Genomic DNA, 144,179 nt, shown 5'->3' with positions numbered 1-144,179 from the left:
TGAATGGGAGACAATGCACTTCAGAGCATTGTCCCTAAGCCAAGGGTGCTCTGCAACACACTGTGTCCCTCACAAGCCTACACTGCTGACAGTGAGCCATTTCAAAAGGAAATTTGACATAGTTTTGACCAAATTTTCAATGCACAAGAGCTGAAATAGAATCAATGAACACAAGTAGAGTCTGCAAGGATGTCCTAGGAGGTGGATAAGCTATTAGGAAAGGTGATCTTTCCCCTTTGGAGTCTCCAATTTGTTTTGGAGAATTTGGTATCTACGGATAAATACTAATTCCCTAGATAAGTAGCCATATCTAGAACAACAGTTTAAAGTATTTTAGTCTTTCCCTATAAGCAATAGATAAGATGAGAAGATGAGAAGACCTACTTGTAGTTCTTCTTTCCTCTCATCTCCTTTGTATCGATCCTGTCGCTCCTTCCCGTACTTAATACGCTTGAGGAGTACCTGTAAATATAACAGAAAACAAATAATCGATCAAAGAAAAAGATCTATTGGATATAAGTGAATGGAACCAGATACATTTCACACATATAGGCATTATAAGACAATAAAAACATATGGGAGAAAGGTTCAAATAATTTATTGAACAGAAGAAGGAATTACAACCATTGTGTCTAATTCAAAGTCATTCCTCCAACTTGGATCCCATCCACATCACATCAAAAGCATGACAAACTTGTAGCATTACAATACTTGCTTCAAAGTGAATTCTCATAGCAACATTATCTCCTTACAATTCAACATAATCTAGCCCTTGATCACTTAGATGAGTGGTCAATTTATAGGTAAATGAAGGAGGTTTTGTCATAAATGGTGGCATTGAATGGCCTTCCATACTTAGGATTAGTTCCATGGAGGAAGGGATGAGAGGATAGGATGCATCTTAAATCATTCCTCATCCATTTTCGAGCTCATAGGAGTTGATAAGTGAGGGAGCCTTCTAGATGACTCCAAAAGATAAGAATATTCATCAAACCCTATGTGAATTTCACTCAAACTTGCCCAATGTAGGTGAAAGGAAGCCTAAGTGCTTTGCAGAGCACCCTGGCATGGACTTAACTACTCTACAGTTCACCCTTACATGGGCCTACCTGCGTTGGTCCCTCTAGAGGAAATTTCTGGATGTCTTCAAGTGATGAAACTATCAAGGAAGGAGGCATTCAAAGGGGTGACTTGTTTAGGGCATGTAGCAACTGAAATTAGGGTTTCATGAGCCCTAAAACACTGATCTGGATGATGGGATTGATGTGCTGAAATGGATCTGTAACAATGTGACCCAAGTTCAATATCTGGGGTACGTCATTGATGAGCAAGGTGTGCATGTGGACCCAACCAAGATACAATTCATTCAGGATTGGCCAGCCCCAACCAATCTAACAGAGCTTCATAGCTTTCTGGGACTTACCAATTTCTACCGCAAGTTTGTGTTGGGGTTCTCTCATATCACTTGGCCTTTAAGTAAAGTCACCAAGGGCAGAGAGAAAGTGAATTTATTTGGTCTAAAACCTAACAGAAGGAATTTTTTGAGTTGAAGTAGCGCCTCTGCTCTGCACCAATGCTCAGATTACTAGACCTGTAAGAACCATTTGAGATTGAGACAGATGCCTCCGACTTTGCCATTGGTGCAATTCTTACTCAGCAAGGGCATCCTGTGGCTTACCATAGTGAGACACTTTCAGAAATAGTGCAAAGGTATCCTACCTATGACAAGGAAATGTATTCCATTGTGCAGGCCTTTCGTCAATGGAGGCATTACATTATGGGGAAGGAAATGGTCATCCTATGGGAGCCTGATTGTATTGGTACAAAAGAATGATGGGACCTGTTAGCACTCTAGGAAACTCTCCTAGGTTGCAGCTCAGAGATGCCTGGTAACATATAATCTTCAATATTGTTCTCAGAACTATTGGAATGGATGATGGTTTAAATGAAGTTAGATTACCATTTCACCTCTATTCCTACTTAAGGCATGCATGAACACTCTCAAAAACACAAGGCTTTAAACCACTAATGCTCAATAGTTTATAGATTTAATGGATAGATGGAGAATACTAACTGTATCAGTAGATTGCACATATAAACATAAATGAATGACCAGCTACATACAACAAAAGAGAATATTGACTGTACTGGCAGATGCATATATGACCACATATGAATGGTTAGCTATAGGCAGCAAAGAAGCTTGCAAATCTAAGTTATCAAATAAGAGATAAGATGACAGTTATCTGGCCTTAGACACCAAGGAAACATGAACAAACTGTTCAAGTGCAAGCATAGAATAGCAAAGAGTATGGATTTTGAACATATAATGGAAAAAGAGGCTTGTATTTCTAGAATGAAAATGAGAAGCTTGAAGGAACAGAGGAGGAATAATCTCCAAAAGTTGAACCCATATTACACCTTATTTCAGCTATTTATAGCTTGTTTACAATGCTCCTGAGCTCTAAGAGGCTCAGAGTCTTAGTCTGCTTGATATCCATCGTTAACTGATTTGATGCCCTCTAAGCAAGCATGGGATCAGAGTTTTTTGCTTATGACAGCAGAGTAACTGCTTTCAGATATTTTGGTAGCTTGTTACGCTATTTGGGAGTTCTCTTGAGCCAAAGATGCTCCATGATGTTTGTTTGATTTGGCTATGTCGCACTGTCTATGCCACCTGATCGATTCCATTTAGGGCTAGCTGCGCATGCTCCATGATTGTTTCTGTTAGGGTGAGCTATGCTGCGAAGGGAGAGCTACTGGGCCTCTATTCTACCTTTAGATATTTAGAATGACTATTCTTTCTATTAAACAGAGAGAAACATAAAAACCTTGTGAAAATCCCGCCCATTGCTATCCTTTTCAGACTTAGAAAATGATTAGATACAACTTATCAAACTCTCGGGTCAGCCCTTGTCGCCATCGCAAGTCATGTTCGGCCCTATTCCTATGTATTTTGTTTATACAACAAAAACACTAAAAAATCCATGAAAAATGCTTTGGACAGACTTCAAATTTCATATATTCCACTTCCAGGATCCTCTCGGGTCCGGGCTTCATCGCTATCGGCGTTGGCAGGATTCCTTTGTATTTTCGTTATACAAAGAAAATATATCAAATACATTAAAAATCGCTTGGGCACAGACTTGAAATCTTATAGAATATCACTAATAATTCCATCAGGTCCGGTGTTATCACATTGCCCTTATATATATGCAAAGGCCTTGCCCCATGGTTTCTGCGGATAGTGATCCAGTGATATAACGTGGGCCATCAATACGCGTGCGCAATCGATGGTCCACGTTTAATCACTGATTGTAGTTGCACCCTCCATATAACATGTGCCAATACTCCACCGATAGTTCTGCTGATGTGACTTGCCGATAGTGATCATTGGCGATCACTGATCGGCGGTGTCCAACTCCGATTACCACTGCTTGGGACCATCGATTTTCGATTTTCCCCTTAGGTCTTGGTCGTTGATCGGCCAGATGTAACAACAGCTGCGCATTCTCGGGTTTTAAGCATGTGGTAAGGGTTTTTCACTGATTTTGAAGTGTTTTAGCCTCCTGATAGTGCATTTTTTCCGTTCCAAGGGCTTTCCTCCCTCGCAAGTTTCAATCGATGTATGATCTTTGAGCACTTTTGAAGACTTAGGGAGTGATTTGGAGCATATTTGGATCCAATTTTGGGCCTTTTGTTAGCGAAGCTAACATTGGCTCCTTCAGGGGATGAAACCCTCCCTGTGAGGTTTCAAGAACTACAGATCAATGCCTTTCCTGTATACAACAATGTCAAATCTTCCTCCTAATGTTGCATTGGGCATGTGTTATAGGACAAATTGACCTCCTAATCAACTCGGAGGAGAAATACAAGCTGACTGAAAGAATGACCACAGTTACAGGCCCAGAATCCACACTAATGCTCTCTGTACACAGACAACCTGCTTTATAAAGCTTGTTTACAAGCATAAAGGAGCATTAGTCAACCTGCTAACTCTTGTTGTTAGACTAGGGGGAGCATTAGTGAACTTTAGTGATGCTCAAGTGGTTATGCCAATGAATTTTCCATAAAATATATAGATATTATTTCCCTAAATTTGTGCAAGAAAAGTAGGAAATCTCCAAAAATCAAGATATTTGGAGAAATTCTATTCCGAAAACAGAGGCAAATGGGAAAAAGCTGGTAAACGAGGTAGGTTCATGGTTTTTACCCAAATTAACTACAGGTGGAGTTGGGAAGCCCTAAATCGATTGCTATATAAGCAACGAGAGGGCCATTGCACAATGGTCAGAGCATTTAGAAGGATAGTACATGGTGCTGTTGTGATATTGTCATATTCTTGAAAGAGCTAGCTGAAAGAAGGAGAGAGAGAGAGGAAGAAGGGATAAGGAAGGCTGATGCAACAAGGTTTTTATAATCACTCTTCTGAATATAGGACTGCGGTTGTGTTCCACTACTCGAAGTGTCAGTGATATTGTGCATTCATTTGTTCATTTTGATGCTTGTTATGTTGAGTAGATAAGTTACACATTTATACATGTTTGTTACAGATTCTTTCATTAATCATTAGAAGTATATGCTGTGATTGGTTTGCTTCGTTCTTTTGTGTAGGAATAGTCTTGGATTCAGTTAGGAGGAGTTCTTCTTACTGCACGGAGATCCCCAAGCGAATATAGAAAGAACCAGAGGTGATCCTTTCTCCATATCCTGTCAATATATGTTAGATAGATGAACATGTGTGTAATAGGTACCTTTTGCAGATAACCTTACGGTCTATCGGAAGTCCTCGGAAGACTTTCGAGGGTAGTTTTCATCTCGTACATTTTACCCCATAGTAGAACTGGCGACTCCGCTGGGGACTATACTTTAGTTCCCAATTATCCGGACTCCTCTAAGATCTCTTCTCTCTTCTATGAGCTTCCCGCTTCTTCATATCCTTCTCTGATCCACCATCTAATTTGTTACATCCTACAGAGTTGCTTTCTCTTCATAAACTGATCCCAAAAGTCCACTTTTTGAGCTCTTTCCCTCACTAATGCAGGTTGCTGGTCTACACAGAGCTTTATAAAGCTCTTTGGCTGTGCATAGGGTGCATTAGTGGCCACACTAAAGCTCTATTTACACACAGAAAGAGTGTTAGTCTCCCATTTCCTGGTTTTTCAAGAGATTTTGTGGACCAAAAGGGGGGCAAATTTTTCCCAAGGGTTGAATCAAGATCTGCAACAATATCATGCTAACAAATTTGGTGTCTTAAAATTTATTTTTTAAGAAAATGCTTTAGTTTTTCTCTCATAAAAGAAATTTTTATTGAAAGAATCGCTAATAAACTGTACATCTCCTTTTGTCAAATTAGTTGTAGGTTGCTTTGTTTTGGTTCAATAGTTGTTAGGGAATATTGAGAAAAGGAACTTTCGGTTATGCAAAGTGTTGAATTATTTTTATATGCACTGATGAATACATGAATATGTGAAATAATACATGTGTAGAATAAGACTTGTTTGCATAAGAAATTGAATTTTTTTTTAAAGCATTGTTCTGCATGGTTTATCAAGTCGAGAGTCTCATAATATTCATACGTCAACACCCCCTTCAAAGACAAATAAAACAGGTACACTAAAATTTACACTAAAATCAATCAGATACTCTTTTTTTAGAGCAAACCAACATTAGATAGATTAGAACCTTGGGATAAGAGAGTGATTCAACTACCCAAGGTTGAAAATCAAACTAGTGTCGTTAAAGAGTGAAAAATCCTTCTGCACTCATATTACCGGGACCCCTCCACTCACAACGGAGCTAAATACGAGACAACATCAGATTGTAATCGAAGGTAGCCTGCCTTCTTTTACAACTCCTTTGGGAATTTTGTGTATCGGGGGTCTCTTCGGGGATTTCAGAACTGAGTCGGGGACTCAGGTATCCTGTCCACACAGCGTGATGTCTGCGACTATGTCCCCCGAGTAATGTCTGTGATTTGAGGTATCTCTAGCGGCCAATACTTTTAGGTACTTACCTAAGGTGACTGGGACAGGCTGTCCTAGTACCTCAAAAGGATGGACCTACTTTGTCTTCATTTTTTGGGAGGGTGCTTGTCCTCATGAGAGTACTTGGCCCCTTAATCTGAGGTTCGGGTGAAGCTCAAAAGTAACTGTAACCATACATTTGGCCATCCTTCTCTGTTACTCATTGAGAGACTGGGTTTCATCTCCAGTAATCAGTGTTTATCAGACAAGGTAATTTCACTTTGTTTGCTGATTGTCATTTTTAGTGTATTTTTTCTTTTTAGGTACCTAAGTGCTATCGTTTTTGAGGCTTAAAGAATATCATCTTAAAATTTATCTGATAAAATTTACAAATAATTGTGGCTACATCCGGCCCTCATCATCAATCCAAATGGTTGTTAGGACTTCCTCCACTCACTGTGGAGGATCTGTCGAGATCCACTGAATCGGGTTCCTCATCTTCGAGGAATTAGTCTTCTAAATCACACATGGGATTGTTCTGGACAGCCGACGATTCTAATTTGCTGAAGGATTTCTTCACGGAAGGATTTTTTCCTCATTTTAACACTTCACTTACAAATCTGTCAGATCCTGTTATTGATCCCATCGTACCAGTACTTCAGTCTTCACTGGGAGGAACTCTCCCATCTATTCAGTCGGCACCTCAAAGGTTGTGGAATTATAGAGACACTGTGAGTCCTCTACCACTTCCCCAGTCGACAGTCATCACAACACCAGCAATGTGGAACCTTGCAATCTCGTTTTTCCTAGGTACTGCAACTCACACAACACCCTCTATCAGCGGAACCCAGCAGATGCTAGGTTCCACTCCTATGGTGCGCCAAAGCATACCTTCAACTAGTGGCACATATAGTGCTCCATATAACACTCAATGTGGCAGTATGAGTGCGGTTCTAGTTTACCAAAACCAAGGTCAGCCACTAATGTATGTTTCTAACCCCCAGATTCAGATATCTAGGGTGGTTCCCAATATGCACATGCCGGTGGGGAATCTCACAGTCCCCCCACTATTCTCAGGCATGCATGGATAGTAGCTGATTGACATGAGTTTTCCCTCTATTAATGAAAGCCATATGGTTAGTTCAGTGTCGGTTGGGAATCCACAAGGGATCCCCACCCAATCCATGGGGGCACCCTACTCACAAACTCATATGAGTCAAAGGGGCACCACTTATACTGGGGGCAACATCATACCCTAATATCAAAATCCTCATGGTAATTCACTTTACAACACCGTACCACAAAGTAACTGCTACACCACATAGCCCATGTACACCATGGGGAACCAAATGATGGGAGGAGCGCAAAGCTCCTCAGGTCATCCATCTTCACAATGTTCCGAGTTGGGGGCACCCAACAATTTGCCTTTTTTGGCAACATTGGATATCCCCAACTTATACAAGTTGACTAATGACCCCATCTACCATAACCTACAATGGCCGTTGATCTCGCATAAAATACCGGCGGATATTCCTAAGTTCGACAGAAAGCAAGGGGACGATCCGGGCACTCACGTCACCACCTACCATCTATGGTGTGTTTCTAACTCCATGGTGGATGACAATGTTTGGTTGTGTCTATTTCCCCGCACCCTCACTTGTAATGCTGCAAAGTGGTATATTGAGTTACCATGTGCATCAGTGAATACCTTTAACGCTTTAGCGATGGAGTTCCTAAAGCACTTGCAGTTACCTATCCGTTATGAGATAGGGACAAAGCTCCTTACTTTGTTTCGTCAGGATACCACCAACCACATCTCCGATCATATCCATGAATGGAGATGTAGGCGGAGGTTAGTCAAAACTCCCATCCCTGACTTTCTCTTAACAGACTGGTTCTGTAAGTCGTTGCTCCCGCAAATCGCTAGAGATGTCGCTCTAGGTGGTACGGTCACGGAGGACCAATCGATATGTGGTGACCAGCACTTGGATTTAATTTATTCACAGTCTAGCACTCTCTACGACATTATCCCCCATGCTCCCAATAACCCCAATCCCCCCACCACTCAGTGCCCTGGAGTGAATGTTGACGGGACCGTCAGCGCAACCTCCATGGGCGCTGTAAAATAACTCAGTGGGTCCACTGCCATGTTGGTAGTAGACCCCTCTACCAAAATGACTGCTCTTCTTGTCACTGCGATTAACTCTGTGCAGTCTACACAGAAATCTAGTAGCAAGAACAAGAAGAAACAGAACAAGACCACTCCTTCTGAGGAGCAGTCATCTAAGCAGCCCAACCTGAAATAGAAGGCCACTGTGCCTACTAATACGGAAAAGGATAAAGGCACCAACTATTTGTGCAAACTCTATCTTGAAGATCACGTAACCTGGCGTTGTGCACGTCTTCAAGAATGCATGGATTACGTTACGAAGAAAAATTTTGGTAAGACACCTGTGGCCCTTAAAAATCCTTTTCCTATTCAACAGTAGCAACATCTCGTTTCCAACCAACCACTGCCCACGTTAGGGGGCAGCAATGGTTCACAACAACCTTCAGCTGGTGAAGGAAGTTCTACCATTTACATGTTTGAAATGGTAGAACTAACCATAAGAGCCAAATCATATGAAGCGCCTATTGCTCCGGCAGCAGAATCATCCACAGGTCAAAACCCATCACCACCCAACGATTTGTGAATTGAAAGGCCGGTTGAGGACTTTGTAATTCGACGCCCCAAGGGGGCACTTTGACGCACAATGCACAACACATCTGCACATGCCACCCAACACTACAACATCATAGAGGATTTGGCACAAGCGCCATCGGAAATGTCCATGCTCGAAGTATTTCAAACTTGTCCCAGCCAAAGGAAAGCTTCGTTTTCGGCTATCGGGGGTATTGACCCTACATATTCCATGCTTGCCATTTTCGACATGGACAAGTGTAAATCTCCCCTTTCCCACTAGCTTGCATTTCAGGTGCATATCACTTCGAAAGGTAAAGGTATACACCGAACTGTCATCGACGAAGGTGCTTCAACGTGCATCATGTTGGCTTCATGTTGGCTCACCTTGGGTTCTCCAATGCTCTCCCCGCCGTCGCACTCCCTTAAAGCTTTCAATGGCCACACCTTTGTCCTAAAAGGATACTTAGCTATTTTTCCCATCACTTTGGCTCGGAAAACAATGACGGTGGATGTAGAAGTCGTAGACCGAAAACTAGACTATAATCTATTGTTAGGTCGCAATTGGACATATGCCATGATGACCGTCGTATCCACTGTCTTTCGTATCATCCTATTTACATTGGATGGAAAGGTCATAACAATGGATCAATTGTCTTTCTGCACCTCTAATTATTCACCATTACCAAATGGCTTCGTACCCCTAGTAGGAGGTGTAACTGACAGTTTTGTCAGTATCGGTACTGGTCTCTTGAAGGCTTCCTCCCTGATGGGTTGTTTTCCTCTACAACTGCCACAGGTTCCACAATCAGTCAACATGATTTCATCAATTCCTCATGAACTGACCGATCCCTGGATCCCAACGGCACCTTCAGACCTTGACACATTCGGAGACCACATGCCGTTGTCATAAGTTGAATCAACCTACCAAGGCATTCAATCAACATCCACATCTCCGGTCAAGTTGGCTATTGCTGACGGTATCACCCCCCTTCCCATAACCGTTCTTCCTTCAGATCCATGTGATCAACTCCCCTCAATGGACGAAGCCGTTAGAGAAATCATGAGTTTTGGAGAGCAACACTGGGAGGATTAGCATATTTGGGGTCCGACATCTGATTCGGACATGATGCCTCTTCAAGTCTTGTCCTCTGACACAAACGAAATCATTTCCCCACCCTATACAAGCATCCAAACTTATGGGTTGGAAGAAAATATGGACGACACTTCTAGGTCAATGCCCATAGATATTTCAGTCATGACAGGAACCATGGAAGATACCCAAATGAGCACAGATTGTAGTCCTCAGGAAACTGTAAACTCCACCTACCTACATGAGGAATTCCATGAAGAATTTGTTTGGTCTCAGGGGAAATGCCTGACTATAACCTGTTGTTTGTCACGAATGAGATCTAACTTTACGACGAGGAAAAACGGAATGGGTGGCCACTTCCTTCCCTCGATATAGCCATTGAAGCCATGTCTGGCCCTACGGTCGAAGAAGAACTCCTGCTATACCTCAAACAACTAGATAAAACCCATAGAGCTGCCGATTTAGCACTCGCAGCTCACAAGGAGTGGTTACAAGCTAGATTTGCATAAGCGATTAGGTTTTCTTCTTTCCAAGAGGGTGACTTCATATCACTATATCATCCAAAAGATAATCTCTTGGAGGCATGTACGCTTCGACCCATTTTGCTAGGTCCCTATGTCATAACTAAAGTCCTCCCCTCAGGGGCATATGAACTACAGGACTGGGACAGAAACCCACTCAAGGAGCCCACATATGGGCTCTATCTAAAAAAGTATACTACCTAGTGTCATGCTAGGTAGGTGCTTTGTAATTTTATGTATTCATAAGTTTTGCATCCCTTTTTTGATGTGATTGGATTGTTTTGTTATTTAGTGGACTACTTGTCTCATGCATTCTGTTCACAATGCAGATGTTGTCATTGCCCCTAGCATATGTAGGATACGCGGATGGTGCCAATCGTCACACACAGCACATTGCATCGGCTGCTTGGGTCATCTATACACCCGAGTCGGAACTATTTTGCTCCAGGGGGGGTCTTTCTTGGTACTGCCACCAACAATAATGTTGAGTACATGTCTGTCGTTTCGCTTCTCACGGAAGCGTCATCAAGGGGCATCTCCAATCTAGTGGTTAGGTTAGACTCCCAGCTAGTCATTATGCAATTGACCAATCATTATCACGTTTGTGATCCAACCTTGTTACGTAACTATCTAAGGGTATGCCTCTTGGAATGCCGATTTGACACAAATGAGCATGTTCCTTGAGAATTAAATACTGTCGCTGATTCATTAGCTAACTATGTATTAGATTGGAATTTTCCACATTTGTTCTAATAGCATGCATGAGAAGTAAAAACATTTACTAAAGTTAAAAATTTGTCACAAAAAACATTTTTTTAAACACATTTACACCACCAAAAATACCAAAAAATATCTGTATATATATATCGATGGAGATGCTGTTTTTTACATCAAAAATATTCCAAAACTTGGATGATTTAAGTACAAAATGGCTCAAAGCCCAGCTATAAATGCTCATATGGCTACACCAGAACACCTGCTAACATGAGCCTATTGCTCCAGAAAAGCTAAAACAGCTCTTGCTACCCTCCGAAGAGGAACTAGAAACCGCTCAGGTACACCAACGATGTATCGCTGCATATGAGCAGGAATCTCCCTCATAGGAAGGGAAGGGACACCCATAGTCAAACCCTCTAGGTTCCTTAGAACCTCGCGGAGACTGTCGGCATCGCCCCCTCCAGCAGGTAGTTGGCTGCCTCGTCGCACATAGCGAGGTTCGCCTGCAAGTCGTACTGGCACCACATCTGTGTTAAAGCATAAAAGTTTCATGTCAGTCCTTATCTCATCGTTAAAAAACACTACATATACTGATCCAAATTTAAATAGGAATGCAAAAAATTACAGAGATAACCATAAACACAGATATGCAGCGGAAATAATACTTCATTTCATTAATGTAAAACACTGAAATATGCTTACAAACAGTAATGAAAATAAACTAGCTAGGGCAATGGTAGCTTATCTCTAAGAAGAGATGTGGCGGCTACATGCCTATGAACTATGTTACAATGAGGCTCGAATGCCTATTTATTGTTGAGAAATAATGTAAAACCATTCACATCCCAAAACCTAACCCTAGAAGATGAAACTCCAAATTGTGGGCCCTGTTTGGGTAAATTGGTATATCAATTTCCCAGGGTCATAATTTTGGCATACAATCTCCGTTTGACGCGTACATTAGCTCGTCAGAAAGATCTATCCAAGCACTACAACTTTGGGAAGGGAAACATGATCCATGGACCGATGTTGCCCTGAGAGTTTCCAAAAAACGTCGTTTAGGGCCTTAAAACGGCTCTTGAAGTTTAGCACCCGAAAAACTGCTAAAAATAGTAAGTTGTGCTACAATTAACGAAATTGAAAATGATGAGAGAAAAAATGGTGGGGGTCTAAGTGGACTTGGTAGTGGCCACCAATATCCACTTGGATCATATACATTCAAAAGTATAAAAATACTTAAGTACTATCAAACTTATTCTCACCTTGAGGACCCCAGTTGGTCCCGGGCGATAGCATCAAGTCTGGTTCACCGGTAAAGTCCATGCCTTCATAGGCATAGTCGTCAACAATCACAATCTGGCTGTGAAGCCACTAGAAGAAGTGTTCGTCGAAGAAGTGTCGGAGTGGTCCTCCTCCTGTGCAAGGATCAAGTGATGACCAGCGACCCTGCCTCGGCTCCCTCGGATCAGAGGGACCTAAGCTCACCCATGGGCGCATGACAGGTAACCTCTCAAGGATAAATGAGACTATGATAGTACCATACCCAAAACTCTGTTGGGTACAAGTCTTGCATGTTGTCAATTGTGCCTTCAACTGGCGAAGCACTGCTTCACACCAGATGAACATCTGGGGCTATACACAGTCAATGGCAAGCAACACTTGGGCCTTTGTTGCTACATGGGGACTTTTCGACCCCACCAAACACACAATCAATCATAAAACTACCCTCATAGACCGAGATCGGATCCTCTCTATCGATACTCTATTGCTGACTAGTCCACTCCCAGGGATGCAGTAGATATCTACCAACTCTGAAGTTGATCGCGGATCTGACCTACCACCGGTAAGGTTTGCATGTGCCCCACATCATGACAAACTAGTCAAAAAGTAAATGTCATATCGGTCAATGGCTAGCTCTTGGTCTCCAATCCTGAACACTTGCTCGTGTTCATCCCAGCACTGTATGATCCATCTCAGTAGCTCCTCCTGTCCTTTCGTCAGCTCTAGTCTTGCATATTTCAACAAACCATAGCAGCACAATGCAAGTATGCAAGCTGGATCATTTTGTATCAGCAATTCGTCATTGTCATGGGCCTGTTCTCTCCATAGGTGAGTCATTTCAGCTCAAAACCTGCACAAAGTAACCCTAAAATCAGTTAAAATGGGGCAAAATCTCTTAAGAAATCAATGCATGAGGGTTTCAAATGTTCCCTACTACCTTAATGCCCCTCCCAGTGATGCACAGGGAGGATTAAAACCCTCCCATCGCTCGTACAGAGCTTTTAATGCTCCATACTAGCCTATTGAAGGGCGTTAGTGTGCAAAAAAGGCCCTAGGGCATCTCAAATCTGCAAATTTCTACCCACAAAACTGATAAAAAAGGTTTAATAAAGCATAGAGCAAGGTTTTAGCTCTCACCTGGGACTGACGGCACATCGAATAGTTTCCCGGATCTCCTATAATGGTCTGCGGAAAATCTACTCTTCTTTAGCTCCAACTAGCTCTCACAAACTTCAAAATAGTGAAAATGATGCATGTGAAAGCTCCAAGCATTTCTTTATATAACTTTGAGAGACATGATTTTTTAAATCATTAAAGAGGAAATAGTCCATTCTACATGATTTTTTATCATGCATGAACCCAAACAATAAGAATTGCTGCCTTTTTTTTTACTGCTTTTGATGAAACTACTTCAGGAATGAAAAGTAGTAAAAACTGCATGCAAGACTTTATAGAGCATTGTTAAGGATATTTTATTGCTCTTTAAAAAATACAACATCCCCGAGTTTTCATCATTAAGCTCGTTAAACACTTTCTAACCATGGTAGAGCACTATTAGGGATATTTTATTGCTCTTTAAAAAATACAAACATCCCCAAGCTTTTGTCCTTGCGCTCATTAAATCTATGCAATGATAAATATAGCACTTTTGGAGACATTTTATCGCTCTTTAAAAAATATAAACAACTCCAAGATTTTGTAGTAGAGCTCATTAAACATATATACCACAACCCGTAAAGCACTTTTAGGGATATTTTATCGCTTTTTAAACAATATAAAATTCCCCGAGTTTTTCATCATTTGCACTCGTTAAAAATATGAAAATAATGCTTTGAGCACCTCTTTTTTGATCTAGTTCCAGCTCATAAACTGAAAAAGACCAATAGAGCATCCTTTTTAGGCACTTTTTTTCTCACTCTTTAAACTGAAAAAATCCCGAGCTGTGTCTTGTTGCTCATTAAACATGCTAAAGATGACCCGAGCATTCTTTCAAGTACTTTTCTCAAGTTCGTTAAAAAATGAAAAAACCCGAGTTTTTGTTACGGAGCTCATTAAAGTGTCACGATAAAACATGAGTTTAGTCCGCCACCTTGTACTCGTAACAAAATGAGGTCGACATCTATTGGAAGAAGGTTTCTCTTTATCCAGGTCCAGTAGATTAAATACGGAAAAGTAACCGATACGGGTATACTATTAACCTTTTGTCACACCCATTTAACAACTATGACAAAAGGACCACTATGGAGTCTCTCTCTACGATCTTTTCAGACTCTCTAAATATGAAAATATCACCGAGTTGTCTAGTCTGGACTCTTTAAATACACAGATAAGATATAGAGTTGTTCTTTTTACGATATTTTTCAGACTCTTAAAAGATGAAAAAATCGACGAGTTTGCCCGTCTGGACTCATTAAACTAATCAAATAGGGCAAAGAGTTTTTCTTTTTGTGATCCTTTTCAGACTCTCTAAACATGAAAAGATTGGTGAGTTTACCCGTCTGGACTCATTAAAAATCAGCCGGGGAAAAGTGGAAATACAACTGTATCTTGAAGCGTGGTTTGGCAGCAAAAGTTACCTTGAACATGGAACTCCCTCAGATAAACCGTCATTTTGATAGCCTCTCAATATGAACCCTACCAACCTATGAGTTTTTAGCCTGTATACCTTGATGCCATTGCATCTCCATATCTTAAACACTCTGTAGTGTTCACGAGTCTCGTTCTGTCTGGTTAAAACCATTGTTGTGCCTTCTATTGTTCAAGGGTCCCTACTTGTTTCCTCGATCAACTAACCCTACATATCCTTTCATCATGCCCTCCATCATTTAGACCCAAAATCTCAAAAGATTCTTCAGAAAACAAAGTCATCCTTGTCTGGTTTCATGTCAACTGATGTAGGACACATCATTGCCTACCTTTCGACAGGTTCCTTCCTATCGACTTCAACACTCTATCTAGGAGGATAACCCAGAAACACATTCAGTTCCTTGGTGCTTGTAGACATTAGTGGCAAGTTACCTTGTGCTTGATCACAGGTTTTCATTATTGGCTCACGGTTAAGCGATTCTACGAGTGTTCAACGACAAAAAATCTTTCACACTCGCTAGTTTTCACTATGCATCTTGGAGACCATCACCATTATCGGTGGCCTTCCTCGCATCTATTAACAGTCTCCATCATTGGCTGGTAATCAGATGATTTCGTGCATATTAGACGTCAACTCATTTTATCACATGTACCGATCTATGCTGTTCAGTGAAGCAGGAATCAAGACCTTGGGTAGAGGCTTACATCATTCAGCCTTGTTTCCTCTCCCAAGCAGCGATATTGTTCTTTGAAGACAACCATTTTAGGTTAATCTATTATGACACTGGATCTGCCCTGTGCCATACTGGTGGCCAGCGTTGTTATATCTCTAAGGAGAAAGTTACTCTGACATAGCTACTGAGCATGAGAATGCCTGACTTAGGACATGATTTTAGCAGTTCATATATATGTACTTTTGTTGTATCAGGTTTTCCTTATCACCCATGTTATCATCCCAAGAAACTCTCCTAGGTTGTATCTCAGAGATGCTCGAGAATATTACAAACTCAACAAAAATGTTGGTAAATGGTGGATGAATGAAAGAAATGCTGCATATTCAAGCCAGATAACCACTTCTACTATGCTTAACCCCAAACATAGGTGAACACCCCCAAACTACAAGGCTTTAGATCACCAATTAGTCATAGTTTAAGGAAAATGTGATGATGGAGAATACTGATCACACCAACAGATGCATAGGACCCTGTGATGGCCAGCTGCAACTAGTTAAAAGGTCTATAAATCTGTTTCGTAATACACAGATAGGATGATAGCTCTCTGGCATTAAAATAATATAAACCTACATACAAATTCAATGATACATGCTAGATTCAAACACAGAGGTGGGATGACAGCCCCTCTAATGCTAAACATCTACAACACATGAATAAATGCATAACAAGCACAACCTAGAGCAAAGAAGAAGAAGTGCAAAGTGAACAATCAACAGCAAAAGAAGCTTGCATTAGCTGAAAATGAAGACCAGACGCTGCAGGTATCACAGTAGTTATAGTCTCCAGAAGTTGAACCTTACAACAAAATAACATTCATCAACCCTATTACATTCTATCTTCTAGATATATATAGAGGTTGATTACAAAAAATCTCTTCTAACCTATGCGTGGAGGGGTCATAACTAACCACCAACCACATTTACAATTGGATATGGTCTCTGTTGCACACTATGTGTTTTAATGAATGAATTTAACATTTATTGGTACTTTGTTGTCCTTCCTGAACAGGTGGCGTATAAAAGCTCCATCACTGATAAATGGTTGAGCTGCTCTATGATGTCCTTCTTGTCCTTCAGCCACTCTGTGTTTTAAATATGGTTTCTGAGGATTTATTATGTTGGGAGCTAAAACACTAGCCGCCTTCTTCCTTCAGGAGTTTGGAAAGACTGTGGGAAAAAACAGGCCATAGGATCATGCAGATCAAAGGTGGAAAACACTCGGCGAAGAGTACCGGGAGGCGAGGTGGAAGAAAACTGTGAGCCGTCGGATCAGCTAAATGAACGGAGAAGATCATTTGATAGAGGATATTAGAATATGGGGAGCAGGGAGATCGACGATCGTTCGATCTCATGGATCAATGGTGGGAATCTATTGGAGGGAAAAATCGGGCGGCGGCAGGTCAAACAGGTGTGGACCGTCGGATCACGATCTGCGTAGATCCGACGATGATCGGCAGATGAAAGAGTGCGGAAGTTAATGGTCGAGGGATAGGCGGTTTCGTGGGCGGGTCGTATTCCTCGCACCGCTTTTGGACCCTCGGAGATTTCCGTATAACCCTGTGCAATCCAATACAAATACGCCACGTGGCAGACGAAACCGCTGGCCCCACAGGTTATCACATGCACAAGTCATGCGATCGGGGCTTGCGACTGCTGTCCGATCGTGTGACGGACGGTCAGATGATGATGAAAGAGCGCAGAGCTTAATGTGCGGGAAAAAGAAAATTGACCGTTGGATCAGGACAATCAACGACTACGGTTAAACGATGAGGAATAAATGGATAAGGCGCGCGGTTATGCGATTTAAACTTTGCGTCTGAGAGTTAAACAACATGGGTTTACACTGAAATTTGAAGGAAACAAGGCTAGCGGGAGGTTATATGGGTGCGGGTGCATAGGTTAAATGCCCGGGAACTAAAGAAAAAGGTTATGCAGAGTTTATCAAGATAAAACAGAGGCAATGGGGTAAAAAGGAGTTAAGCAGGGGAATATGGATAAGGGGAGGAATGAAGAAGTTTTAGGAGGAAAACAGAGAAACAGAGGGCTAAGAGTTTATGAGAAAATTTAAGGAAGAGAAGGTGAAAAGACTGTTGGGCACTCCTTTTAGGCATAAACCCATCACCAGACCCAAATTTGACCTTTAAGCACTGAAGATTGTAGCAGAGCTAACACTGGCTCCTTCTGGGGATGAGATCCTCCCTGTGAGGTCTCAAAGACTGCAGACCAATGCCTTCATACAAAATTAGCTTAAAAACAGTATCTAGTATCCATTAGGGATGGAGTCAAATTAAGCCTACTCCTAAAACTGAAAAATAAATTGCTTACAATTATTAAGGCCTGAAAACTTTAAACTTCAAAAATAGCCCATTTGCTGGGCCATCAAAATTGTTTCTCCTACTCTTAGGCCCTTCATCATAGAGCTACAAAACATGATTTATTTGATCATCCACCTCAAATAGTTTAGGACATTTGAGCTTAATAGGAAGATATGGATCAAATTTCATTTCCCTTCTATGTGCTCTCCTCCTTGGATGTTCTTCATGGGAACCTTTGTACACTTGCTGAATAACCATGTTTGTTGTGTACTTCTCTATGTCTTCTATGACCTGCACAATAAATATGAAGGATGCACCAATATGTTCATGTGTAGGGGACACAGAAACATTATCTGCTCCTGAATCTTTCTTTGAACAATCCTCATCCAAGGAGGAGTCCCACAACTGTACATCCTCTTCCTCTGTCATTTGATAGGCTGCCTTTTCAATCAGTGTGGGGGTCATCTGAGCAGACATCAAAATATCAAGACTGAGATGATCAGTTTCAGCCTTGTGCATTGAATTTTGTTCTGCCTTAGTGTTCCAGGGGCAACCTTGAGGGATTGTCTTTTGAGCAGGCAGAGGGGAAAAAGATGATGGGGAGCTTTCTTCTCCCTTCTTGATCACTAGGCAGGGAATGATAGCAGGCTGGCTAATTTGCAGATCTACATAGTCACTGGAAGGTGGGCTGGCTTCGGGTTTAGACTCCTTGAGGATGGTGGGACCTGCTACTGACTGCTTCTGCTGATCATCTTGTTGTTTTGCAGCTACAACAAACTGGTAAACAGTGCCTCTGGATAATGCTTTCTCATAAGCAGCCCTGGTCAGGAAAGGAGCACCTTCCAAACCATGGACCTCCTCCTCATGCTGCACTTCTTCCATGACTATATTCTTTAAAAGGGGCCTCAACCCTTTGTCTTCATTTGTAATCTTATTTCTTTACAGAATCCGCAAATGCTCATGTGTCCCTCTACATGGATTTAGAGTTGGAAAAGAAATGGAATAATGTGCTCCTGTCTCCTTAGAATTCTACTCAGCTTTTAGTTTTGAAACTTCAAAGGCCAAGAACTCAATCATCCTAGCTAATTTATCAATCTCAGGCTCTGAGGATGATGAGGACTCTCCTCCTTGTCTTCTCCCTTTAGCATCACCTTCAAGTCTGTCTGCAACAATGATGTTTGCTTCTATTTCAAAGGCTGCATCTTGCATATCAGCCAAAGAAGCACATCTTCTTTCTCTTAACAGTAGGTAGAACTGAGAATCGAAGGCATTGGCATAAATAAGCATAGCAGAAGCAGGGGTAGGTCTTACTTCGGCTGGTATTCTACTGTACATATGATTGAATATGATGTTAAATTCAGACAACAGTGTTAGAGTCGGTCTGGTCAGTCCTCAATCAGAGATCAAAACTCTTTGTGCATTTCATTTTTAGGTGTCTCACTCCATTCACTCAGCTACATTCCACTAGGGGCATGCCATAATCTGACAGAGAAAGGTCATGCTAGTCATTTCCCCTCATGTCTGGCTCCTGTTGGCTTCGTTCTTTTGTCAATGATCACCAAAGTCCATGACAGTCAAGGTCTGGTCCTTTAAAGGACAAAAGTAATTTTTGATCATTAGGTCTAGGGATTTATCAGTTTGGTATTTAAATATGTCCAGTAAACCCATGCAAGCCACAGAAAGGCCCTTACGAAATAATGATTCACAGAGTTTCATCGTCATATTGATAAACTTCGACTGTTCTTCAAAACTCTGTTTTGAAGAAAAGTCAAACAGTGTCATTGGTGATAAATTTTTCAAAGAGATCGACAGTTGATTTCTCCTGGCGCAGTCATGGTTTCCGTGGCCAAATGCCCTATCATGCAATCCCCATAAAGAGTGTCGAAAATTTCATCATTTGAGCCAAAATTTCAAAGGAAAGGTGAAAATCAGTGTTGATTTAAGTCAGTGAAAAAGTGGCAAAACATGACATTAGAAAAATGGGTTTTTGAAAAAGCAAAATTTAAATCATGACCTCCAAGTCTTTATACACAAGTTTACATCAAAAATCAAAGTCATTGTGCAATCAAAGGAATAGGGAAAACATTGCAAAGTCGTGGAGTGTGCATCATGCATTTTGGAGCAAAGTTGGAGGTGGTTTCAGTGCGCGGCGTATATAGATTGGGGCGTGGCGCACACACAGGGCGTGGTGCACACAGAGCCCGCCCGCAGTGCAATTTTCTAACTGGCGCGGCACACATAGACAAAGGGCCAGAAACTTGCCAAAAATCCCTCAAATCTTTTGTGGATGCCCATCAGCTTGAGAGGTAGGCTCTATAACATCAATGGTTCCTCAAATTATGTAAATCATATAGTGATGTATGCCTATGATTGAAATGCAACAAAACTCATAAAGCATCCACAAGAAAACACAAAGGGCCATTTTTGCTAGGGTTGTGTAATTGTGTTGTTGATGCCAAGGTCCCATTTTCCCTTCCTTACAATTTTTCCTTATTCCCCCATGCCATTTTTCCTATTATCACTACCCTAAAACACTACCAAACCCTATTCCCTTACCCCTCCTCCTATTGGTCAATACAAACCCCAAACCCTACCTTATAAAAAACCCCAAACCCTACCTTGCCAAACCCCCTACATATCCCTAAACAAACTTCCCCCCATAACCCCTATTCCCATCACTTTACTCCCTTCTTAAATACTCCCTTTGTTTCATTGTTCCCCTTGGTGGCAGATATCACAAACAACACCCAGCTTCACCATCATCAAAGGGCAGCCTAAGTACAGTATATAAACAATAGTCATGGCATCTGAGGGTTCATCAGAGTATGTGGTGGAAAATCACAGCGATACAGCTTCAGGAGAACAGGCTCCCAAGAGACATCACAGGAGTGGCAAACATGTTATGGATGAGCCAAACACCCTCACTGAATTGCAGGCATGCCCTCTTGCTATGTCATGTTTCCAGCACCTAGCATGTTTTGAATTTTGTCAAAGGGTGGCTAATGTTAGAGTTCATCATGAGTTGGCCCGTATTTTTGTGCTTCATCTACATGGAGGTCAGTCTATCTTGGCCGGGGTCACCTTCACATTGACACTCAAAACTATCTCAGTGGCAACAAGCATACCAAATGTTGGAGAACAGTGGCATAAGAAGAAGAAGGTGGATAGGCAATATTATGAGCCTTACATTAAGGCTAGTTGTTTGATGCATCTCACAAGAGTCTTCCCATTCAGATATTTGAAAGATGAGTATGCTCCGCTCATGAAATTGATCATGAAGTACTTCAGTTGTGAGGGGAGATTCTCTCGCCTATATGCCTATCACATCAAGTTGTTCATGCACTTTACCAGGGTGCGGATGATGAACCTCCCATTTTTCATTTGCAGGAACATAGAGAGGATGAACAATTTCATGCAGCATAAGACCCCTCAGCAGCAGCTTAACAGTGTTTATCACTTTGCTCTTATCCGGATTTTGGTGGATCATCAGTTGGGATTGCAGGGCATTGCTTGGGAGGACTTCATCTCACATGACTTTTTCAGCACTCCACAGGTAGTATCAGAGGCAAAGCATGAGATAGGTGGTGCTTCTCATCAGTATGAGTGCCATGAGGCTGCTACTATGCCAGTATTCATGACCTATCAGAGAGGCAGTAGAAATTTGTTTGCAGCGGCAAAGCGAGTGTTATCTCCACCCGGGGTGGAAGCGACCTCGCTTCCAGCATCGACGACACAGGAACAAGACAGAGGTAAGGAGCCAATGCATGATGAGGGACCTTCAGGTGAACGAGAGACAGAATTTGTTCTCCTTCATGATGATGAGAAAGATACAGAACCTACAAATGTAGAGCTTAGAGAGATCATCTAGGAGCAGAAATCAGTGATTGAGGCCTTATCCCTTGACTTGGAGAGGTCTAAGTGGAACTTGAAATACCTGGAGTAGAGGAACAAACAGCTGGAGGATCAGTGGGCAATCATGGAGCTACAAAACATTCGTGAGCATCGCCAAGCTTGACAAAGAAGAAGACTTGAGCTCACGTCATTGGAGCAAGAGATCAATGAGGATAGGGAGGCCAATCTAGAGAGAGTTAACATGCACCTGGAGAGGCTACTAGACAAGGCCAACAAGGACCATGCCTTACTGAGACACATGGCTTTCCATTACAGGCACGAAACATGAGCGCAAGGGCTCGGATAAAGAGCTTGAAGGCAAAATTGAGCAAAGCAACAAAAGAGGCAAAAGAGGAAAAAGAGAAAGATCAGCTTCGAATCTTGGCTGAAGATTCCTTGGCATAGCATAGCACTTCATAGAGGACCTCCAGCCCAAATTTCAAGAAATTTGGGGAAATTTTGGTCACATGACAAATTTTTAGGCAAAACACAGGTTTTTTCTCCCAGTGGCGCGGCGCTAAATGTTGGGAGCTCCAAATGAAGAATGGTTTGAATTTTTGGATTTAGCATGAAAAATCACGACTACTGGTGCTTGGACAAGAAATTTGGTCAACATCTGAGTCTCCAGGAGGTCGAAAACACCCAAAAAATGACCTCTCTGCCCCTATTTTGACACACAGGAAGCAGTCTTGGGAGGATGAAGATTTGGAGGGGCAAATGAGCACAAAATTCAGAAATTCCACTTGGGTTAGAAAGTAGATAGGACAAGCTTTCAAACAAGCACACTTGGGTACATTTTGAACTCCTACAAGTGCCTTAAAACAGGCTCCAAAGTGGCACGGCGCATACAGGAAAAAAGCCCAATTTTACCTCCGTTTCTCGAAATTTTGATTCGCGACTTCTCCAAGTGGGCCCGCTCATTTACATTTCAGTTTTTTGGCACCTAAGGTGACATTTAAAGTATTTTCTCTCCAGATTTACTTCTATCCAAGTGGCGAAGGAAGGCAAACGGTCACCCAAGCCATTTTTCATGTTTGTAATGCTGCACCTGTAGCTGATGGTTGGCTCTTCACCTCCATTTTGTAATGATTCGAGTAACTCCCCAACCCTTGGGCGTTCTATCTCTTCATAGCACATTCTATATATTGTATGCAAGCTATTTGCAAAGGGTTGGTTGGCTTGTAACTTCTACGAGACTGTGGGAAAGAAAATCTGTTTCTTCACTGTATATTTTTTACAGAGAATTAATGAAAGGCAGTGGCTCTATTTCATGAGATTCATGTGGTTGTGAGTGTAGTAAATGTGTCTCTTATGTTTCATATGTATTTTGTAATGTTCATAGTTCAATTCATATTCATTTCCAGTGAAAGTTTCTGAGTTTAGATAAGGTAGAATTCAATTTTATTGCTCTGCCTGTGGGAAAATTTCATGTTCAGTGTCCTTCTTCTGTTGAAAAGGATTCATTTACTTATGCCCTTTTCACTCTCCTAAGCAATCTCTCCATTCCGCGTTATTTTGAACTAAATTGCTACACTTTCTACCTGTCTTGCCTCATGGAGTAATCTGTGCCTTTGTGTTAAATTCTCTGTTCATCACTGTCCGTTGGTCCCATAACATCCCAGAAGCTCAGTCATTCATAAAAATTGTTTCTTATATCCATTTCACTTACTAGCCTAAGATAAATATTTCACTGTAAGTCATCTCAGACCAGTTTGTTTATCCATTCACTGAGCGTGACTCAGAGAGAGCCCTCTCCTATTCTGGTAGGGCTAGCTACCAGACTGAGCGTGGTTTGTGGTTACCCTGAATTTTGCCTTCCTTCAGCCTAGGGCAGATTTAGGTGCTAACATAGTGGCGACAATACTGGGGAACTAAAATCAAATCCCCTTACTTCTTAATAATTCTAAGCTTCCGGATGATAAGTTTAGGATTGGATAGGCTGAGTAAGTTGGTTGTGCCCTATGATTTTTCTCAATAGCACGCTAGCTTCGAGACGATATACCAGAGACAATCCAGACCCAGATCCTCCTCATATCTACGAAAACCCCAATTTGATTCCAAGACTCCTTCGTCAAGAGAGCACTATAACTCCCGTGTTCAAATCCAATTCATGTCCTGGCATTTTTTAGTATCTTGAAGAGCTTGAGTTTCACGAGCGGTTTGAAATATCATTGTTGGAGTCTAAATCCGAAAGGGCTATTGACTATACTGTCCCCAATCCTCAATTTCTTGTAGACCTAGAAACCGAAAAAGCTAACTGGTTAATTGATAATTATATTGTGATACATTCTCAAACTCCAATTGCTAGCCCCTTACAAACTGTGCAAACTCCTCCAACACCTCTAAGGCCAAATCCACCGAGAGTGATGGCTGCCCATTTTGCACCCCTTGTTTTGCCCCAAGTTCTAGATGATATGCCCGCAGATTATCAAAGCAAAATCCCACTTTTTGATGGCACTCCTAACAGCATTACTGCTCAGCAACATGTGGACAAAATGGCTGACTTTTATGAACTTCATGAGATCGATGCAAAGAATGTGGCAATGAGACTCTTTGTATAGACATTTGCAGGTGAAGTGAGGAAATGGTTCAGAGGTTTGTTGGCGGCACGTATCGCTACCTTGGCCAAACTACAAAGACAATTTTTTAACCGATGGGAAGTGAAAAAGAATCCTCTTCAAATTCTAGCTGAATATGAGCAAATCAAATGAAATGCTGGTGAGTCGGTCCAAGACTATTGTGTTAGATTCAGTTCAGTTTATAACGAATTTCTAGATCATCCAAAGCCACCCTTGGGACTAGCTATGATGAAATTTCTGGATGGTTTTGATGCTGAAATGGCCTACCAACTAAGAGAGAGAGAACCGGCCACAATGGAAGACATGCAGAAAATCGCGGTCAGCGTTGAAGCAAATCTGCTATCCAAGAGAGCTAGAGCGAAAGCAGAAAAGAAAGTCACAGTTAAGGAAGAGCCTTCTTCGATGGATCAATTACTCAAGAAGGTAGAGCAGATGCTTGAAATGGTGAAACTTGACAAACTGGAGCCACAAGTTAGAAATCCTAACTTTCGTGGTTAGCAACAACCACAATATAGAATAAGACAGAGAGATCAGCGAGCCCAAGAGTAGAGAACACAACAGCCAGTACGAACACCTTTGCAGAAAAATTTTGTGCATGGACCAGAGTCAGATGAGGACGGGAATATAATAGGTGAAGAAAACCACCTCTTTACTCTAGATGATCTGCCTACTTACATTACTGAAGAGGAGGAGTGTGTGGTGAGTTCAGCTGCACACAAAGACACAGATTTCATTCTAGCAAGTGACACTGTTTTACAAGAAGAATCAGAGGAGTATCAAAGGGGATATATGAATGCTCTGTCCGCACAGCAGCGACGATATTCACTTAGAAACAGAGATGTGCCGGCCAAACCAATTTAGAAAAGGAAGGATGTTGAGGCATCAAAGAATGATTCATCAGCTACACAAAGGAAAGGAAAGGAGGTGGTTGGTCCGGAGAGCAGTAAAACACCATCAGAAGAACAATCACATCAGCAAGTTGCATCGAAAGAAAAGGAAAAGAAGGAAATCCAAGTCAAAGAGGTAGAAAAGATTCCCACTTTTAATTTAGAGAATGAGATTTACAAATTAAAAGTATCCATCCCTTTGACTAAAATAATGAAGAACAGCAGTTATAGAGGACAAATATCTAAGATGTTGAATTTGGACCCAATGTCTAACATGGTGAATGTTGAAGACGATCAGCCTGAAATTATTTTTGGACCAACATCGAATGGTGAGTCTCTTGATAGTGATGTGCCACCCTTTTATATCAGTTTAAGATTGCATGATTTTGTGTTACATGATGCCATGTTCGATTCCAGAGCTTCTCACAATCTCATGCCCAAGGCTATCATGGATAAACTTGGTCTGGACATCACCCGGCAATACCATGATCTCTATTCATTTGATTCCAACAGAGCAAGATGTATAGGACTCATCAAAGACTTGGTTGTGAGTTTGGATCAGCTCCCAATGAAGAATGTTTTGATGGATGTGGTTGTAGCAGATATTCCTCCCAGGTTTGGCATGCTTCTTTCCAGGTCTTGGGTAGCGAAATTGAAAGGGACACTACAGCTAGATTTCTCCTATGCAACGATTCCGGTGTTTGGCAAATGAGGAAATTGTATCGTGAACAAAAAATGAAATACATGATCACAAGCAAGGAGAAACCAATAAATCATCCAACTAACTATGTACGTACATATTTAGAGTCTTTTGTTTTGTATTCAGCTAGTTTTAATGATATAGATAGTCAGTTAGTTGAAGCAGATGATATTCCGGAAATAACAGAAAATTTCAGAGAAATTTTAAAGAAAAAAGGACAAGAACAACAGAACACTGTTGGGAAACCAGTTGAAAGTAATGGACAGCAAGCAGACAAGGCACAACAAATAGATTTCCAGCACTTGCAAGAGGAGGAAGAAGGTTTGTGGACCATGGATTTTGATGGAGCAGTAGGAAATGATGGCGCTGGAATCAGAATTTGGGTACGCAGTCCTTTCTCCACCCCAAACAAAGTGCCTAGTAACATGCGGGTATGCTCTTACAAGTTGGCTTTCGAGTGTTCAAACAATGAATCTGAGTATGAAGCTTTGATTGCTGGCCTAAAGATTCTAAGAAATCTGAATGCTAAGAGGATTTCAGTATATGGCGACTCCGAATTGGTAATTATGCAGGTCAGAGGCGAGTATCAAGCAAAGCATCCTAGGATGCGGGGCTACCGTAATGCAGTTCTAGACATCCTAAAATTATTTTCAGAATACACCTTGACATGTGTGCCTCATATACAAAATAGTATTTCTGACGCTCTTGCCAAGGCAGCAAGTAGTTTGAAGATCCCAATGAACTCTAGCAATAAATTCGAAATCCATGTCAAGCATCGTCCAACCGTTCCAGACAATCAGAGATAATGGCAAGTGTTTCAAGATGATGAGGAGATTAATGATTTTCTGCAAAACAAAGGCAAGTTCAAAGAAACCTCAATAGATGTAGAAAATGACAATGGTAAAGGGAATGGTACAGATGAAGTACAGATCAATGAAATGGACGTGTTGCAGCTGAAGAATAACGTTATTCCTAAAGGCTTGATACCTTTAGAAGAACATTTTGATCAAGATGATGTAGCCTAGAAGCCAACATTGTAGCCAACAGAGAAGGGTGTAGAAGAGGTCAACATCAGAACAGCTGCTAATCCTAACTTGGTAAAATTGTCCATAGCATTGCCACCAAAGATCAAGGACAAATACATCAGTTTGATGGCTTCATTTGCATATGTGTTTGCTTGGGAATATTATGATTTAAAGACATATGATACCAATATAATTCAGCACACTATACCCATCAAGCCCAATCAAAAACCATTCAGATAGAAGTTGAGAAGGATAAATCCAAAGTTGCTGCCATCTATTGAAAAGGAGGTAAACAGGTTGTACGAATTAGGGATCATTGTGCCCACCATATTTTTGGATTGGATCTCCAACTTAGTGCCCATACGAAAGAAGACAGGTGAGATCCACTTATGCATTGATTTCAGAAATCTCAATAAAGTTTCATTGAAGGACAACTATCCACTACCCAAAATGGACCATATACTTCAGCGAGTAGTGGGAGCATCTTGTATGTCACTACTTGATGGTTATTTCGGATATAACCAAATTTCTGTCCATGAAGATGACCGAGACAAGACAGCATTCACCACTCCATGGGGAACATTTCATTATGCCAAAATTCCTTTCGGTTTAAAGAATGCAGGTGCCACATTTCAGCGTGCAATGGACTTGGCTTTTGAAAATGAGAAGGATGTCTTTTTGGTGGTGTACTTGGATGATTTGACGGTGTTTTCCAAATCTGATGAAGAGCACATGCACCATCTAAAAACTATCTTTCAAAAGTGCAGAAAATATGGTTTGTCGTTGAATCCGAAGAAGAGCTTGTTCGCCATTGAGGAAGAAAATTTACGCGGGCATATTATCTCAAGAGATGGAATTCGTATTGACCCAGCACGTGTGCAAGCAATTTAGCAAATCGATCTGCCTCGGAATACAAAAAGAGATACAATCGTTCAATTGTAAGATGAATTTTCTACGTCGCTTTGTGCCTAATCTTGCTGAACACTTAAGAGAAATGACAAACCTGCTTAAGAAGGACAGCCAAGTGAAATGGACGGAGGAGGCTATAAAATCTTTCAATTTGGTCAAATTGGCTCTTTCTTCAGCTCTTGTTCTAGTCAGCCCAGAATACACTCAGGATTTCATATTGTTTTCGTTTGCTTCGGAGCACACTATGGTAGCAGTATTATTGCAGAAAAAAGATGACCATGAAAGACCCATTGCATTCTTCAGCAAAGCTATAAGAGATGGAGCCTTAAAATACAACATCATTGAGAAGCAAGCCCTTGCACTTGTGAAGGCATTGAAAGATTTCCGGGTATATATTCTACATTCTCATATTTTGGCCTATGTTCCTAATGCTGCTATAAAAGATGTTTTAGTGCAGACCGATCCAGAAGGAAGACGAGGCAAATGGATTGCAGCCTTGCTGGAATATGATGTGGAAATAAAGCCTACAAAGCTGGTTAAAGGACAGGGATTGGTGAAGTTAATGGCCGAATCAAACTTGCACGCCTTGGACATAAATTTGGTCGCTGCTATGTCCGATGAGAATGAAGAATCATCTTCACTTCAGGTATCTGAAATGTTTTCTCTCTCTCCATGGTATTCAGATATCATATATGTGCTTAAAAATTTGTCACCACCGCCCGGCATGCCTAAAAACAAAGCGAGAACACTCAAATTGAAAGCTACCAAGTTTTGCATTTTGAATTCTGCACTATATTGGAAAGATCTCGGTGGCGTTCTTTTGAATTGTTTGGTGGAAGAAGAAGCACAGAAAGTTATGGAGGATTGCCACAGAGGAGAATGTGGTGGTCACCTTTTTTGGAAATCAATAGCAAATAAAATTCTGAGAGCAGGGTACTATTGGCCGACATTGTTTGCTGATGTATATAGGATGGTCAAGCACTGTCATAAATGTCAGATTTTCGAAGGGAAGCAGAAGTTACAGCCTTTTCTACTTAAGCCTATCGAGGTGAGCGCTCCTTTCCAGCAATGGGGGTTGGATTTCATTGGTGAAATTCATCCTGCTTCTTCCGGTCAGCACAGATGGATCCTCACAGTGACAGATTATTTCATGAAATGGATTGAGGCAATTCCCACCAGACAAGCTACAGATGCGGTAATAATTTCATTCCTTGAAAATAACATCTTGTCTCGTTTTGGTTGCCCGAATAAGTTAATCACTGATAACGCAACAACTTTCAAATAAAAAAGGATGGTAGAGTTTTGTCATAAATATCACATCATTTTGGGTCACTCAACTGCCTATCATCCGCAAGGCAATGGATTGGCAGAGTCTTCGAACAAATCATTGGTCAACATCATCAAGAAGCTACTAGAAATAAATAAGAAGAGCTGGCATAAGAGGTTGGTCCATGCACTTTGGGCAGATCGGATCAGTTAGAAAAAATCCTTTAGTATGTCACCGTTTGAGCTTGTTTATGGAGTTGATACAATATTTCCTACCTCTCTCGCTACCCTAGTAGTCAGACTTCTTCAAGAGGCTGGCAGTGAAGAAGATCCCATGCAAAGAAGGTTGAATCAATTGGTCCACTTACAATAGAGAAGAGAAGAAGTTTTCAAGAACACATCCAAATTGCAGGAGAAGATCAAGAAAATTTATGACAGAAAAGCAAAGGCAGATAAATTTCAGTTGGATGATGTGGTGCTGAAGTGGGATGCAAGGAATGAGGAGAAAGGTAAGCACGGAAAGTTCGAGAATATTTGGAAAGGTCCTTTCAAGATTGCAGCATATAGGGGTCAGAATGCCTTTCTTCTGAAGGAAATGAACGGGGAAGATTGTCCAGGAGGGCCGATCAATGGTCGGCTGCTCAAGCGATACCATTTCTGAGTTATTAACACTGCTTCCACTGTCATTGTAAATACCATTTTTATTTAAGTTTGGTTTGAGTTTGTCAAGTTTGTATTCAAGTCATTTCAATGTCAAGTTTGAGTTAATTTTTTGGTCATTTTAGTTTCAAAAATGAGTCAGATTCTTGTGTCGTTAGTCAAAAAAATGACTCCATAGCCCAATGGACAAAGGCACTGTCTTGCTCTTCCAGAGATCTGCTGTTCTTAGCACCTCTAAGGAGCTACCATCCCCCATTGGAGCCAATGTTAGAGTCGGTCTGGTCAGTCCTCCGTCAGAGATCAAAACTCTTTGTGCATTTCATTTTTAGGTGTCCCGCTCCATTCACTCAGCTGCATTCCGCTAGGGGCATGCCATAATCTGATGGAGAAAGGTCATGCTAGTCATTTCCCCTCATGTCTAGCTCCTGCTAGCTTCGGTATTTTGTCAATGATCACCAAAGTCCATGACAGTCAAGGTCTAGTCCTTTAATGGACAAAAGTCATTTTTGATCATTAGGTCTAGGGATTTATCGGTTTGGTCTTTAAATATGTCCAGTAAAGCCATGCAGGCCACAGAGAGGCCCTTATGAAATAATGATTCACAGAGTTTCGTCATATTGATAAAATTCGACTGTTCTTCAAAACTCTGTTTTGAAGAAAAGTCAAACAGTGTCATTGGTGATAAAATTTTCAAAGAGATCGACAATTGATTTCTCTAGGTGCAGTCATGGTTTCCATGGCCAAATGCCCTGTCATGCAATCCCTGCAAAGAGTGTCGAAAATTTCATCATTTGAGCCAAATTTTCGAAGGAAAAGTGAAAATCAGTGTTGATTTAAGTCAGTGAAAAAGTGGCAAAACATGACATTAGAAAATGGGTTTTTGAAAAAAGCAAAATTTAAATCATGACCTCCAAGTCTTTATACACAAGTTTACATCAAAAATCAAAGTCATTGCACAATCAAAGGCATAGGGAAAACATTGCAAAGTCGTGGAGTGTGCATCGTGTGTTTTGGAGCAACGTTGGAGGCGGTTTCAGCGCGTGGCGCATATAGACTGGGACGCGGCGCACACAGAGCCCGCCCGCAGTGCAATTTTGTAACTGGCGCGGCACACTGGGTTTTGCGCGCGGCGCACACAGACAAAGGGCTAGAAACTTGCCAAAACTCCCTCAAATCTTTTGTTGATGCCCATCAGCTCGAGAGGTAGGCTCTATAACATTAATGGTTCCTTAAATTATGTAAATGATATAGTGATGTATGCCTACGATTGAAATTCAACAAAACTCATAAAGCATCCACAAGAAAACACAAAGGGCCATTTTTGCTAGGGTTGTGTAATTGTGTTGTTGATGCCAAGGTCCCATTTTCCCTTCCTTACCATTTTTTCTTATTCCCCCATGCCATTTTTCCTATTATCACTACACTAAAACACTAACAAACCCTATTCCCTTCCCCCTCCTCCTATTGGTCAATACAAACCCCAAACCCTACCTTGTCAAACCCCCTACATATCCCTAAACAAACTTCCCCCCATAACCCCTATTCCCATCACATTACTCCCTTCCTAAATACTCCCTTTGTTTCATTGTTCCCCTTGGTGGAAGATATCACAAACAACACCCAGCTTCACCATCATCAAAGGGCAGCCTAAGTACAGTATATAAACGGAAGTCATGGCATCTGAGGGTTCATCAAAGTATGAGGTGGAAACTCACAACGATATAGCTTCAGGAGAACAGGCTCCCAGGAGACATCACAGGAGTGGCAAACATGTTAAGGATGAGCCAAACACCCTCATTGAATTGTAGGCATGCCCTCTTGCTATGTCATGTTTCCAGCACCTAGCATGTTTTGAATTTTGTCAAAGGGTGGCTAATGTTAGAGTTCATCATGAGTTGGCCCGTCTTTTTGTGCTTCATCTACATGGAGGTCAGTCTATCTTGGTTGGGGTCACCTTCACATTGACACCCAAAACTATCTCAGTGGCAACAGGCATACCAAATGTTGGAGAATAGTGGCATTAAAAGAAGAAGGTGGATAGGCAATACTATGAGCCTTACATTAAGGCCAGTTGTTTGAGGCATCTCACAAGAGTCTTCCCATTTAGATATTTGAAAGATGAATATGCTCCACTCATGAAATTGATCATGAAGTACTTCCGTTGTGAGGGGAGATTCTCTCGCCTATATGCCTATCACATCAGGTTGCTCATGCACTTTACCAGGGTGTGGATTATGAACCTCCCATTTTTCATTTGCAGCAACATAGAGAGGATGAACAATTTCATGCAGCATAAGACCCCTCAGCAGTAGCTTAACAGTGTTTATCACTTTGCTCTTCTCCAAATTTTGGTGGATCATCAATTGGGATTGCAGGGCATTGCTTGGGAGGACTTCATCTCCCGTGACTTCTTCAACACTCCACAGGTAGTATCAGAGGTAGAGCATGAGATAGGTGGTCCTTCTCTTCAGTATGAGCGCCATGAGGCTGCTACTATGCCAGTATTCATGACCTATCAGAGAGGCAGTAGACATTTGTTTGCAGCGGCAAAACGAGTGTTATCTCCACCCGGGGTGGAAGGGGCCTCGCTTCCGGCATCGACGACACAGGAACAGGATGGAGGTAAGGAGCCAATGCATGATGAGGGGCCTTCAGGTGAGCCATCAGGTGAATGAGAGACATAATTCATTCTCCTTCATGATGATGAGACAGATATAGAACCTACAAATGCAGAGCTTAGAGAGATCATCCAGGAGCAGCAATCAGTGATTGAGGCCTTATCCCTTGACTTGGAGAGGGCTAAGTGGAACATGAAATACCTGGAGCAGAGGAACAAACAGCTAGAGGATCAGCGGGCAGTCATGGAGCTACAAAACATTCGTGAGCATCGCCAAGATACACAAAGAAGAAGAGTTGAGCTCACGTCATTGGAGCAAGAGATCAATGAGGATCGGGAGGCCAATCTAGAGAGAGTTAACATGCACTTGGAGAGGTTTCTGGACAAGGCCGATAAGGAACATGCCTTACTGAGACACATGGCTTTCCATTACATGGCACGAAACATGAGTGCAAGGGCCCGGATAAAGAGCTTGAAGGCAAAATTGAGCAAAGCAACAAAAGAGGCAAAAGAGCAAGATTGGCTTTGAATCTTGGCGGAAGCTTCCTTGGCACAGCATAGCACTTCATAGAGGACCTCTTGGCCAAATTTCAAGATTTTTGGGGAAATTTTGGTCACATGACAAATTTTTGGGCAAAACACAGGTTTTTTCTCCCAGTGGCGCGGCGCTAAAAATTGGGAGCTCCAAATGAAGAATGGTTTGCATTTTTGGATTCAGCATGAAAAATCACGACTACTGGTGCTTGGACAAGAAATTTGGGCAAGATCTGAGTCTCCAGGAGGTCAAAAACACCCAGAACATGACCTCTCTGCCCCTATTTTGACACACAGGAAGCAGTCTTGGGAGGATGAAGATTTGGAGGGGAAAATGAGCACCAAATTCAGAAATTCCTCTTGGTTTAGAAAGTAGACAGGACAGGATTTCCAACAAGCACACTTGGGAACATTTTGGACTCCTACAAGTGCCTCAAAACAGGCTCCAAAGTGGCACGACGCACACAGAAAATGTCGCAGCGCATACAGGAAAAAAGCCCAATTTTAACTCCGTTTCGCGAAATTTCGATTCGTGACTTCTCCAAGTGGGTCTGCTCATTTACATTTCCGTTTTTTGGCACCTAAGGTGGCATTTAAATTATTTTCTCTCCAAATTGGCTTCTATCCAAGTGGCGAAGGAAGGCAAACGGTCATCGAAGCCATTTGTCATGTTTGTAACGCTGCACCTGTAGCTGATGGTTGGCTCTTCACCTCCATTTTGTAATGATTCGAGTAACTCCCCAACCCTTGGGCGTTCTATCTCTTCATAGCACATTCTATATATTGTATGCAAGCTATTTGCAAAGGGTTGGTTGGCTTGAATCTTCTGGGAGACTGTGGGAAAGAAACTCTGTTTCTTCACTGTATATTTTTGACAGAGAATTAATGAAAGGCAGCGGCTCTGTTTCATGAGATTCATGTGGTTGTGAGTGTAGTAAATGTGTCTCTTATGTTTCATATGTATTTTTTAATGGTCATAGTTCAATTCATATTCATTTCCAGTGAAATTTTCTAAGTTTAGATAAGGTAGAATTCAATTTTATTGCTCTGCCTGTGGGAAAATTTCATGTTCAATGTCCTTCTTCTGTTGAAAAGGATTCATGTACTTATTCCCTTTTCACTCTCCTAAGAAATCTCTCCATTCTGCGTTATTTTGAACTAAATTGTTACACTTTCTTCCTGTCTTGCCTCACGGAGTAATCTGTGCCTTTGTATTAAATTCTCTGTTCATTGTTGTCCATTGGTCCCATAACATCCTAGAAGCTCAGTCATTCATAAAAATTGTTTCTTGTATCCATATTCACTTACTAGCCTAATATAAATATTTCACTGTAAGTCATCTTAGACCGTTTCGTTTATCCATTCACTGAATGTGACTCAGAGAGAGCCCTCTCCTGTTCTGGTAGGGCTAGCTACCAGACTGAGCGTGGTTTGTGGTTACCTTGAATTTTGCTTTCCTTCAGCCTAGGGCAGATTTAGGTGCTAACATAGTGGCAACCATATTGGGGAACTGAAATCAAATCCCCTTACTTCTTAATAATTCTAAGCTTCCAGATGATAAGTTTAGGATTGGATAGGCTGAGTAAGTTGGTTGTGCCTGTTATTTTTCTCAATAGCACGCTAGCTTCGAGACGATATACCATAGCCAATCCAGACCTGGATCCTCATCATATCTACGAAAACCCCAATTTGATTCTAAGACTCCTTCGTCAAGAGAGCACTATAACTCCTGTGTTCAAATCCCATTCATGTCCTGACATTTTTGAGTATCTTGAAGAGCTTGAGTTTGATGAGCGGTTTGAAATATCATTGTTCGAGTCTAAATCCGAAAGGGCTGTTGACTATACTGTCCCCAATCCTCAATTTCTTGTAGACCTAGAAACCGAAAGAGCTAACCGGTTAATTGATAATTATATTGCAACACATCCTCAAACTCCAATTGCTAGCCCCTTACAAACTGTGCAAACTCCTCCAACACCTCCAAGGCCAAATCCACCAAGAGTGATGGCTGCCCGTTTTGCACCCCTTGTTCTGCCCCAAGTTCTAGATGATATGCCCGCAGATTATCAAAGCAAAATCCCATTTTTTGATGGCACTCCTAACAAAATTACTGCTCAGCAACATGTGGACAAAATGGCTGACTTCTATGAACTTCATGAGATTGATGCAGAGAATGTGGCAATAAGACTCTTTGTACAGACATTTGGTGGTGAAGTGAGGAAATGGTTCAGAGGTTTGCTGGCGGCACGTATCGCTACCTTGGCCAAACTACAAAGACAATTTTTAAACCAATGGGAAGTGAAAAAGAATCCTCTTCAAATTCTGGCTGAATATGAGAAAATCAAATGAAACGCTAGTGAGTCGGTCCAAGACTATTGTGTTAGATTCAACTCAGTTTATAACGAAATTCCAGATCATCTAAAGCCACCCGTGGGACTAGCTATGATGAAATTTCTAGATGGTTTTGATGCTGACATGGCCTACCAACTAAGAGAGAGAGAACCGGCCACAATGGAAGACATGCAAAAAATCGCGGTCAGCGTTGAAGCAAATCTGTTGTCCAAGAGAGCTAGAGTGAAAGCAGAAAAGAAAGTCACAGTTAAGGAAGAGTCTTCTTCGATGGATCAATTACTCAAGAAGGTAGAGCAGATGCTTGAAAGGGTGAAACTTGACAAACCGGAGCCACAAGTTAGAAATCCTAACTTTCGTGGTCAGCAACAACCACAATATAGAATAAGACAGAGAGATCAGTGAGCCCAAGAGCAGACAGCACAACAGCCAGTACAAACACCTTTGCGGCAAAATTTTGTGCATGGACCAGAGACAGATGAGGACGGGAATATAATAGGTGAAGAAAACCACCTCTTTACTCCAGATGATCTACCTACTTACATTACTGAAGAGGAGTGTGCGGTGAGTTCAGCTGCACACAAAGACATATATTTCATTCTAGCAAGTGACACTGTTTAACAAGAAGAATCAGAGGAGTATCAAAGGGGATATATGAATGCTCTGTCCGCACAGCAGCAGCGATATTCACTTAGAAACATAGATGTGCTGGCCAAACCAATTCAGAAAAGGAACGATGTTGAGGCATCAAAGAATGATTCATCAGCTACACAAAAGAAAGGAAAGGAGGCGATTGGTCCAGAGAGTAGCAAAACACCATCAGCAGAAAAATCACATCATCAAGTTGCATCGAAAGAAAAGGAAAAGAAAGAAATCCCAGTCAAAGAGGTAGAAAAGATTCCCGCTTTTAATTTAGAGAATGAGATTTCCAAATTAAAAGTATCCATCCCCTTGAGTGAAATAATGAAGAACAGCAGTTATAGAGGACAAATATCTAAGATGTTGAATTTGGACCCAATGCCTGACATGGTGAATGTTGAAGACGATCAACCTAAAATGATTTTTGGACCAGCATCGAATGGTGAGTCTCCTGATAGTGATGTGCAACCCTTTTATATCAGTTTAAGATTGCATGATTTTGTGTTACATAATGCCATGTTCGGTTCCGAAGCTTCTCACAATCTCATGCCCAAGGCTATCGTGGATAAACTTGGTCTGGACATCACTCGGCAATACCATGATATCTATTCATTTGATTCCAGTAGAGTAAGATGTATAGGACTCATCAAGACTTGGTTGTGAGTCTGGATCAACTCCCAATGAAGAATGTTTTGATGGATGTGGTTGTAGTAGATATTCCTCCCAGGTTTGGCATGCTTCTTTCCAGGTCTTGGGTAGCGAAATTGAAAGGGACACTACAACTATATTTCTCCTATGTAACGATTGTGGTGTTTGGACAAACGAGGAAATTGTATCGGGAACAAAAAATGAAATACATGATCACAAGCAAGGAGAAACCAATAAATCATCCAATTAACTATGTACGTATAGTTTTAGAGTCTTTTGTTTTGTATTCAGATAGTTTTAATGATATAGATAGTCAGTTAGTTGAAGCAGATGATATTCCAGAAATAATAGAAAATTTCAGAGAAATTTTAAAGAAAAAAGGACAAGAACAGCAGAACACTGTTGGGAAACCAGCTGAAAGTAATGGACAACAAGCAGACAAGGCACAACAAACAGATTTCCAGCACTTGGAAGAGGAGGAAGAAGGTTTGTGGACCATGGATTTCGATGGAGCAGTAAGAAATGATGGCGCTGGAATCGGAATTTGGGTACACAATCCTTTCTCCGCCCCAAACAAAGTGCCTAGTAACGTGCGGGTATGCTCTTACAAGTTGGCTTTTGAGTGTTCAAACAATGATGCTGAGTATGAAGCTCTGATTGCTGGCCTAAAGATTCTAAGAAAGATGAATGCTAAGAGGATTTCAGTATATGGTGACTTCAAATTGGTAATTAAGCAGGTCAGAGGCGAGTATCAAGCAAAGCATCCTAGGATGAGGGCCTACCGTAATGCAGTTCTAGACATCCTAAAATTATTTTCAGAATACACCTTGACATGCGTGCCTCATATACAAAATAGTATTGTTGACGCTCTTGCCAAGGCAGCAAGTAGTTTGAAGATCCCAATGAACTCTAGCAATAAATTTGAAATCCATGTCAAGCATCGTCCAACCATTCCAGACAATCAGAGATATTGGCAAGTGTTTCAAGATGATGAGGAGATTAATGATTTTCTGCAAAACAAAGGCAAGTTCAAAGAAACCTCAATAGATGTAGAAAATGACGATGGTAAAGGGAATGGTACAGATGAAGTACAGAGCAATGAAATGGACGTGTTGCAGTTGAAGAATAACGTTATTCCTAAAGGCTAGATACCTTTAGAAGAATTTTTTGATCAATATGATGTAGCCTGCATGCCAACATTGCAGCCAACAGAGAAGGGTGTAGAAGAGATCAACATTGGAACAGCTGCTAATCCTAAGTTGGTAAAATTGTCCATAGCATTGCCACCAAAGATCAAGGACAAATACATCAGTTTGTTGGCTTCATTTGAAGATGTGTTTGCTTGGGACTATTCTGATTTAAAGACATATGATACCAATATAATTCAACACACTATACCCATCAAGCCCAATCAAAAACCATTCAGACAGAAGTTGAGAAGGATAAATCCAAAGTTGTTGCCATCTATTGAAAAGGAGGTAAACAGGTGTACAAATCAGGGATCATTGTGCCCATCAGATTTTCGGATTGGATCTCCAACTTGGTGCCTGTACGAAAGAAGACAGGTGAGATCCACTTATGCATTGATTTCAGAAATCTCAATAAAGTTTCATTGAAGGACAGCTATCCACTGCCCAAAATGGACCATATACTTCAGCGAGTAGTGGGAGCATCTCGTATGTCACTACTTGATGGTTATTCCGGATAGAACCAAATTTCTGTCCATGAAGATGACCGAGACAAGACAACATTCACCACTCCATGGGGAACCTTTCATTACACCAAAATGCCTTTCGGTTTAAAGAATGTAGGTGCCACATTTCAGCGTGCAATGGATGTGGCTTTGGCCAATGAGAAGGATGTCTTTTTGGTGGTGTACTTGGATGATTTGACGGTGTTTTCCAAATCTGATGAAGAGCACATGAACCATCTAAAAATTGTCTTTCAAAAGTGCAGAAAATATGGTTTGTCGCTGAATCCGAAGAAGAGCTTGTTCGCCATTGAGGAAGGCAAATTACTCGGGCATATTATCTCAAGAGATGGAATTCGTATTGACCCAGCATGCATGCAAGAAATTCAGCAAATCGATCTGCCTCGGAATAAAAAAGAGATACAATCGTTCATTGGTAAGATGAATTTTCTACGTCGCTTTGTCCCTAATCTTGTTGAACACTTAAGAGAAATGACAAACATGCTTAAGAATGATAGCCAGGTGAAATGGATGGAGGAGGCTGTAAAATCTTTCGATTTGGTCAAATTGGCTCTTTCTTCAGCTCCTGTTCTAGTAAGCTCGAACTACACTCAGGATTTCATATTGTTTTCGTTTGCTTCGAAGCATACTATGGCAGCAGTATTATTGCAGAAAAGATATGACCATGAAAGACCCATTGAATTCTTCAGCAGAGCTATAAGAGATGCAGCCTTAAAATACAACATCATTGAGAAGCAAGCCCTTGCACTTGTGAGGGCATTGAAAGATTTCCGGGTATATATTCAACATTCTCATATTTTGGCCTATGTTCCTAATGCTGCTGTAAAAGATGTTTTAGTGCAGACTGATCTGGAAGGAATACGAGGCAAATGGATTGCAGCCTTGCTGGAATATGATGTGGAAATAAAGCGTACAAAGCTGGTTAAAGGATAGGGATTGGTGAAGTTAATGGCCGAATCAAACTTGCACGCCTTGGACATAAATTTGATCGTTGCTATGTCTGATGAGAATGAAGAATCATCTTCAATTCAGGTATCTGAACTATTTTCTCTCTCTCCACAGTATTCAGATATCATATATGTGCTTGAAAATTTGTCACCACTGCCTGGCATGCCTAAAAACAAAGCAAGAACACTCAAATTGAAAGCTGCCAAGTTTTGCATTCTGAATTCTTCACTATATTGGAAAGATCTCGGTGGTGTTCTTTTGAATTGTTTGGTGGAAGAAGAAGCACAGAAAGTCATGGAGGATTGCCACGGAGTAGAATGTTGTGGTCACCTTTTTTGGAAATCAACAGCAAATAAAATTCTGAGAGCAGGGTACTATTGGCTGACATTGTTTGCTGATGTATATAGGATGGTCAAGCGCTGTCATAAATGTCAGATTTTCGAAGGGAAGCAGAAGTTATAGCCTTTGCCACTTAAGCCTATCGAGGTGAGCGCTCCTTTCCAGCAATGGGGATTGGATTTCATTGGTGAAATTCATCCCGCTTCTTCCGGTCAGCGCAGATGGATCCTCACAGCGACAGATTATTTCACGAAATGGATCGAGGCAATTCCCACCAAACAAGCTACAGATGCGGTAATCATTTCATTCCTTGAAAATAACATCTTGTCTCGTTTTGGTTGCCCGAACAAGTTAATCACCGATAACACAGCAGCTTTCAAATCAAAAAGGATGGTAGAGTTTTGTCATAAATATCACATCATTTTGGGTCACTCAACTACCTATCATCCGCAAGGCAATGGATTGGTAGAGTCTTCAAACAAATCATTGGTCAACATCATTAAGAAGCTGCTGGAAATAAATAAGAAGAGATGGCATAAGAGGTTGGTCCATGCACTTTGGGCAGATTGGATCCCTAGTAGTCAGACTTCTTCAGGAGGCTGGCAGTGAAGAAGATCCCATGCAGAGAAGGTTGAATCAAATGGTCCACTTACAGTAGACAAGAGAAGAAGTTTTCAAGAACACATCCAAATTGCAGGAGAAGATCAAGAAAATTTATGACAAAAAAGCAAAGGAAGATAAATTTCAGTTGGATGATGTGGTGCTGAAGTGGGATGCAAGGAATGAGGAGAAAGGTAAGCATGGAAAGTTTGAGAATCTTTAGAAAGGTCCTTTCAAGATTGCAGCATATAGGGGTCAGAATGCCTTTCTTCTGAAGGAAATGAATGGGGAAGATTGTCCAGGAGGGCCGATCAATGGTCGGTTGCTCAAGCGATACCATTTCTGAGTTATTAATGCTGCTTCCACTGTCATTGTAAGTACCATTTTTATTTAAGTTTGGTTTGAGTTTGTCAAGTTTGTATTCAAGTCATTTCAATGTCAAGTTTGAGATAATTTTTTGGTCATTTTAGTTTCAAAAATGAGTCAGAGTCCTATGTTGTTAGTCGAACAAATGACTCCATAGCCCAATGGACGAAGGCACTATCTAGCTCTTCCAGAGATCTGTTGTTCTTGGCACCTCCAAGGAGCTACCATCCCCCATTGGAGCCAATGTTAGAGTCGGTTTGGTCAGTCCTCCATCAGAGATCAAAACTCTTTGTGCATTTCATTTTTAGGTGTCCCGCTCCATTCACTCAGCTGCATTCCGCTAGGGGCATACCATAATCTAATGGAGAAAGGTCATGCTAGTCATTTCCCCTCATGTCTGGCTCCTGCTGGCTTCGGTCTTTTGTCAATGATCACCAAAGTCCATGACAGTCAAGGTCTGGTCCTTTAATGGACAAAAGTCATTTTTGATCATTAGGTCTAGGGATTTATCAGTTTGGTCTTTAAATATGTCCAGTAAAGCCATGCAGGCTAGAGAGAGGCCCTTACAAAATAATGATTCACAGAGTTTCATCGTCATATTGATAAACTTCGACTGTTCTTCAAAACTCTGTTTTGAAGAAAAGTCAAACAGTGTCATTGGTGATAAAATTTTCAAAGAGATCGGCAGTTGATTTCTCTAGGCGCAGTCATGGTTTCCATGGCCAAATGCACTGTCATGCAATCCCCGCAAAGAGTGTCGAAAATTGCATCATTTGAGCCAAAATTTCAAAGGAAAAGTGAAAATCAGTGTTGATTTAAGTCAATGAAAAAGTGGCAAAACATGACATTAGAAAATGGGTTTTTGAAAAAGAAAAATTAAAATCATGACCTCCAAGTCTTTATACACAAGTTTACATCAAAAATCAAAGTCATTGTGCAATGAAAGGCATAAGGAAAACATTGCAAAGTTGTGGAGTGTGCATTGTGCGTTTTGGAGCAAAGTTGGAGGCGGTTTCAGCGCGTGGTGCATATAGAATGGGGCGCGGCGCACACAAAGCCCGCCCGCAGTGCAATTTTCTAACTGGCACGGTGCACACCCAGGGCACAACGCACACAAACAAAGGGCCAGAAACTTGCCAAAACTCCCTCAAATCTTTTGTGCATACCCATCAGCTCGAGAGGTAGGCTCTATAACATCAATGGTTCCTCAAATTATGTAAATGATATAGTGATGTATGCCTACGATTGAAATGCAACAAAACTCATAAAGCATCCACAAGAAAACACAAAGGGCCATTTTTGCTAGGGTTGTGTAATTGTGTTGTTGATGCCAAGGTCCCGTTTTCCCTTCCTTACCATTTTTCCTTATTCCCCCATGCCATTTTTCCTATTATCACTACCCTAAAACACTACCAAACCCTATTCCTTTCCCCGTCCTCCCATTGGTCAATACAAACCCCAAACCCTACCTTCTCAAACCCCCTACATATCCCTAAACAAACTTCCCCCCATAACCCCTATTCCCATCACATTACTCCCTTCCTAAATATTCCCTTTGTTTCATTGTTCCCCTTGGTTGCAGATATCACAAACAACACCCAGCTTCATCATCATCAAAGGGTAGCGTAAGTACAGTATATAAATGGTAGTCATGGCATCTGAGGGTTCATCAGAGTATGAGGTGGAAACTCACAGCGATACAGGTTCAGGAGAACAGGCTCCCAAGAGACATCACAGGAGTGGCAAACATGTTAGGGATGAGCCAAACACCCTCACTGAATTGCAGGCATGCCCTCTTGCTATGTCATGTTTCCAGCACCTAGCGTGTTTTGAATTTTGTCAAAGGGTGGCTAATGTTAGAGTTCATCATGAGTTGGCCCGTCTTTTTGTGCTTCATCTACATGGAGGTCAGTCTATCTTGGCCGGGGTCACCTTCACATTGACACTCGAAACTATCTTAGTGGCAACAGGCATACCAAATGTTGGAGAATAGTGGCATAAGAAGAAGAAGGTGGATAGGAAATACTATGAGCCTTACATTAAGGCCAGTTGTTTGAGGCATCTCACAAGAGTCTTCCCATTCAGATATTTGAAAGATGAGTATGCTCTGCTCATGAAATTGATCATGAAGTACTTCAGTTGTGAGGGGAGTTTCTCTCGCCTATATGCCTATCACATCAGGTTGCTCATGCACTTTACCAGGGTGCGGATGATGAACCTCCCATTTTTCATTAGCAGGAACATACATAGGATGAACAATTTCATGTAGCATAAGACCCCTTAGTAGCAGCTTAACAGTGTTTATCACTTTGCTCTTATCCAGATTTTGGTGGATCATCAGGTAGGATTGCAGGGCATTGCTTGGGAGGACTTCATCTCTCGTGACTTCTTTAGCACTACACAGGTAGTATCAAAGGCAGAGCATGAGATAGGTGGTCCTTCTCATCAATATGAGTGCCATGAGGCCGCTACTATTCCAATATTCATGACCTATCAGAGAGGTAGTAGACATTTGTTTGCAGCGGAAAAGCAAGTGTTATCTCCACCTGGGGTGGAAGGGGCCTCGCTTTCGGCATCGATGACACAGGAACAGGACAGAGGTAAGGAGCCAATGCATGATGAGGGGCCTTCAGGTGAGCCATCAGGTGAACGAGAGACAGAATTCATTCTCCTTCATGATGATGAGACAGATACAGAACTTACAAATGCAGAGCTTAGAGAGATCATCCAGGAGAAGCAATCAGTGATTGAGGCCTTATCCCTTGACTTGGAGAGGGCTAAGTGGAACATGAAATACCTGGAGCAGAGGAACAAACAGCTGGAGGATCAGCGGGCGATCATGGAGCTACAAAACATTCGTGTGCATCGCCAAGTTGTACAAAGAAGAAGAGTTGAGCTCACATCATTGGAGCAAGAGATTAATGAGGATCGGGAGGCCAATCTGGAGAGAGTTAACATGCACTTGGAGAGGTTGCTGGACAAGGCCGACAAGGACCATGCCTTACTGAGACACATGGCTTTCCATTACAGGGCACGAAACATGAGTGCAAGGGCCCGGATAAAGAGCTTGAAGGCAAAATTGAGCAAAGAAAAAAAAGAGGAAAAAGAGGCAAAAGAGAAAGATCGGATTTGAATCTTGGCTAAAGCTTCCTTGGCACAGCATAGCACTTCATAGAGGACCTGAAATTTTGGTCACATGACAAATTTTTGGGCAAAACACAGGTTTTTTCTCCCTGTGGCACAGCGCTAAAAACTAGGAGCTCCAAATGAAGAATGGTATGCATTTTTGGATTCAGCATGAAAAATCACGACTACTGGTGCTTAGACAAGAAATTTGGGCAAGATCTGAGTCTCCAGGAGGTCAAAAACACCCAAAAGTGACCTCTCTACCCCTATTTTGACACACAGGAAGCAATCTTTGGAGGATGAATATTTTGAGGGGAAAATGAGCACCAAATTCAAAAATTCCACTTGGGTTAGAAAGTAGATAGGAAAGGCTTTCCAACAAGCACACTTGGGCACATTTTGGACTCCTGAAAGTGCCTAAAAACAGGCTCCAAAGTGGCACTGTGCACACAGAAAATGGTGCGGTGTATACAGGAAAAAAGCCGAATTTTACCTCCGTTTCGCGAAATTTCGATTCATGACTTCTCCAAGTGGGCCCGCTCATTTACATTTCATTTTTTTGGCACCTAAGGTGGCATTTAAAGTATTTTATCTCGAGATTGGCTTCTATCCAAGTGGTGAAGGAAGGCAAACAATCACCCAAGCCATTTTTCATGTTTGTAACACTGCACCTGTAGCTGATGGTTGGCTCTTCACCTCCATTTTGTAATGATTCGAGTAACTCCCCAACCCTTGGGTGTTCTATCTCTTCATAGCACATTCTATATATTGTATGCATGCTATTTGCAGAGGGTTGGTTGGCTTGTAACTTTTGGGAGACTGTGGGAAAGAAACTCTGTTTCTTCACTGTATATTTTTGACAGAGAATTAATGAAAGGCAGTGGCTCTGTTTCATGAGATTCATGTGGTTGTGAGCGTAGTAAATGTGTCTCTTATGTTTCATATGTATTTTGTAATGTTCATAGTTCAATTCATATTCATTTCCAGTGAGATTTTCTGAGTTTAGATAAGGTAGAATTCAATTTTATTGCTCTGCCTGTGGGAAAATTTCATGTTCAGTGTCCTTCTTCTATTGAAAAGGATTCATGTACTTATGCCCTTTTCACTCTCCTAAGCAATCTCTCCATTCCGCGTTATTTCGAACTAAATTGCTACACTTTCCGCTTGTCTTGCCTCATGGAGTAATCTGTGCCTTTGTATTAAATTCTCTGTTCATTGCTGTCTGTTGGTCCCATAACATCCTAGAAGATCAGTCATTCATAAAAATTGTTTCTTGTATCCATATTCACTTACTAGCCTAAGATAAATATTTCACTGTAAGTCATCTCAGACCGTTTCATTTATCTATTCACTGAGCGTGACTCGGAGAGAGCCCTCTCCTATTCTGGTAGGGCTAGCTACTAGACTGAGCGTGGTTTGTGGTTACCCTGAATTTTGCCTTCCTTGAGCCTAGGGCAGATTTAGGTGCTAACAAGCAGCTCACCATCTTCTCTCCGCAAGTTCCCAAATTCATCATGATAAAAGAGCAGATCTTTATTATTCCCCCAGTGCTTTAAGAACACATCATCTAAGGCCTCAATGTCTACAATAGACCTAGGGGGTAATTCTCTGAACCATTTTGTAGCTTCCCCATCTAGGCTTTGTTCAAAAACCCTCATCCAGACATCCTCTTCATTGATATCCAGGTTATCAGCATAGCTATAAAAGGACTCTAAGTTCTCTTTAGCTATTACTCCTTCTGCACCAGTAAACTTTGGCATAAATTATTGATAATCACCTACAGGCATGGCATTCAAAGGGGTAGGCAAGACTAAGGGTCCATACCTAGCAACAAATATTTTTTCTATCTTTGTAAGAGCTTGCTGGCTTGCCATGACTGAGGTAGGGTAAAAGGATACTGGTGGACTGAGTGGAATGGATCAATGAAAAGAATGACAAAAATAGAGGAATATGGTGGACACCATGGATGCTTCTTTGAACTGAGGTCCGAAAGGGAAATGAATGACTAAGGAGCTAAATGAATCTTTAAAGGTGACCTTCACTAACAGAGATACATAGAATTTTTAAGGCTTACCTGGTCCTGATGCTCCTTACTATGATATTTTCTACTGTTGAACGATCTTCTCAGGATCAGGCACTAGTTTAGCTAATGGTTTCTAAGTATTTCTCTGAACATGCCTCACCAACTGCACCAGAACTGCAATGTGGAGTCGCCAAAGATTGGTCTTCCTCTAGTGGAGTCGCCAGATAGATGATTACAACCAGAAACTGTGTTCAAACCTTGTCTATCATCAAAGCTTGAAGTTGTGTCATTCTCCCAGAGAAGCTGAGCTTCAATCTCCTCTCCCCGGCAACGGCACCAATTAATGTTATCACCCCAAGAAACTCTCCTAGGTTGTATCTCAGAGATGCTCAGGAACATTACAAACTCAACAAAAATGTTGGTAAATGGTGGATGAATGGAAGAAATTCTGCATATTCAAGCCAGATAACCACTTCTACTATGCTTAACCCTAGACATGGGTGAACACCCCTAGAATACAAGGCTTTAGACCACCAATTACTCACAATTTAAGGAAAATGTGATGATGGAGAATACTGTTCACACCAGCAGATGCACAGGACCCTGTGATGGCTAGCTGAAACCAGTTAAAAGGTCTGTAAATCTGTTTCCTAATACACAGACAGGATGACAACTCTTTGGCATTAAAATAACAAAAACCTGCATATAAATTCAATGATACATCCCAGATTTAAACACAGAGGTAGGATGACTGCCCCTCTAATGCTAAACATCTACAGCACATGAATAAATGCATAACAGGCACAACTTGGAACAAAGAAGAAGAAGCGGAAAGTGAGAAATCAATAGAAAAGGAAGCTTGCATTAGTTGAAAATGAAGACCAGACACTGCAGGTATCACAGTAGTTACAGTCTCCAGAAGTTGAACCTTACAACAAAATAACATTCTTAAACCCTATTACATTCTGTCTTCTAGATATATATAGAGGCTGATTACAAAAAATGTTTCCTAACCTATGCGTGGAGGGGTCATAACTGACCACCAACCGCATTTACAATTAGATATGGCTGGTGAGCTCCAGTATTGCAGCAACGATGCTGCAACTCCTGGGACTCCCTTCTTTACTTTTATCAACCCGGTTGTTTGTAACAAACTTGGAAGTGACGGTGCTATATGCACAAGTACTAGCTCTTGCCGTAGGCTGTCACTTGATCAGCTGGCACAAGTCTGTTAGGAGCTTAGGCCAACTTCTATGAGCTCTTAGAAGAAGCTTTTAACTGTGATGGACGAAAGCTAACTCAAAGGAGGCTAGTCTACTTGCAGAAAGAAGCTGAAAGTGGAAAAGGAATGCAAACCCTAGTTTTACCTACTAACCCTACTGGTACAAGAAAAGAGATGAAAGCAGTGGAAATGGATGCCATTGAATTTTAGAAATGTAAAATGCATGTGAATAAGCTACTCTTACAGTAAAATCTGGAAAAAACATCATTTTGTATTTTTGAGTAAGTTGGCAGAATTATTATGCATGTGCTTTAACTGTTTTTGACTATGTAGAGGTTGATTGGTGAAAGGAAATGGAGTAGGCACTTGCAGGAGGTTGGGAAGGTGAGAAGAGGGCCTAAGGGGTCCCTAGCACCCTTCCAGAGAATTTCACAGTGATTAGGTCTCAAAAAACTGCTCATTTGAACTTCTACAGGAACTTCGCAGGGGTTCTACAGGATGTTCTACAGGAAGACCCGAAAGAGGATTTTGGAGGGTTGATGGTGGAAAAATGGTGGGAAAGTGGAAATGGAGGTTGGATAAGGATGTTAAGGGGTCTAGGACTTGGTGAATGAGGTTAAGGAGTGATTAAGGTGATTGGATTTGTTGAAGGATGGAGGGAGCAATGATGCACAAGAATGTAGAAATTAGGGCAAAGTGGGGAAATGTGAAAATGAAGGGAAGGGATCTTGGATTAGGGTTTGGAGTAGGTTGTATGATGGAGGAAGGGTAGGCATGGAGGTATCATAAGTGTTCTGTACACTATTTTCCAAATTTGATCAAAAAAGACTAGGAAAACCAAAGATCTAGCAATTTTGACCTAAAAACCAGAAGCATGATGAACAAAAGTTTATTAGAAGAAAATAATGCAAGATAACTATGGAAGCTAAGCAAGAATAGATTCTTAACATGCAAGTACAACTATTATCAAGCCCCCTAGCTAAAAATCTAACACTAGCAATTGCATGAAGAGGCAAAAACAATGTTTTTGTGGCAGCAAGTATGCCTTGGTCTCAGCTCATGGTCTCAAGGAGGGAGATATGAGATCAAGGATTGCTTGATGGCCTTTTTGCAGATATTTTCTATTACCAAACTGTCAAATTAACCTGAAGCATGAAAAGCTAATTTAATCGTGAAAAATATCCTAAGTAACAAAGCAAGATTTTAACCTAAATAACAGAAATTATTCTATGAATGTAGAAAAGACACATGAAAGTAAACAAAGGAGGTATTGGCACTTGAGTTGGGCCCAACCCCATGAGCTATAGCCTCTTAAGGAAGATCAGAGCTGGTGCAAATCTGGATTCATCTTTATTGATCAAGAAATAATAGTTACATTCCAAAAACTATCTACAAGAAAAAGCTCGAAAATGTGCTGAAATGCAGAGCTAACCTACTGACTAAAATCTAACTAACATTTGACTAAAATCTACCTAACATCTACCTAAAAACTGACTAACTGAAATGAGGCCCTAAGCCTTCTTATTTATACAAATTGAGGACCCCAATAGCCCTCCTAAACTTTAGGGACTCGGCTGCCAAAACTTGCAGTTAACATCAGTCCTACTTGACTTGCTTGGCTACCCCTTGTGCTCTGAGTTTTTGATGGAGAATTCGAGGTAAGGGTTCATAAATGAAGGGGACACCTTCCTACAAATCCTCTCCCTTGTTCTTCCACAAATTTGGCTGCCAAGTGCTCATTAAACCTTTGATTTTGTCTCAAAATTGACCAAAAAACTACATAAAGCACACATTAGACTTGTTGGCATAATGACTAACCCAATTCACTCTATTAGCATAAATATAATAAAAAAAATGCAATAAACTTATGAGAATGGTGGATTAAGTCGAATTAGGAGGCTGAATGAGCCCATATAATTACCCATTTCTGGGGCTCATCATCACCCCCCTACTGAAAGTGTTGCTCATCCTCTGAGCAACTAATCTATCTCTTCATCTTTGATTGCTTTGACTGCCTCTCTCACATCCCAGGCTTCCGAGGTGATGTCCTCTTCTCGGTCATGAAACCTTGCTTTTCTCTCTACTTCCTCCCTCTGTTATAGACATTTTTGGGCACTACAACCCGAATCAAACATTTCCATAAACCAAGGACTCCTAAGTCCCTAAAAGTGTTGTTCCATCCCCTAAAAGAACAAGGTCAGCTGATTACATCATCTCCCAGAAGTTCTCCATGAAAAACTACTCAGAACTAGTCAAAGCTGGACCATCTCACTTGCTCCATGGTAAAAGTGTGATGCATCCCACCTAAATTCACATGGGAGGTGTGATGCATACTGAAAAGCCCTTCTATGGGGTGTAATGGGCAAGAGTGGACAAATGGCAGAGTCAATTTACGAGGTGGATGATCATGGAATCTTCCATAAACTTCTCCTGCGACACTTGCCTCTTTGAATTCGCCCAGGGATGAGTAAGAGATCATCAATCTCCAAGTGGAATCAAGAACTATCAGAGAGAGGACACTAATCAAATCTCAAAAGCTAACTCACCTCCCTGCAATCATCTATATATGGATCCCTCATGCCAGAGATCCAAAGGCTGGAATTTTGTATCTTGTAAGGAGGTGTTGCTGGTTTCTTGGTGTAACATCATAGTGTTGGGTGATCTAAGCTTTTCATGAGGTGAAGAAGGGCTTTCTTGCTGAGAGGATGATGCTGGGTCAGAACAATTGGTTGTAATCCTCTTTGCTATTCTTGATATTAATAAAGCTATTCAATTTTTCCTCCACATTCTTGTATGATTGATGATATATGCATTTGTATGGTCAATATATATCTGGTCCTATATTGTTTGTGATAGTAGATCTCTGTTCTTGGATAGTGTTATGTTGCTTTGATTCCACAGGTGCTCTTTGAAGCTGCGTAGACGAGGAAGCGAGTGGCAAAGATCTATCAGAAGGGAGAGGAATCAAGCAAGGAACCAAACGAAAGACAGAGGTTGGTCTCCTTTATTCCCCTCTTTTCTACTTCTCATAAAGGAAAACGAAAGTAGTTTTAGTTTGTTTGTTTCTAAGATAGCTACTAGTCGTAGTGGGACTAGCAGCTTTGCATGGACACTAGATTTCCTAATAAAAAAATGGCGACTCCACTGGGGATCAAATAGATTGTTTGTTTGTCTATATTTGTTTGCTTTATAGACTACAGACAGAGCCTGAAGTCAAGCCAGCTAGCCTTCGAACTGCATTTGCTATGCAAGTGAAAAGTAGATCAATGCTGCTTCAGTCTATCTCTGGGTTTTGTTTATGAACTGAACAATCGATTTACAAACTCTCTAATTGCCCTTGTGGTGGCTCTAGTAACCTCCTTAGATCTACCCCTGTGATTTATTTACTGATTATCACTTGCTCGGCCTAAATCACTGAACTGTGCTGCAAACTGTGATCAAGAACTGGATCAAAAGTCTCGCACTGTACCATCATAGCCTCTCTTCAAGGATATCAGTATGCATCGCACTTCCTGAGTGCAATAGGTGGGATACATACTGGAATCCATGTGTAACAGGTGCGATGGTCAGAGAAGGCTAGTTTTGCCTCCAGACTTTGGTTTTTCTTCACTCTTTTCAGCTCTATTCAGGAGTTTTTCTATTTGTAGTCAGTATACCTTTGTGGAAACCCCCTTCCTTGCCATTATTCCGCCTCCATTGGGGAAAGAACTGTAAATTTTTTTATGTATTGTGAGCCATTTTCAGTTCTCTTCCACAAAGAAGTAGTGTAATTGAACTGTCGTTTCTTGATTTGGAAGTGTCGCAAGTGTCGTTTTCAGTCATAGAAGAGAATCCGATTATTATTGATAGTCGATTACACTGTTACTCTTGTATTTGATTTGAATTAGTAGTTTTTCAAGTGTCGAAAGCAAGTTTTCCATTCCAAATCGCAAAGTGTCGTCATTGTCTTCATTTTGTCTTGAAAGGAAGCTTGTTAGTAATGTCGCTTTGAAAAATAATTCAGATTTGCGCTTAGCTTTCTTTTTATCATTCACACATTAAGAAGGCTGAAAAACAAATACATGCATGTGCATTTGCATTTAGACTGTTTGTTGGTTTGATTTAGGACAGTGCATATAGTGTGTTCTCTCTGCTCTATGTTTAAAGAATATCATCTCTCTTTCTTTAGTAGCTAGGATTTTCATTGCAAAAAGAAGATTAAATGATTGTTTATCATCTTAGATTGCATTTTAGGAATTGTATATCTACATCACGTGGTGAACCTGAAAGGAAAATTTCTTAAACAAGATCAACTGTAAAATAAATTCAATGAATCTAAAAATGCTTTGGAACCTACCGCACAACATTTAGAAGTCTAGGTTAGAGACGTATTCTGGCATCGTAAAGCTTGGTAACTGTTGTTTTCATTACTGGTTGGGTGATTCCTCCACTTTGAGATGACAAGTGCCAGTACGGACTTGTGCCCCCATGTACCGTCGAGTATATATTGGGAGACCATAATAGGCTATATCCTTTATCCATAGGAAGCCATGTCTGCTGCCCTATCGATCGCAATGCACTGAACACAGCATTTAGGAAGATTGACTGCCGTACGGTAAAAAGTATTCTGCAGTTTTGCGATTGGTTTGGTAATCCCTCTATCTAGATTTCCAGAGTAGTCTCTTTTGTTCCTTTTCAGACTCCTTAAAGGAAAAGGTCCATGTTATGAAAAAAATAGTTAATTTTAGATTTATTATTTAAATTAGGTTTAGTTAGGCGAAAGGGCACGATCATAAGATCATGCCCTTTCCGAAAGGGTGTCCATGGCGATATATAAGCCAGGCATCCCCACTGTAAACACCATCATCTGTAATTCATCATATTTAATAAAGTATTTTTTTATTTATATTCTGGGTATCCCAACGTTTGTTGTTTCATCTGGTATCAGAGCATCGAATCCTCCCGCCTGTGCTGGTTTCACCCCTCCATCCCACACTTCCCTCATAGTCCGAGTCTTACCACCGTGTCCCTCTCGACCCCTGTCCACCACCGTTGTGTTTTCCTTCGCTGCTCCTTGTACACTCTTCCTACTTGTCGACACCCTACCCGTGTAGTCCTTCTCATCATAATCGAGCCACTGTGCATCCGCATTCTAGCCTCACGACAAACAAGAGGCTTGTGTCAGTCGTGCAGCAGTTAGGTATCACTGTTGCATCGGTTGACTTGTCCGGTTACAATCTTTCCCTTGTTGTGCGTGTTCACCACCTCGACACGGCTTGTCCTCTACTGCCGTCCGTCGTGCCACATCCCTACTCGCTGTCCCTAGTCCACCAACACCGCCCATTGTTGCCACCCGTCGTACTGACCATCCCTACGAAATTTTCCCTTCTACCGTCCACTGTCCGGCGTGTATGCGATCCACCTTATTGCTGTAGATGTCCAGACGTTTACGATAGTGTTTCAGAACTGTATTACACACGCCATTCCCTGCACACCGTCCGCATCAATCATTAAACCCTCGGTCCATTCCATTGTGCCGGTAATTCCGCTTACAGGTTTTGAACAAATCCGCAGGAAGTGGTCCCACCAAAGAAATTCGTGACGGTTCTAGTTGGACGTGACTGTCCATAATCAACGTGACGGTTCAAGAAGTTTAGGATATATAAAAACTATAATTATAAATTATAACGTGATATAGTTATATATATATACGTTATATTTTAATTATATATATAATTTAATTAAAAAGTTATATAATTTATAACTTTAAATTATATATATATATATTTATAATAATTAATAATTATAAATTAATTATTATAATTTATAATTAAATAAATATATATTTATATTAATTAAATTAAATTATTAAATTAATTTAATTTAAAATATATATTTATTAATTAATTAAATTAAATTATTAAATTAATTTAATTTAATTATTTAAAAAAAAAAAAAGGGGAAAGGAAATTTTTTTAGCTGGCAAATAAATACACGCCTCCGCAGACCCGCTCAATGTCGACAATGACAATGGCGGATTTCCAGAAAAGGTTGTTGGATGCAGAGCAAAGGATAAATAACAACCACGACGAAGTCAGTAAGAGATTAAATGACGTCGAGAGCAAGCTTGGGGAGCAAGCAGACAAAATAAAAAATCTTGAAAATACGACAAATCGAATAGAGATAAAAATGGAAAGTCAACATGTCCAAACAGGAGTAAGCTTGAGAGAAGTTTTAACAATGCTGAAAAGTCTGTGTAAAAAGTCGAATTGTACACCCGAAGAGCTATTGAAAGAAGGTGAAGAGAATCAAGAACACATCTCGCCAGAGTCAACTAAGTCCACAGATTCTCATGACAAGGATGAATCCCCAAAAAAATCAATGACACACCACCAAGAAGCAAGTAACACTGCCTTCACAAACAAGCAACTTTGGGATACCCTTACTAGTCAACACCCTCTTTTTGCTCAACCATTAACCACATACCAGAAGAGGGTAAAGGTTGAGATGCCTAAATTCGATGGGAACGAAAAAAACAATGTGGCATGGATAAATAAAGCAGAAGAATACTTTGAAATATATGACATCACTGACGATGACGAAAAGCTCAGACATGCATCCATGAAAATGGAGGGAGAAGCATATAACTGGTACATGTGGTGGAAAAAGACAACACACGTCATTAGCTGGAGGAGATTTAAAGATGCATTCTTCAAAAGATTCCAAGGTGTGAGGGAAGAAGAGTTCTTTTCAAAACTCATTAAATTACGACAAAAAGGGAGTGTGGATGAATACACTCAAGAATGGGAGACTTTAGTAACACGAGTACCAGGGTTATCAGAATCTCGTCTAATTCAGTCATACATCTCGGGACTCAAAACCCATTTACAAGCAGAACTTGAGATGCATGATATTACATCTATAGAAGAAGCAAGACGAAAAGCAAAAACAGCTGAAAAGAAATCCGAACCAATATTTTGGTCAACAACGGAAAAAGCTTATGCAAGACGAAGGATACCCCAGTATATGGACTCAAATAAGACAAGATATGTTCCCCCACATCGTCGTGAAGATGAAAAATCTAATGTGGAAAAGCAAAGGATAAAAGAGGGTAAATGTAAACGCTGTGGTGAGAAGTGGGACCCCAAACATAGGTGTGTTAAAGGAAAGGAACCAAAGAACCTATATAATTGTGAAGCAACCAATGATTCAAACAGTGAAGAGTCTGATATTGAAGAAACAGAAGATGCCCCAGAATTCTCACCAGAAATAGATGACGAAAGTATTCCACAAGTATCATTATCAGCTATGACAGGTATATCACAACCTCAGACCTTAAAATTAAAAGGACACATAAAGAAGAACAACGTAGTGGTTCTCGTCGACTCTGGAAGCACACACAATTTTCTAGATGCAACCGTGGCAAAGAGACTCAATATATTTTCATTTCCCTTACCAAACATGAAGGTGATGATAGCTAACGGTAAAAAGATTGAAAAGGTGGGAAAATGCCATAAGGTTAAATTACAAATTCAAGACTTCAGTTTAGAATCGTCATTTTTCACAGTACCATTAGGAGGAGTAGATGTAGTTTTAGGTGTCCAATGGTTGCGAACCTTAGGTACTTATGCCGCTAACCACCAAATACAATTTATAAAATTCAAATGGGGAGGTCAAAAGTACAAATTACATGGGTTCCAAGCACCGGAAAATCAAATTGTATCATCATCTCAGATGATGAAGATGATTCGAAAAGGAGCACCTGCTTATGTAGTACAATGTCATCAATTAGAAATGTTATCCGCAAATATGACGAGTGAAGAGTCACCAGAGATACAAGATTTAATTAAGAAACATGAAGAAGTATTTCAAGATCTACCTCTAAAGATGCCGCCTAATAGGGAAATTGAGTATACAATAGAAGTCAAGGCAGGATCAGACCCGGTTAACATCAAGCCATACCGATATCCACATCACCAAAAAACAGAAATCGAGAGATTAATCCAAGACCTCTTAAGGTGTGGAATCATCTCGAAAAGTAAAAGTCCTTACGCTGCTCCAGTGGTGTTGGTAAGGAAGAAAGATGGGTCATTCAGGCTATGTATTGACTATAGGGGATTAAACAAAATAACAATTAAAAATAAGTTTCCCATTCCCTTTATCGACGAAATGTTGGATGAGTTACATGGCGCAAGGTATTTCTCAAAATTGGATCTAAGATCAGGTTACTACCAAATTAGAATAAGAGTAGAAGACATACCAAAAACCGCATTCCGAACACATGAAGGTCATTATGAATTTAAAGTAATGCCATTTGGATTAACCAATGCACCAGCAACGTTTCAAGCAACTATGAATGAATTATTTCGCCCACACCTCAGAAAGTTTGTATTAGTATTCTTTGATGATATTCTAATTTACAGTAAAACTTGGAAGGAGCACTTGCAACATTTGGATAAGGTTCTTACACTACTTAAAGAACACCAATTTTACGCAAAAAAGTCCAAATGTACCTTTGGAAAGGAAGAAGTAGAATACCTTGGACACATTATATCCCATGAAGGTGTAAAGGTGGACCCTAATAAAATCAAAGCCATAAAAGAATGGACCAAACCCGTTAATATATCCAAGCTAAGAGGGTTCTTAGGTTTGACAGGATATTACCGAAGGTTTATTAAAAACTATGCACATATAACTGCACCTCTAACAAATCTTTTAAAGAAGAACTCGTTTCTATGGGATGAGGAAGCAGGAAGGTGTTTTGAAAAATTAAAAGAAATTATGTCTAATGCTCCCGTATTAGCAACACCAGATTTTTCTAAACCATTTATCATTGAGTGTGATGCTTCTGGATTCGGTATAGGTGCAGTATTAATGCAACAAGGACATCCCATAGCTTTTGAAAGTAGGAAGCTCAATAAAAGAGAGCGCCTCAAATCCACATACAACAAAGAAATGCTAGCTATCATGCACGCACTAGCTAAGTGGAGGCAATATCTTTTGGGAAGTAAGTTTTCTATTCGAACAGACCATAACAGTCTCCAACATCTCCTTCAACAAAAAACGCTTTCCGAAGAACAACAAAAATGGATTGAAAAAATTGCCGCTTTTGACTTGGAAATACTACATAAAAGAGGTAAAGACAATGTAGTAGCCGATGCCTTATCCAGGAAAGATAAAGAACCAACATTACTTGCAATGTCGGTTGTTGTTCCTGAGTGGCTTAATGAAATTCGAAGTGAGTATGCCAAGGATCCAGAAGTAACAGCAATAATCAATAACCTTCCCAATAACTCAAAATTTGAGTGGAAGAATGATATCCTATGGTATAAAGGAAGAATATATCTAAGTACAAATTCCAAGTTTAAGTTTAAGATACTCAAAGAATTACATGACTCACCGTCAGCTGGACACGTAGGATTCTTTAAGACTTACTACAATGCACGTCAATCCTTCTTTTGGAAGGGAATGAATCGTGATATTCAGAAGTATGTAGCAGAATGTGACACATGTCAAAGGAATAAAAGTGAAAATATTACGACACCAGGATTACTTCACCCCTTAAAAATTCCAAATCAGAAGTGGGAGGAGATCTCGATGGACTTTATTGAAGGATTACCAGTATCTGAAGGCAAGGACAAGATTTTCATAGTAGTCGACAGACTCACCAAATATGCTCACTTTATGGCAATAAAGAAGTCATACTCAGCAAAAGAAATCGCTGAAATATTTTGCAAAAATATATATAAGTTGCACGGTTTTCCAAAAGTCATTGTAAGTGATAGAGATGCCAAGTTCAAAGGTAATTTTTGGAAGGAATTGTTCAACCATGTAGGAACTTACTTAAATATGAGTTCCGCTTATCACCCGCAAACAGATGGCCAAACAGAAGTTGTCAATAAATGTTTGGAGGCCTACCTACGTTGCTACGCTACAGAAAAACAAAATAAATGGGCTCAATGTTTACACCTTGCTGAATGGTGGTATAACTCCACCTATCATACGTCAGCAAAAATGACGCCATTCCAAGCCCTATATGGATATGAACCCCCGAAATGGAAAGATCTAGCTATGGTCCAAACAAATCTACCTGCTGTTAAAGATCAACTAGAAGAAACCCAGAAAATCGTCCAAATATTAAAAGAAAATCTAAATAATGCAAGGAATCGTATGAAGCAACAAGCAGATCGTAACAGAACCGAAAGAGAGTTTGAAGTTGGAGAATGGGTATTTGTTAAGCTCCAACCATACAAACAATTATCCTTAAAACAGAAAGGAAAAAACAAATTGGCACCAAAGTTTTATGGACCTTATCAGATCAACAAAAAGATTAGCCAAGTTGCATATGGTTTAAGCCTTCCAGAGACAAGTCGTGTTCACAACGTTTTCCACGTATCTTGCCTTAAAAGGGCCCTAGGTAACAATCAAACAGCGCAAACAACACTTCCATCCCTAGATGATGAGGGAAGAGTTATTTTGGAACCAGAAGGTATTTTGTCTACTAGAGAAAGGAAGCTTCGTTATCGTACTATCAAGGAATATCTGATCAAGTGGAAGGACTTGCCCGAAGAAGAAGCTTCTTGGGAGAATGAAGCATTTTGTCAACAACATCCGTCGTTACGTATGCTTTGAGGACAAAGCATTCTTTCGAGAGGAAGGCAATGTTATGAAAAAAATAGTTAATTTTAGATTTATTATTTAAATTAGGTTTAGTTAGGCGAAAGGGCACGATCATAAGATCATGCCCTTTCCGAAAGGGTGTCCATGGCGATATATAAGCCAGGCATCCCCACTGTAAACACCATCATCTGTAATTCATCATATTTAATAAAGTATTTTTTTATTTATATTCTGGGTATCCCAACGTTTGTTGTTTCAGTCCATCTAAGCACTTGTCACTTCAAGCTCATTAAAAATCGAAGGCGACTAGAGTCATCTTTTGTTTTTTCTCGACTCTTAAAAATTGAAAAAACAAGTTCTGTCAAAGCGTCTAAAATTCATTTAATTCGGAAACATATTTCACCTTGATTTTTAGTTGATCGAGTAATCCGCAATCGTGGAAGAAAGTCAATTGAAACCTCGTCATTCATGGGGGCTTACGAGTCAACCGTCTTTGTCTCCAGAATTAAAACTGTTACGGACGAAGTGAACTCGTTTAACCGGTTCAAAATCCCCTGTTAAAGTTGGAACAAGTGTTTTGACACCATCGTAGACTCCGGTTACTCCAAACATTTCTGGTATCCCTACCTTTATAGAAGAAGTTCCGCAGCCACCAAAAGATAGTAGAGCTAATCCTAGTGTGAAGGTAAACACTTGTATTACTGAACCAGCTCCATCTACAGCTGATTCGGAAGGTGTTATTCCCCAAACATCTGTCGCCGCAGAATCTATACCTTCTTCGACACCGGAAATATTTTACAGACTTGACGGTCTACCTCTTCCACCTGGTCTGATTGCTATAGAAGAGATTGTGGAGGATCCTCCATCTAGTACTCCATCGCAATTTGGAGTCGGGATCACCCTATATCCTTCTTCATCATAAATTAGTCTACCATTATCGAAAGCTCCTGTAGAATCGCTAGGAAATCTTTTGGATAGACTAGAAATGTCTGAACAACCGTCGACATCTAAGACTGTGTCATCTGACACAGTGACGGCAGAACTTCCTGCTGTCACTCCAACAATGTTCACCGGCATACCATCTGTCCCAAATAGCTCTCAATCGCCAGATGGGGCCAACTCAGGGGCTATTTCGACAGTATGGTCCATTATTGTTTGTTCATTCGGAGTAATATCTGGGAGCTCTTATGTTGAGTCTCGGCAAATTGATCCTTCATGGTGTCAATTTGGGTAGTCCGGCCCTCAAGGGAAAATCATTCCTTTGAGTACTGGATTACCACCGTATGGGGGGAAATATATCCTTTCATTGTCTCCTCTGGGAGAACAACCATACGAGAGTTCACAACAAAATTCAGGCTATGCTGGAATTACATCTAGCAGTTGGGTGCCAATACTGCCTCAACAACCAAGAGTTGTATACTCGATGCAACAATGTTTACCTATGTCAAATATACCAACTACGCCGGCTATTGTGACGGTGTCGCAAGTACAAGCGTTGCCTATTGTATGCCAACCTCAGGTTTCTCAGGTTGTAATGCAATAGCCTCTTATCCCTGTGACTCAACCACAATCGCCAACTAGTGGAATGACACAGGCCCAAACGGGTACAATTACCCCTCATCTTGGTCAAGCAGCCAGTATTGGACAACAACACATGGCTTCACAACCATGGCTGGTGAAATATCAACAACCACAATTCCAACAAGTTTACCAAGGATCTGAGCAATAAATATTTGCAAATAATGGGCAGCCATATATTCAAAACGGTCAAAATCAACCATTCTATAATGGTTATGCCCATCAACCTTACCAAAGTTACTAGCATCAAATGCATTATGCTGGTATGTAAAGACCAACTGCGTAGGAAATCCCATCTTATCCTGGGTATGCTTTGCCAAACCTGAATCAACAGTTGCCCTTCGTGGCGACTTTAGAGTTACCAGATCTAAATTAGCTAATGAACGATCCAATTGCTTACGCCCCTTGGTGGCCAACGATTCCGCATAAAATTCCGTCAGATATTCCTAAATTTAATGGAAATCCGGGTGAAGACCCATCGAATCATGTGATGACCTTTCATCTGTGGTGTTCATCAAACACCTTAAACGATGATTCGATTAGGCTTCGCCTTTTTTAGAGAACGTTAACTGGTCCGGCAGCAAAATGGTATATCGAATTACCTAGAGCTTCGTTCGATAACTTCAGTACCCTAGCCACAACCTTTTTAACCCATTTTCAGTTACCCATAAGGTACGAAACGGGAACAGAACTTCTTACCAATTTCAATCAAACGATGGCCACTCACATATCCGATCATATTCATGAGTGGCGACGTCGTTGTAGAATGGTAAAAACGTACATTCCTGATCAACTTTTAGCTGAATGGTTTATTAAGTCATTATTACCTTCCATTATAGAAGATGTGGCAAAGGGAGGAGTCGTCACTGAAGAGCAAGTTATTGCTCGTGCGCAATATTTGGATTTGATTTATACTAAGTCTGGCATGCTCTACGATAAAATCCCTGACGCTCCCAGACCGGAATTTTCTGTTCCTCCTCCTCCTAAATCGAACAATGACTCTCATGTCGGCGATGGCGTGATTGGTACGACAGACACGAAATCAACAAAGGCTACATCTAAAAAGGCCCGTAAGATTTCTAGTCAAAATGCAAAAGAAGAACTTCTCGCCTTGGAAGTAAATGTCGTCTCAACAGACAAAGGCAAAGAAACCAAGCAACCAGGAGGCAAGAAGAAAAACAAAGGGAAGAAGAAGAAACAGGAGGAATCATCACCTGAAAAATCTTCTGCAAACCCTTCTGGAGATAAGAAACCAAATCGTCCATGTCTTATATGTGATGAGGATCATTGGGTAAGAGATTGTCCATATAAAGCTGAGCTTAAAAAATTCTTCAAGAATTCAAAAACCTCGGTAGTATTAATTGATCCCTTTCCAAATCCAGGAACAAATCTGGTTGCGAGTGACAATGCTTCCCCGTCCCAAGTGCTGATGTTGTCAGTTTCGAAGCAGCAAAATGATGCTTTGATAACGACAAGAAATAAAGATTACAGGAATCCACAGCTATCGAATAACAAGGATAAAGATCAACCTAGTAGTTCGACAACAACTTCGACAGAAGTTGTGCCGCCCATCTAACAATAAAACCGCCAAAGGGAGTAGTACACAAGTCGAAATTTAATCCTCGTGCCAGAGCAGCACAACATTATAATATAGTGGAAGATCTAGCCCAATAGCCATCCGCTATGTCGACACTTGAGGTACTTCAAAATTGCCGCTCCCAAAAGCAGGCTTTATTATCAGCAATAGGTGGGATTGACCCAAATGATTCTAATCTTGTGTCCTTTAATCACAAAGAATATGATCCTCAGTTACCAGCTCACCTAGCTTTCCTCATTCAAGTGAAAGCCCTCAAAAAAACTATTCATCGAACAATTATTGATGAGGGGGCATCTACATGTATTATGTCGATGAGTTATTGGAAAAATTTAAGATCTCCAACCTTGTCGCGATCTTCAACGACATTAAAAGCATTTGATGGACGAATATATACCCCATATGGGATTTTAAGTATCTTGCAAGTTGAACTAGGGGGGAAAATAGTAGAAATAGATGTTGAAGTAATCGACGGAAACCTCGATTACAACATCCTACTAGGAAGGCCCTGGATATATGCTATGGTTGCGGTTGTGTCAACCTACTTCAGGAAGATTGCATTTCCCTTTCAAGGGGGAATTACAATCGTCGACCAACAAACATTTCTCCCCAATAGTTCCCAAGTTACGGGAAGCATTCCGATGATCCATGGAAGCCCCCATTCACTTCAAAATATCGGAGTAGGCCTACTAAAAGACCCTATATTAATGGGGAACTTTGCCCTCCCACCTCCAATCAATTTGGCGGAAGTGGCGATGGTAGGAACCTGCAATATGATATCTTCTATTCAAAAGATCTCAGAAAACGATATTAGCATGGATCATCTGCAGGTATTGCCTCCAAGCCCAATAGAAATATTGTAGCAATCAATGTTTTTGGCATGGGAGGCAAACCCAAATCAACACTCATCAAGCATTTGGATAGATAGGTCTAAGGAATATGGCACCCCTTCAGATCCTCGGTCGCAAGTACATTACAAAGAAGAAGGAATTGTTCAGTCAATGATAATTGACGGGGTGCCATGGGAAGATTACCACCATCATTCCCATCTTCCGGATTGTCAAGAAGATACTCCTGATGACCTTCATCATCTTTCAGTTTTTTATTTCCTATCAAATACTGTAAACATGGTGGATTCCAAGCAAAACTTGTCCAATATCGATGAGACTATCAACATAAATATCTTGACCAAAACAGATGTTGTAGAGAATATTTATGTTGGCAAATGTTGTTCTCCTTCAGAATTGGAAATATATAAAGTTCTTTTTCGCTAATTCAGAGATGTCTTTGCTTGGTCATATGATGAAATTCCAGGCATTGACTCGAGTATAGTTGAACATGAAATAAAGATGTATCCAAATGTCAAACCAGTACGACAAAGGCTACAGTAGGTGCACCCCAATAAAACCGCTGCCATCAAGGCAGAAGTTGAAAAGCTTCTCCATGCTGGTTTTATTTACCCGGTTCCTCTAACCGATTGGGTATCTAACATTGTTCCTGTAATGAAAAAACAAGGAACGATTAGAGTGTGCGTCGATTATAGGGATGTAAATCAAGCTTGTCCAAAAGACAACTACCCTACACCCTTTATTGACCAGATAATTGATGAATACGCTGGATGTGAAATATTTTCATTTATGGATGGATTCTCCAGGTATAATCAAATAAATATCTGCCCACAGGACCAGTCAAAGACTGCATTTATTTGTCTGTGGGGCACATTTGCATATCGCAAGCTACCCTTTGGTTTAGAGAACGCAGGGGAAACATTTCAGAGGGAAATGAATTATGCCTTCCATGACATCAAAAACATTGTTCAACCATATCTCAACGATCTTCCGGCTCATTCGTGAAAGCGGAGCGATGATCCGCAGCATTTGAGAGCGATATTTCTACGTTGCCAATACTACAAGATACGACTCAATCCACACAAATGTGTATTCTATGTCAGTTCTGGTCATTTGCTTGGCTTTGTAGTCTCAAAGGACGGGATTCGTCTTGACCCATGTAAGGTTCAGGAAATCATAAATTCTCCTCCACCATCAAATTTTCTTCAGATTCAGAAACTCCAAGGGAAAGCAAACTTTCTGAGGAGGTTCATTCCAAATTACGTCGAACTTGCTAAAGGTTATACACGTCCATTGAAAAAAGAAGTACCCTTCATCTGGGATCAGGTTGCGCAAGCTTACTTTGATGCCTTAAAGGAATCCCTAATAAAAGCATCATTAATGTACGCTCCTGATTATCAAAAAGACTTTAACCTGTATTTGGCTGCAGCGGATACAACCATCACAATGGTTTTAGTTCAAGAAGACAATGGAATTGAACATCCTATATATTATTTGAGTAGAAACTTAAATGATACAGAAAGCAAGTATTCCTACGTTGAAAAGCTGGCTCTCGCAACTGTTCAAGTGATACAGAGATTTCGACACTATGTCCTCTTTCGAAAAACTACCATTTTGTCAGATTGCAACCCCATGACTTATATATTGTCGCGACAGTTGCTGGGGGGAAAATATTCAAAATGGATAGCAATTCTTCAAGAGTTTGATCTGGAATTTGTAAAATCCAAATCAAAGAAATCCCTGGTTTTCGCGGAATTACTATGCGATCTCCCATCGTCGTCCAACGATGAAACATCTGAAGAAACCATCGTGGATGAATCTTTGTTTCTGATATCTTCAAGCAATCTGTGGTATGGAGATATAATCATCTATCTCCAAACCCAAAAATATAGGTCTAATACCTCTCACTCGGAACAAAAATGTATTCGATACCAATCAAAAGACTACATGATCGTCGGTGATACGCTTTACCATCGTGGTGTCGATACAGTTCTGAGGAGGTGCCTCACCCATGAGGAGGCCGAAAAAGTCATGAATGATTGCCATTTAGGCGCGTGTGGGGGGCATCAATCTGGTTATCCTATGGTGCAAAATTTTTTACAAGCAGGATACTTTTGGCCAAAAATGTTCAAAGATTGCATAACCGCAGTCAGAAGTTGCCATGCGTGTCAAATTTTCAATAGCAAAACCAGAAGACCACCCACACCCCTGCAACTAGTAGTTGTTGTTGGGCCATTTGCCAAATGGGGCATAGATTTCATGACATATAACCCCACCTCGACCAGGGGGCATGGGTATATCGTAGTCACGGTAGACTATTTTACCAAATGGGCCAAGGCGATGCCTACATTAAACAACACCGGAAAAATGGCTGACCTTTTCTTTTTCAATCATGTAGTCACCAGATTCGGCGTTCCACAGGACATAGTCATAGATCATGGATCGCATTTTTGCAATCACATGATGGCTGAATTGGCTGCCAAATTGGGGTTGTCCCACGACAACTCTACTCCATATTACCCGTAGGCCAATGGACAAGTTGAAGCAATCAACAAGGTCCTGAAACGGATGCTGCAAAGGATGATTGGAGTCCACAAAAGGAGTTGGCACCTGATCCTGTACTCAGCCTTGTGGGCATACCGAACATCGGTAAGGAATGCAACCGGGTTTACACCCTTTCAACTGGTGTATTTTTATAGACATTTTTGGGCCCTACAACCCCAAGCATGAAATGTCCATAAACCAAGGGCTCCTAAGTCCCTAAAAGTGTTGTTCTACCCCTAAAGGAACAAGGTCAATAGATTACAGCTTCTCCCAGAAGTTCTTCATGAGAAACTGCTCAGAATTGGTCAAAACAGGATCATTGCAGTTGCTCCACTGGCTAAGTGTGTTGCATCTCAACTAAATACACTGTGAGGGTGCGTTTCATTTCAAAAGTCCCTTATGTGGGGTGCGATGGGTGAGAAATGAAAAATGGCAGTGTCATTCCGCGAGGTGGAGAGGCAATGGAAGCTTCCAGAATCTTCTCCTGTGACACTTGCCTCACTGAATTCGACCAAGGATGAGTAAGAGGCCCTCAGTCTCCAAGTGGAAGCAAGAACTATCAGAGAGAAGACACTAATCAAATCACAAGCTGACTCATCCCCCTTACAGATATCTATATATGGATCCCTCATCCCAGAGATCCAGGGGCTGGAATTTTGCATATTGTAAGGAATTGCTGTTGGTTTCTAGAGACAAACATCAGATTGTTGGGTGATCTAAGCTTTGTTTGAGGTGAAGAGGGGCTTCTTTGCTGGGAGGTTGATGCTGGGTTGGAACAACTGGTTGTAACTCCTCCTGTCTCTTTTCTTGTTTATCAATAAAAGTTATTTGAGTTTTCCTCCATGCTTTTGTATCATTGATGCTTGTTACATTTGTATGGTCAATTTACATCTGATCCTCGATTGTTTATGATTATAGATCCATGTCTTTGTATAGTGCTATGCTTCTGTGATCTTACAGGTACTTTGTGAAGCTGGGCGTGTAAGGGAGCAGGTAGCTGAGGACTATCAAAGAAGAGAGGGATCGAATCAAGGGATTAGCGCAAGACAAAAGTTGGTCTTTCTATTCCTCTCTATCTATAATTCATAAAGGAAAAACATAAGTAGCTTTTCTCTGTTTGTTTCTAAGGCAGCTGTCACACCTTAATGGGATAGAGCAGTTCTGTATAGACACTTTTCCCTGTTGTAGAAATTTTGAATAATTTAACACATATTCAATGGAGATTATCCTGATCATGTACTATTGCGGAAAACATACACAATACATAAGCTCCTCTACGTTGATCATCAATATAGCAGCATCAATAACAATAAAACATCAAGAGCATTCACACATTAACACAGTATGTATCCCGGGGAAAGCATCTCGCTAAAAACCCCAACTATCTGTATATTAATGATTGAGTCATGTAACATTACACATCATAATACTTCTCACAAGTATCTCCACCTTTGTTACACACAATACAGCTCAGATCTGATCTCCAAATCTCTTCCACTGCTTGCCTGCCTCCACTGCTCAATACCTGCTCAAGAACTGATGAGAATGGCTCACCAAACTCGTTTTTCACCTGCAAAATAGTCACTCACGCTTTGTTGGACGTGAGCACAAGCTATAATGTGGGAAAATACGTGGGAAAACTCATTGGCATACTCAATCCCTTGATTGTGCAAGATCTGGTGCACAACTATAGTCACAACTGATAGCAATCTGATTCTCTACCACCTATCCCTGTTGAACTGAACATGCACTGACATGCAACTGAGTTAACTGATGTATTCATTAGTTGTATTATGAGTTAATAACTTGTGAATTAATTAATAACTAATTCACCCAACTCATCTCTAGTCTATTTTCCAGTTAGACTAAATACAACTAGTTTAACAAAGCTAAACTGAACACAACTCCATCAACTCCACAATCAACTCCACCAAACTCAACTGATTGAGTTCTAACTGAAGTCATGCATGCAACAACTCAACTGACTCATAAGAAAAGCGTATTTCCTTCTGACAGCTGCATGTGCCACCTCTGTAGCTCAAACTGAAGTGCTCCAAGAGAATAAGATTAAGTTTATAGTCCAAATATTATTGTGAGATAATAATATTTGACTTTTCTATTTTTGACTTTGATCACTCACACTGTGATCACTCACACTTTCATCAAAAATAGAATTCCATCTATTTTTTCCCAACTTGATCAATCATCCATAAACAACAACCTGTAATCCATAGACATGATCCATATGTCTAAAAATAGACATAGTCTAAAAATAGACTTGTGCCAAAAATAGCCTGCGGGCCCACTTAGTGAAGGCGACTCTTTTCACTAACCTCCATCATCTTGTTGCAATCTCAACACTCCCTCTCGACAAGATATGGATTATCAGCAACCCCTATCCTGCCTCGGTGGTACTCGAATTTGCTCCTGGTGAGAGCCTTCGTCAGAATATCAGCATCGTGATCCTCCGTTGGAATGTACGAAAGTAACATGATCCTCCGCTGCACACAATCTATGTTATGATGGTACCTGATGTGCTTGGACCCGAACCCAAGATCATCCTCATCCACACAGATCTATGCTTCCTGCTGTACCAAGAAACTATTGTCGATCCGATACTGAAGACCCCTCCTGATGTGCTCTTTCTGTCCGTTGGGCTCCCTGCCCAATCTGCATCTGTGAAGCCACATAGCTGCACCTCATCCTCCTGTCTGTACCAAGATCCATATCCCGATGTGCCTCTCAAGTGGCTCAATACATGCTTGCCCGCCTTCCAGAAGAGCTTGGTAGGCTTAACCATAGCTTGTGAAAGCTGGTTAATTGCATAGCATATATCGGGTTGTGTATTGACCAAATACATCAGCGACCCCACCAACTGTCTATAAACAGTGGCATCCACTTCTTCTCCCGAAGTGGCATCCTCCTTCCTCCAACCTCCAGGAAGAGGAGTATCAACAGGCTTGCAGCCATGCATGTTGAACTTCTCCAGTATCTCCCGAGCATACTTGCCCTAAGAAACAAACAATCCACCACTGCGCTGCCATATTTCCAATCCTAGGAAATAGTGAAGGAGGCCCAAATCCTTCATCTCAAACTCTGTAGCAAGATCCTTCTTGCATGACAGTATCAACAGCTCATCACCCGTTAGAATAAAATCATCAACATACAGTACAATGATAAGCAACTTACCCTCCACCACAATCTGGTATAGGTTTGGATCCGCCTCGCTCTTGGAGAATCCAAGTCCTGTGAAATAGCTGTCTATCCGTGTGTACCAAGCACGTGGTGCTTGCTTCAACCCATACAGCACTCTCTTGAGCCTGCACACATGCGACTCGCTGCTGAAGACTTCAAAGCCTTCGGGTTGCTCAATGTACACCTCCTCCTCAATGACTCCATTGAGGAACGCAGTCTTCACATCCATCTGATGAATGTGCCATCCCATCTGTGCTGAGAGAGCAAGAATCGTCCGTATGGAAGAATACCTTGCGACAGGTGCAAAGGTCTCCTCATAATCGATCCCCTCAATCTGTGAAAAGCCTCGGGCAACAAATCTTGCCTTATACTTCTCCACACTCCCGTCACCTGCCTGCTTAACTTTGTAGATCCATCTCGAACCCACCACTGATTTCCCTTCCGGTCTAGGAACAATCTCCCATGCACTGTTTCTGACAATAGAATCATACTCTTCCACCATGGCATCTACCCATGCGGGATCCTCCACAGCTTCCTCGAAAGAGGATGGCTCAGTCACAACACACTTGCTCATAAGAGCCATGTATCCAGTGTGCCGATCAGGTGACTGTCTCTGCCTGCGTTGGGCTGTAGGTGGTCCTACAACTTTCTCTGCATCTTGAGCCAGTCGCTCAGCTTCTGTCAAGCACTTTTGCCCTCTGATGGTTGGCGCTGCATGAGTGGTCTCTTCCACTCCATGAACCTCATCCTGTGGTTGATCCACGTCCTGAAGCTCATCCTTAGGAACTAATAGCTCCTCATCTGCATGCAAGTGTAGCTCCCTCTCAAGCGAACACTTCATGGCTTTCTCCTCCTGAAATTTTATATCCCGTCACACAACAGTTTTACCACTGTCTGGCAAATACACACGATAGTTGTGGGGCGTATCAGTGTACCCCACAAATATCCCAACCTCTGCGGTCGGCTCCAACTTCTTCCTGGCATCCTTCGTCACATGCATGTAAACGTTAGCACCAAAAATCCTCAAATGAGAAAGATCAGGCTTCTTACCAGAATAAGCCTCCTCGGGTGTACTCATGCCAAGTATCCTATGAGGACAACGGTTCTGCACATAAACTGTTGTATTGCATGCTTCCACCCACAAGTGAAGGGGTAGACCCTGATCATGCAACATTGCCCGTGCAGCACCCACAATCGTTCTGTTCTTCCGCTCAGCTACCCCGTTCTGCTGTGGGTTATGGGGAGATATGAGCTCTCTACGAATCCCTTCTGTCTTGCAGAAATCCTTGAACTCATCCGAGATGTATTCGCCACCATTATCGCTCCTAAGAGCCTTCACCTTCTTCCCCAACTCCTTCTCGACCAGTGCTTTGAATTCACAGAACTTTGAATATGTCTCGCTCTTCTTCTGCATGAAGAAGATCCAGCACTTACGAGAGAAATCATCAACAAAAATCACATAATACCTGTGTTTTGCTGTCGAAGCAACTGAGAAAGGTCCACACACGTCTGTGTGAATTCTCTCAAGGATCATCGTGGCGCGACTATCCTTCTCGTGAAAGGTGGCTTTCACAAACTTTCCCAAAGTACACCCCTTGCACTGATCTGACTGCGCAAGTGTGCCTTTAGGAAGCCCTGTAGTGATCTGCTACAGTATCTTCAAGGCTCCATGGTGAAGGTGACCCAATCTCCTGTGCGACAACTCGCCATCATCCCAGCTCACCAATCCTTCTTCCTTGCCTGCCATTGCTGCGTATCCATCTACATGCAACTGATAAAGGTTCCTCACTCGAACCCCTATCTTCCGGGTCTCACCAGTTGTCTTGCTGCGCAGGAAGGTCTTTCCCTCGCTGAAAACAACATCATACCCCTTGTCTTCTAACATCGCCACTGAGATGAGATTCTTCTTCAATCCTGGAACATGCATGACTTCCTTCAATACAAAGGGTTTACCAGATTCCCTCTCAAAGGAAATGGTATCGATACCGGTCGCACTGTATCTACCATCATCGCCCATCTCGATGTGCACTCCAAGATCGTTGTCCTCCAGATCAGAGAACAAATCTCTATCTCCCGTCACGTGAAAAGACGCACCACTGTCCAAGAACCACACTGATCCCATCACACTTGAAACCAAGCATGCGATCAATGAAAAATCAAGCTCAAACTGAGAAGCTAAGGCCTCTCCCCCTGCAGATCCAGCAGCTTGCTTGTTCTTCTTCTTCTGCGGACAATTTGTGGCATAGTGTCCATGCTGGTGACAGTGAAAACACTTCACCTTGGACATATCCTGCTTCTTGCCTTTCGCACCAGACTGAGAAGCTTTCTTGCTCTTCCCTTTCTTTGCTTTGGCAACCAAAGCACGATTCTCTTCATCAGATACCTTAGATGAAGATCCATTCTCACCTTTATTGTTACTGAGTTTATCCTTGAGCGCCAGGTCGCTCTTGCTTTGGAATAACATTTGCAATCTGTTGAAAGACATTTTCAACAACACTGCTGCAAATTCGATTTTCCACCAGCTCCAAACTCAACCGCTTCCGTTCTAGAATTCGTGAGAACACAATATTTCTCGTACAGAGATTGACTGTATGGGCATTCACCGGATATCTCACCTTCCAAAAGAAGGATGAATCCAGAGGCTACCTGGCCCGATTACAGACTCTGCCTGAAGAAATAGAATGTAGACACTTCCTGAATAGTAGATCTGATGATCAACAGATCCGATACCATGTAGAAACTTTTTCTACAATTATCTAGCTCGCTCTGATACCATGTAGAAATTTTGAATAATTTAACACATATTCAATGGAGATTATCCTAATCATGTACTATTGCGGAAAACATACACAATACATAAGCTCCTCTACGTTGATCATCAATATAGCAGCATCAATAACAATAAAACATCAAGAGCATTCACACATTAACACAGTATGTATCCCGGGGAAAGCATCTCGCTAAAAACCCCAACTATCTATATATTAATGATTGATTCATGTAACATTACACAACATAATACTTCTCACAAGTATCTCCACCTCTGTTACACACAATATAGCTCAGATCTGATCTCCAAATCTCTTCCACTGCTTGCCTGCCTCCACTGCTCAATACCTGCTCAAGAACTGATGAGAATGGCTCACCAAACTCGTTTTTCACTTGCAAAATAGTCACTCACGCTTTGTTGGACGTGAGCACAAGCTATAATGTGGGCAAATACGTGGGCAAACTCATTGGCATACTCAATCCCTTGATTGTGCAAGATCTGGTGCACAACTATAGTCACAACTGATAGCAATCTGATTCTCTACCACCTGTCCCTGTTGAACTGAACATGCACTGACATGCAACTGAGTTAACTGATGTATTCATTAGTTGTATTATGAGTTAATAACTTGTGAATTAATTAATAACTAATTCACCCAACTCATCTCTAGTCTATTTGCCAGTTAGACTAAATACAACTAGTTTAACAAAGCTAAACTGAACACAACTCCATCAACTCCACAATCAACTCCACCAAACTCAACTGATTGAGTTCTAACTGAAGTCATGCATGCAACAACTCAACTGACTCATAAGAAAAGCGTATTTCCTTCTGACAGCTGCATGTGCCACCTCTGTAGCTCAAACTGAAGTGCTCCAAGAGAATAAGATTAAGTTTATAGTCCAAATATTATTCTGAGATAATAATATTTTACTTTTCTATTTTTGACTTTGATCACTCACACTGTGATCACTCACACTTTCATCAAAAATAGAAGTCCATCTATTTTTTCCCAACTTGATCAATCATCCATAAATAGCAACCTGCAATCCATAGACATGATCCATATGTCTAAAAATAGACATAGTCTAAAAATAGACTTGCGCCAAAAATAGCCTACGGGCCCACTTAGTGAAGGCGACTCTTTTCACTAAGCTCCATCATCTTGTTGCAATCTCAACACCTGTAACAAAATGGCGACTCCACTGGGGATCTAATTAGTTTGTTTGTTTATCATTCTTTGTTGTTTGTTTCATAAACTTACAAGTAGCATTCGAACTGCATTTGCCATAAGAAATGCAAAGTACACAACTGCTACTTCAATCCATCCACTGGATTTGTTTATGATTTAGACAACTGATTCACAAACTATCTGATTGCCCTTGTGATAGCTCTTAGATCCTCCTTAGATCTACCCCTGATTGTTGCATTACTGATTGCTTTTTTGCTCGGCCAAAACCCAAGAACTGAACTGCAAACTGTGACCTCGAACCCGAACAGAGTCTCATTTCTGGCCCAGCGCAGGTACTATTCAGAGAATCTGAATTTTAGCACACTTCCCGAGTGGACAAGTTGCGCTGCATTTCAAATTCTCTGTGTTACAGGTGTGCTGATCAGACTAGCTCTGTGCAGTTTTGGTTTCTGTGATTCATTCTTTCCAGTTCTATTCCTGAATTTTGCTGCCTGTGATCAGTATATGTCTGTTTGAAACCCCTTTTCCTTGTTTTTATTCCACCTCCTTTGTACGAAAGAACTGTAGATGTTTTTGTGTGTTTGTTGAGTCATTTTCAGTTCTCCTTTGCAAAAGTAGCATAATCGTACTGTCGTCCTTTGATTTGAAACTATCGCAAGTGTCGATTTCAATCGTAGGAAAGAGTTTGATTACTGTTGATGGTCGATTATCCTGTTACTGTTGCTTTTGGTCTGAATTTGTAATTTTCTAGTGTCAAGAATGAGTATTCATTTCAAAATCGCAAGGTGTTGTGATCGTCTCCATTTTTTGATTTCGAAAAGAAACTTGTTTATATTTGTCGCTTGAAAAGAAATTCAGATTTGTGCATCAACTTTCTTTTTAGCATCCATATACTAAGAAAGTCGAAAAACAAATACATGCATGTGCATTTGCATATAGACAGTCTGACTGGCTTGATTTAGGAAAGTGCATTTAGAGTGTGCTCTTTGCTCTTTGTGAAAAGATTCTGTCTTTCTTTTCCCTAGTAGCTAGGATTTTCATTGCATAAAGGAGATAAAAAGTTTGTTTATCATCTTAGATTGCATTTTAGGAATTACATCTACATCTCGTGGTGAACCCGAAAGGAAAACTTCATAAACAAGATCAACTTAAAATAAATTCAATGAATCTAACAACGCTTTGGAACTTAACGCACAACATTTAGAAGTCTAGGCTAGAGACGTATTCTGGCGTCGTAAAGCCTGGTAACTGTTGTTCTCACTAATGGTTGGGTGATTCCTCCACTTTGAAGCGATAAGTGCCAGTACGGACTTGTGCTCCCACGTACCGTCGAGTATATTTTGGGAGACCCCAATAGGCTTAATCCTTTATCCATAGGAAGCCGTGTCTGCCGCCCTATCGATTGCAATGCACTGAACACAGCATTCGGGAGGATTGACTGTCGTACCGTAAAAAGTATTCTGTAGTTTTGCGATTGGTTTGGTACTCCCTCTACCTAGATTTCCAGAGCAGTCCCTTTCATTCCTTTTCAGACTCCTTAACAGAAAAGGTCCATCTGAGCACTTCTCACTTCAGGCTCATTAAAAATCGAAGGCGACTAGAGTCATCTTTTGTTTTTTCTCGACTCTTAAAAACTGAAAAAACAAGTTGTGTCAAAGCGTCTAAAATTTATTTTAAACGGAATATTCATTACCCTTTCCTACATTGATCTTGGGTTGAGAAAATGGAATCCACCAACCAAGGAATTCCCCTTGGAGGAAATCCTAGTCCCTTCTCCTCTTGGGGAGATGTTGGTGCACCGCATATGGCCACATTGTCACTTCCAGGACTGACAATTGGTTTACCTGTATGGCTCTTCTCAACCTTTGTCGTTCAGAACACCACAATTCTTGAACAATCGAATCAGCAACTAGACGAATCTAGAGTTACCCACCGACCTTCTACTTCCTCTAATTCTTCCTCTCCTCCTTCCTCTTCGCTTGATGGGGCTGGTAAAGCCAAAAATCAAGTACCTAAGGAGAAGAAGGAAAAGAAGAAGAAAGAGAAGAAGAAGAAGGAGCCAAAAGCGACTGGGGGCAAATGAGTGTCGTCTAGCGAAAATCCACACACTACACCGACTAGGCCTAAATCGCCATGTGTCATTTGCAAAGGAGACCACTATCACAGAGATTGTCCTTGCATCCCTCGGATCTTAAGGGACTGGTCTCCTCGTTTTCACAACCCGGTGTCGTCAACCTCTGATGATCATGTTGAAAACACACCGTCAACTAGTGAAAGTGAAGCCCTAGGACAAAAAGGAAAATATAGATTTCCTTGTAAACTGTGCAAAGGCGATCATGCCATCCACCGTTGTCCCTTCTTAGACGAAGCTAAAAGAGTTTTGGACGATTGTCCGGTTTCACCGTTACGACTTCCTCCTGGATATAAAAAACTCTTGCCGAGTTCGTCACTAGTTGAAAATCCAGCTGGCCCGCTCAGGTGGTCGGCCGAAGCATCTATCATTGAAGATAAACCATCTGAACCCATACCAGACGAAATTCAAAAGGTCGAGGCGGCAGTTGACCCGGTCTTGCCTTCATAGGTTCCATCTTCAGATGATACAGTCACTGAAGAGAACAAGGATGACACCATCCAAATTCTTTTCATAAGCACAGACTCCGACGAACATGGGGGCAATTTACCCGTTCCTTTACCGCAGGAAGGAAGTTCGTCAGATTCGTACCCAGCCGTCTATTCGGTCCCACCTCCAAGCAACCTAGTTGTCTCCTTCGACTGGAATCAACTAGGCAGACCCCGTTTACCAGCTAGTGTACCATTCCGAATTATTGTTCAAATATATAGAATGGTTATGGCTGGTACCATCATAGATGAAGGGGCTTCTGTGAGTATCCTTTCCTCAACTGCTTGGAAAGCGCTTGGTTCGCCATCGCTTTTGCCTGAGATGAGAAATCTGACAGGTTTTGATAAAGGAACCAGTCGACCGTTAGGGATCCTTCCCAATGTGCCCATAACATTGAGAGGGAAAAATGTTCACATGAACGTTATGGTAGTTCAAGGACCCTTGGATTATAATCTACTCCTTGGACGAGACTATATTTATTGCATGAGAGCCATTGTCTCATCACTCTTTAGAGTGATGTGTTTTCCGCACGAAGGAAGAGTGGTCAAGCTCGTAGACCACCTTTCATTTCCTGGATCACGCATAGCAAATAGTCATATACCATCCCTAAATGGTCCTTTCACGCAAGAAATGTCTCAATCTCCAATCCGTCCACCCGATGAGCGCGAGTGATTCGGGGGGACATGACTGAAACCCAGGGGGCATGCACCCTGGTCTGCTTCGGCAGGAAAGCTTTGGGTATAGGGTAGGTTTCCGCGAGAGAATATGACCTCCGTACTCCCGTCCGTGATTGGAAGAGGGAGTTGGACTGGAACAAGATTCTCTTGTCAAAGTTATGTGAGTTGGCGGGCATCGCCACTCACCTTTGTTTATTTCGATAGACATCGCTGAAGAAGTGTTTTGTTTGCGCTGTGAATAAAAAAATCTTTGGGTAACCTGTAAGAGGCATACCTTTCCTGATAAAACAAATGTTTTGTCAGCTCGAATAGAAGGTAACCTTGAAACTATGTTTTATACCTGGGGGCATGCAAGCCTTTTGGCGTGCAAGCGAAGAGCGACTATTTATTTTTTAAATTTATAGGACCTCTAACCCTTTAAACTCATAGGATTGGTCATTTCCTAACTTGCATAAAGAAAGGATGTGGGGCAAAACTCTAAAAGTTGTCGTTTTTATATGAGACATTCTTATCACAAGACTAGATTAATCGAGCAGTTTTAGCACATAGTTCAAGCTCGTTAAAAAATAAGCATAAGACATGAGCAAACGTTTCCACCCGCGTTTAAGCTCGTTAAAAAATGAACCATTCCCCAGTAAATAACCATCGTGAATGTAGTACTTCAGCCATTAAATCCTTGGTCATGTTTGCACCGTCACCTCCAGTTTTTCATTGTCCGATCATTCACCTCCATTTGATTGTTTACCCATTTTGAGGAACAACTGCGAAGAGTGATTTCACTAGCCATCCTTGTGACACTGCCGTGATTGGAAAATTTCAACCCTTACCTGGAATCAGCTGCTACCCGTTTTATCACTCATTCCTCAAAAGACGAGTCTCCTTTAAGCTCTTTTCAACTGAATCGTAAAATATGAAAAGATTGCCGAGCCATTGGCCTCTCCAGCTCATTAAAGGGACAGGAAGTGCTATCCCTCCTCTAGATTTTAATCTTTTTGGACCTGAGGGATTATTACACAAAAAGATCGAGCGCTTGTTTTGTTCGGCTCGTTAAAAGTATCGAAAATTCATCCGTTCTGTATTGTTTTATACTTTTTCGGACTTAAGGGATTAGATGACGAAAAAGGAATTTTGGAGTTACCTTTACGTTCCTTTTCAGACTCTCTAAAATTGAAAAGGATCGAGTTATCTTTGTCGTTAAACTCATTAAAAAGATTAATAGTGACAAACTTGTCTATTGACGAGAACGAGTTTCACTATCGCTAGGCTCGTTAAAACATAGCGATGGGTTTGCCCGAAGGGCAAATTATAGAACAAGCATATGTTATCCTCCTCAAGCTTGACAAAAATAAATAGGTACTGGTCAGCAATGACTGGGGAAAAATTGGGAAGAAAACTTAAAGAAACTTTGTTGGTAGCAAGTCGCTCTTGAACATGACACTTCCGCTCTGTGTCCGAGTCGGGTTGGGTTGTTTCATTCACCAGTCACATCACCATGGCCACGCCATACCATCCACATTTGGGGTTAATGCTACCAATCCATCACATCAGTGTCGCCGATATGTTCAATAGAAGTCATTCAGAGAATACACCTGTGTCTCACCCACTACCATACATTTATGCTCCATTCTTTCATGACCGCCACCCTGAACCTTATATCACCAGATCGTTTTCACCTCCATTAAAATCATTTACTCCGTTCCGTGTCATTGATGTGGGATTCATTAAGGCCCTCCTGTGACGGATCACTTCTTGTCGACATCAGCTCACTATCCAAGAAGTTGATCTAGGAACACCCCATTCAGTACTTTGAAGCTTGCATGCCTCAATGGCAAGTTTCTCACTTCCGGCGATAGGTTTACATCAATGGCCTTCGACCGAAAGATTTTGCGTGGTGTTCGACGCCAAGTCCTTTATTCACACCACGTGAATTGTACTGCAGTACCTTGAGGGTCATTATCATTATTGGTGATTCCTCTCGCGCTTGTTAACAGTTTACATCATTGACTGGTAATCAAGCGATGTCTTTCCATGTTCGACTTCAGAACATTTCTCACATGGATCGACTTGTACTTTGAGTGAAGATCGGACGAGATTGAAGACCCCGGATCTAGTTTCATCCATCTGGGCTGCGATATATATTCAGGGAAATAAAGACATTAAATGTACATCATTGCTGCACAGATAGTCATCCACTCAAAATGATGATGGCTCTATCAGAATCATCAGTCTACACTCAGACGATTGTCTGTCCTATGTACATTAAAATGAATTTATAAAGCTGAGCATGGAAATGCCCGCCTCAGCTAGATCATGAAAATAGCATGAAGATAATGTATTGTATTGTATCTTATTACAGGTCTCCTCCCAGCATTGAAAGAACTTTGGATCCTCATGATAAAGCATTTCACCCGACACCAAAAGATTAACGGCCTCATACTTTAGGGGGCAACTGTTATAGACATTTTTGGGCCCTACAACCCCAAGCATGAAATGTCCATAAACCAAGGGCTCCTAAGTCCCTAAAAGTGTTGTTCTAACCCCTAAAGCAACAAGGTCAATAGATTACAGCTTCTCCCAGAAGTTCTCCATGAGAAACTGCTCAGAATTGGTCAAAACAGGATCATTACAGCTGCTCCAATGGCTAAGTGCGTTGCATCTCACCTAAATACACTGTGAGGGTGCGTTGCATTTCAAAAGTCCCTTCTGTGGGGTGCGATGGGCGAGAAATGACAAATGGCAGTGTCATTCCGCGAGGTGGAGAGGCAATGGAAGCTTCCAGAATCTTCTCCTGTGACACTTGCCTCACTGAATTCGACCAAGGATGAGTAAGAGGCCCTCAGTCTCCAAGTGGAAGCAAGAACTATCAGAGAGAAGACACTAATCAAATCACAAGCTGACTCATCCCCCTTACAGATATCTATATATGGATCCCTCATCCCAGAGATCCAGGGGCTGGAATTTTGCATATTGTAAGGAATTGCTGTTGGTTTCTAGAGACAAACATCAGATTGTTGGGTGATCTAAGCTTTGTTTGAGGTGAAGAGGGGCTTCTTTGCTGGGAGGTTGATGCTGGGTTGGAACAACTGGTTGTAACTCCTCCTGGCTCTTTCTTGTTTATCAATAAAAGCTATTTGAGTTTTCCTCCATGCTTTTGTATCATTGATGCTTGTTACATTTGTATGGTCAATTTACATCTGATCCTAGATTGTTTATGATTATAGATCCTTGTATTTGTATAGTGCTATGTACCTGTTATCTTACAGGTACTTTGTGAAGCTGGGCGTGCAAGGGAGCAGGTAGCTAAGGACTATCAAAGAAGAGAGGGATCGAATCAAGGGATTAGCGCAAGACAGAGGTTGGTCTTTCTGTTCCTCTCTATCTATAATTCATAAAGGAAAAACATAAGTAGCTTTTCTCTGTTTGTTTCTAAGGTAGCTGTCACACCTTAGTGGGATAGAGCAGTTCTATATAGACACTTTTCCCTGTAACATGTATGGCCTAGAAGCAATCTTACCAGTTCAATGTGAAATCTCATCCCTCAAACTCGCAGTTGACCTTCTCCCTGGAACTTCAGAAGAGGAGGCTCGTTTCTTGGAACTAATCCAATTGGATGAAACCCGTCATGATGCCACTTTGGCTAACGAAGCACATAAGAAACGAGTGAAGGCGCAGTTCGACAAAAATGTCAAACCCCGTGTCTTCTCAGAAGGTGACTTGGTCTTACTTTATGACCAGGAATCCGATAAATTGGGAGCAGGTAAATTCAAATCCTTATGGATGGGCCCCTATATTGTTAAACGTGTATTAGCAAAAGGAGCCTACGAGTTAGTGGATTATGATGGGATTCCACTGGTGCAACCCCGTAACGGGTTGTACCTTAAGCGTTACTACGCATGATTCAGTGTAGTAACCCCTGTGCTTTTGTTAAATTTTTGTTTTCGCTAAGGGTAATCATTTTGGTCAGGTAATCCATTTTTTAAATTTGTTGCAGATGTCGAACCTATTGGAATCATTTGTTGGATATGTCGACGGAGCGAGTCGTAGTTTGCGGAACCTATCTTCTGCAGCCTGGGCCATTTTTTATCCAAGCGGCGAGTTAATAAGTTTCAGAGGGGTATGTATTGGTCGGTCAACAAATAACATCGCTGAATATAGCGCGTTGATAGAACTCCTCTCTTATGCCATCACACGTGGCATATGCCAACTTGTCATCAGGCTAGACTCACAACTCGTCATCTTACAACTCACTGGTATCTACTCCGTTTGAAATCCAGCTATCTATCGCATGTTCCTAAGGGTCAAGATTTTGGAAAGGCAGTTTGATTCTATTCAATATCAGCATATTTCCAGAAACTTAAACACATTAACAGACTCATTGAAAAATTATGTGTTAGATAGACATTTGCAACATTTATAAAAAGAAGCATTTCATCAATATTTGCATCAGGATCATGTAACTTAACCAAAATAAAACTCCAAAAATCAAAAATATATATATAATTGTTTGTGGTTTACACATAATGTTCTGTAACCAAGATAAAATTGGTCAGATGACCCAAACCTCAAAATGCTGGGGGGCACCCTAGTCTAATGGTGCTGATGATAACAAGTCACCGCCTATGCAATCATGCATAAAAGCCAAGTCCATCGACTTGGCACGCCAGTAGTATGTCGCTGCAGCCTAAGAGGCAGCTCGTCGGTCCTCACGTCCGGAATACCAAGAGTGAGACCCTCGACCTGATCTTGCAGCGTTAAAAGAGTCTCAGCCACATCAAGGTCACGAAGGATAGCCCTCCCCACAGACTCTCCTGCCAGAGCGCCAACTGGTGCTCTCGGATGTACTGCTGGTCGAACTGGTCCAATGTCTGCATGAGCACATGAGTTTTGATTAGTCTTGAGTAAAGAAAATATAAGAACATTATGAAAAGCAATAAACAGGAATATGGTCAGAGAATTTACCTATGACACCCCACTACTCACCAGCCGACAGTACCAAATCCAGATCACCCCAGAAATCCGTACCAGCATATGGACACTCAGCAAAAACCATCCGCTGACGGTTGAACCACTCAAAGAAGGTATCAGAGAAAGAAATCCGGGACTAACCCGCATGTCGGGCCATGAAGTCAACCAATCTCTGCATCCATGGCTCAGTCAGTGGAGGTAAACCAAGTGGAATATACTGTGGCTGCATCAGTGGGATCTTTTCCAAGGCAAAAGCGGTCAAAATAGAACCATAACCAAAGTTCTTCAATCTTTCATTTTTTACCTTGGTCAGTTGTTCTTTCATCACAGAGAGTACTGCATCACACCAGTTGAACACCTTTGGTTCAAGGCATTCTAAGGCATACTGCATATAAGACCTGTTGGCCACATGAAGAGCTGCACTACCAACCAGTCTAGCAAAGGTGAACAGAATGGTCCTCAAGGACCTATCAATAACGTCTCAGATATTGATCTTGCCGTCCTTACTTGGCTAAGATCCCTCTCTGCAATACCAGTGAATGTAATCTCTCATGGATTCACCCCCACGGGCCGAACATGATAATGAGATAGGGGCACCACGCCTCGATAATCCAGTCAAAAAATAGATGTCCACGACAGTCAAGGGGATGGATTTGCCCCTAATCTGGAACACCTGGTCAGTAGGATCCCATGGATCGAGAAAATATTACAACAAGTTGATTTGTTGCCTCATGCTAGAGATGCGAAAAAACTTCAACAGGCCACAGTTCCGTAGTGCAGTTACCGTACCCAGATCATGTAAAGCAAGCATGTCCTCTTCTTCATGCTCAAGTTCTCGCCATGTAACAAGAATTTTTCTCTGATGAATCTCTGAAAACAAACAAGAGAAGAGTCAGGATCCTGATTTCTGTGAAAAACAGGCAAAAAATTCCATGAAAAATTGTGCACAAGTTTCCCTCCTTGCGCCCATCGCACCCCTAACAGTGTATTGGGTGGGATGCATGCTGACTAGCCAATGGCCAGGCCAGTATGCATCGCACTTTTTGATATAGGAAAGGTGCGATGGAGCCAGGGCAAATTCTTCAAACCCTAAGGGCTCAAAAAAACCAGGAAACATGCTCAGAATTCAAAAAGGAAAGAATGAAACTGAAGAGCTCAGGTTTAACTCTTACCTGGTCCAGACAGCGCCAAGAATCGTCCACAGAATCTCCCGGAATCAGCTAGTGAAAATCAAGGGGGAAAGCACCTCCAAATCTCCAACAAACCAAAGTTCAAATGAAATGGTAAAATGAGAGGTAAAAACCACTTTTAAATTACTTTTCATGTAATTCAAGTAAAATATTAGTGTTTTGACTCATTTTTCAAGCATATATTATTTGTTTCTAACTAGTTTGATGAAGCAATTGAGTAGGCAGTACAACCTTTGAAGGAACAAAGTTGTCAATGGTAAAATCAAGGTAATCAATGACCATTATATCGAGCATTTTTTATGTGGAGTTCAAGCTCATTAAAAATTAAACATAAGCAGTGAGCAAATGTTTCCCCCAGAGTTTAAGCTCATTCATTAAAAAATGAACCAATTTCTGGTAAATAGCCATCATGAATACATTATCATCAGCCTTTGAAGCCTTGGTCATGTTCTCATCATCACCTCCACTCTGTTTTGGCCGATCATTCACCTCCATTTGATTGTTTACCCTTTTTGAGGAACAGATGTCAAGAGTGATCCTGTTAACCATCCTTGTGACACTCCCGTGATTGGAAAATTCCAAACCTTACCTAGAATTAGCTGCTAGCTGAATTTATCACTTGTTCCTCGAAAAACAAGTCTCCTTTAAGCTCTTTTCATCTGACTCGTAAAATATGAAAAGATTGCCGAGTAATTGGCCTCTCTAGCTCGTTAAAGTGACCGGAAGTGCTATCCCTCCTTTAGATTTTAATGTTTTTGGACCTGAGGGATTATTACACAAAAAGATCGAGTGCTTGTTTTGTTCGGCTCGTTAAAATTACCAAAAATTCATCCCTTTTGTATTATTTTATACTTTTTCGGACTTAAGGGATTATATGACGAAAAAGGATTGTTGGAGTTTTCTTTACGTCCCTTTCAGACTCTCTAAAATTGAAAAGGACCAAGTTATCTTTGTCGTTAAACTCGTTAAAACCAAATAGCGACAAACTTGTCCATACGGACAAGAACGAGTTTCACTATCACTAGGCTTGTTAAAACATAGCGATGGGTTTGCCCGAAGGGAAAATTATAGAACAAGCATATGTTATCCTCCTCAAGCTTGACAAAAATAAAGAGGTACTGGTCAGCAATGACTAGGGAAAAATTGGGAAGAAAACTTGAAGAAACTTTATTGGTAGCAAGTCACTCTTGAACATGACACTTTCACTCCACATCTGAGTCGGGTTGGGTTGTTCCATTCACTGGCCATATCACCATTGGTCCATCACACCATCCACATTTGGGGTTAACGCTACCAATCCATCATGTCAGTGTTGCCGATATGTTCAAGAGAAGTTGCTCAGAGAATTCACCTGTGTCTCATCTACTGCAATACATTTATGCTCCATTCTTTCATGACCGCCACCATGAACCTTATATCATCAGATCGTTTTCACCTCCATTAAAATCATTTGCTCCATTCCGTGTCATAGATGTGGGATTCATTAAGGCCCTCCTATGATGGATCGCTTCTTGTCAACATCAGCTCATTATCCAGGAAGTCGATCTAGGAACAACCCTTTCAATACTTTGAAGCTTGCATGCCTCAATGGCAAGTTTCTCACTTCCAATGACACGTTTACATCAATGGCCTTCGACTAAAAAATTTTGCATGGTGTTCGACACCAAGTCCCTTTTTCACACCACGTGAATTGTACTGTCGTATCTTGAGGGCCATCATCATTATCAGTGATTCCTCTCGCGTCTGTTAACAACTTACATCACTGGCTGGTAATCAGGCGATGTCTTTCCATGTTCGACTCCAGAACATCTCTCACATGGATCGACTTGTACTTTGAGTGAAGATCGAATGAGATTGAAGACCTCAAATCTAGTTTCATCCATCCAGGCTGCGATATATATTTAGGAAAATAAAGACATCAAATGTACATCATTACTGCACAAATAATCATCCAATCTAAGGGATGATGACTCTACCAGAATCATCAGTCTGCACACAGATGATTGTTTGTCTTATGTACATGAAAATGAATTTATAAAGCTGAGCATGGGAATGCCCGCCTCAGCTAGATCATGAAAATATTATGAAGATAATGTATTGTATTGTATCTTATTACAGGTCACCTTCCAGCTCGAAAAAACTTTGGATCCTCATGATAAAGCATTTCATCTGACATCAAAAGATTAACAACCTCATGCTTTAGAGGGAAACTATTATAGACATTTTTGGGCACTGCAACCCCAATAAAACATGTCCATAAACCAAGGACTCCTAAGTCCCTAAAAGTGTTGTTCCATCCCCTAAAAGAACAAGGTCAGCTGATTACATCATCTCCCAGAAGTTCTCCATGAAAAACTACTCAGAACTGGTCAAAGCTGGACCATCTCACCTGCTTCATGGTTAAAGTGCGATGTATCCCACCTAAATGCACATGGGAGGTGCGATGCATACTGAAAATCCCTTCTATGGGGTGCGATGGGTGAGAGTGGACAAATGGCAGAGTCAATTTGCGAGGTGGATGATCATGGAATCTTCCAGAAACTTCTCCTACGACACTTGCCTCTCTGAATTCACCCAGGGATGAGTAAGAGATCATCAATCTCCAAGTGGAATCAAGAACTATCAGAGAGAGGACACTAATCAAATCTCAGACGCTGACTCGCCTCCCTGCAATCATCTATATATGGATCCCTCATCCCAGAGATCCAGAGGCTGGAATTTTGTATCTTGTAAGGAAGTGCTGCTGGTTTCTTGGTGTAACATCATAGTGTTGGGTGATCTAAGCTTTTCATGAGGTGAAGAAGGGCTTTCTTGCTGAGAGGATGACGTCGGGTCAGAACAATTGGTTGTAATCCTCTTTGCTATTCTTGATATTAATAAAGCTATTCAAGTTTTCCTCCACATTCTTGTATGATTGATGATATATGCATTTGTGTGGTCAATATATATCTGGTCCTATATTGTTTGTGATAGTATATCTCTATTCTTGGATAGTGTTATGCTGCTTTGATTCCACAGGTGCTCTTTGAAGCTGCGTAGACGAGGAAGCGAGTGGCAAATATCTATCAGAAGGGAGAGGAATCAAGCAAGGAACCAAACGCAAGACAGAGTTTGGTCTCCTTTGTTCCCCTCTTATCTACTTCTCATAAAGGAAAACGAAAGTAGTTTTAGTTTGTTTATTTCTAAGATAGCTACCAGTCTTAGTGGGACTAGCAGCTCTGCATGGACACTGGATTTCCCGATAACACTCTCTGCCTGTTCTCCTCTTCTTCTGTAGCTATTTTGTTAGCGCCTCAACCTTAGCTTGCAGCTTGTCCTCTTCCTGCTGTCCATCAAATGCTTCCTTACCTGATGGAGGTCCCTCTTGCTACTATTGTTCATCCAAAATGGAGGGCCTGTCTTCCTTATAGTGTCCCTGTAGTTGTAGCTGTTGTTTCAACAACTCGTTCTCTTCCTGTAGTTTGGCCCTCTGACTGCTTTCCACATGCCTTACCATGTCCAATTCCTTTCTTGATTCCTTGAGTTATTCTTCCAGGTGACCTATGTCAGCCACACCCCTGGACTTGGCAATCCTCATCCAAGTGTGAGTCCTCACCCTTTCTTGTTCTAGTGCAAAGAAGAGTGGTACCACAAATTTCTGAGGAATTATCTTCCCGGTTTCTAACAGGTTGTAGTATGAGCCCAAGCTAGGTTGAGGGCTTGGTTCCAATATTTCCTCAACCTTTTCTTCTTCCTGTGATGGTTTGGCTACCTTTTCCTCCAATTTCTTAGTCTATTTTAACTTAGCCAGAGTTTCCTGTAGAACTGTCTCAGCTTCTTGTCGAGTTGTCTTTGAGTCCATTAAGCTAATTCTCTCTCTCCAGGTGGAGGTTTTTGGGCTTCCTCGTTCATAGGTGATGGATATCTTTGAAGGAGACTCCTCCTTTTGTTTAGCTATGGTGTCCTCAATGATAATTGGATCCTTTGACTGTGGCTGGGGTCTGCCCACTTTGATCTGTGTGCTCCTCCTTGCTTTAAAGTACATGGAGGTTTTCCTCTTTCACTTCCCTTTTTGTTTTGGATGTGTGCTTAAGGCAGCAAGCATAGTTGCTGCCTCCCTTACCCATATCTCAAGTGATTTATCCTCTTGCTGTTCTTTTTCCTTGCTTCCTGTAGAAATCCCCGTGTCAACTATTTCTGTGTGGGTTGCTGAGATCTCAGGGTGTGTCTTTTCCTTTTGTTTTTGTGTGCCTGCTTTGGCTGTGGCAGCCTTCATTTGGGCTTTCTTGGCCTTTTTCTTCCCAACCTTTTTCCTTTTTCGCCTTCTCTGTTTTTGCTGTTGTCTCCTTTTCTATCTCATGCTCAGCGGTCTTGTCAAATTCCTCTTTTTCCTTCTGTTCTTCCTCTGTTTTGCCCTCTGCTTGAATGTCCTGTGCTCCCTCATAAATGTTCTTCCCAATTTATTCAATTGGCATGGTGTTGAGTTTTTGTTTTAACCAGGAAAGAAAATGCTCAGGTGGGAAAAAAACACATTCAATCCCTGAAACAGAGGATAGCTGAATTCAGCTTTTTCTGAACACAAGAAGGAATTTTTCATGTGCTCCTTACAACATCAAATGGAAGTAATTCCCCTGTTTGAAAACTGTTGTCACCCAGAATTTGACTGTTTGCTTATGAAAGGAAGAATTTTGTTTTTACAGGTAGAGCACAAGGGCACAAATTCTCTTCTCATCACATAGATAGATATGTAAATTCAGTTTTTTCATGCACACAGGGTGGCCTCTACTGCATCATGTATCTTCCTTACAGGAGATTTTTTTTTTTTTTTTTTTAAACTGATGAGGAGATTTTGGAATGCAGAGAAAGAATTGGGTAAATTTAGTGAAATATGTTGGCAATCTTTCATGGTTTGTTCAATACACATGTAGACTTTCACTCTCTTTTTCATTCTAATGTCATGTTTAATTCACCACCTTGCACAAACGAATCATGCACAGAGGGGTTTTTTCAAGCCTACCTCGTTTTGAGCTTGAAATTCACTGAAAATCCCAAGTTTTCTTTTTGCAGGGCTGTTTTCTACCTTTCTTGTAGAAGCCTTCCTATAGAAGGCTCTCGTTTCCTGTAGAACGAAACTGCGCTTCCTGTAGAGCCCGATAGGTGGGGGATTTTAAAAAAATAGGCAGAAATCTCAAAAAATAAGGCAGAAATCTTGTAGAGGACCATTGGTTAGCTTCTTTGGAAGTGGTGGACGTGTACTCCAGTTGGGGATGTCGTGAAGGCACAGTGAACAAAGAGTGGTGAATGCGTTAATTGAGCTGTCTTTTAACTGCTGGCGTGATTCATGGTGAGGAGATGAGGTGGCAGAAATGTACATTGGCCCCATGCAGACTGTAGTGCTGTCACGGAACTTCATGTTTTCTACCTGTTAATCACTTGACATCATGTGCGTTGGAGTTCAGAACATCTGCCACTACCTGTTTTTTAAATTTCTCGTGAGTTGACTAGACACGTGGACTGGGTGATCTCCGGATGAGTGCAATCAAACTAGCTAAGGGTGTCGGGTTAATTGGCTAGCTTTCTAGCTTAATCCAACCATTTCATTCGTTCATGCACTTTCGAATCATACAGATGCAAATAGAGGAACTGGTTTAGACACTTACCTGTAAGTCGATGCTGCTTGGTTCTTTTTATTGCTGCATGCTCATATTCTATTGCTGCATGCTTGGATCCCTTATGCTATATACGCTTTTTGCTATCTGATGTGTGGCTATTTTTCTTGTGCAGGTATCCTCTGGCTGGATCTAAGCTGCAGAAGTCTGTTTCATCCTTCATATTTGCACCCTCATGTTGTTGATGCTGGATTTCTATAGGACAACGACTTGTTTTCTCCATAGCTCCCAAACGATATATCGAATTAACCTGAAACTTTCTGAGCAAGCGCCTATCATAATTATGCACCTCCCATAGCAAAATTGTGGTCAATGGATGCACGGATATTGAGAAAAACTAAAAATGGCTAAAGATGAAAGAGGTCAATTTCTCAAAAACCATGCACTGGAATTGGCTGAAACTGCTTGGGCAGGTTACTATCACCTATATGCATCTTCTCATGAAACAAGTTTTGAAATGGATGTTTGGATATGGAGAAAATGCAAAAATGGCTGAAGGTGATGGAGGCTGATTTCTTGGAAATCATGCACTGGAATTGGTTGAAATTGCTCGGGCATGTTGCCATCATCCCTATATAACTCCCCATAGAACAGTTTTTTAAATGGATGTACGGTTTTCAAGTTAGGGAAAAAACAAATTTTTGCTCTATGTATTTTTGTATCAGAGCATGCTGCAGTTTTCGCACAGTAAGGAAAAAATGAGCTTGGGCTGAAATGCAGACTTGGGTCTCAGCTGATGAGGAATCTAGATGGAGGGTAACAGGTATGGTGAGTGAAAAAATACTGCTTGACTTGTCATTAAGGAGTTTTTTGTTGGCAATATGAAGAAAACAGGATTTCTGTGTGTCACTGAGCAGGAACATAAAAAATGAGTGCAACGGAGGTGTACGGAGATGGAAAAATGTGACATATGGTGATGGATGGAAGCAAGGATGTTTACAGGCCTCATGGATAGATTCCCAACCTTCAGGTCCTCTTCGGAGATCAATTTTGGCTTGTTTGCAAGCTCTATAGGATCTTCATGTAGAAGACACAAACTTCCTATAGAAGACACAGAACTTCGTGTAGAAGGTGAAATCTTAGTCTGAATGAGACGAAATCTTAGGAAAGGGTAGTGGTCATGGAGGAATGGATTGTGAGGGATGCTTGCAGCCTGGTGTTGACATCTGTCTTTGTCTTGTGCTATCCTCCTAACCTGTAATGTCCTTCCTGCAACTTGCAATTATTCAACAGAAATTAAGTTTATTTTTATTTTTCTCTTTTCTTCTTTCTTTTTCTCTTTTCTTTTGAAAACAACTAGGGCGCCTCATGGATGTTTTCACCCTAATTGCCTACCCTAGGCACCTCCAAGGGAGGTTTTCACCCAGGGATCTTATTCTCTTTTTCTTTTCTCTTCTTTCCAACCCATTGACCGCCTCATGGAGGTTTTCAATCAATGAGCCAATCTGAGGCGCCTCCGAGGAGGTTTTCACCTTAGATTTTTATTTTCCTCTTATTTTCATTTTTTTTCTTTTTTCTTTTTTTTTTCTACCCTACCCTACTTGAAAAAAAAATCATTTTCAAGTATAAGAATACTTCCAATGGAGCCATTTGCACATCCAGATGATAGACAAAATTATGTGGAGGCTTGAAATGCATGCTTTGATAGGTATCCAGATTTCAGAGACCAAATGATTTGACTTTGAAGGGATCAAACATAGCTGAGGAAGAGAGTACTGCTGCAACTTAGTGACTGTCTAGAACCATATCTCAATATAGCTCTAATATCCTTGGTCCTTTTGCTGATCTAGATCATTCTTCATGTCACCTTCTATCATGACCTTCACATCTTCCTCTTTTTGCTGATTTTTCTCTTGACTACATGGAGGATTTGATGGTAACCATGAGGGAGCTCTCTCGATCTCTGATTCTGATGTCTTCTCTTCATCAAGTGCAGCCCATGGTGCTTTGATCTCCTCTTTTGAATCTTCTTTTGCTGGATGTGGTCCTTCAATGCTTTCAATATAATCTTTGTTTTGCAATACTCTTCCTGAGCTATGGTGAATATCATTGAGCTCAAGAGGAGTTGTTTGGACATGTTGTGCCTCAGCATTGTAATTGAGTTGAGCTACTCCAATGTGTGGGTTTGGAAATGGTGGTATGGGTAGTTGAGTGGGGGTGTATATTTGAGATGGATGTGGATGGGGTTGTGGTTGGGCAGGTGATGGAGGCAAAGGAGTGGGAGGAGAGTTGTATTGGGGCCTCCACCCGTGATGAGGTGCATTCCACTGAGGCTGTGGTTGAGCATAGGGGTGAAATGGATAAGTAGTTGGTTGAGCATGATATTGAGATGGATACGACCAAGGAGGGGGTGTGGACCAGGAAGGATGAGTAGGGGGACCCCAAGAAGGCATGGAAGTGGCTTGATAGGGGCTGTAATAAGTCTGGGATGTCCCTTGCATTCCTCGCTGGTAAGTTATGGGTCCATGTGGCCTCCTTTGGTTCATATAACATAGTGGTTTATTGGATCTTTTGGCCCTTTGATATGCAGCTTTAATTCCGAGCAAGGAAGGGCACTGGTTCGTAGGATGGTCTCTTTCACAGACAAAACACACTTCTATGGAGTGCAATGGACATTCGTTCCTAGGATGCTTTCTAGTGCACCTGGGACAAAAGATGGTGAAAGCCCTCTTGGGTTCCTCTTGCTTCCTTTGGATCCGCAAGGTATACAGCTACATGGCAAGAAACTGCCTCACCTCACTCTTGAAATCTTCCATCTGATTTGCAAATTCGTTTTTGGATAAGGTACTGCTCCCAACATTTTTGTTTGTAGCCATTTGCTCCAGAGGAATGTTTTCTTCTTCTTCTCCCCTAGAGGTTCTTCAAATATGTCTTGTTGTCCACCTAGGGGTTCTTCTTAATCACAACCATCGAAGAAGAGAGAAGGTTGGCTGTGTGAAGCAGTGGGGGTGTTGTGCAAACATTTTTCTGAATTATCTCTACTCCTACAATGCATGAAAGGAAATCTTTTTGGTTGATTTTTGCTTTTTTTTCTTTTTTTTCTTTTCTGCTTGTACCTGCAAAATTGCAATAGATTGAACTACAACTAATTAAAATCTATATTGCTGAAATGAAAATGTGGGTTTGAAATGAAAGCATGAAATGACTAATCTATGTTGCTGAAATGAAATTGCAGGAATGCAATGCTAGGTTACGCTTGTAGAAATGAAATTTCAAAATTGAAATGCTAATCTATGAAAGAAGTAAATGTCTAATCTATTTTTGCGGAAATGAAATTGCAGAATGGAAATGAAACAGTCTACTCTGCGTTTGCTGAAATAAACTACTTAGCAGAAGGTTGTAGTAGAAAATAGAAAAAAAGCAGCAATCACCAATACTCTGACGCTTCCCCGGAAACGGCGCCAAAAATATGGTGAGCTCTAGTAATGTAGCAATGATGTTGCAACTCCTGGGACTCCCTTTTTTACTTTTATCAACCTTGTTGTTCGTAACAAACTTGGAAGCGACGGTGCTATATGCACAAGTACTAGCTCTTGCCGCAGGTTGTCACTTGATCAGCTGGCACAAGTCTGCTAGGAGCTTAATCCAACTTCTATGAGCTGTTAGAAGAAACTTTTAACTATGATAGATGAAAGCTAACTCAAAGGAGGCTAGTCTACTTGCAAAAAGAAGCTAAAAGTGGAAAAGGAATGCAAACCCTAGTTTTACCGACTAACCCTACCGATGGAAGAAAAGAGATGAAAGCAGTGGAAATGGATGCCATTGACTTTTAGAAATGTAAACTGCATGTGACTAAGCTACTCCTACAGTAAAATCTGGAAAAAACATCTTTTTGTATTTTTGAGTAAGTTGGCAGAATTATTATGCATGTGCTTTAATTGTTTTTGACTGTGCAGAGGTTGATTGGTGAAAGGAAATGGAGTAGGCACTTGCAAGAGGTTGGGAAGGTGAGAAGAGGGCCTAAGGGGTCCCTAACACCCTTCCAAAGAGTTTCACAGTGATCAGGTCTCGAAAAATGGCTCACGTGAACTTTTACAGGAAGTCTGCAGGAGTTCTATAGGATGTTCTATAGGAAGAACTGAAAGAGGATTTTGGAGCGTCGATGGTGGAAAAACGATGGGAAAGTGGAAATTGAGGTTGGATAAGGATGTTAAGGGGTATAGGACCTGGTGAATGAGGTTAAGGAGTGATTAAGGTGATTGGATTTGTTTAAGGATGGAGGGAGCAATGATGCACAAGAATGTAGAAATTAGGGCAAAGTGGGGAAATGTGCAAATGAAGGGAAGCGATCTTGGATTAGGGGTTGGAGCAGGTTGTATGATGGAGGAAGGGTAGGCAGGGAGGTATCATATGTGTTCTGCAAACTATTTTCCAAAACTGATCAACAAAGACTAGGAAAACCAAAGATCTAGCTATTTTGACCTAAAAACCAGAAGCATGATGAACAAAAGTTTATTGGTAGAAAATCATGCAAGATAACTATGGAAGCTAAGCAAGAATAGATTCTAAACATGCAAGTACAACTAGTATCAACTTCTCGAACTAAAAATCTAACACTAGCAATTGTGGTAGCAAGTATGCCTTGGTCTCAGCTCATGGTCCCAAGGAGGGAGAGATGAGATCAAGGATTGCTTGATGGCCTTTTTGCAGATATTTTCTATTACCAAACTGTCAAATAAACCTGAAGCATGAAAATCTAGTTTAATCATGAAAAACATCCGAAGTAACAAAGCAAGATTTTAACCTAAATAACAGAAATTATTCTATGAATGTAGCAAAGACACATGAAAGTACACAAAGGAGGCATTGGCACTTGAGTTAGGCCCAACCCCAAGAGCTACAGCCTCCTAAGGAAGATCAGAGCTGGTGCAAATCTGGATTCATCTTTATTGATCAAGAAATAATAGTTATATCCCAAAAACTATCTACAAGAAAAAGCTCGAAAATGTGCTGAAATGCAGAGCTAACCTACTAACTAAAATCTAACTAACATCTGACTAAAATCTGCCTAACATCTACCTAAAAACTAACTAACTGAAATGAGGCCCTAAGCCTTCTTATTTATACAAATTGAGGACCCCAACAACCCTCCTAAACTTTAGGGACTCGGCTGCCAAAACTTGCAGTTAACAACAATCCTACTTGACTTGCTTGGCTGCCCGTTGTGCTCCGAGTTTTTGATGGAGAATTCGAGGTAAGGGTTCATAAATGAAGGAGAAACCTTCCTAAAAATCCTCTCCCTTGTTCTTCCACGAATTTGGCTACCAAGTGCTCATTAAACCTTTGATTTTGTCTCAAAATTGACCAAAAAACTGCATAAAGCACACATTAGACTTGTTGGCATAATGACTAACCCAATTCACTCTATTAGCATAAATATAATAAAAGACATGCAATAAACTAATGAGAATGGTGGATTAAGTCGAATTAGGAGGCTGAATGAGCCCATATAATTACCCATTTCTAGGGCTCATCAATGGTCTCTGCTGCACACTGTGTGTTTTAATGAATGAATTTGACATTTACTGGTACTTTGTTGTCCTTCCTAAACAGGTGGCGTATAAAAGCTCCATCGATGATAAATGGTTGAACTACTCGAGGATGTCCTTCTTGTCCTTCAGCCACTCCATATTTTAAATATGGTTGCTGAGGATTTATTATACTGGGAGCTGAAACATTGGCTGCCTTCTTCCTTCAGGATTTTGGAAAGATTATGGGAAAAAACAGGCTGTAGGATCATGCAGATCAAAGGCGGAAAACACTCTGTCAAGAGTACTGGGAGGCGAGGCAGAAGAAAGCAGTGAGTCGTTGGATCAACTAAATGAATGGAGAGGATCATTTGACAGAGGATATCAGAAGATGGGGAGCAAGGAGATCAACGGTCGTTCGATCTTGTGGATCAATGGTGGGAATCTATCGGAGGGAAAAAATCGGGCGACGGCAGGTCAAACAGGTGTGGACCGTCAGATCACGATCCGCATAGGTCTGACGGTGATCAGGAGATGAAAGAGAATGGAAGTTAACAACCGGGGGACAGGCGGTTTCGCGGGCGGGCGGTATTCCCCACACTGCTTTTGAACCCTCAGCGGTTTTTGTATAACCCCGTGCGATTCAATACAAATACACCATATGGCAGACGAAACTGCCGCCCCCGTAGGTTATCGCATTCGCAAGTCACACGATCGAGGCTTGCGACTACCTTTCGATCGTGCGATGGATGGTTAGATGACGAGGAAAGAGCACAGAGTTTAATGTGTGGGAAAAAGAAAATTGACCATTGGATTGGGACAATCAATGGCTATGGTTAAATGATGAGGAATAAATGGATAAGGCGAGTGGTTATGTGATTTAAACTTCATGCACGAGAGTTAAACAACATGGGTTTACACTGAAATTTGAAGGAAAACAGGGCTAGCGAGAGGTTATATGGGTGTGGGTCCATAGGTTAAACGCCCGGGAACTAAAGAAAAAGGTTATGCAGACTTTATCAAGATAAAACAAAGCCAATGGGGTAAAAAGGAGTTAAGCAGGGGAATATGGATAAGGCGAGGAATGAAGAAGTTTCAGGAGGAAAACAGAGAAACAGAGGGCTAAGAGTTTATGAGAAAATTGATGGAAGAGAAGGTGAAAAGACTACTGGGCACTCCTTTTCAGCATAAACCCATCACCAGACCCAAATTTGACCTTTAAGCACTGAAGATTGTAGCAGAGCTAACAGCCCGAAACTTCTCTCTCTCTCTCTACAGAGGCATGGGTATTCTTGGTTTCTGAATTCTGATTGAAAACTGAAAGAAGAAGGGGACTTGACAAGGCCTCTTACCTCTGTGGCTGGAGCTTTGAGGATGATAGGATCAACTGCTAGTTGATTTTGCTTATTAGATTACTATACTGCAGGGACAAAAACTCTTTGAACATGATTTTCCTTGACATTATTTATCTTTGACCTCAAATTATATTGGTGCTGATTTTTAGTTTGTAGAACAGCTTCACCATCCCACTCTTGGCTGATCTAGTCGTTGAATAATGACATCTCATAGGAAGCTTTGGTTAAAAAGGTGGTTCTGCCTTTGTCTTCCATACCATGGATCTCATCATATTCCTCAGGCTGCTCTTCTTCCATGATTGCATTCTAAATAGGGACCTTCAACCTTTGGTCTTTATTGGCCTCTTTGCTTCTTTGCAAAATCTGCAGTTGCTCATTAGGTCTTCTATATAGATTTGGATTTGGAGGAGCAAAGGTATTATTAACCCTTCCTTTCCTAGAATGCTACTCAACCTTTAATTTGGAAACTTCAGAGGCTAATGACTCAATCATTTTGGTCATTTTATCTATTTGAGGATCAGAGGATGATGAAGACTTGTCCATCTGTCTCCTTCTGTCAACATTACCTATGAGGTTTTCTGCAGCCATGATGTTCGATTCTACTTGCAAGGCTGCATCCTACATATCAGTCAATGTAGCACATCGCCTCTCCCTCAACAATACACAAAATTTAGAATCAAAGGCACTGGCATAGATAAGTCCAGCAAAGGTAGTGGTGGGTTTTATTTCAGCAGGTATCTTGTTGTACATGCGGTTAAGTCTCTTATTAAAATCAGACAGTAGCTCACAATTTTCCCTCTATAAGTTCCCAAATTTAGTGTGGTAGTAGAGGAGATCCTTCTTATCCTCCCAATTCTTTAGGAATGCATCATCTAAAGCCTCAATATCAGCTATAGATCTTGGGCTCAGTTCTCTAAACCATTTTCTAGCCTCTCCATCTAGGCTTTGAACAAAGATTCTCATCCAAACATCATCTTCACTAATGTCCAGGTTATTAGCATAGCTATAGAATGTTTCAAGATGTTCTTCAACTATAACACCTTCAGTCCAAGTGAACTTAGGAATATACTTCTGATATTCTTCAGTAGGCATGGGAGTCAAAGGAGTGGGTAGTATTATAGGTCCATACCTAGCAGCTATGATTCTTTCCATTTTGGTGGGTGCTTGTGGTCCTGCCATAATTGTGGTGGCTATATGGGTACTGGAAGTCTGAATTATAGATGACTGAGGAGTGATTGATAGGACTAAAGGAGTATGATGGATAGGAGGTGAGGTTTTCTTTGGATTTACAACAAAAGGAGAACCTAAAGAATAAGGAGCTTTATGATTTCTAAGATATTTTCTTCGCTGCTAGTGTTAGAAGCTATACTCTCAACATGTATTTGTTTTATTGTAGGATTTTCTTGAAGAGATATAGGAGATTGTTTAGGTTTACTTGAACCTGATGCTTCTTTCTGCAATACCTTTATCTCTTTGATGATTTTTTTAGTGTCAGGTACTGGGTCAGCTTGTGACTTCTGTGGATTTCTTTGAGTATGCCTCACAAACTGAGCCATAACTATGATGTGGAGTCACCAAAAAGGTTCGACCTCCAGTAGAGTCACTAGATAGATGATTACAACCAAAAAAAGTGTCTAGACTTTGTCTATCATCAAAGCTAGATCTGTGTCATCTCCCAGGGAAGCTAAGCTTTAGTTTCCTCTCTCTGGAAATGACACCAATTATGTTAGCACTCCAGGAAACTCTCCTAGGTTGCAGCTCGAAGATGCCTGGTAACATATAATCTTCAATATTGTTCTCAGAACTATTGGAATGGATGATGGTTTGGATCAAGTTAGATGACCATTTCAGCTCTATTCCCACTCAAGGCATGCATGAACACTCTCAACAACAGAAGGCTTTAAACCACTAATGCTCAATAGTTTATAGATTTAATTGATAGATGGAGAATACTAATTGTATCAACAGATTTCATATATAAACATAAATGAATGACTAGGTACAGGCGGCAAAAGATAATACTGATTGTACTGGCAGATGCATATATGACCACATATGAATGGTTAGCTACAGGAAGCAAAGAAGCTTGCTAATCTAAGATATCAAAGAAGAGATAAGATGAAATTTATATGACCTTAGACACAAAGGAAACATGAACAAACTATTCAAGTGCAAGCATAGAACAACAAAGAGAATGGATGTTGAACATATAATGGCAAAAGAGGCTTGTATTTCTAGAATGAAGATGAGAAGCTTGAAGGAACAGAGGAGGAATAATCTCCAAAAGTTGAACCCGTATTACATCTTGTTTTCAGCTATTTATAGCTTGTTTACAATGCTCTTGAGTTCTAAGAGGCTCAGAGTCTTAGTCTACCCGATATGCATCGTTAACTGATTTGATGCCCTTTAAGCAAGCATGGGATCAAAGTTTTTTGCTTCTGATAGAAAAGTAACTGCTTTTTGATGTTTTGGTAGCTTGTTGCACTATCTGGGAGTTCTCCTGAGCCACATATGCTCCATGATGTTTGTTTGATTGGGTTGTGTCATGCTGTCTATGCCACCTGATCGATTCTGTTTAGGGCTAGCTATGTGTGCTCCATGATTGTTTCTGTTAGGGCGAACTATGTTGCGAAGGGAGAGCTACCAGGCCTCTATTCTCCCTTTAGATATTTAGAATGACCATTCTTTCTATTAAATAGAGAAAAACACAACAACCTTGTGAAAATCCCACCCATTTCTATCCTTTTCGAACTTAGAAAATGATTAGATACAACTTATCAATCTCTCGGGTCTGCCCTTGTCACCATCGCAAGTCACGTTCGGCCCTGTTCCTATGTATTTCATTTATACAATGAAAACACTGAAAACTGCATGAAAAATGCTTTGGGCGGACTTCAAATTTCATATATTCCACTTCCCGGATCCTCTTGGGTCCGAGCTTCATCACTATTGGTGCTGCCAGGCTTCCTTTGTATTTTCGTTATATAATGAAAATATATCAAATACATTAAAAATCACTTGGTCGTGGACTGGAAATCTTATAGAATATCACTAATAATGTCATCGGGTCTGGCGTTATCACATTGCCCTTATATATATGCAAAGTCCCTACCCCACGGTTTCCGCCAATAGCGATCTGGAAATATAACGTGGGCCATCGATCTGCACGCGCAATGGATGTTCCATGTTTAATCACTGATCGCAGTCGCACCCTCCATATAACCTACGCCGATACTTCGCCGATAGTTCTGCCAATGCGACCCGCCGATAGTGATCATTGGTGATCGCTGATCGGTGGTGTCCAACTCTGATTGCCACTGCTTGGGACCACCAATTTGTGATTTTCAACTTATATCTGGGCCGTTGATCGGCCAAATCTAACAGCAGCTTTGCATTCTTGGGTTTTAAGCCTGCGGTAAGCATTTTTGACTAATTTTGAAGTATTTTAGCCTCTCGATAGTGCATTTTTTCCCTTCCAAGGGCTTTCCTCGCTTGCTTGTTTCGATCGATGGATGATCTTTGAGCACTTTTGAAGACTTAGGGAGTGCTTTGGAGCATATTTGGATCCAATTTTGGGCCTTTTGTTAGCAAAGCTAATAGGACCTAGAGACTTTGTATTGACTATCGAGCAATGAACAAGATCATTGTCCAGAATAGGTACCCAATCCCATAGATTGATGACCTTCTAGACTAGCTCAAGGGTGTCAAATATTTTTATCAATATTGACTTGAAGTTTGGTTATCACCAAGTTCCCATTGAATCCTCTTATGTGTGGAAGACTGCCTTCAAATCCAAGGAGGCCCTTTTTGAATCGTTGGTCATGCCTTTCGGGTTGAGGAGTTCCCCTGCAACCTTCATGAGATTGATGGAAGACATCTTGTGACCCTTCACAAATGAATTCATGGTGGTGTATTTAGATGACATATTTATTTTCAGCCAAAGCTGTGAAGAGAACCTCCACCATATTCGACAAGTCCTCTAAACCCTACGACAACACAAGTTGTGTGCCAATCTTGAGAAATTCACTCTTGGCATGGCCTAGGTTCAATATTTGGGGTATGTCATTGATGAGCAGGGTTTGCATGTGGACCCAACTAAGATATAATTTATTGAGGATTGGTCAACCCCAACCACTCTAACATAGCTTCGCAACTTTCTGGAACTTGCCAATTCTACCACAGGTTTTTGTTGGGGTTCTCTCATATCGCTTGGCCTTTAAGTCAACTCACCAAGTGTGGGGTGAAAGCTAATTTCTTTTGTCTAAAACCTAACAGAAGGAATTTTCCGAGTTGAAGTATCGCTTCTACTCTGCACCAGTGCTCACGTTACTAGACTTGCAAGAACCATTTGAGATTGAGACAGATCCCTACGACTATGCTATTAGTGTGGTTCTTACTAAGAAAGGGCATCCAGTGGCTTACCATAGTGATACACTTTCAAAAAAAGTCCAAAATTATCCTACCTCTGACAAAGAAATATATTCCATTGTGCAAGCCTACCGTCAATGGAAGCATTACATTATGGGGAAGGAAATGGTCATCCACATAGATCACCGACCCCTCCACTTCATACAAACACAAGGGAAGTTGCAGAACGATTGCCATTAGAAATGGTCGACATACCTGCAACAATTTGTTGGCTTGTATGGGCCTAACCTAGGTTCAGAGGTGATTTAGCCAAGCAAATCTCGGTACTATTGGCCCTTTCGGCAACAATCCGTGGAGCGTGGACTAAGGTATCAACCGAAGTAGTATAGGAGGGTGCTAGAACCAGGTTTCTACACCCTGGGGATGTTTGATGGGCTTCTAGAGGTTTGTGGTTTGACCCTGCGCGCACGTTGCTACGCACACTTGTTATTCCTTCACAACCAATGATGTTGATTCTGCATAGCCCTACTCAGGGCACAACCCATATTATACCCAAGTTCCTTGCCATTTAATCTGTTATTACCCAATTACTTAACTTATTTGTGTAAGACTAGTGAATATTAAAGCATATCCAGCAATCATATCAGCGCACGCAATAAATAAAATAGTATAAATGTAAAGAAGGTAATGCACAAGCAGATACAAAAAAATAGGAATCAACTTCTCTTTATTATTCTTCGATCAAGATTACAGACTCAACACTGCCCCATGCACTCAGTTGTAGACTCTACTAGGCCTCTGCACACTCAGCTGCAGAGTCTCTTCCTACTACTATGACCTAATACATAGACTCTTACTCTATGCTTGAACCATTTGTATTCTTCTCTCATTCCCTCTATTTACAACTTAGAGCCTCACTCGATTTATACAATCCCATGGTCCATGGACCATGGGTAGGTCAACATGACTTTACATTACATTACAATACTTTAGGGTGGACAACCCTATGACTCAACATATACTTTGCACTTTGCACCCGTAATTTGTTGAGTATTATAATACCTTTGACCAAAACTTGGGCTTTGAGCCCCAAAACATCTTTTGGGGGGATTCCATGCCCAATAGGCCCCAACACAATCATCGTGACTCATCCCAAGTCACTCAGTCAGTGCGGTAATCTTGGCGCGGGGCCCTTCCAACTGGTCCCATACTGTTCGGTGGTCTGCGGCACACTGTACTGCGGTTTACTAGATTTGCTGCATTCTTGCTTCGGAATCATCTATGTCTGAATTGTGTCCTTACGTTGGTACCGACATCTACTGCCTGTGTTTATAGTCTCATGCCCTGGTCCGGCTCCTCGGGTCGCAAAGACTATGCTTTGGCTAGTTAGTCAGATAGCCAGCCCACCCGTGTAGGGCTTCAACCGAATACCATTTACTTTACCTGGGAAGGGTTCTCCATTTAGTTTAACTGGCTGGACCGTGCCTCCGTTTGTGACCTCCTTAACCACGTATGGTCCCAGCCAATGCATTCTAAATGTTCTCAGAAATTTTTCAAACTTACTATCATACAGTAGCACTAAGTCGCTTACCTTGAAGGTGCACAACTTGATATGGCAGTCGTGCAGGCCTTTTCTCGCTGCTTTTGTACCTGCTGACGAAATCCAGCTAGTTTCCATTCTTCCTCAAGTTCTTATAATTGAGTGAGCCTTTCTTCTAGAGCTTCGCAGTTCGTCATGCCTATGAGCACTGCTATTCGCAGATTAGGTACGATGTATTCCATTGGCATGATAGCTTCCATGCCATAGACTAACCGGAAAGGTGTTTGTCCCGTTAATTTTTTGCACGTTGTCCTGTACGCCGATAGTATGATAGGTACACGCAGGTCTCAGTCATTTTGTTGCACGTTACATACCTGCGGGTTGTATGGTGTACGTTTCTGATGATACACCTGGAATTCTTTTGTGAGCGCGCTAATGGCTTCATTCAGCAAATGTGTTATGTGGTCACTCATTAATATCTTCAAACAACCAAACCGTGTCAACACGTTTTCAAACGAAAACGTCGTAGCCGTAGCGGCTGTGTAGTCCTTGACCAGCTGTGCTTCCGCCCATCGTGTTAGGTACTCTGTCGCGGTGATGATGTAGTGCGCACTCGTCTTTCCCTGAGGTTTGATCTATCCCATAAAGTTGATTGCCCATTTTTCAAATGAATGTAGTGTCATTTGGGGATTTAGTGGCATCTCGTCCCTTCGTGATGGTTTTCTAGTCCTTTGACATATATCGCAGGCCCTACAGTGCGCTTTCGAATCCTAGTTCAGGGTTGGCCACCATAACCCTGTGCGAAGAATCTTCTATACAGTTGCACGTCCTAAATTATGTCCTCTTGTATCACCCTCATGTGCTTCCGCGAGGATTTTACCTCGTTCAAATTCAGGTATTTATCTTCCAATATCTCATCATTTCCCATTTTGTATAGGTGCCTCGCGACGAAAAAAATTCCATCGCATGTATAACCAATTCCTTCTTCTGTTGGATTGAGTATTCCTTCGGCATAGTCCCTATGGTTAGAAAATGGATTATATCTTCGAAGTGTCAATCCACGATGCGTATTGCAAAGAGTTGTGCATCAGGTAGTCCCTCCAAATTTGTTGGTCCCTCGCCTATCTCAATTCGTGACAAGTGATCTGGTCCTACATTTAGGCGTCCCGGCTTGACTATGACCTCAAAATCATATTCTTGAAACAGTAAGAGCCATCTGCATATGCACCCCCCCAAGACAGGCTTGTTCACTAGGTATTTCAACACGGAATGGTCGGTATACATCTTGAAATGTCCTCCAAGTAAATAGTGTCGGTATTTTTGGAGCACGTACACCATTGCCAACCCCTCGCACTCAGTGATAGAGTAATTATTTTATGATTTGGACAGTCTCTGACTTACGAACGTGATTGGGTGATCCATGCCCTCCGTGCCATCTTGTGTGAGTACCACTCTAAGCGCAATACACGATGCATCAACATGTACATGAAATTCCACATCCCATTTTGGGAAGGCGAGGATTGGAGCAGAGGCCAGTTTCCTCTTCAAGACATCCAAACTCTTCATGCAGTCATCATTCCAGCAATATGTAGCATCCTTTCTCAATAGCTTTTACATCAAAGCTATTATTTGGGCATAACTTTTGATGAACTTCGTATAGTATCCAGTGTGTCGCAAAGTAGCGCGCAGTTGTTTAACACTTCGCAGTGCTTCCAAATTTAGAATCACGACAATCTTCGTAGGGTCCACCATCAGACCTTGTTTACATACCATATGTCCCAGTAGGTTTCCAAAGGGAATGAGGAATGTGCACTTCTTAAGGTTCAATGCAATCTGGTGTCGGTGGCAAGTATCCAGCATCAACCGTAAGCTCGCTACATGGTGCTTAACTAATCCAAAGACAGTCCAGTCATCCAGATAGACCTCCAAGAACTTGTGGATGTATTCTTTAAACGTAGCCACAATGATGCACAACAATATAGCTTGTGCATTATTCAGTCCAAATGGCATAACGGTGTATTGAAAGCAGCCCTATTATGTTGTGAAGGTCATTCTGCTCCTATCTTCCAACGTGAACTTGATCTAATGGTACCCTGAGAACCCATCCATGAATTAGTATGCTTCCTGACCGCCAACATTTTCTAGTACTTCATCTGTTGGTGTCGGGAATGGATCATGTACACAGGCATTGTTCAGCTTCCTGAAGTCCACACATATTCTTATTTCACCCTTCTGTTTTTTTCTTCTATACTACCATAGGACTCACCCAGTCAAATTCTTCTACTGGTTCAATAATTACGGATGCAAGCATATTGTCTAATTTGTCGTGGACCTTCTCCCTTTTAAGTTCGTAATTTTGGTTGGGAACAAGTCTTGGTATTCGTGGAGTAACTCAGTGACCTTATCCATCGTGGCATCATCCAAATAGTCCCCAAGCATTGCGTACTTTGGCTCTGCCTCCATTCCAATGTTTACCTGATTTGTTTTTAGCGGCACGTGATGTTGGGATCCTCGATTGATGGTCCTCGAACCTTGTGACAACCTTCCATTTTTGGAATATTAATATTTCATGGGTCCTCATCATCCTCCTCAACATTTACATTATAACACTCTAGTGCATTACTTAACTGTGTCACCCATTCTGGCTGAAGTACTTCCATTGGCTCCTGTGGTATTTTGAAGATAGCGGCTTTTACTACTTGTAGCACATCGTCAACAATATCCGACCAACGATCTTCAAACATGAAGGTTAACAAAAATCCCTCGCGCAAGACATCCCATTCGCTTGTACCATGGCGGAGCTCCACCTTAGTATACCAATTCATGGGTATGACATCCAGGGTATTGTAGAATAAATGTACCCATTCAAGCTGTGGCTCTTCCCGGTAGACCTTGGTCCATTTCGCGAGGTGCGTATGTGGATCATCTCTTCCGTCATATTTGTCTACTAGCCATATTTGTGGTTTCCCAAATCGTAGGCGCATCATTCTTTTGTAGCCATGCCAGTCCTCAAAACATCCTTTATGCATACCCCACCATCGTACGGGCATCGCGCACAATGCCCACTTCAGAGCATTGAATCGCTGTTGTTCTGATACCGCGCATTCAAATTTTCTCAGTAATACATCCATCATTGTCAATCCATCATATTTCAGCAGCTCCCTTGCCTTTGTTGTCATGCAACACAATGATCTAACCATCATGTTGCAATTAAGCATTGTTACTTCATGTAGTCGATTCTGCCATCGCTTTACTTCTTCGTTTGAATCTGAATTGCAGGAGCTTTCGCACTCCCACAAAATTCTTCCATCTGCAGTCAGATTCACCAAATCCTATTCTCACGTAGTTATCTTGTAAATACAATTGAGATCATCATCACTATCATCGTTGCACAATGGTTTAGTGTATCGCACTCCTTCGGCTAGATCTATTGGTACTACTACGCGTAGTGACTTTTTCTCAAAGATCATTTTTCGCTTCTTCAGATTTATGTCTTCATTCATATTGGTGGCCTAGTATATTCTTAGTAGTGTAGGATAGGGATTACTATCATCGTCAATCTCTATCACTTCAAAATCCTCCTACACACTCACACCTTGAATATCTACTATTACCCCTTGCAATCTTCCCACAAGAAAAATCTTCTGTTGGTTCACCATTCATAACTAAATAAGAGACCATTGTAGCATGGGTCTGCCCATGCATTCCCATGTTTGTTTTGGTAGTACATTCACATCCAATCCGAGATCTAGGATTACCTGATCCATTTCATACATGCCGATTTGCACAGTCAACCTCATTTCCCTTCCTATGCACAATGCATGCTTTCCAAGCTTTTGGACCATGCGTGGTTCTCTGGACCCTGTGTACCTAGTGATAAGTTCCTATAGTCCTTTGACTTCCTTGCTGTCATGCAAAAATTTCATGCATGTCTCCAAAAAGGTAGTGAGCATCAAAGGATCCATCCCTGGTTCTAGTTGATCCTTACTATCTGAAGTGGAGGCCTCTGTGAAGCTCTTTTTAGCTTCCAATATCTCCTTCGTGTGTTTGAAATCAAATTCGGGTTTCTTTGTAGGTGTTATGAAACCAGCTCAAGAAAAGATAGAAAAGATAGATCAACGCCTTAGAATTCAGCCTCTTCGAGGGGGCAACCTCCTTTACATTACATAAATGAACAATTCTTGGATGATTCAAATGACAAAACCTCCTTTCTATATATAGGAGTCTAAGGAGTCACAATATAATCTAGCCGACCTAACAATAATAATATAAAGCCACAAAAATAACAATAGAGGGACTCTATGGGGCATAGAAATAACAACATGGGGGTAATAGGGGCACAACAATATAAATAAGGGGTATAACTACAATAGTAATGGGGTAATCACTAGTATTATAGGGACCCAACATGCCCCTCTCCTTCAAAAAAGTGTTGTCCTCAATGCTTGAGTAGTTCTGGATACTTCTGCATAAAATTCTCATCTTCCCATGTGGAATCTTCAGCGGATAAGTTCTTCCACTTGATAAGATACTCTGAAATTGATCGATTTCGTAGCTGTCGAGTTCCTGTTTCTGTGACTGCTTCCGGTTCCAATATAATTTTTCCTTCCTCATCAAGTTCTGGCAATATTGTTTGAACTGGAAGCTTATCGCCTATAACCTTCTTTAAACATGAAACATGGAAAACTGGGTGCAATCGAGAAGCTGCAGGAAGCTCCAATTTGTATGCCATAGTACCAATCTTTTGCAACACGTTGTACAGACCATAATACTTTGGTGATAATTTATTATCCTTCTTAGCTTGCTTTAGGGACATTTGCTTATATGGTTGTAGCCGTAGGAATACCCAATCACCTATATCAAAACTTCTTTCACTGCGATGTTGATATGCCTGTTGTTTCATTCTATTTTGTGCCAACACGAGGTTATCCTTTAAGAGTTGGAGGACTTGTTGTTGATGTTCGATGTGATGTTCCACTGCCTGAACCTTATAATTTTCTCTTAAATATGATGTTATGGATGGTGGTTGATACCCATAAAGTGCCATAAATGGGGTCATTTTTGTTGCTGTATGGAAGGAAGTGTTATACCACCATTCAGCCGGAGGCAACCATTTGACCCATTGTTTTTGTTTATCAGATACAAAGCAACGAAGATATCCTTCCAAAAATTTGTTTACAATCTCAGTTTGCCCATCAGATTGAGGATGATAAGATGAGCTATGAGCTAACTGAGTACCAAGACAAGAAAATAATTCTGTCCAAAAATTTCCAGTGAAAATGGGATCTCTGTCACTTACAATAATCTTTGGGTTTCCATGTAGCTTTTGAATTGTTTCCATAAATGCAGTAGAAACTGTACTGGATTTAAATGGATGTGATAATGCACAAAAGTGTACATACTTGGTAAGTCTGTCAACTACCACCATGATTACACTCTTTCCCTCAGACTTGGGTAAACCTGTGATAAAATCCATTGAAACCTCCTCCCAACGTTGGCTTGGAATGGATAAAGGTTGTAATAGACCCGGTGTCTTAATTGTTTCAACTTTATTTTGTTGGCAAACCAAACATTCCGCCACAAAATTTTGAATATCTGATTTAAGGCCATCCCAAAAAAATTCCTTCTTAACCCTATGGTAAGTTTTTAAAAATCCTGAGTGCCCTCCTAAGGGAGAAGTGTGCAATTCCATAAGAATCTTTTGTTTTAGCTGGAAATTCTTACAGAGGTATAAGCGATCATTGTACCATAACGAATCATTTTGCCAGCTAAATGTATCTGATGTACTGGAATCTTATTGTAGCTTTCGAATAAGTGCCCACACTTCTTCATCATTCTTCCATTCCTCCCTTGCTTCGTTTATCCAATCTGGTTGGATAATAGAAATGGCGCACAACAATGCTTCCACATCCTCATCCTTTCTTGAGAGTGCATCTGCCACCACATTTTGCTTTCCTTTTTTTGTAGATGATTTCAAAGTCATAACCCAACATCTTTGTGACCCACTTTTGTTGCTCTTCAGAGGATAATCTTTGTTCTAAAAAGTATTTAAGGCTATCATGATCCGTTTTTACCTTGAAGTGTCTTCCCATTAGGTAGGGTCACCATTTCTTAAGTGCATGGAGTATTGCCAACATTTGCTTCTCATAAATAGCTTTGCTTAAAAACTTTCCCTTGATTGGACTACTTTCAAAAGCAATGGGTCTTTCATCTTGCATTAGAACAACACCAATTCCATTTCCTGAAGCATCACATTTCACAATAAAGGTTTTTGTGAAGTCCGGTGTAGCTAAGACCGGTGCTTGGCACATTGCCTCTTTAAGATGTTCAAAGGCCTTTGTTGCTTCCGGAGTCCATGAAAATGCATCTTTCTTCAATAATGTTGTTAGAGGTGCTGCTATTCTCCCATAATTCTTAACAAATTTGCGATAATACCCTGTCAACCCAAGAAATCCTCACAAATGCTTTATGGATGTGGGGATTTTCCATTCCTTAATGGCTTTAATTTTGCTAGGGTCTACCTTAACTCCTTCATGAGATACAATATGACCCAAATATTCCACCTCCTGGACTCCAAAGAAACATTTGGATCTTTTTGCATATAATTGTTTCTCCTCCAATAGTTGTAGCACCTTGTCAACATGTTCAACATGATCCTTCCAAGACTTGCTGTAGATTAGTATATCATCAAAAAATACTAACACAAATTTTCTAAGGAATGGTTTGAAAATTGAATTCATCAAACCTTGAAATGTTGAAGGTGCATTGGTAAGGCCAAAAGGCATGACCAAAAATTCATAATGACCCTCATGAGTTCTAAATGCCGTTTTCCGAATGTCTTCAATCTTCATTCTAATTTGATGATATCCCGAATGAAGATCCAACTTGGTGAAGTAAATTGATCCATGCAATTCATCCAGTAATTCATCAATGACAGGAATGGGGAACTTATCTTTAATAGTGAGCTTGTTGAGCTCCCTATAATCCGGACACATGCGCCATGATCCATCCTTCTTGTGCACCAATACTACTGGAGTAGAGAAAGAACTTTGACTTGGTTGAATTATACCAGCCTCTAACATTTCTGCAACCATACGTTCAATTTCACTTTTTTGGACATAGGGATATCTATACGGCCTGATGTTTGGAGGAACACTTCCTGGAATCAGATGAATAGCATGATCATGATCACGCATAGGTGGGAGACCTTTGGGAGTCTCAAATACCTTGGAATGATTGTCCAGGACTTTTTGGAGATCTGGAGAAATAGATGATTCCAATGTGGAAACATCTAGCGAACATAATTGTGCAATTACACCTCTTTGCTCCTCTTTTAGAAGCTTTTTCATACCATTAGAGCTGATTATCTTTCCTGGTTTCCCTGCAATACCCCTTAATTCAACTTCCTTTCCTTCTGTAGAAAATTTGATGAAAATTTCTTGAAAATTAAAAGCTATTGTACCCAAGGATTGTAGCCACTGGACTCCTAGTACAACATCAGCACCTCCCATTGGAATGGAAAGCATTGGGCTAGTCAATACATATTCTCCCATGGATAGCTTGATATTATGGCACCTTCCAGAGCAATTTATTGTTCCTCCATTTGCAATCATCACTTGACACTCTGGTGCTGGATATAGGAAGCAATTCAATTCTTTTGCTACCCTACAATGAATAAAATTGTGGGTGCTTCCTGAATCAATCAACACTATTACCTTTTTCTTCTTGATTTGTCCTTCTATCTTGATGGTTTGAGGAGTGGTAATTCCCGCCAATGCATTACAAGATATGGTCGGATTTATTTGTTCTTCATCTAGGCTTTGTTCCTGGAGTATATCTTCTTCTTTTGACCTTTCTTGCTCCTTTTCTTCTTCCTCTTCATAATCTATGTAGAATAATTTCTTCTCAGCACACTTATGACCTTTAGTGTATTTGCTATCACAACTGTAACAAAGCCCTTTTGCTCTTTTTTCTTCCAATTTTTGTGGTGTCAACCTTATAGGTTGTGGAAGACTAGGGGCAACAACACTTCCGTCTTTATAGTTGTGAGTGGTATGTTTCCTGGTTGCCATAATTTTGCTTTCCATTTTTCTTGCTAACCTGAATGCCTTCTCCAATGAATCAGGTTCCCAAAGGTGAACATCATGTTGGATATTATCCTTTAAAGACCCTATGAACACATCAATCCTATGCTCCTCTAGAATATCTTTTACCCTTATGTTCAATTTTTGGAACTCCTCAATGTGCTCCATTACTGAACCCTTTTGTTTGAGACTTATCAATTGGCTAAAAAAAGTGTTGCTTTTTGTATCTTCATAATGTGCTATCAATTCTTCCGTAAAAATTTCCCAAGTGATAAATTTTTTATGAGAGCAAAGCCATTGATACCATACAAACTGATTTGGTTCCAAATATACAGTTTCCATACGTACCTTTTGTGTGTTTTGCACATTATTGAGATCGAAGAACTGCTCCATCTGTAATATCCATGTGGCGGGATCCTTCCCATCAAACTTCCTCATATCGATTTTTGGAATATGGAGGGTCTTCGATCCAACATTAGAGTCTATGGAATCATGATTAACATTACTTTTGTTCACATCATGAGTTTCCTTTACAACCTTTTCACCATTAGTAAGTATTTCTTGTAGAAAATTTGTCAAATCTGTCTTCAAATCTGCCATGTCTGTCTTCAAATCTGCCATGTCTCTCTTCAAATCTGTCTTCAAATCATCCATCTTAGCTTCCATGCCCTTTATCTTAGATTCCACACCATTTATCTTAGATTCCATGCCATTTATCTTAGCTTCTGTTAGCTTTTGTGAGTGTGACATTTGTTGCACTTGTTCTTGTAATTTTGATATATCATGTAGAATTTCTTCCTCTTCTTCATGAGTCATGCTAGAGCTTTCAGGTTCCTTACTAGGTGTTTGCATTTTCTTTCCTCGGGGCATCAGTTACCGATAATAATGCTTTACTATGCCCTTTGAATTCTGTTAAACCAAACTTACGCAAAAATTAAAAAAAAAAAACTACACACCTTTTTTCACTTTGTAGAAGCCTGATATTGAATCTGATGTATCTCTGTAATTTCAGATCATCTAGTTCTGAAATTGTGATCTGTAGTATCCTTCTACGTCCTCTTTCCAATGCCACAAGTCTGACCCAAATTGGATTCTCCAAGGAAGAGTTATGTGAAATCTCCCACAGTGACTTGCTTCTAGACTAGTTCAGTAGAGCGAACTTGTACAACGTGCCACGAGTCACTGTTTCAACCTTTGGATCTGAAACATGCACACAAGAAACTACAGTCGATCCTTTTTCTGTAACTTCTTATGAAATTTAAATCCAATCCCCAGAGAGAACGTTATGACGCTTTTCCCCAGGTCATATGTTTTGAATGTAATTCAGGAGTCTGCAAAAAGACCAAATTCCTCAGATCATATCTCCGCAAATATCGCGCGAAAAGCTCTGAAATTCGGACTCAAGGTTCAGTGCGATTTCTTCTCAAATGGGTTTTTTTTGCAACTTTTGAAACGTCACAGAAAAAACTTTATAGCGAAAATGCCACGATGACCTGTTTGGAGCAGCGAAACCCTAGAATCCAAAGCTCTGATACCAAATGTTATGAAACCAGCTCAAGAAAAGATAGAAAAGATAGATCAATGCCTTAGAATTCAGCCTCTTCGAGGGGGAAACCTCCTTTACATTACATAAATTAACAATTCTTGTATGATTCAAATGACAAAACCTCCTTTCTATATATAGGAGTCTAAGGAGTCACAATAGTAGGAGCCTTGTGAACCCATGCACTTTCTTCTAGCTGCTTCCCTTTATCATTTCCTATGGTCATATCGCTCCTCAGCATCATGTTTGGTATTCTTCATGTAGCTCAAACCTCATCATCTGCAAATTCTGAGTCGGAGGGGATTGGAGTACTCCTTTTTCCCTCATCCTCGCTATTAGCGAAGGGCAGTCTTCTACCTCATGATCAAACTGAGTACAATACCAACATGAAGTCCTTGTCAGGTTTGTACAATTGTGGGAATAGTGCCCTGGCCCTCCGCAATTGTAACAAATTAGTTGTTCGTGACCCCTTCCTGGTCCCATTCTACCTCGACCTTGGCCACACCCCTAAAATCCACTGTGCACCATCCCTGCATTTGGGTCGAGGGCTTGTGTTTTGGTCTGCACCCTGTAGGCAGGAGTCTGATCCATCATTAGTTCATAGCTTCGGCAGATGCATTCATCATGGCCTACCGACCTGCAGAAATTACAAAACAATTGCTAGGATGTCTGCATATACTTCTGCAATAGATGACAATTATCCATAGTGTGTTTTCTTCCTATCTGACAGGTCGCACAACATAATGTAGGCACCGCCCTCCATCTTGGTTGTGCCTCAGGTCTTAATGGCATCGACCCTCCTCCTCAAGTAATTCACAAACACTCGACAGTGGTCCTTGTCATGGCCTTGGCCTTTGCATTTTATGCACCATACCTCCTCACGTGCTTCTGGCCGAGGTGTCCTGTCTTGTTTCAAACTCTGCATAGATTCTGCAGTTGCACGTGGATTTTTTGGACTCCCAACCTAGGGTCTTCTATAGGGGTCTCATGTAATCTCATTGCCATCTCCAAAGCTTTGGCTTGGGTGAAAAGTTTTTGTTGTGACAGTGCCATCCTTAAGTGCGGCGTAAGTGATGCCACAAACCATGCATGGTGTTATCCATCTGTCAAAGTCATATTGGCTTCATGAATCATACTCTTCAGCCTTTGGTCCAAATCCTAGGGGGTCTCACCCGGGAGCATTGCGATCTCTTTAAACTCGATGATTGATTGTGTCTCTGAGTTTTGCCTACTAAATTCCTTGTTCAGCACGGCCTAGATTTCTAGGATTCCTACATTTAGGTGGTCATTAAAATGCTTGATATACCATGTTAATGCAAGAATCTACAGCGAGCTCACCAGCGTAGCCTTATTAATATTGTCATCCATGACACCTTGTGATTCAAATACTACTCTTACCATGAACCAGAATTGGTCCGGATCTTCATTCCCCACTCCTCTGAATACCTGTAGTTTAATCGCACTCGCCATATTGAACTATGGTGGTGGTGGAGGTGGGGTGGGTGGAGATGGAAGAGAGGAGGGTGAGACAAGTGGCGGTGTGGTGGAGGTGGTAAAAATGGAATTCGTTGCCTTATCAAATTGACCGTGCTTCTCGAAGAAACTTTCGTGAGCTCTTCCTCACTTCCCTGCGAGGGTGAAATTAACGGACTGGTTCCTAATTCTTCGCTACCTCCGCTTCTGTAGATCTTTCCACTTTGCGTAGCTCCAAACATTAATTTATTCGCATAGCTCAATTTTCACACAATAGCATCTTAATCCAAGTGTTCAAAGATTTAATATACATACATCATGGTCCCTTGAGGAAATGTCGCTCTGCCTCACTGCAGCTGATGATCTTGTCTACCGCAAACTCAGTGATAAATCCTCCTATTATTCGATGGAGCCAATGGTCCACAACTCGCGCGATATTATCTCCTGATGCTTCTAGTATGCACACTAATTCTGAAGTCCACATTGTTGGTTTGTCGAGCCTACACCTTCCCTGACTATCTGCTAACTTCACAATACACTCATATAGCTTAGAAGGAAAGGATGCAAAGAAACTTTCATGGATTTCCATATACAAGTAGCGCTCCAACCACTGTTCCTTAGATACTCGCGGATTTTTGTTTTCCTGCACCACGAACTCGTGAATCTTCTTGTCCAACCACTCTTGAATTTCTTTCTTTGTTGGATTCCAGTGGCATGGCATCATACGTCCCTTATGCAGATCCTGCTCCCGACAACAGAACCATTTTTTGGCTTGTATGGGCCTGACCCAGGTTCAGAGGTGATTTAGCCAAGCAAATCCCTATACTACTGGCCCTTTCGGCAATAGTCCACGGAGTGCAGACTGAGGTCTCACTCGAAATAGTATGGTAGGGTGCTAGAACCAGGTTTCCCCACCCTGGGGATGTTTGATGGGCTTCTGGAGGTTTGAACCTGTGTGCACTTGTTATTTCTTTGCAACTTATGATGCTGCTTCCACGCAGCCCTACTCAGGCCGCAACCCATATTCTACCCAAGTTACTTGCTATTTAATATGTTATTACCCAATTACTTAACTTATTTTTGTAAGACCAGTGATTATTACAACATATCCATCAATCATATCAGTGTGCACGATAAATGAAATAGTATAAATCTAAACAAGGTAATGCATAAGCAGATATAGAGAAATAGGAACCAAATTCTATTTATTATTCTTCGATCAAGATTATAGACTTGATACCACCCTGCGCACTCAGCTGCGGACTCTACTAGGACTTTGCGCACTACGTTGCAGAGCCTCTTCCTACTACTACGATCCAATCCACTTAGAATCTTACTCTATGCTTGAACCATTCGTATTCTTCTCTCTCGTTCCCTTTGTTTACAACTTAGAGCCTCACTCTATTTATACAATCCCATGGTTTGCGGACCATGGGTAGGCCACATGAGTTTACATTACATTACAATACTTTAGGGCAGACAACCCTATGACTCAACCTATACATCGCGCTCCGCGCCTGTAATTAGCTGAGTCTTACAATACCTTTGACCAAAACTTGGTCTTTGAGACCCAAAACATGCTGTGGGCGATTCCATCCTCAACACAATTCCATGTTAACATTAAGTACAAGAATGGTAACACCAATAATGTTGTAGACTGCATCAGTCAACCACCAATCATGAAGTTGATCACTGTGATTGACTCCTATGGGAATGCGACTTCGGGGTGGCCGCATCTTTACGAGAGCCATCTAGAAATAGGTAGCACATAAAAAACACTCCAGGAAGGTAATAAAGTTCCAAATTTTCACCTCTAGGATGCACTATCATGACACCCGGTATGCATCTACGTTCTTTCAAGAGAGCATGCCACAATGATTTTGGAGGTCCACTACAATGGGGTTGCTAGAAATTTTAGAGTAGATAAAACAATGACAATATTGCAAAAGTATTTTTATTGGTTGAACCTTCATCATGATGTTGGGAGCTACATTAGATCCTGCAATGCGTGTGCAATTGCCAAACCAACCATTAAGAAGCAAGGCCTATATACTCCTCTACCTACTTCTAATTGACCTTAGAAATCCATCTCCATGGATTACATGTCGAGCCTTCCTTATACTAAGCACGACAATGACTGCATTTTTGTGGTCGTCAACAGATTATCTAAGATGGCCATTATGGCGCCCTACAAGAAGAGTATCACAACAGAAGCCATTGCTAAGATCTTCTTTGAGGGAGTTTGGGTACACTTTACGATCCCACAGTCCATTGTCTCCGATTGAGATAGTATATTCCTATGTGAATTTTGGTCAATCTATGGTCAATGCTGGATACTAAACTCACTAAGTCAATGACTTTCCATTTCCAAAATGATGTCTAAACAAAATTTGTTAACAAGATGATCGTACACATTATGCACATGTACAACTCAAAACATCCACACACATGGGATGAAAGCCTCCCCTATGTCTAGTACAACAACAATAGAGCTCTCCACATCTTAACAAGCCACAACCCCTTTCAGGTAGCGCTGGGATTTTAGCCATTATTCCCCATCGATGTGGCCATACTATTTGTATCTACTCAGTGAGATTCAAATCATATCTAGTCCAAGGCTGATAGGGCTAACAAATTTATTGAGCACATTAAACACATCCATCATCAGGTCCATGACATATTGGATAGATCCAATGCTAAGTACAAGTAGTGCCATGATCATGATCGGGTGCCACACAATCGTGTGACAAAGTTTGGCTACATTTTTAGAAGGAGCGCCTTGTTGGAGCCCACCACAAGTTTCATCAGCTCTGATATGGGCCATACACCATAATTAAGGATGTAGGGGAAAATCTCTTCAAGCTCAAGATTCCACCATTCCTTGGGCTACACCTAGTGTTCAATGTAGATCACCTTCAGCCATACATTCCACCATTGTTGGACACATTCGACATTGTAGAACAACTCACACCAATAGACCTAAACCCAGAATGCATGGAACAGTCCACAACTGATCGGATCATGGAAACATATATCAAGAACACTTTCCGGCAGAAGATCCAACTATATCAGGCTACAAAGCTAGCCAATTCCTGCACCAAGGCAAGTGGCTCAGAGGGACCAAGTTCAACAGAAGTTTCCCCATCTCATGGAGAAACTCAACACAATGGGGACCATTGCTTCCTATGGGGGGGGGACTAATCCAGCTGGATATTGGTTGCATCCACCTATTCCACTTGGACCCACAACATTTTCTCTTTCAATTTTTCAGTTTCCTTAATTATAGCACAGTTTACTATTTTTGGCAGTTCTTCAGGTCGTTAACTTTTAGAGTCATTTTGAGGCCCTAAACGACGTTTTTAGGGAAAATAGAGAGACCAAAAATCTCCCAATTTAACTTGCCAATTTTCTTTTAGCCTCCTCTTCTAGATCTTTGAAATGAGGTGTTATGAGAGCCAAATGAATATCACGTGCCAAAGTTACGACCCTAGGGAGTTGATGTACCAATTTACGCAAACGGGGCCCATAGTTTTGGCACTTCATCTCCTAGGGTTAGGTTTTTGGATGTCTAGGGTTTTCCATTGTTTCTTAATAATAAATAGGCCTTTGATCCTCATTGTAACACAACTCAGAGGCATGTAGTCGGCACATCCCTTCTTAGAGATAAGCTACCATCATCCGAGCTAGTTTATTTCCATTCTATTTGTAAGCATATTTCAAATATTTATACATCAATATGTTATTTCACACCTATTAATTCTACATTTTATAAGAAAACTGATCTAGACAAAAATTGTCCCTATAATACCCAATAACAAGATAGTTGTAGTCTAAGAAATGAACCTAATACCCTCTTGCTAGGATTTCGGGGCATGATTTTCCTCTCATAGAGGATGCATAAAGTTTCTAGTTGGAACTCTCCCTTAGGTTCCACTTATATCTTGGAAACATGAAAAACATTGTGTTATTTTACTGTGGGTGATAGGGATAGTATGTGGTGAGTGCTAGTATTGCAGCAAGAATGTTGCAACTCCTGGGCTGCCAACTTTACTTTTATCAACCCGGTAGTTCGTAACAAACTTGGAAGCGTCGGTGCTATATGCACAAGTGCTAGTTCTCACTGTAGGTTGTTACTTGGCCAGCCGACACAAGATCACTAGGAGCTCAAGCCAACTTCTATAGAATTCAAAAGAAGCACTATGTATGATGAAAGAAAAGAAAGATTACTCTACAAATGTTATTCTAATTGCAAAAAAGGAGAAAGACTGGAATGTGAAGCAAAACCTAGTAAATCCTAATTAACAAGCTAATTCTACTTTTGCCAAAACCACTATGAAAACCATGAAAGAAATACCATTACCTACCCAAGAAAGTAAGCAACATCTAACCACGCTATTTCTAGAAGTAAATAAGCAAAAAACATATTTTTGGATTTTTATGTGTTTTTATGTGAATTTGACATGCATCTAATCTATTGTGTGTGAGTGTGGCAGTGAAAAGGTGCTATTGGAAGGTGTTTTTGGGTCTTGGGAGGATGGAAGATGGTGTGGATGAGCCCTTAGAGGTATTAGGTGGCCTTCTGGAGGCTTTTCCCAGACTTGGACTTCAAAAGAAAGCCTACAGGATAAACTACAGGAAGACATAGGGAAAGTACAGGAGGAAAACAGGGAAACTACAGGAGGCCTACAGGAGGAGGCCAAGAGCAATTTATGCTATCTTGAGGGTGTGAGAGTGGGTGGAAAAGGTGGATGAAGGTTGTGGTGAGGTGTTAGGGTGTCTAAGGTCTACCATGAAACACCAGGAGAGAGAAGGATGATTGGGTTTGCTCAAGGAGAGAGGAAGAAGTTCTATGAAAAATGCAGGAAACTAGGGCAGAATTGAGGTGAGGTTTGGGAGACCTATAGGGAATGGATCAGATGGAGGATATGATTTTTGATAATATGGCCTACTTCTAGAAGAGATCTGCTGCATAGAAACCAAGAAAATCAAGAAACTATTGAAATGAATGCATTCTAAGAAAAACAAAGTTTTGCATTACAATGGTCTAAACTATGATCTATGAAAGGAAATGTTGAGAAATGTTGCAAGCAAGGTAAGCATGAAAGAGGACTATTGCAAATCAGGAAGTGAACATGATAAGGAAGATCTGAAGAAAAGCAAAATTGGACTATTAACCTACTAAAAAGTTGCAAATGCTAGAAGTCCCATGAATGAGGAAAATCTGTGTTTTTGGGGCAGCATGAGAGTCTTCACCTCAAATCATGGTCCCAGAGGGAGGAAGAGAGGCCAAGGCACTATTTCTAGCCTTTTGAATCTTCTCTTGATCACTGCTTAACGTACTACAGAAATCACAAATGGAAGAAAACCACTAAATCATCAAAAGCAACCTATTCTTAACAATAAAAGAAATACATCTAACAACAAACTGATCTACAACTGAAGCAAAGCATACAAATACAAGTAAAGAGGAGTTTTGCTGCTTGGATTGGGCCCTAACCCAAGAGCTTTAGCCATCTAAGGTAACTCACTGCTAACTCAAAAAGGATTCCAACTTCATTATCAAAACAATAGCAAGGTTACATAAAACTGTCACAAAATAATAATCTCAAAATTTGAGCAGAGTTTACATAAGCAAAAAAAATTCCAACCCTAGTGAGGCCCTAGTCCTCTCTACTTATACATCTAAAACTACCAACAAATTCCTTAAAATTAGGGAGGCTTGGCTCCTAAAACTTGAGATAACTATCAGTTATCCTCCACTTGCTCGGCTACCTTCTAGTGTCTGATTCGACTGCTTGTACTCCAAGCTGAATGAAGGGGAATTCGAAGTGAGGAGTAATAAATGAGGGGGATTCCATCCTATAAGTCCTCTCCCTTGTCCACTTCAAGTTATTGCTACCATTTGACCACTGGATCCTTGACTTTGACCTTGAAATCCATCAATAATCTGCATTAAATACATGTTAGACCACATTGCATAATAACTAACTCAACTCACTCTATAAGCATAAATATAATCAGAAAATCATACAATAAGCTAAGGCAATGGTTTATTTGACTAAGTTAGGAGGTAAAATGAGCCCATATAACTACCCATTTATGAGGCTCATCATTACCCCCTACTGAAGGTGTTGCTCATCCTCTGAGCAACCTAGTCAATCTCCTCATCTTTTATGGCCTCTGTTGTGGTCTACTCATGTTCTCCATAAAATCCCGCCTTTCTGTCTATGTTCTTCCACTGCTCCTCCTCGTCTTCTTCTCTTCTACCTTCCAGCGTGCCTAATATGAGTGGAGGACTCAGTTTGAGGTCAATCCAATTGACCTTCAGCCTTTGCATGGAGTGTTTGTACATTGGAACTCTTTTCAATGCCTCCTTTAGCCTCATGGGGGAATGGTATTCCCTGATCTGCAAACTGTGAGGTAAGGTGTTCCATCTTCTCATGCATGCATGCACACAATCATCGCCAAGTAGCCTTTGCATATCTTCAAAGTGTGCAATGGCTTGTCCTGATTGGCTAGATATCTAGGGGAAATCTGAGGATCACTGGCAAGCAGGTTGTGTGTGTTGATGAGTGCCATAGGATCTGATGGCTCAACTCTTATCATTAAGGGTTCATTCTGCTCTTTTATCATCAATATTTTTATTTTTGCTGCCCTTAATTCTTCATGGTTCATCCATGAGGCCATGGCCATTAATTACAGGTCCCCTAGCTTTCCATTTGGGTCCCACACATTCATGTCTGTGAGGGCCATGTTGTGTAGGTAGAAATCTGCCATCTTTTCCTTATGCTCTGAGGTGCTTTGGTCACACAACTCCATGAACTTCCTGTAGTCTTAGAAAGGCATTGTGCCTCTTTGTGAGAAAGTATTTATTTGGAATTGAAACCATTGGTCCTTCAGATAGAGGCCTTAAGATCTGGCTAGTGTTCTGAATTGTAATTCCTCCATGGATATGCTGGCCATGTATGCTAGCTAAGTCTCTTTCTCTTGCAGCTACCTCCTTAGGATTTCATTCTCATTTTCAAGGTGGCTTCTTGTGATGGCTTCTCTGTCTCTAAGAGCACTCAATTCTCTGCCCATTTCCCTGAGTTTGTTTTCCATATGGAAAACATCCTCAACTCGTTTGGATTTGGCTATTTGCATCCACCTATGTGTTCTCACTCTTTCCTTCTCTAATTCGAAAAACAGTGAAATTGCAAATTTCTGTGGGATGATTCTGCATCCCTCAAGTAGATTGAAACAGCAGGAAAGACTAGGTTGGGGGTCAAGTTCTTGTAGCTCTTGTTCTTCCTCCTTCACCTGTGGCTGTCCTTTTATCTCTTTCTCAAGATTTTGGGTCTCTTGTAGTTTGGACAGTGTCTCCTGTAGGACTGTCTGAGCCTCATGTAGATCTGGTTTTGGAGCCTGCAGTACTACGTTTCCATTCCATGTAGAAGATCTGGGAGTCCCTCTTTCATATGTTATAGGTGTCTTGGGGAGGGATTCTTGCACCTTAGCAGATGGTGAATCTTCAATGGTAGTGGGAACTTTTGAAGAGGGATGAGATTTGCATGTTTTAACTCTTGTGCTCTTCCTTACTCTGAAATACATGGAGGTCTATCTTTTCCTCTTTTGCTTTGGTTTGATTGGTGTACTGAGGCTAGTGAGAGAAGCTGTTGCTTCTCTTTCCAAAGTCTCAGGGGACTCTTCCTCTTGCTCTACCTTTTCTGCCTCATTTTCTCCTTCTTCTGTCTCTTCAACTTTTCCCTCCTCTGTTTCTTTTCCTTCCTCCTTCCTTTCTTGCTCTATTCTATCACCACTGGCTTCATCTTCTCCTCCTTGCTATTCTTTCTCCTCACTGCTAGTAGGACTGACATAATAGGTCAATGCTTTTATGTCATCCTCAGCTGTCATATTTTAGAAAACTTCCCATGCTATAGGGAGTGTAAAGGTATGGAGGGGTTCCTCTACTAGGATTTTGATTAAGCGATGGTGGGCTAACTACCATGAATACCCTACTTGCACCTTGGTGCTGGAGTCAATGAGGGACTGAAGGAGAAAGTAAGGGATACTGAGCTTTTGAGGTGCTGGAGTATCCATGACATACCTTAAGTCATGGAGGATCCTGAAGTGGTAACCATAGACAATGCTATGCCTCCACTCATAAGAAATGTATTGGATTATTTGGTAGCTAACCTCATCCCAGGGATATGGTATACTGGCCCTTCTGATTCCATTTTTATCTTCAACAGGGGTTTCATTATTTTGGAAAAAATCCTTCTTGGCAGCCTGGCCAATTGGTTTTTCATCATTACTCCGAGGCAGCCCAAGAGGAAGGGTAGTGACCCTACTAATGAATTCCGGGGTTATTTCGATGGAGAGGCATCTAATGTTTATAGTGGCATGTGTTCTTGTATGAGGGACTAGAGAGAGAGAGCAAATTCTTGGGCAATCTCCTCATCAAACCCTCAGAATTTCTCAAAGAAATTCATCTAATTTTCCCTTGTGAATATGCCCAATACTTGAGGATGTGCATGGAGCCTAGTGGATTTAGTGGGATCCTTTCTCATAAAACCTCCTGTCATACTACCTGCACCTTTTTAAAACTCAAATATGGAGGTGGATACAAAGAGTTTTGAGAAAAATAAAAACAGAGGAGACTGTGTTTTTTCTTTTTAAATAAATAGAAAATTTTGATGTATTCTCTGCCCTCCTAAAGACTTATTTCACCCTCAAATTTAGACCACTTATTTCATATATTGATATTCAACAGGGCGCATACATGAACCCTACCTGTTTAGACTGAATTTCATGTCAAAACCCATGTTTTCTCCCTTCAAAATGGCTCACTGCCCCTCCTGTAGAAGCCCGTTGTCCCTGCTGTAGATTTCCTATAGGTGCTCCTATAGTTTTCCTGTAGGTGATCCTGTAGAAAATGTCGAGAGAAAAGATATGGATGAAATCGATGGAGGATGGTGGTTACGAGGCTATGGGGGTGCAAGAAGGTTGTTGTAGCTGAGTTACGAGGAGAGAATGAAGAAAAGGTGGTGATAATACGTGGGGAGGAGTGCTCATTAACCTTTATGGATATTTCCGGTTATGAGTGCTAAGTTGGCAAGGTGTATGTTGGCCATATTCAGACCGTTGTTCCCCACCTGCTTGGTCATCATGGCCCCTCCTCGTAATCATCCCTCATTATTGCATCGGAGTTCACACTTCCTCCCACTACCTATCCTTGGCATCTTCTATTTGAGTTGACTGTGCGCATGTGTGGGTGACATCTCGGATGAGTGGAGTCAACTAAATTTAGGTGGCCAAGTTAACTCGTCACCTTTCCCTCATTCAATCTCAACCATCTCATTGCCTTCATATGACTCCTAATTACACAAATGGAAATAGAGGAGTGACTTAGTTACTTACCTGTGATCCAAGTGTATTTGCTGTGAAGTGTTGTGGCTTTCTCTATTGCGTGCCTTCGTTTCCCTTTATGCATGTTGTCTCTGCTTGCTGATGTGTGGTTGTGTGCTTGTGTAGGTTCTTCTCTTGCTGGAGCTGAGCTTCATGTGCCTGTTTAATCTTCATGCATGCACTTTCTTGCTGCTGGTGCTAGACTTCTATGGGATTAGCTGCTACAGGAATTCCTACAAGAGCTCCTGTAGCTTCTTCTCCCCTTGAAACTTCAACATTCTCCTATGATTGGAGCTTGAGAATAATGCCAAAGGTGTCATGAATGATGAAGGGATAATAGGTAAGCTTCAGGTAAGGTTATTGGTGCCTTTTCCTTTTTTTTTCTCAGTATTGAAACAATGTTTTTTATTTCTGTGTTTTTTCTTGGATAGGGAAAAAAATGATGCTTGGGGTGTGATGTAGGCTTGGAAATGATGGCAAGGAGGCTTGAAGGTGGTAAGAGGGATGATAAGTTTCTCATGAAGCTCTCCTGGTCCCTCAAACTACCTTCTGTAGACACTTTTGGCTCTCTGTAATTCCTAGAGGAGCCTCCTGTAGAAAACACGGAGCCTCCTGTAGAAAACACAATTTTGGAAGAAAAAGGGTACAGTGGGGTGGAAGAGATGCCAAAAATGATGGAGGAAGGTGTGGAGAAGATGAGATGGGTGCTAGTATGAATGTCAAGGTTCCCTTGGCACCTTCTCCTTCTCCCTATAGTCCTCCTGCAAACCTGCAATGCAATAAAAATTCATTTTATTTTTACTTTTATTTTTGAAAACAACTAGGGTGCCTCAGAGCGAGTTTCACCCTAGTTGCCTGCCCTGGGTGCCTCTAAGGGAGTTTTTCACCCAGGGATCTTATTCTTTTTTCTCCCTCTTTTTGACATCATTGGGCCGCCTCAGAAGATGTTTTCAACCTAATGATGGGACTCAAGCGCCTCATGGAGGTTTTCACTTGAGCCCTTTTTTCTTATTTTTTCTTTTCTTCAGTGAGTGGGTGAAGTGGAAGCTAAGACATGCTCCACTACCATCACTATTTTATTCAAATATTCAGTAAACTCTCTCTTGGAGAGGGGTTTCTTGTAGACTTTCAACTGATGTCCATTGAAAAGCATGGGAGATGGCATCATCATCAGTGGTTCTTATCAGAACTGAACCATTGTCATTGCATTTCTCAACGGTGTATGGTCCCAACCATCTTGTCCTCAGCTTACCTTTGAAATCTTTGTATCTTGAATCATAGACTAGTGCCTAATCTCCCTCTTGAAATTGCTTCTCCTTGATGTTTTTGTCATGCCATATCTTTCTCTGAAGTTGAACTACCTCTGTATGGAGAACGGCCTGCAATCTGCATTCATCAAATCCATTGAGATAAAGTAATCTCTCTTTTTGTGCATGGCTATCGTCTAGCTCCAGCTGAGCTGCCATCCTTAGGGTATTGAATTCAAACTCTATTGATAGCAAAGCCTTCTTCCCATAGACCAGTTCATAGGGTGTGAACCCTATGGTGGTTTTCCATGTTGTGTTGTAGTCCTAAGTGGCCTCAACTAATCTATCCGCCCAGTCTTTTCTATTGCTACTCACTACCTTGGTTAGGATCCATTCCAATGCTCTATTAGTGACCTCCACTTTCCCATTGGCTTGTGGATGGTAAGGGGTGGAAGTCATGTGCTTGATCTTATGATGTGTGAGTAGTTCTTCAATCAAGCTGGAAGTGAACTAACTGCCTTGGTTTATGACCAACTCTCTCAGATACTCGAATTTGTAGAATATGTTTTCTCTCAAAAACTCAGCTACTTTTTCTTCTGTTGCTACTTTGATTGCTTTTGTCTCTTCCCACTTGGTCAGATAGTCGATGCACACAATGATGTACTACTTCTACTTTCAAGGGGGGTTGATAGGCCCCACAAAGTCCATGCCCCACTTCTCAAATGGCTCAAAGGTCACTTGAGGTTGCATGGGCATTTCATCCTTTGGAGTGGGTTTCCCCATCCTCTGACACTGATCACATTGGCTCGTTTATCTCCTCACATCCTGATGAAGAGTGGGCCAGTAGTAGCCTACTTGCAGTATCTTGAAGGTGATTCTTTTCGCTGCAAAATGACCTCCACAAGGCCTGTCATGACAGGGCAGGAGGATGTCAAAGACTTCCCCCTCCTTGACACATCTTCTCAAGATCTAATCTGGGCCAAGTTTGAAGAGATTACCTCCAATCCAGGTGAAAGGGGAGATTTTCCTTACTATCTTTCTTTTCTCTTTTGAGGAAATATGTGGTGGGAACTGTGCTGAAACCAAGTAGTTTTCTATATCAACAAACCATGGAGAGAGTACTGATATAGCAAATGGGTGTTCATCTGGCATTTGGTCATCCACCATTCCTTCTTCACCTACAGTTAAATTTACTCAAGACAAAAAGTCAGCAACAACATTCTCTTTACCAGGCTTATCAATAATGGTCAAATCAAACTGTTGTGGTAAAAGAAACCATCTAATAATGCGAGCATTTACATTTGGTTTGTTCATTAAATATCTAATTGTAGCATGATCAGTGTGCACAAAGGTTTGATATCCTCTGATATAATGTATGAATTTGTTTAAGGAATGCATGACAACTAGGAGTTCCTTCTCGGTCATTGTATAGTTTAACTCTGCCTTTGACAAGTTTTTGCTTATAAAGTATATGGCATAAGGTAACTTTTCATCAATTTGTCCTAAGGCTGCTCCTATTGCTTTGTTCAAGACATCTATGTGAATGTGAAAGGGTAGGGCCCAGTTTGGGCCTCTGAGAATTGGGGCAGTCACTAGCTTGCTTTTCAAGGTATCTAGGGCTTCTTGACATTTTTCCAACCATATGAACTCAACATCTTTGCCTAAGAGGCCAAACAAAGGAGAGGCTATCTTGCTAAAGTCTTTAATGAATCTCCTATAATATCCAGCTAACCCTAGGAAACTTCTGACATCTCCCACGTTTTGAGGAGGTGGGACCCTTTGGATGATGGCAATTTTGTTGGGATCCACATGCCATCCTTGTTGAGATATTGCATGACCTAGCACGGTCCCTTCAGTCATCAAGAATTCACATTTTTTCAGACTGAGGGACAGGTTCATCTCAATACACTTATCCAGAACTTTTCCTAGGTTAGATAAAGCTTCCTGAAAGTCAAAGCCATAAGGAGTAAAGTCATCCATGTATATTTCTACTGCATCATGAACTAGTTCAGAAAATATACTCAATACCACTCTTTGGAAAGTTGCTGGAGCATTGCACAAACCAAAAGGAAGGACTCGGTATGAAAAGGTACCCCAAGGACAAGTGAAAGTGGTCTTATATTAGTCTTCTGGGCTAATTTGAATCTGATTGTACCTGGTAAAACCATCTAGGAAAGAGAAAAACTTTTTCCCTGCCAGACCATCTAACACTTGATCTATGAAAGGTAAAGGAAAATGGTCCTTTTTAGTGGCTTTGTTCAACTCTCGATAGTCGACACAGATTATCCACTTACCATTTTTCTTTGGGACAAGCACCAAAGGAGAGACCCATTCACTGCCAGAAATGGGATAGATGAATCTTGCATCAAGCAATTTCTGCAGTTCTTCTTTAACAATATCTTTAAGTGTTGGGTTCATCCTCCTTTGAGGCTGGCTGACTAGTTTGAAATCTTCCTTAATGTATATATGATGAGTGCATACTGAAGGGTGCACTCCCTTAATCTCCTTATAACTCCAGGCAAAGGCATATAGATGTTTTCTCAGCACGCTGCATAGCTTCTTCTCCTGGGAAGTAGATAGGGATGGATTGATTTTCAATGTTCTTTCTAGGCCGAACTCTATATTTTTGACATAGAGAGAAGTAGGGTCGGCCACACAAAGATCAATTGAGGGGTTGTTTTGGGTTTCTCTTACTATGTCTTCTAATGGTGATACACTGGGAGGTGGATTCCGAATCAAATTTTCAATCATATCATCCTCATTTTGCGGTTTTCCTCCCATTGCGATTTCCAATGCACAAAGCGGTGCAGAATAAACTTCATCCTCATCCTCCTCCTCCAACTAGAGAGGTAGATCATGTTCTAGTAGGGGTTGGGCAGGAGGATATAGGGTTAACTATTTGGACATGTGCCTGTTCTTTATGGTCATGTTCTCAGCTCGGCAGCTGATGTAGGCATCGGTTGTAGCCAAGCAGGGTTTTCCCAGAATGGGAGGATACCCAGTGAGCTTTGCCTTTGGCTGGAGAACCAAGAGGTAAATAGGGTACTCCCAAGAATAAATGGAGACCATCACATCCTCCACAATCCCCTCAAGGGTCACGGTGGAGTGGTCTACTAGCTGCAGCACTGTCGTGGTCTTCCTCAAGGAACCCTGGAGGTTAAGTTTGAGCATTGTGTCCTTCGTCATCACATTAATGGCAGCTCCCAGATCAAAGTATTTGGGACCATTGTGCCATTGATGTGGACATCAACTACTGGGCTTCCAGGGTCCAGATATTTTGGAAAGATTATCTTCCCCAACATCAGGTCGGACAGTTGTCCTATGACAATGATGGTTGGGGAAACCCTCTTTCACCTTCCTGGATGCCTAAAGCACTTCTCTTTGATCAACCTATTATAGATAGGCACATCTTTTATGTCTTGTTGAACTCATATCTTCACATAAATGTTTCAATTCTCCCAGGAGTTTAGTCTCTTTTGGGGTAGGCTGGGTTGTCATGGATAGTTTCTCAGGAAAGGGTGGATTTTCTTTAGGTTATCTTCCTCAACCTCCCTGAGTAGAGGCTAGCTATCTGGAAGAACTTTCCCAAATCGCAAGTTAATTTCTTGAATCTCCACAGCATAAGTTGGGCATGATGGTTCCCCACTATACACTTGCTGAGCCTATCTGTTGTTCGGGTTCGGATTTGGCTGAGCAGGAATTTCGGGTTTCCTTGGTGGGGCAGAAGGTAACGGTTGTGGTTAGGCAGGTGGTGGAGGCAGAAGAGTAGGAAGAGTGTTGTACTGGGGCCTCCACCTCTGATGAGGTGCATTCCACTGAGGTTGCGGCTGAGCATATGATTGAAATGAATGGGTAGCTGGTTGGGCATGATATTGAGATGCGAAGGACAAGGAGGTGGTGTGGACCAAGAAGGTGTATGGAAGTGACTTGGGGTTGTAGTATGCCTGAGATGTCCCTTGTATCCCCTACTGGTATGGTCTAGGTCCATGCAGTCTCCTTTGGTTTATGTATAGATCTGTTCAGTGACTCCTTCAACCCCTTGGTATACAACTTTAAGTCCGAGCAAGGAAGGACACTTATCTGTAGAATGATTTTCTTCACAGACTGAACAAACCTATATAGAGTTCAATGGGCATTCTTTCCTAGGATGCCTCCTGGTGCATCTAGGGCAAAAAATGGCCAAAGCCCTCTCTGCTTCCTCTTGTTTTCTTTTGATATGTAAGGTATCCATTTGCATGGCAAGAGTCTGTAGCATCTCACTCTTGAAGTCTTCTAGCATGGTTCCAATTTCACCTTTAATGAATGAATTCGAAGAAGAGGTATTGGGTATGGGTTGACTACCCCTATCTTTCTTTCTGGCTGCTCTAGAATGGTTTCTAAAAACAATCTTTATGTCCTCATAGGATAGTTGGTAGATGTCTCCCTCAGCCAGTAGATGGAGGGTGTCTAGGAGGTCTTCCCAAATTCCTCTGAGCAGGACCAACTTCAGAGACTTAGGGTGTTATAGCTCCAAAACTCACTCTTATGGTTTGTGATGCTGCACTCATGGCCTAGGGCAACCCCTCCTTCCAGACCTGGTCCAAAAATTTAAAAAACAGTGTTTTATTCCCTATACGCGACATTGCCCTGAGTTAAACGCGTGTACACGCGGGTCTGTGTATACCCAACCCGCGTGTATGTATTAAAACACTTAAAAAATATATAATTCCTTATTTTCGGGCAGAGATCGCGGGTTTTACCTGCTGATCACCTGTTAGTGCCCGTGGCCCAACTGTTCCCAACCAACTCCTAACTAAAAAACTACTTTGGAGATGGTATAAAAAGACATCAAAGGGAAGGCCTAAGGGACGGAGGAGAGAGAAAAGAGAGCAAGATTATTATGCTGAGATTTTCCCCTTAGACCAGGTCTAAAGTCCTTGGTGCTTTCTGCACTTCCCCCATTTTGCATAGGAAACCCTTGTTTCCATGTGTATTGGTGATCATTCGTCCTTTATGTCATCATTGAGTAAGACTTGGAAGGAGCTCTTGTTGGAGGCTTGAGGCTGGAACGAATCCGGGAGGAAGCTTTGCTTGGAGCCTGCTGAAGGTGTTTCAGGTGATATCTTTCCGTTATATGTACTTTATTTGCCTTTATATAAAAGAAACACGTCTTGGTTCCCGAAACAATATTTCTTTATGCTTATGAGATTCTTATCTTGAATTCTTATGCAAGTAGTTACTTAAAGATTTTTATAACTAACTTTATAGCATGAAGATGGTTTATGTATAAGTATTTGTCCATGTACTGTTGTGTTCTTTGATTTGTTTGTTTTACAGGTCAAAGGAGAAGAAGGGAACTCCAAGAAGGGTTTGGACCCTAAAGGCCTTCTCGAACGTAGGACCTTAGGTACGTACCCTTAACATTAGAATTTGCTTAAAGTAAAGATAATGGCTGTGTGTGTGTTTCTTTGAATAAGCAATTTTCAGTCTGGTAGAGTCTTAGCCCAAAGGACCCTAGGGGTACTTTCCCTTCAACCACAGGGTCAAGTGTACACCTGACCCTTTTGTAATTAAGCTCGAACCTTTCTTCATAGTCTTCTAGGGACTCACCACTTCCCATGGTCATTCAGAAGATTTCTTCTTTAGTATCCTTTGTCCTATAATAGTCTCCATACTTATTATTAAAGGCCTATTGCATCTGAGCCCAAGTTGTGATGCTATTGCCAGGTAATCCCATGAACCAGCACAGTGTTGCATCCTTGAGAGTAGAAGGGAACAGTTTCAACTTTTCCTCGTCTTCTGCATAGTCATAAGTTCGATAGATGAAAACAAAATTGAACAAGAAGGTGTCAGGATCTTCTGTAGTCAGACCATGGAAGTGGGGTAGGGCTGAAGGACTTATATTCTTCATTTTGGTGTCCCCATTGGTCTCCCAAATGGGAAAGGTACCCTCTATTCTCTCTCCATTTCCCCTAGCATTTATGTTTTCAGCCATTGGCTTAGGAGGAATGTTTTCTTCTTCTTCTTCCCCTATAGGTTCTTCAAATATTTCTGGTTGTTCACCTAAGGGTTCTTCTTGAGTGTAGCCACCGAAGAAGAGAGAAGGTTGGCTGTGAGAGGCAGTGGGGGTGTTGGGCAAAAATTTTCCTGAGTTATCTCTATTCCTACAAGGCATGAAAGGAAATCTTTTTGGTTGGTTTTTGTTTCTTTTTCCCCACACTGAATGTACCTGCAGAAACTAAAATTCTGATTGAACAAAACAAACTGCAACTAACTGAAATAAACTTGCTAAATGGAAATTTGCGGAATTGAAAAGGAAAGCAAGGAGATGCAGAACTGAAAGAAAATAAATGAATAGTCTAATTTTGTTGAAATAAACTATTAGCAGAATGTTGCAAGAAAAAATAGAAGAAAGAAGTAATCACAGAATACTCTGACACTTCCCCGAAAACAACACCAAAAAGTGGTGAGCACCAGTATTGCAGCAAGAATGCTACAACTCCTGGGCTGCCAACTTTTTATCAACCCGATAGTTCGTAACAAACTTGGAAGCGTCGGTGCTATATGCAAAAGTACTAGTTCTCACTGCAGGTTGTCACTCGGTCAACCGGTGCAAGATTACTAGGATCTCAAGCCAAATTCTATAGAATTCAGAAGAAGCTTTATGTATGATGAAAGAAAATAAATATTACTCTAGAGATGCTATTCTAATTTCATAAACGGAGAAATACTGGAATGTGAAGCAAAACCTAGTAAACCCTAATTAACAAGCTAATTCTACTTTTGCCAAAACTACTATGAAAAGCATGAAAGAAATTCCATTACCTACTCAAGAAAGTAAACAACATCTAACCATGCTATTTTTGGAAGTAAATAATAAAAAAACATATTTTTGGATTTTCATGTGTTCTTATGTGAATTTGACATGCATCTAATCTATTGTATGTGAGTGTCGCAGCGAACAAGTGGTTTTGGAAGGTGGTTTTGGAGCTTAGGAGGATGGAATATGGTGTGGATGAGTCCTAGGAGGTCTTAGGTGGCCTTCTGGAGGCTTTTCCCACACTCGGACTTCAAAGGACAGCCTAAAGGAAAAACTACAGGGAGACATAGGGAAACTACAGGAGGAAAACAGGGAAACTACAGGAGGAGGCTGAGAGAAATTTCGGCTATCTTGAGAGTGTGAGAGGTTGGAAAAGGTGGATGAAGGTTGGGGTGAGGTGTTAGGGTGCGTAAGGTCTACCATGAACCGCCAGGAGAGAGAAAGATGATTGGGTTTGCTTAAGGAGAGAGGAAGAAGTTCTATGAAAAATGCAGGAAACTAGGGTAGAATTGAGGTCAGGTTTGGGAGACCTATAGGGCATGCATCAAATGGAGGATATGATTTCTGATAAGCTAACCTACTGTTGGAAGAGTTCTGTTGTATAGAAACCAAGAAAATCAAGAAACTATTGAAATGAATGCATTCTAGGAAAAACAGAGTTTTGCATTACAATGGTCTAAACTATGATATATGAAAGGAAATGCTAAGAAATGTTGTAAGAAAGGAAATCATGAAAGAGGAATATTACAAATCAGGAAGTGAAAATGATAAGGAAGATTTGAAGCAAAGCAAAATTGGACTATTAACCTACTAAAAAGCTGCAATCACTAGAAGTCCTATGAAGGAGGAAAATCTAGGTTTTTGGGGTAGCAAAAGAGTCTTTGCCTCAAATCATGGTCCCTGTTACAGGGAAAAGAGTCTATATAGAACTGCTCTATCCCACTAAGGTGTGACAGCTTCCTTAGAAACAAACAGAGAAAAGCTACTTTAGTTTTTCCTTTATGAATTATAGATAGAGAGGAACAGAAAGACCAACCTCTGTCTTGCGCTAATCTCCTGATTTGATCTCTCTCTTCTTTGATAGTCCTCAGCTACCTGCTCCCTTGCACGCCCAGCTTCACAAAGTACCTGTAAGATCACAAAAGCGTAGCACTATACAAAGACATGGATCTATAATCATAAACAATCTAGGATCAGATGTAAATAGACCATACAAATGTAACAAGCATCAATGACACAAAAGCATGGAGAAAAACTCAAATAGCTTTTATTGATAAACAAGAAAAGAGCCAAGAGGAGTTACAACCAGTTGTTTTGACCTAGCATCAACCTCCTAGCAAAGAAGCCCCTCTTCACCTCAAACAAAGCTTAGATCACCCAACAATCTGATGTTTGTCTCAAGAAACCAACAACAATTCCTTACAATATGCAAAATTCCAGCCTCTGGATCTCTGGGATGAGGGATCCATATATAGATATCTATAAGGGGGATGAGTCAGCTTGTGATTTGATTAGTGTCTTCTCTCTGATAGTTGTTGCTTCCACTTGGAGACTGATGGCCTCTTACTCATCCTTGGTCGAATTCAGTGAGGCAAGTATCACAGGAGAAGATTCTGGAAGCTTCCATTACCTCTCCACCTCGCGGAAGGACACTGCCATTTGTCATTTCTCACCCATCGTACCCCACAGAAGGGAATTTTGAAATGCAACGCACCCTCACAGTGTATTTGGGTGAGATGCAATGCACTTAGCCAGTGGGGCAGCTGCAATGATCCTGTTTTGACCAATTCTGAGCAGTTTCTCATGGAGAACTTCTGGGAGAAGCTATAACCTATTGACCTTGTTCCTTTAGGGGTTAGAACAACACTTTTAGGGACTTAGGAGCCCTTGGTTTATGGAAATTTCATGCTTGGGGTTGTAGGGCCCAAAAATGTCTATAACAGTTGCCCCCTAAAGTATGAGGCCGTTAATCTTTTGGTGTCGGGTGAAATGCTTTATTATGAGGATCCGAAGTTCTTTCAATGCTGGGAGGAGACCTGTAATAAGATACAATACAATACATTATCTTCATACTATTTTCATGATCTAGCTAAGGCGGGCATTCCCATGCTCAGCTTTATAAATTCATTTTCATGTGCATAGGACAGACAATTGTCTGAGTGTAGACTGATGATTCTGATAGAGCCATCATCCTTTTGAGTGGATGATTATCTGTGCAGCAATGATGTACATTTAATGTCTTTATTTCCTTGAATATATATCGCAGCCCGGATGGATGAAACTAGATCCGGGGTCTTCAATCTTGTCCGATATTCACTCGAAGTACAAGTCGATCCATGTGAGAAATGTTCTGAAGTCGAACATGGAAAGACATCGCTTGATTACCAGTCAATGATGTAAATTGTTAACAAGCGCGAGAGGAATCACCGATAATGATAATGACCCTCAAGGTATTGCAGTACAATTCACGTGGTGTGAATAAAGGACTTGGCGTCGAACACCACGCAAAATCTTTCGGTCGAAGGCCATTGATGTAAACCTGTCGCCGGAAGTGAGAAACTTGCCATTGAGGCATGCAAGCTTCAAAGTACTGAATGGGGTGTTCCTAGATCAACTTCTTGGATAATGAGCTGATGTCGACAAGAAGTGATCTATCACAGGAGGGCCTTAATGAATCCCACATCAATGACATGGAACGGAGCAAATGATTTTAATGGAGGTGAAAACGATCTGGTGATATAAGGTTCAGGGTGGCGGTCATGAAAGAATGGAGTATAATGTATGGTAGTGGGTGAGACACAGGTGAATTCACTGAATGACTTCTCTTGAACATATCGGTGACACTGATGTGATGGATTGGTAGCATTAACCCCAAATGTGGATGGTATGGCGTGACCATGGTGATGTGGCCGGTGAATGAAAAAACCCAACCCGACTTGGACACGGAATGGAAGTGTCATGTTCAAGAGCGACTTGCTACCAACAAAGTTTCTTTAAGTTTTCTTCCCAATTTTCCCCAGTCATTGCTGACCAGTACCTCTTTATTTTTGTCAAGCTTGAGGAGGATAACATATGCTTGTTCTATAATTTTCCCTTCGGGCAAACCCATCGCTATGTTTTAACGAGCCTAGCGATAGTGAAACTCGTTCTCGTCTATAGACAAGTTTGTCGCTATTAATCTTTTTAACGAGTTTAACGACAAAGATAACTCGGTCCTTTTCAATTTTAGAGAGTCTGAAAAGGAACGTAAAGGTAACTCCAAAATTCCTTTTTCGTCATCTAATCCCTTAAGTCTGAAAAAGTATAAAACAATACAGAAGGGATGAATTTTCGATACTTTTAACGAGCCGAACAAAACAAGCGTTCGATCTTTTTGTGTAATAATCCCTCAGGTCCAAAAAGATTAAAATCTAGAGGAGGGATAGCACTTCCTGTCCCTTTAACGAGCTGGAGAGGCCAATGGCTCGGCAATCTTTTCATATTTTACGAGTCAGTTGAAAAGAGCTTAAAGGAGACTCGTCTTTTGAGGAACGAGTGATAAAACGGGTAGCAGCTGATTCCAGGTAAGGTTTGGAATTTTCCAATCACGGCAGTGTCACAAGGATGGCTAGTGAAATCACTCTTCGCAGCTGTTCCTCAAAATGGGTAAACAATCAAATGGAGGTGAATGATCGGCCAATGAAAAAGTGGAGGTGACGGTGTAAACACGACCAAGGCTTTAATGGCTGAAGTACTACATTCACGATGGTTATTTACCGGGGAATAGTTCATTTTTTAACGAGCTTAAATGCGGGTGGAAACATTTGCTCATGTCTTATGTTTATTTTTTAACGAGCTTGAACTATGTGCTAAAACTGCTTGATTAATCTAGTCGTGTGATAAGACTGTCTCATATAAAAACGACAACTTTTAGAGTTTTGCCCCACATCCTTTCTTTATGCAAGTTAGGAAACGACCAATCCTACGAGTTTAAAGGGTTAGAGGACCTACAAATTAAAAAAAAAAAATAGTCGCTCTTCGCTTGCACGCCAAAAGGCTTGCATGCCCCCAGGTATAAAACAAAGTTTCAAGGTCACCTTTTATTCGAGCTGACAAAACATTTGTTTTATCAGGAAAGGTATACCTCTTTCAGGTTACCAAAGATTGTTCTATCTAGCGCATAAACAAAACACTTCTTCGGTGATGTCTACCGAAATAAACAAAGGTGGGCGGCGATGCCCGCCAACTCACATAAATTTGACAAGAGGATCTTATTCTAGTCCAACTCCCTCTTCCAATCACAGATGGGAGTACGGAGGTCATATTCTCTCGCGGAAACCTACCCTATACCCGAAGTTTTCCTGCCGAAGCAGACCAGGGTGCATGCCCCCTGGGTTTTAGTCATGTCCCCCCGAATCACTCGCGCTCATCGGGTGGACGGACTAGGGATTGAGACATTTCTTGCATGAAAAGACCATTCAGGGATGGTATATGACTATTTTCTATGCGTGATCTGGGAAATGAAAGCTGGTCTACGAGCTTGACCACTCTTCCTTCGTGTGGAAAACACATCACTCTAAAGAGTGATGAGACAATGGCTCTCATGCAATAAATATAGTCTCGTCCAAGGAGTAGATTATAATCCAGGGGTCCTTGAACTACCATCACATTCATGTGAACGGTTTTCCCTCTCAATGTTATGGGCACATTGGGAAGGATCCCTAACAATCGACTAGTTCATTTATCAAAGCCTGTTAGATTTCTCATCTCAGGCAAAAGCGATGGCGAACCAAGCACTTTCCAAGCAGTCGAGGAAAGGATACTCACAGAAGCCCCTTCATCTATGATGGTACCGGCCATAACCATTCTATATATTTGAACGATGATTCGGAATGGTATACTAGCTGGTAAACGGGGTCTGCCTAGTTGATTCCAGTCGAAGGAGACAACTAGGTTGCTTGGAGGTGGGACCGAATAGACGGCCGAGTACGACTCTGACGAACTTCCTTCCTGCGGTAAAGGAACGGGTAAATTGCCCCCATGTTCATTGGAGTCTGTGCTTATGAAAAGAATTTGGACGGTGTCATCCTTGTTCTCTTCGGTGACTGTATCATCTGAAGATGGAACCTCTGAAGGCAAGACCGGGTGAACTGCCTCCTCGACCTTTTGACTTTCGTTTGGTATGGGTTTAGATGGTTTATCTTCAATGATAGATGCTTCAACCGACCACCTGAGCGGGCCAGCTGGATTTTCAACTAGTGACGGACTCGGCAAGAGTTTTTTATATCCAGGAGGAAGTCGTAACGATGAAACCGGACGATCGTCCAAAACTCTTTTAGCTTCGTCTAAGAAGGGACAACGGTGGACGGCATGATCACCTTCGCACAGTTTACAAGGAAATCTATATTTTCCTCTTTGTCCTGGGGCTTCACTTTCACTAGTTGACGGTGTGTTTTCAACATGATCATCAGAGGTTGACGACACCGGGTTGTGCAAACGAGGAGACCAGTCCCTTAAGATCCAAGGGATGCAAGGACAATCTCTGTGATAGTGGTCTCCTTTGCAAATGACACATGGCGATTTAGGCCTGGTCGGTGCAGTGTGTGGATTTTCGCTAGATGACACTCGTTTGCCCCCATTCGCTTTTGGCTCCTTCTTCTTCTTCTCTTTCTTCTTCTTTTCCTTCTTCTCCTTAGGTACTTGACTTTTGGCCTTACCAGCCCCATCAAGAGAAGAGGAAGGAGGAGAGGAAGAATTAGAGGAAGTAGAAGGTTGGTGGGTAACTCTGGACTCATCTAGTTGCTGATTCGATTGTTCAGAAATTGTGGTGTTCTGAATGACAGAGGTTGAGAAGAGCCATACAGGCAAACCAATTGTCAGTCCTGGAAGCGACAATGTGGCCATATGGGGTGCACCAACATCTCCCCAAGAGGAGAAGGGACTAGGATTTCCTCCAAGGGGAATTCCTTGGTTGGTGGATTCCATTTTCTCAACCCAAGATCAACGTAGGAAAGGGTAATGAATATTCCATTTAAAATAAATTTTAGACGCTTTGAACCAACTTGTTTTTTCAGATTTTAAGAGTCGAGAAAAAACAAAAGATGACTCTAGTCTCCTTCGATTTTTAATGAGCCTGAAGTGACAAGTGCTCAGATGGACCTTTTTGTTAAGGAGTCTGAAAAGGAATGAAAGGGACTGCTCTGGAAATCTAGGTAGAGGGATTACCAAAGCAATAGAAAAACTGCAGAATACATTTTACGGTACGGCAGTCAATCTTCCCGAATGCTGTGTTCAGTGCATTGCGATCGATAGGGCGGCAGACACTGCTTCCTATGGATAAAGGATTAAGCCTATTGGGGTCTCCCAAAATATACTCGACGGTACGTGGGAGCACAAGTCGTACTGGCACTTATCGCCTCAAAGTGGAGGAATCACCCAACCATCAGTGAGAACAACAGTTACTAGGCTTTACGACGCCGGAATACGTCTCTAGCCTAGACTTCTAAATGTTGTGCGTTAAGTTCCAAAACGTTGTTAGATTCATTGAATTTATTTTAAGTTGATCTTGTTTATGAAGTTTTCCTTTCAGGCTCACCACGAGATGTAGATGTAATTCCTAAAATGCAATCTAAGATGATAAACAAACTTTTTATCTCCTTTATGCAATGAAAATCCTAGCTACTAGGGAAAAGAAAGACAGAATCTTTTCACAAAGACCACACTCTAAATGCACTTTCCTAAATCAAGCCAATCAGACTGTCTATATGCAAATGCACATGCATGTATTTGTTTTCGACTTTCTTAGTATATGGATTCTAAAAAGAAAGTTGATGCACAAATCTGAATTTCTTTTCAAGCGACAAATATAAACAAGTTTCTTTTCGAAATCAAAAAATGGAGACGATCACAACACCTTACGATTTTGAAATGAATACTTGTTCTCGACACTAGAAAATTACAAATTCAAACCAAAAGCAATAGTAACAGGATAATCGACTGTCAACAGTAATCAAACTCTTTCCTACGATTGAAATCGACACTTGCGATAGTTTCAAATCAAAGGACGACAGTACGATTATGCTACTTTTGCAAAGGAGGATTGTAAATGACTCAACAAACACACAAAAACATCTACAGTTCTTTTGTACAAAGGAGGCGGAATAACAGCAAGGAAAAGGGGTTTCAAACAGACATATACTGATCACAGGCAGCAAAATTCAGGAATAGAACTGGAAAGAATGAACCACAGAAGTCACAACTGCACACAGCTAGTCTGATAAGCGCACCTGTAACACAGAGAATCTGAAATGTAGCGCAGGTTGTCCACTCGGGAAGTGCACTGAAATTCAGAATCTCTGAACAGTACCTGCGCTGGGCCAGAAACGAGACTCTGTTCGGGTTCCGGGTCACAGTTTGTAGTTCAGTTCTTGGATTTTGGCCGAGCAAAAAGCAATCAGTAATGCAACAATCAGGGGTAGATCTAAGGAGGATCTAAGAGCTATCACAAGGGCAATCAGATAGTTTGTGAATCAGTTGTTTAAATCATAAACAGATCCAGTGGATGGATTGAAGCAGCAGTTATCTACTTTGCATTTGTTATGGCAAATGCAGTTCGAATGCTACTTGTAAGTTTATGAAATAGAAAACAAATAATGATAAACAAACAAACTAATTATCTCCCCAGTGGAGCCGCCATTTTGTTACAGGGAAAAGTGTCTATATAGAACTGCTCTATCCCACTAAGGTGTGACAGCTGCCTTAGAAACAAATAGAGAAAAGCTACTTTAGTTTTTCCTTTATGAATTATAGATAGAGAGGAACAGAAAGACCAACCTCTGTCTTGCGCTAATCTCCTGATTGGATCCCTCTCTTCTTTGATAGTCCTCAGCTACCTGCTCCCTTGCACGCCCAGCTTCACAAAGTACCTATAAGATCATAGAAGTGTAGCACTATACAAAGACATGGATCTATAATCATAAACAATCTAGGATCAGATGTAAATTGACCATACAAATGTAACAAGCATCAATGACACAAAAGCATGGAGGAAAACTCAAATAGCTTTTATTGATAAACAAGAAACGAGCCAAGAGGAGTTACAACCAGTTGTTCTGACCCAGCATCAACCTCCCAGCAAAGAAGCCCCTCTTCACCTCAAACAAAGCTTAGATCACCCAACAATCTGATGTTTGTCTCAAGAAACCAACAACAATTCCTTACAATATGCAAAATTCCAGCCTCTGGATCTCTGGGATGAGGGATCCATATATAGATATCTGTAAGGGGGATGAGTCAGCTTGTGATTTGATTAGTGTCTTCTCTCTGATAGTTGTTGCTTCCACTTGGAGACTGATGGCCTCTTACTCATCCTTGGTCGAATTCAGTGAGGCAAGTATCACAGGAGAAGATTCTGGAAGCTTCCATTACCTCTCCACCTCGCGGAAGGACACTGCCATTTGTCATTTCTCACCCATCTGGGACTACTAAATCAAGAGTTCCTTGGCCTCTCTTCCTCCCTCTGGGACTGTTATAGACATTTTTGGGCCCTACAACCCCAAGCATGAAATGTCCATAAACCAAGGGCTCCTAAGTCCCTAAAAGTGTTGTTCTAACCCCTAAAGGAACAAGGTCAACAGGTTATAGCTTCTCCCAGAAGTTCTCCATGAGAAACTGCTCAGAATTGGTCAAAACAAGATCATTGCAGCTGCCCCACTGGCTAAGTGCATTGCATCTCACCCAAATACACTGTGAGGGTGCGTTGCATTTCAAAAGTCCCTTCTGTGGGGTGCGACGGGCGAGAAATGACAAATGGCAGTGTCATTCCGCGAGGTGGAGAGGCAATGGAAGCTTCCAGAATCTTCTCCTGTGACACTTGCCTCACTGAATTCGACCAAGGATGAGTAAGAGGCCATCAGTCTCCAAGTGGAAGCAACAACTATCAGAGAGAAGACACTAATCAAATTACAAGTTGACTCATCCCCCTTACAGATATCTATATATGGATCCCTCATCCCAGAGATCCAGAGGCTGGAATTTTGCATATTGTAAGGAATTGTTGTTGGTTTCTTGAGACAAACATTAGATTGTTGGGTGATCTAAGCTTTGTTTGAGGTGAAGAGGGGCTTCTTTGCTGGGAGGTTGATGCTGGGTCAGAACAACTGGTTGTAACTCCTCTTGGCTCTTTTCTTGTTTATCAATAAAAGCTATTTGAGTTTTCCTCCATGCTTTTGTGTCATTGATGCTTGTTACATTTGTATGGTCAATTTACATCTGATCCTAGATTGTTAATGATTATGGAAGTAAACTACTAAATCATTAAAAGAAACCTATTCTTAACCATAAAAGAAATACATCTAACAACAAAGGGATCTACAACTAAAGCAAAGCATACAAATACAAGTAAAGAGGAGCTTGGTTGCTTGGATTGGGCCCTAACCCAAGAGCTTCAGCCCTCTAAGGTAACTTAGTGCTTGCTCGAAAAGGATTCCAACTTCATTATCAAAACAATAGCAGGGTTACATAAAACTATCACAAAATAATAAGCTCGAAATTTGAGGAGAGTTTACATAAGCAAAAAAAAATTTGACCGTAGTGAGGCCCTAGGCCTCTCTACTTATACATTTGAAGCTAACAACAGCTTCCTTAAAATCAGGGAGGCTTGGCTCCCAAAATTCAAGATAACTATCTATCATCCTCCACTTGCTCGGTTGCCTTCTAGTGCCTGATTTGGCTGCTTGTACTCCAAGCTGAATGAAGGGGAATTCGAAGTAAGGAGTAATAAATGAGGGGGATTTCCTCCTATAAGTCCTCTCCCTTGTCCACTTCGAGGTATTGCTACCATTTGACCATGGGATCCTTGACTTTGACCTCGAAATCCATCAATAATATGCATTAAATACATGTTAGACCACATGGCATAATAACTATCTCAACTCATTCTAAAATCATAAATATAATCAGAAAATCATACAATAAGCTAAGAGAATGGTTGATTTGACTAAGTTAGGAGGTAAAATGAGCCCATATAATTACCCATTTATGAGGCTCATTAGTATGTAAGCCAATGACCCCACTCTTTCCAAGATTTGAAAAGGTCATCAATATTTGGACGCTAGCTTGGCACATAAGCCCACTTTCAATGGACTTTTATTCGTCCTATTGTGGAGATAGACATGCTCTGCCACTTGAAACTCCTTATGCAATATTTATTGGTCTACATAATGCTTCTATCTAGCTTTGGTTGTCTTTAAGTTTTGTTTTGTTTTGATCATCTTATATGTTATCACCAAAAAATTGATCATCTAGCCTAATTTACTAGATAGATCAAAGTACACAATGTAAATCCAATTTCACCATAGTAAAATTTCTTTCACTATGAGAAATTACCTAATAAACCACCTTTATTAAGTAATTTATAGTTAAACCCATGAAGAATAATTAAATAAATCACTATTTATTTGATTTTCTTCTAGGAATAATTAGTTAAACCATTGTTTTATTATTATTCCTTGTTAAATTTGACCCAATTATTAACAATAAACATATAAATAATAATTTATCTTATTTTTCTCTAAGAATAACTAATTAATCATTAATTAATTACTATTCTTTGTTAAGTTTGACTAAACCCCTTAGGCATAATTAAATAAATCATTATTTGTTTACTATCCCTTAACTAATTACTTGAGATAATAAATAAATCATTTATTTATTTATTATTTCTAAATAAAAGTTTAAATACTTTTTTCCCTCCTAAACAAATATAATAAAATATTCCAAGTTGTAATTCCAAGAATGTGATCAATAATATTTTATTATTGCTCATTATTCGAGGATAACTCAATATTTGTTTATAAATAGGAGGTTTTTGCATTCATTATTCACTTTTGATTATTTTCATTGTTGCAGCCACTGTTGTAACATTGATTATTTTCATTGTCGCATGCCATATTTTTGTTGGGTTTATGCATTATAGAGGAGAGAGAATCTACATAAGCTGAAAGCATTTGAGGATTGCCAAGAACCCATCAAATAGAGGCAGACTGATAACATATATTTGTTCCCTTCACATGTGTTATAATAAAATTATTCTTTACAAATCTGGTTTCCATTGGATGTTTTGTGGTTATTACTCTTTATTTTACTGTTTAACTATGATTGTAGCATAGATAGGCATTTTGACAGGTTTTGTTCCTATCAATAGTTGCAGATCTACGATGTTTAGTAGTCATTTCTATTGTTGATATCATTTTTCATCCACGATATTGAGTGGGTTCTTTTCGTACATTATTGAGAAGAAAACATTACAACAAATTGGCAACTCCACTGGGTTTTATACTTCGGATCTAGAAACCTAGGTGACTTTGGTTTTCAGCTTAAGGTTTCCTCTTTTTTCTCTTCTATTAATGTTTCCTAGTGTTTTAACCCTAGATCTAATAAATTTACGACTTTTGTAAGCTTTCTAGTCGTTTCCGCAAGTCACAGGAACCAGACACAGCAAAGGCGACACTTTTTTTTGAAATTTGCATGCTGGGAGTCTCGGAGAAGAGCTCATAGTTTTCAACCCAAAAGTTGTGATCGGGGCTCTAGAATTTAGCTTTCTGCCCAAAAAGTGTGATTTCATCAAAAAACAGGTAAGAACTTACAATTTCCTGGTTTTAGGGTTTTTATCACATCTGTTATTTGGTTTTGTTGAGAGCTATCTGTTGGGTGTATGACCTCTGTCTCGTCCCACTTAGGCCTTGATCCATTGTGTTTTACTCGTCAAAGTCGAATTTATCCTCCCCCAGGGGTTCTAGTACACTTCCACTTTTATAGGAGGAGTTTAGTTCAGTGAGAAGTTTGAGTTTCTGCAATAGTTTTAGCTACATTATTTAGATCTATAACCTTTTGTCTCAGATTTGATAAGATAGGTTGCTACCATCCATAGTTTCACATTCAAACTTGTTTGGTCATTCCCTTTGGGTCCCATTGATTGCCCTAGGTGTTTCACCCATCTCCCTATCTTTTTGCAGCGATCTTCCCCTCTGGTTTTTGGTTGTTTCTGCACCACTTTCCAGTAGCTTAGATTCACTCGATCCCAGTCACATCGACATTCAAATCTCTTGACCGTCTCATTGTAGTCTCCATCGGTTTAGCCACCTAGCCGTACAGTGTTTGTAACCACCCATGAAGAATAATTAAATAAATAACTATTTATTTGATTTTCTTCTAGGAATAATTAACTAAACCACTGTTTTATTATTATTCCTTGTTAAATTTGACCCAATCATGAAAAATAATTAGATAAATCATTATTTATCTTATTTTTCTCTAAGAATAACTAATTAATCATTAATTAATTATTATTGTTTGTTAAGTTTGACTAAATCCCTTAGGCATAATTAAATAAATCATTATTTGTTTACTATTCCTTAACTAATTCCTTGAGATAATAATAAATCATTTATTTGTTTATTGTTTCTAAATAAAAGTTTAAATACTTTTTCCCTCCTAAACAAATATAATAAAATATTCCAAGTGGTGGTTCCAAGAATGGGAGCAATAATATTTTATTATTGCTCATTTTTCGAGGATAACTCAACATTTTGTTATAAATAGGAGGGTTTTCCATTCATCATTCACTTTTGATTATTTTCATTGTTGCACTCATTGTTGTAACTCTGATTATTTTCATTGTCGCGCACCATATTTTTATTGAGTTTATTCATTATAGAGGAGAGAGACTCTACAAAAGATGAAAGAGTTTGAGGATTGCCAAGAACCCATCCCATAGAGGGGGACTGGTAAATTATATTTGTTCCCTTTATAAATGTTATAATAAAATCATTCTTTCCAAATCTGGTTTCCATTGGATGTTTTGGGGTTATTACTCTTTATTTTACTGTTTAACTATGATGGCAACATAGATAAGGATTTTGGAAAGTTTTGTCTCTATCAATAGCTGCAGATCTACAATGTTTAGTAGTCATTTCTATTGTTGAGATTTTTTTTCGTCCATGATCTTCAGTGGGTTCTTTTTGTACATCATTGAGAAGAAAAAACCACAACAAATTGGCGACTCCGCTCGGTTTTATACTTCAGATCCAGAAACATGGGTGACCTTTGGTTTTCATCTTAGGGTTTCCTCTTTTTTCTCTTCTATTAATGTTTCTTAGTGTTTTAACCCTAAATTTGATAAATTTCTGACTTCCATAAGCTTTCTAGTCATTTCTGCAAGTCATAGGAACTAGTTGCGACAAAGGCGATACTTTTTTCTGAAATTGCAGATCGAGATTCTTGGAGAAGAAATCACTGCTTTCAGCCCAAAAGATGTGATCTGGGCTCAAGAACATAGATTTGTGCTCGGAAAGTGTGATTTCATAAAAAAAACGTTACAACCTGCGATTTCTAGGTTTTAGGGTTTTTCTTAGATCTGTTTCAGGGTTTTGCTGAGAGCTGTTTGCTGGGAGTATGACCTATGTCTCATCCTGCTTAGGCCTTGATCAATTATGTTTTACTCTTCAAAGTCGAATTTCGCCTCCCCTAGGGCTTCTAGTACACTTCTGCCTTTCTAGGAGGAGTTTAGGTGAGTGAGAAGTCTGAGTTTCTGCAACACTTTCAGCCACATTTTCCATATCTATAATCTTTTGTTTCAGATCTAATAATATAGGTTGCTACCATCCATAGTTTCACATTCAAACTTGTTTGGTCATTCCCTTTGGGTCCCATCAGTTGCGCTAAGTGTTTCACCCATCTCCCTATCTTTTTGCAGTGATCTTCCCCTATGATTTTTTGTTGTTGCTCCACCACTTTCCAACAACTTAAAGTCACTTGATCCCAACCACACTGAAATTTAGATCTCTTGACCGTTTCACTATATTTTCCATCGGTTTAGCCACCTAGCAGTACAATGTTTGTAAACCACCCACGAAGAATAATTAAATAAATCACTACTTATTTGATTTTCTTCTAGGAATAATTAATTAAACCATTGTTTTATTATTATTCCTTGTTAAATTTGACCCAATCATGAAAAATAAACAGATAAATCATTATTTATCTTAATTTTTCTAAGAATAACTAATTATTCATTAATTGATTACTATTCTTTGTTAAGTTTGACTAAATCCCTTAGGAATAGTTAAATAAATGACTATTTGTTTATTATTCCTTAACTAATTCCTTGAGATAATAAATAAATCATTTATTTATTTATTATTTCTAAATAAAAGTTTAAATATTTTTTCCCTCCTAAACAAATATAATAAAATATTCCAAGTGGTAATTCCAAGAATGGGATCAATAATATTTTATTATTGCTCCTTATTCGAGGATAACTCAATATTTTGTTATAAATAGGAGGGTTTTCCATTCATTATTCAATTTTGATTATTTTCATTGTTGCACTCACTGTTGTAACTCTAATTGTTTTCATTGTTGCACACCCTATTTTCGCTGGGTTTATGCATTATAGAGGAGAGTGACTCTATAAAAGGTGAAAGCCTTTGAGGATTGCCAAGAACCCATCCCATAGAGGGGGACTATTTAGATATATTTGTTCCCTTCACAAGTGTTATAATAAAATCATTATTTATAAATCTAGTTGCCATTGGATGTTTTGTGGTTATTACTCTTTATTTTACTGTTTAACTATGATTGCAACATAGATAAGGATTTTGGCAGGTTTTGTTTCTATCAATAGCTATAGATCTACGATGTTTAACAGCCATCTTTATTATTGAGATCGTTTGTCATCCATGATCTTAAGTGGGTTTTTTCGTACATCATTGAGAAGAAAACACTACAACAAATTGGCGACTCCGCTGGGTTTTATATCTCAGATCCAGAAACCTGGGTGACCTTTGGTTTTCAGCTTACGATTTCCTATTTTTTCTCTTCTATTAATGTTTCCTAGTGTTTTAACCATAGACTTGAAAAATTTATGACTTCCGTAAGCTTTCTGGTCGTTTCCGCAGGTCACAGGAAGCAGCTGCAGCAAAGGTGACACTTTTTTCCTGAAATTTGCAGATTGGGAGTCTTAGAGCAGAAATTCTAGTTTTCAGCCCAAAAGGTGCGATCTCAGCTCCAGAATGTAGATTTCTGCCCAAAAAGTGTTATTTCATCAAAAAACAGGTTAGAACCTATGATTTATGGGTTTTATGGTTTTTCTCAGTTCTCTTTATGGGTTTTGTTGAGAGTTGTCTGACCTATGTCTCATCCCACATATGCCTTGATCCATTTTGTTTTACTCGTCGAAGTCGAATTTAGCCTCCCCTACGGCTTCTACTACACTTTTGGCTTTCTAGGAGGAGTTTAGCTAAGTGAGAGGTCTGAGTTTCTACAGCCCTTTCAGCCACATTTTCTAGATCTGTAAATTTTTGTTTAAGATCCGATAACATAGGTTGCTACCATCCATAGTTTCACATTCAAACCTTTTTGGTCATTCCCTTAGGGTCCCATCGGTTGCCCTAGGTGTTTCACCCATCTCCCTATCTTTTTGCACCGATATTCCCCTCTGTTTTTTTGTTGTTACTGCACCAATTTCCAGCAGCTTAGAATCACTTGATCCTAGCCACACTGACATATATATATATATATATATATATATATATATATATATATATATATATATATATATATATATATATATATATATATATATATATATATATATATATATATATATATATATATATATATATATATATAGACCATTGTAGCATATTTTCCATCGGTTTACCCATGTAGCAGTACAGTGTTTCTAAACCACCCATGAAGAATAATTAATTAAACCATTGTTTTATTATTATTCCTTGTTAAATTTGACCCAATCATGAAAAATAAATAGATAAATCATTATTTATCTTATTTTTCTCTAAGAATAACTAATTAATCATTAATTAATTAATATTCTTTGTTAAGTTTGACTAAATCCCTTAGGCATAATTAAATAAATCATTATTTGTTTATTATTCCTTAACTAATTCCTTGAGATAATAAATAAATCATTTATTTATTTATTATTTCTAAATAAAAATTTAAATACTTTTTCCCTCCTAAAAAAATATAATAAAATAATCCAAGTGGTAATTCCAAGAATGTGGTCAATAATATTTTATTATTTCTCATTATTCAAGGATAAACTTAATATTTTGTTATAAATAGGAGGGTTTTCCATTCATTATTCACTTTTGATTATTTTCATTGTTGCACTCACTGTTGTAACTCTGATTATTTTCATTGTCACACACCATATTTTTGTTGGGTTTATGCATTATAGAATAGAGAGACTCTACAGAAGCTTAAAGCGTTTGAGGATTGCCAAGAACCCATCTCATAGAGGGGGTCTCGTAACATATATTTGTTCCCTTCAGAGGTGTTGTAATAAAATTATTCTTTACAAATGCAGTTTCCATTGGATGTTTTGGGGTTATTACTCTTTATTTTACTGTTTAACTATGATTGCAAAATAGATAAGTATTTTGGTAGGTTTTGTTTCTATCAATAGCTGCAGATCTACAATGTTTAGTAGTCATTTCTATTGTTGAGATCATTTGTCATCCACGATCTTAAGTGGGTTCTTTTCGTACATCAGTGAGAAGAA

This window comes from Pinus tabuliformis, chromosome 1_1, assembly GCF_031772625.1.
Source record: "Pinus tabuliformis cultivar Carrire ecotype Pingquan chromosome 1_1, CPIR1, whole genome shotgun sequence".
NCBI lineage: Eukaryota > Viridiplantae > Streptophyta > Pinopsida > Pinales > Pinaceae > Pinus > Pinus tabuliformis.
The sequence above is the reverse complement of the archived record's forward strand: the minus strand, read 5'-3'. Positions refer to the sequence as shown.